At 35.5% G+C, this 144,179-nt stretch overlaps 2 protein-coding genes across 2 annotated transcripts; both read right to left on the reverse strand.

Moving 5' to 3' along the window:
• Nucleotides 1–2,921: 2,921 nt before the first annotated feature.
• On the reverse strand, nt 2,922–110,939 carry LOC141395385 (uncharacterized). The gene is made up of 6 exons (XM_073971116.1): nt 109,903–110,939; nt 13,178–13,427; nt 12,907–13,112; nt 12,574–12,829; nt 11,812–12,491; nt 2,922–3,940 (listed from the first exon to the last, which is right to left on the reverse strand). The coding sequence occupies exons 1-6, from the start codon at nt 110,219–110,221 to the stop codon at nt 3,657–3,659; spliced, it is 1,995 nt and encodes a 664-aa protein (XP_073827217.1). The 5' UTR covers nt 110,222–110,939; the 3' UTR covers nt 2,922–3,656.
• Nucleotides 53,833–58,906, reverse strand: LOC141395386 (uncharacterized). Its single transcript, XM_073971117.1, has 2 exons — nt 58,407–58,906; nt 53,833–58,343 (listed from the first exon to the last, which is right to left on the reverse strand). The coding sequence occupies exon 2, from the start codon at nt 55,604–55,606 to the stop codon at nt 53,960–53,962; it is 1,647 nt and encodes a 548-aa protein (XP_073827218.1). The 5' UTR covers nt 55,607–58,343; nt 58,407–58,906; the 3' UTR covers nt 53,833–53,959.
• Nucleotides 110,940–144,179: the final 33,240 nt, after the last annotated feature.

Genomic DNA, 144,179 nt, shown 5'->3' on the forward strand with positions numbered 1-144,179 from the left:
ACCCTCTATGGCACCATATGTTGTGGCTGGAGATTCACTTCCATAACGGTCAATGTCGATTCATTCCTTGTAGTATCTCCTCCGCAAAACTTTTGATCTTAAATCCTAATCAACATTTTTGTCGGTTCAAATGCCCAAAATTTTTAAAACCCCCTAAATACATACGTATTTTGGGAAAAAATTGTTTCAATATACACAGGCTGAGGGTATATCTCTGTCGGTAAAGCCGACTGATACTTTTTTACTTGTTTAAGAATATTTTTTCAAGGACCCACATTGCCACAAGCGTGGATTTTTTAAGAATATTTTTTCAAGGACCCACATTGCCACAAGCGTGGATTTTTTAAGAATATTTTTTCAAGGACCCACATTGCCACAAGCGTGGATTTTTTAAGAATATTTTTCAAGGACCCACATTGCCACAAGCGTGGATTTTTTAAGAATATTTTTTCAAGGACCCACATTGCCACAAGCGTGGATTTTTTAAGAATATTTTTTCAAGGACCCACATTGCCACAAGCGTGGATTTTTTAAGAATATTTTTTCAAGGACCCACATTGCCACAAGCGTGGATTTTTTAAGAATATTTTTTCAAGGACCCACATTGCCACAAGCGTGTATTTTTTAAGAATATTTTTTCAAGGACCCACATTGCCACAAGCGTGGATTTTTTAAGAATATTTTTTCAAGGACCCACTGTGCCACAAGCGTGAATTTTTTAAGAATATTTTTTCTAGGATCCACATTGTCACAAGCTTGGATTTTTTAAGAATATTTTTTCAAGGACCCACTTTGCCACAAGCGTGAATTTTTTAAGAATATTTTTCCTAGGACTCACATTGCCACACGCGTGGATTTCTTAAGAATATTTTTTCAAGGACCCACAGTGCTACAAGCGTGAATGTTTTAAGAATATTTTTTCAAGGACCCACATTGTCACAGGCGTGAATTTTTTAAGAATATTTTTTCAAGAAACCACATTGCCACAATCGTGAATTTTTTAAGAATATTTTTACAAGGACTCACATTGCCACAAGCGTGGATTTTTTAAAAATATTTTTCCAAGGACCCACAATGCCACAAGCGCGGATTTTTTAAGAATATTTTTCCAAGGACCCACAATGCCACAAGCGTGGATTTTTTAAAAATATTTTTCCAAGGACCCACAATGCCACAAACGTGAATTTTTTAAAAATATTTTTCCAAGGACCCACAATGCCACAAACGCGGATTTTTTAAAAATATTTTTCCAAGGACCCACAATGCCACAAGCGTGGATTTTTTAAGAATATTTGTCCAAGGACCCACAATGCCACAAGCGTGGATTTTTTAAAAATATTTTTCCAAGGACCCACAATGCCACAAACGTGGATTTTTTAAGAATATTTTTCCAAGGACCCACAATGCCACAAGCGTGGATTTTTTAAAAATGTTTTTCCAAGGACCCACAATGCCACAAGCGTGGATTTTTTAAAAATGTTTTTCCAAGGACCCACAATGCCACAAGCGTGGATTTTTTAAAAATATTTTTCCAAGGACCCACAATGCCACAAGCGTGGATTTTTTAAAAACATTTTTCCAAGGACCCTCAATGCCACAAGCGTGGATTTTTTAAAAATATTTGTCCAAGGACCCACAATGCCACAAGCGTGGATTTTTTAAAAATATTTTTCCAAGGACCCACAATGCCACAAGCGTGAATTTTTTAAAAATATTTTTCCAAGGACCCTCAATGCCACAAGCGTGGATTTTTTAAAAATATTTTTCCAAGGACCCTCAATGCCACAAGCGTGGATTTTTTAAAAATATTTTTCCAAGGACCCTCAATGCCACAAGCGTGGATTTTTTAAAAATATTTTTCCAAGGACCCTCAATGCCACAAGCGTGGATTTTTTAAAAATATTTTTCCAAGGACCCACAATGCCACAAGCGTGGATTTTTTAAAAATATTTTTCCAAGGACCCACAATGCCACAAGCGTGGATTTTTTAAAAATATTTTTCCAAGGACCCACAATGCCACAAGCGTGGATTTTTTAAAAATATTTTTCCAAGGACCCACAATGCCACAAGCGTGGATTTTTTAAAAATATTTTTCCAAGGACCCACAATGCCACAAGCGTGGATTTTTTAAAAATATTTTTCCAAGGACCCACAATGCCACAAGCGTGGATTTTTTAAAAATATTTTTCCAAGGACCCACAATGCCACAAGCGTGGATTTTTTAAAAATATTTTTCCAAGGACCCACAATGCCACAAGCGTGGATTTTTTAAAAATATTTTTCCAAGGACCCACAATGCCACAAGCGTGGATTTTTTAAAAATATTTTTCCAAGGACCCACAATGCCACAAGCGTGGATTTTTTAAAAATATTTTTCCAAGGACCCACAATGCCACAAGCGTGGATTTTTTAAAAATATTTTTCCAAGGACCCACAATGCCACAAGCGTGGATTTTTTAAAAATATTTTTCCAAGGACCCACAATGCCACAAGCGTGGATTTTTTAAAAATATTTTTCCAAGGACCCACAATGCCACAAGCGTGGATTTTTTAAAAATATTTTTCCAAGGACCCACAATGCCACAAGCGTGGATTTTTTAAAAATATTTTTCCAAGGACCCACAATGCCACAAGCGTGGATTTTTTAAAAATATTTTTCCAAGGACCCACAATGCCACAAGCGTGGATTTCTTAAGAATATTTTTTCAAGGACCCACATTGCCACAAGCTTGGATTTTTTTAGAATATTTTTTAAGGGTCCACTGAGCCACAAGCGTGGATTTTTATATACTCACATTAGATACATATAAAAACTTAAAATAATATAACCTTAACTTACCCCACTGTGCTTTGTTAACAGAATCATGTTAACTCTTCTTCGTGTCGTTACATTACAAGAAAATGAGAAGACGATGGTGAATAATTTATTTTATCTTTTTATTTATTTTTTATTTCAAATTACTCTTTGTATGTATATTTTATACATTAATAAATATGTATATAAAAGTAAAAAAGTAGCATACCTATAACTAAGAAAAAAGTCTTATAGTAAAAAATATCATGCAAAAGAAGTGCTTACAAACTAAAAACTAATTAATTAATGTCAAACTTACAAAAAAATAGACGTCGAAACGAATAAAAAAAGAAAGTGCCATTCTTTGCTTAAAGGAATCGAACTGAAGTTACTTCATTGACTCCTCAGGGTTTTTAAACTTATTCTCTGCTATGCTAAAATACAAATATATATGTTTATACGAGTGTTTGTATAACTGTATGTGTGTGTATTTATGTGTAAATATGTAAAAAATGTTACAAAGCATCACGTTTGTAAAACTATGCTTTGTCGACTTGATAAGAAATAGGTTCCTTCTGTTCGACTTCCATGGAAGTTTTTGATTGTTCCCCGAGGTTTTGTTTTTTTCATTGTCACCAAAGGTGAAGTTACCAAAAATCACAGCAACAACAACAGAGAAAATTCAACCTATTCCAGCAAGACAATAAAGCATAGTTTTTCTACCTTTACCAGATTTTGTTGATTGGAAGGAGGTGTTTTTTGGAGGCGGGCGTATGTTTACTGCTTAGGCGAAAGGGATTGTTCTTTCTTTTTTTTTGAGAAGAGGGAAAGGAAGATTATCTTCGAAGCTCAGCCTCACATTTAGGCCATTAGATCCTCGTGTTTGCTTGTTAATGTACGCGGCAGTGTGTGTTTCTGCTGATGACGATGATGGTGCTGATGGTGTTCCTTTAAATGCTGATGCCGCGGCAAGATTACCGATGCTGGCGGTGTTGTTGTGGGTGGCGTATGTGCTGCTGCGGCGGGTTTACTTGTCTCACGATAGAGAATGTACACGCAAACACCAATTAATATCACAGATACCATAACGGTTAGCAGCACGCTACCCATATTGCTGGAAATCACTTCTAGCATGGAACCAAAAGCTGTGGGGAGAAACAAAAGCAAGAGAAAAAACAATGATTATGTAATGATGTATGAAAAAGGTAAGAGGGGAGAGATATGCAAAAGCATCGAGAAAGGCTTTACTGTCTGTAAAAGGCCTCAGAGAGCCACAAGTGTGGATTTTTAAGAATATTTTTGTAAGGACCCAGAGAGCGTGATTTTTTTAAAACACTATTTTCTCAATTGTGGATTTTAAAAATACTTTTTTTCAAAGGGGAATATTTTTTAAGAATAGTTTTTAAGCTTTGATTTTTTTAATATATATTTTGACCCACTCAAAGCCACTAGTCGTTTTTTGAAGCGTAGATTTTTTTAAAAAAAATTTTAAGAATATATTTTTAAGCATGGAGTTTTTAAAAATATTTTTAAGAATATTTTTTCAAGCGTGGATTTTTTAAGAATATTTTTTCAAGCGTGGATTTTTGAAAATTTTTTCAAGCGTGGATTTTTGAAAATTTTATTTCAAGCGTGGATTTTTTAATATTTAATTTCAAGCGTGGATTTTTTAAAAATGTTTTTTTCAAGTGTGCATTTTTTAAAAATTTTATTCTAAGCGTGGATTTTTGAAAAATATTTTTCAAGTGTGCATTTTTTAAAAATTTTATTTTAAGCGTGGATTTTTGAAAAATATTTTTCAAGTGTGCATTTTTTAAAAATTTTATTTTAAGCGTGGATTTTTGAAAAATATTTTTCAAGTGTGCATTTTTTAAAAATTTTATTTTAAGCGTGGATTTTTGAAAAATATTTTTCAAGCGTGGATTTTTTTAAAAATATTTTTTAAGAAGTTTTTGAAGGCTGGATAATTTAAAAATATTTTCAAGGAGTGGATTTTTTTTAAATATTTTCAAGGAGTGGAATTTTTTTAAATATTTCTAAGAGCGGATTTTTTAAAAAACATTTTTTTTTTAAATATTTTTTAAGAATATTTTTCATGCGGTGATTTTTTCAGTATATTTTTTAAAGAGTGGTATTTTTTTAAAAATATTTTTCAAGCGTGGATTTAAAAATGTCAAGCTTGTATTTTTTAAAAATATTTTTCAAGCTTGAATTTTTTTAAAAATTTTTTTTTTATACGTGAATTTTCTCGAAATAATTTTAAAGAATATTTTTAAGCGTGGAATATTTTCAAAATATTTTTTAATAATATTGTTCAAGCGTTGATTTTTTAAAAATATTTGTAAATAAAATTTCTTTCAGCCGCATTTTGCAAAAATATTTTTAAGAATATTTTGCAATGCGTGGATTTTTTAAAAATATTGTTTCATCCGTGTTTTTTTAAATATTTGTGGAAGTGGAAAAATATTTTTGAAGAATATTTTTTTTAAAGTGGATTTTTTAAAAATATTTTTTTCATGCGTGGATTTTTTAAAAATATTTTTTAAGATATTTTTTTTTTCAAGCGTGGGTTTCCAAAAATATAATTTTCATGCGTGTATTTCTTAAAAATTGTTTAAGAGTATTTAAAAATATTTATTTTTAAAAGAGGATTTTTTTTAAAAAAATATTTCCAGTGTGGATTTTTTAAAAATATTTTTTAAGTATATTTTCTGCAAGCATGGATTTTTAAAAATATTTTTTAAGAATATTTTCTTCAATCGTGGATTTTTTAAAAATATTTTTGAAGAATATTTTTTTTTTTTTTAAAAACATTTGTTAAGAAAAATTTTTCAAACGTGGATTTTTTAAAAATATTTTTAAGAATATTTTTTTCATGCCCGGTTTTTTTAAATATTTTTAAAGAATTTTTTTCAAGCTTGGGTTTTTAAGAACATTATTTTCAAGCGTGGATTTTTTAAAAATATTTTTAAGAATTTTTTTTCAAGCGTGTGTTTTTTTAAAATATTTTATCAAGCGTGGATTTTTCTAAGAATATTTTTTCAAGCGTGTATTTTTTTAAGAATATTTTTTTCAAACGTGGATTTTTTAAGAATATTTTTTCAAGCGTGGATTTTTAATAATATTTTTTAAGCGTGGATTTTTTAAGAATTTTTTTTCAAGCGTGGATTTTTTTAAGAATATTTTTCCAAGCGTGGATTTTTAAGAATATTTTTTTCAAGCGTGGATTTTTTTAAGAATATTTTTTTAAGCGTGGATTTTTTAAGAATATTTTTCCAAGCGTGGATTTTTAAGAATATTTTTTTCCAAGCGTGGATTTTTAAGAATATTTTTTTCAAGCGTGGATTTTTTTAAGAATATTTTTTTCAAGCGTGGATTTTTAAGAATATTTTTTTCAAGCGTGGATTTTTTAATAATATTTTTTCAAGCGTGGATTGTTTAATAATATTTTTTCAAGCGTGGATTTTTTAAGAATATTTTTTCAAGCGTGGATTTTTTATGAATATTTTTTCAAGCGTGGATTTCTTAAGATTATTTTTTCAAGCGTGGATTTTTCATGAATATTTTTAAGAATATTTTTTCAAGCGTGGATTTCTTAAGAATATTTTTTCAAGGATGGATTTTTTAATAATATTTTTTCAAGCGTGGATTTTTTAATAATATTTTTTCAAGCGTGGATTTTTTAATAATATTTTTTAAGAATATTTTTTCAAGCGTGGATTTTTTAATAATATTTTTTAAGAATATTTTTTCAAGCGTGGATTTTTTAAGAATATTTTTTCAAGCGTGGATTTTTTAAGAATATTTTTTCAAGCGTGGATTTTTTAAGAATATTTTTTCAAGCGTGGATTTTTTAAGAATATTTTTTCAAGCGTGGATTTTTTAAGAATATTTTTTCAAGCGTGGATTTTTTAAGAATATTTTTTCAAGCGTGGATTTTTTAATAATATTTTTTAAGAATATTTTTTCAAGCGTGGATTTTTTAATAATATTTTTTAAGAATATTTTTTCAAGCGTGGATTTTTTAATAATATTTTTTCAAGCGTGGATTTTTTAATAATATTTTTTAAGAATATTTTTTCAAGCGTGGATTTTTTAATAATATTTTTTAAGAATATTTTTTCAAGCGTGGATTTTTTAATAATATTTTTTCAAGCGTGGATTTTTTAATAATATTTTTAAGAATATTTTTTCAAGCGTGGATTTTTTAAGAATATTTTTTTAAGCGTGGATTTTTTAAGAATATTTTTTTAAGCGTGGATTTTTTAATAATATTTTTTCAAGTGTGGATTTTTTAAGAATATTTTTTCAAGTGTGGATTTTTTAATAATATTTTTTCAAGCGTGGATTTTTTAATAATATTTTTTAAGAATATTTTTTCAAGCGCCGATTTTTTAATAATATTTTTTAAGAATATTTTTTCAAGTGTGGATTTTTTAAGAATATTTTTTCAAGTGTGGATTTTTTAATAATATTTTTTCAAGCGTGGATTTTTTAATAATATTTTTTAAGAATATTTTTTCAAGCGTGGATTTTTTAATAATATTTTTTAAGAATATTTTTTCAAGTGTGGATTTTTTAAGAATATTTTTTGAAGTGTGGATTTTTTAATAATATTTTTTCAAGCGTGGATTTTTTAATAATATTTTTTAAGAATATTTTTTCAAGTGTGGATTTTTTAATAATATTTTTTCAAGCGTGGATTTTTTAATAATATTTTTTAAGAATATTTTTTCAAGCGTGGATTTTTTAATAATATTTTTTAAGAATATTTTTTCAAGTGTGGATTTTTTAATAATATTTTTTCAAGCGTGGATTTTTTAATAATATTTCTTAAGAATATTTTTTCAAGCGCCGATTTTTTAATAATATTTTTTCAAGCGTGGATTTTTTAATAATATTTTTTAAGAATATTTTTTCAAGCGTGGATTTTTTAATAATATTTTTTCAAGCGTGGATTTTTTAATAATATTTTTTAAGAATATTTTTTCAAGCGTGGATTTTTTAATAATATTTTTTCAAGCGTGGATTTTTTAATAATATTTTTTCAAGCGTGGATTTTTTAATAATATTTTTTCAAGCGTGGATTTTTTAATAATATTTTTTCAAGCGTGGATTTTTTAATAATATTTTTTCAAGCGTGGATTTTTTAATAATATTTTTTAAGAATATTTTTTCAAGCGTGGATTTTTTAATAATATTTTTTCAAGCGTGGATTTTTTAATAATATTTTTTAAGAATATTTTTTCAAGCGTGGATTTTTTAATAATATTTTTTAAGAATATTTTTTCAAGCGTGGATTTTTTAATAATATTTTTTCAAGCGTGGATTTTTTAATAATATTTTTTCAAGCGTGGATTTCTTAAGAATATTTTTTCAAGCGTGGATTTTTAAAAATATTTTTTCAAGCGTGGATTTTTAAAAATATTTTTTCAAGCGTGGATTTTTAAAAATATTTTTTCAAGCGTGGATTTTTTAAGAATATTTTTTCAAGCTTGGATTTTTTAATAATATTTTTCAAGCGTGGATTTTTTAATAATATTTTTTCAAGCGTGGATTTTTTAATAATATTTTTTCAAGCGTGGATTTTTTAATAATATTTTTTCAAGCGTGGATTTTTTAATATTTTTTCAAGCGTGGATTTTTTAATATTTTTTCAAGCGTGGATTTTTTAATATTTTTTCAAGCGTGGATTTTTTAATATTTTTTCAAGCGTGGATTTTTTACTATTTTTTAAGAATATTTTTCAAGCGTGGATTTTTTAATAATATTTTTTCAAGCGTGGATTTTTTAATAATATTTTTTCAAGCGTGGATTTTTTAATAATATTTTTTCAAGCGTGGATTTTTTAATAATATTTTTTCAAGCTTGGATTTTTTAATAATATTTTTTAAGAATATTTTTCAAGCGTGGATTTTTTAATAATATTTTTTCAAGCGTGGATTTTTTAAGAATATTTTTTCAAGTGTGGATTTTTTAATAATATTTTTTTAAGCGTGGATTTTTTAATAATATTTTTTCAAGCTTGGATTTTTTAATAATATTTTTTAAGAATATTTTTCAAGCGTGGATTTTTTAATAATATTTTTTCAAGCGTGGATTTTTTAATAATATTTTTTCAAGCGTGGATTTTTTAATAATATTTTTTCAAGCGTGGATTTTTTAATATTTTTTCAAGCGTGGATTTTTTAATATTTTTTAAGAATATATTTTTTCCAGCGTAGATTTTTTAAGAATATTTTTTCAAGCGTGGATTTTTTAATAATATTTTTTCAAGCGTGGATTTTTTAATAATATTTTTTCAAGCGTGGATTTTTTAAGAATATTTTTTCAAGCGTGGATTTTTTAAGAATATTTTTTCAAGCGTGGATTTTTTAAGAATATTTTTTTAGGCATGGATTTTTTAAGAATGTTTTTTCAAGCGTGGATTTTTTAAGAATATTTTTTCAAGCGCGGATTTTTAAGAATATTTTGTCAAGCCTGGATTTTTTAATAATATTTTTTCAAGCGTGGATTTTTAAGAATATTTTTTCAAGCGTGGATTTTTTAAAAATATTTTTTCAAGCATGGATTTTTTAAAAATAGTTTTTCAAGCGTGGATTTTTAAGAATATTTTTTCAAGCGTGGATTTTTAAGAATATTTTTTCAAGAATGGATTTTTTAATTATATTTTTTCAAGCATGGATTTTTTAATAATATTTTTTCAAGCGTGGATTTTTTAAAAATATTTTTTCAAGCATGGATTTTTTAATAATATTTTTTCAAGCGTGGATTTTTTAAGAATATTTTTTCAAGTGTGGATTTTTTAATAAAATTTTTTAAGAATATTTTTTCAAGCGTGGATTTTTTAAGAATATTTTTTCAAGCGTGGATTTTTTAATAATATTTTTTCAAGCGTGGATTTTTAAGAATATTTTTTCAAGCGTGGATTTTTTAAAAATATTTTTTCAAGCGTGGATTTTTAAGAATATTTTTTCAAGCGTGGATTTTTTTAAAAATATTTTTTCAAGCATGGATTTTTTAATAATATTTTTTCAAGCGTGGATTTTTTAATAATATTTTTTCAAGCGTGGATTTTTAAGAATATTTTTTCAAGTGTGGATTTTTTAATAATATTTTTTCAAGCGTGGATTTTTTAATAATATTTTTTAAGAATATTTTTTCAAGTGTGGATTTTTTAAGAATATTTTTTCAAGCGTGGATTTTTTAAGAATATTTTTTCAAGCGTGGCTTTTTTAAGAATATTTTTTTAAGCGTGGATTTTTTAAGAATGTTTTTTCAAGCGTGGATTTTTTAAGAATATTTTTTCAAGCGTGGATTTTTTAATAATATTTTTTCAAGCGTGGATTTTTAAGAATATTTTTTCAAGCGTGGATTTTTTAAAAATATTTTTTCAAGCGTGGATTTTTAAGAATATTTTTTCAAGCGTGGATTTTTTTAAAAATATTTTTTCAAGCATGGATTTTTTAATAATATTTTTTCAAGCGTGGATTTTTTAATAATATTTTTTCAAGCGTGGATTTTTAAGAATATTTTTTCAAGTGTGGATTTTTTAATAATATTTTTTCAAGCGTGGATTTTTAAGAATATTTTTTCAAGTGTGGATTTTTTAATAATATTTTTTCAAGCGTGGATTTTTTAATAATATTTTTTAAGAATATTTTTTCAAGTGTGGATTTTTTAAGAATATTTTTTCAAGCGTGGATTTTTTAAGAATATTTTTTCAAGCGTGGATTTTTTAAGAATATTTTTTTAAGCGTGGATTTTTTAAGAATATTTTTTCAAGCGCGGATTTTTTAATAATATTTTTTCAAGCGTGGATTTTTAAGAATATTTTTCAAGCGTGGATTTTTTAATAATATTTTTTCAAGAGTGGATTTTTAAGAATATTTTTTCAAGCGTGGATTTTTTAAAAATATTTTTTCAAGCATGGATTTTTTAATAATATTTTTTCAAGCGTGGATTTTTAAGAATATTTTTTCAAGAATGGATTTTTTAATAATATTTTTTCAAGCATGGATTTTTTAATAATATTTTTTCAAGCGTGGATTTTTTAAAAATATTTTTTCAAGCATGGATTTTTTAATAATATTTTTTCAAGCGTGGATTTTTTAAGAATATTTTTTCAAGTGTGGATTTTTTAATAAAATTTTTTAAGAATATTTTTTCAAGCGTGGATTTTTTAAGAATATTTTTTCAAGCGTGGATTTTTTAAGAATATTTTTTCAAGCGTGGATTTTTTAATAATATTTTTTCAAGCGTGGATTTTTAAGAATATTTTTTCAAGCGTGGATTTTTTAAAAATATTTTTTCAAGCGTGGATTTTTTAAAAATATTTTTTAAGAATTTTTTTTCAAGCGTGGATTTTTAAAAATATTTTTTAAGAATTTTTTTTCAAGCGTGGATTTTTAAGAATATTTTTTCAAGCGTGGATTTTTTAAAAATATTTTTTAAGAATATTTTTCCAAGCGTGGATTTTTTAAAAATATTTTTTAAGAATATTGTTCCAAGCGTGGATTTTTTAAAAATATTTTTTAAGAATATTTTTCCAAGCGTGGATTTTTTAAAAATATTTTTTAAGAATATTTTTCCAAGCGTGGATTTTTTAAGAATATTTTTTCAAGCGTGGATTTTTTAAGAATATTTTTTCAAGTGTGGATTTTTTAAAAATATTTTTTAAGAATATTTTTTCAAGCGTGGATTTTTAAGAATATTTTTTCATGCGTGGATTTTTTAAAAATATTTTTTAAGAATATTTTTTCATGCGTGGATTTTTTAAAAATATTTTCTAAGAATATTTTTTCAAGCGTGGATTTTTTAAAAATATTTTTTAAGAATATTTTTTCAAGTGTGAGTTTTTTAAAAATGATTTTTTAAGAATATTTTTTCAAGTGTGAGTTTTTTAAAAATGATTTTTTAAGAATATTTTTTCAAGCGTGGATTTTTTAAAAATATGTTTAAGATGATTTTTCAAAATATTATATTTTGCAAAATATTTGTTTTAAACCTGGCTTACCTCTTCCTGTGGCTGTATCACTTAATTTCGCCGAATCCGCCTCATAATCACTGCCCCCCTCCATGCCATTGTCATTGCGATCCAATATCAGTTTGGCAAACTTTGCAGAAAAACGTTCATTTGCATCATTGCTCTCCTCTTCAGCAGCATTAATGATTTCTTCTTCCACCGTCTTCTCATCTACGTTATTTGCAGCTACATCATCATCACTCACACTTTGGTTTTCTTGTAGCGCATTTGCCTTAATGTGATCTTCATTAACACCAGGGATAATATTTTCCAAGATCGCCACAGCATTCTCGGCATCTTCGTCGTCTTCACTTGTGTCTCCTACTTCAGCTTCTTCTTCATTTGTGTCAGCTGAAACTTCAGTTTCATTGACATTATTATTGGTGGCCACAGTTGGATTATCCATTTCTTGCACCAAAGCCTCCACTTCTTCCGAGGACTGGGTTGAGACCTCCGCCTGACCTTCACCCTTCCCCTCAACAGCAACATCATTATCTTTAAGTATCAATTCGGATTTATTTACAAATCTAAAGGGACGTAGGCCGCGACCCATACGTTCTTCATCTTCCAGGGATTCATGGGATGTGGCTACAGCACCACCCCGGCCGGGAACGGAAAAGCTGGCACGCACTGTTTGCATGCCAGATTGATAGCTGCAGACAACAACGAATCTAAAGAAATGAGGGAATGAAAACGTATTTTGTTTGATTAGAATAGATAAAGCTTAGCTCCTAATTTTTCTTCTGACTTTACCTCCTGGTACTGTGTGTAAAAATACCCAAATTCTCTTGTACAGTTATAAATGTTTCCACGGTATTTGTTTCGGGTTTTACCATGCTACCGCATGCCTTGTGATCAATGCGCATGACATATTTATCCTTGAAATCGTTGGGATCACCTTTGATGCCACAGTTGCCACCATCTACGACAATTTTACCACCGAAATTTGGTCCCGTTTCCACTTCAATTTCGGAGGCATTGGGTAGACACCGGGTTGCCTGAGCCGAAACTACAAACCAAAAAAAAAATTGAAATTACAAAATATTACACCCTCAGATATTTCTCCCTAACGCAACCCCAACTTACATCCTTTGGTGGGTATAACAATAGTGGGTCCTCCCAAATTATTTGTACTGAGAAAATCACTACCCTCAATTTCATTATCAAATATCTCAGAACGTCCCGTGATTTTCTTCAGTTGCTTATTCTTGGGAATGGATTTAATGTGAAAACTGTACTTGGTGGCCATCCGCAAGTTATCAACCTGAGCAACATATTGGCGAATTTGTCGTCTAAAAAGTACATGAAATGCTGTGTTAAATAAAAACTTCATTGATAATAAGTTTAAGTTTCCTACATTTGATCAACCACCTCCAAGTCATTGTCTTCGTTATTGTCATAGGCCGATTTGGTGGCATTTACCACTTTCGAGCGACACCTGTGCGGTCCAAAGGATTGCAATTCACAGAAAAACAATTGAAATGCAACTGGAGGTTCAATCTCATCACTGCTATTGGTGACAATGTCATTCGGTGACGGCACAAACTCCACTTCCCATGTCAGATTGACAGATTTGTAATTTGGTTCTCCGGAAACACTGCGAATTTCTGAAAGAAGAAGGGGAAAAAATAAATGTATTAAATTTTGGCAACGATAATAGCGAAGTATAAACGAACAAAACCAAAAACAGAAATTGCTTAAACGTTGGTACTTTAATAATTTTGAGGCTCGTGGTTTTTTAAAGAATATTTTTGAGGCTCATTTTTAAAGAATATTATTTTGAGGCTAGTGGTTTTTTGGAGAATATTTTTGTGGCTCATGCGTTCTTTCAAAATTTTTTTTGAGGCTAGTGGTTTTTTTAAACATTTTTATGCCTATAGGATTTTTTCAAGGTTTTTTTGAGGCCCGAGGATTATTTAAAGAATTTTTTGAGGCTCATGGATTTTTTCTAGGATTTATCTTGGTCCCTCTTTCATCTCAAGTCGACACTGACCTCCCCGTGGTGTCACCTGGGGAACTGCTGTTAACACCCGTTAAAGGTAGTGAGCTAACATGTGCCGCGCGTTCACCCATAAGAACGTTAAAAATTCGGGTTTGTAACCCTCCCCTAGAAAAAACAGCCTACTATGAAAAAACGAAAGAAAAACAAACCCTTCTAAAGTTGACGAACCCCGCAAACGTTTTAAGGACCATGATCAGCGAATCTGCACCTGGAATGTTCGCACTCTTTATAGAGAAGGTGCAGTCTTCGCATTGGCAGACGTACTTGAAAAGTACAAGGCCGATATTACTGCCATACAGGAAAAACGATGGACTGGGAAAGGCGTCACAACAACACCTAAAGGTGACGCACTGTATTATGAGCATGAGTTTGGTTGCGGATTCGTAGTTAGTCGGATCATTCTAGGCCATTTTAATGCCAAAATTTGGCCCAACAGTCGGGAAACTCAGTCTCCACAGTGAAACACCTGACAATGGTATAAGGCTGATAGACTTTGCAGCTGCAAAAAACATGGTAGTTAGCAGTACCAGATTTAATCATCTCGATATTCATAAGGGCACCTGGCTGTCTCCAGATCAAAGAACAAGTAATCAAATTGATCATGTTGTAATAGATGGAAGACATTCATCCAGCGTGTTGGATGTACGATCGTTCCGAGGCGCAAACATTGATTCGGACCACTACCTTGTTGCAGCAAAGGTACGTACCCGTCTAAACGTTGCAAATAAAGCACGAACAGACACAACGCGGAAGTTGGACATCGATAGGCTGCAAACACAACAGATAGCCACAGCATATTCCACTCAACTAGCCCAATTGCTTAACGCGAGCACTCCTTGTCCCGATAACATAACAACACAATGGCAGCATATTGCCCACTCCATGCAAACAGCCGCAAAATCCATACTTGGATTACAGAGACCTCCACAAAGGAATTTATGGTATGACCAGGAGTGTCGTGCTGCTACCGAAGAGAAAAATGCGAAATATAGGGCTACTTTACAATCCGTAGCAACACGTGGCGCACAGAGAGATATCGGGAGAAAAGGAGAGAGGAGAAACGTTTTTTCCGCAGGAAAAAGAGAGAGAGATGGAAAAGCGGGAGTGTGAAAAAATCGAGATATACAGGAGCCAGCATGAAGTCCGAAAATTCTACCAAAGATTCAAGCATCAAACTGATGGATTTGGTACAGACACAGCCTCCTGTAGAGACCAGCAAGGTAATCTGGTAACTGATACAGATAGTGTACTCAGGATATGGAAGGAACATTTCTCCAATCTGCTGGTATCCAATAGTAGCGAAGACGATGATACCACAGATCCAATCCCAGAAGATGGTATAGAATGTATACCGCCCGGCCAAGATGAGGTAAAAACAGCAATCAACCGGCTAAAGAATAATAAAGCAGCAGGAGCCGATGGCTTACCAGCCGAGCTGATCAAAACCGGAGGCGACACGCTGATAAGGTGTATTCATCAGCTAGTTAACACCATCTGGCAGGAAGAACGCGTACCCGACGATTGGAACCTGAGCATCCTATGTCCCGTCCACAAGAAAGGAGATAAGACTGTATGCTCCAACTATAGGGGCATAAGTCTACTCCCTATTGCCTACAAGATCGTGTCAGGGATATTGTGCGAACTACTAAAGCCCATGGTCAACGAGATACTTGGACCATACCAATGCGGCTTTAGACCTGGCAAGTCCACCATTGACCAGACATTTACCCTGCGGCAAATCCTGGAGAAAACTCAAGAGATGCAGATCGACACCTTTGTTCTTTCCTTTTTGTCGATTATAAAGCAGCCTTTGACAGCCCGCTACGTTCAAAAGTATTCCAAGCCATGTCTGAATTTGGTATCCCCGCAAAGCTCATCCGGCTTTGTAAAATGACTTAAACTGACACGAGGTCCTCAGTTAAAATAGGAAAGAACCTCTCCGAAGAGTTTGGTATCAAAAGAGGTTTCAGACAAGGAGACAGCCTTTCGTGTGATCTCTTCAACATCCTGCTGGAAAAGGTTACACGAGAGGCAAACGTCAAAAGAAGTGGCACAATATACACCAATAGTCACATGTTACTTGCTTATGCTGATGATATAGACATCATGGGCCGATTAGTAAAAGAAGTAACTGATACCTTTATGAAGGTCGAAGGAGAATCTGCTAAAGTGGGTCCGGCGGTAAACGGTGAGAAGACCAAGTTGATGGTGTCGACGCGCAATGCGTCCATTGAGCTCGGACCGACTGTGGAAGTTGGTTCCTATAATATTGAGGTAGTAAAAGACTTCGTCTACCTCGGCACCTCCGTAAACACAACAAACGACATCAGTTGTGAAATAAAAAGAAGAATTGTATTGGCCAACAGATGCCACTTTGGTTTAAGTAAGCAGTTTAAAAACTAGCGATTGCGCTGGCTAGGCCAAATCATAAGAATGAGCGATAATGAACCCGCTAAAAAGGCGTATAAATACTGACCGCTTGGCGGTGCACGCAGAATTGGCAGGCCAAAGAATAGACGGCGCAAACAAGTGGATGACGAGATGAAAAGGCGCGGTATTCCAGAATGCGAAGCAACAAATAGAGAGAAATGGAGATCTTTTCTTAGTTCGGCCTATGGAACAAATGTTCTGTAATGGGCCAGCTAAGTAAATAAGTATAATTTTTTACAGAAAATTTCTAAATCTATTGAATTTTTTAAAGAAATTTTTGAGGCTTGTGGATTTTTAAAAAATATATTTAAGTTAATATTTATATTTTAAAAAATTTTGAACTATTGGATTTTTTAAACAAAATTTTTGAGTCTTCTATATTTTTTATTTCAAAACTATTTTTAGGGCTAGTGGATTTTTTAACCCTTCGTTGGACACCAATATTGTTTGTCATATTCGTAACACATGAGTCTGGCCAGACCCATATAATTATTTTTATTTTTTTAGGAAACTTATTTAACATTTTCATATAAAAAGTTGTAGAATATGTTTAAAGGACCCTAATCTTTAATAAATAATCCTTATTTGTCAAAAAACATGTCGAAAAACTATACATATAAATGATATTATCAAGTTAGTAAAACAGGGCCTACGAAGTAAAAAATTCGTAGTTTTCTTGTCTCTATGCTCGAAAATCCTATTTATATTTCATTTTGAAGCACTATATTTTAGTTTTGGCCTATTATTCAGAATGAAGAGTGTCTATTTTATAACTTTACAGCTTATTGCAGTACAATAACGATGATATCAAGAGATAAATAAAGGCATATATCCTAAGGATTTTCTTATAATTCATGTGGAGAATCCTATATTTGCACCAATCCACCCCACAAAAAGAGCAGAAAAGCTAAGTAATGGGTTTTATTAGTCCAGTTACGTGTATAGTTGTCTAGAATACAAGTGTAACCCTATTTGCAAGGGATTTTTTTAGGTTGTGGTACATTCACTGATTTCAGACCCATATCCTGCTTTTGCGACCTTTTTATGAGCAATTTTGAAGACATGGTAGGGTGAAATGCGACAAGTTTCATAAAAGGGTATTCATTTTGTCAAATAATGTAGGAAAAATCAAATTTTAAGACAAATTTCGGAAAATTTTCAATAAAAAATGGGTGGGGTCTGACCAGACTCATGTGTTACGAATGTGATATGTATGTCAAAAAATCCTTGTAGCTCATTTTCTGGTGATCCTTTTGACTTCATGTTTCCTTCATTCATTCATATGAACCTGGAATCTCAGGTTCATAGCTTTATCGTAACCCAGTTTAAAATACAAAATAAAATGAAAAAGGCCTGGCCAGACTCTGGTGTCCAACGGAGGGTTAAATAAATTTTTTTTATGCAGAATATGTTTGAGGTTCATGATTTTTTTTTCGGCTCGTAGATTTTGTAAACAATATTTTCGATATTCATGTATTTTTTATGAATACTTTTGAAGCCAGTGGATATTTTACAGAATATTTTTGAGGCTCGTCGATTTTTTACAGAATATTTTTGAAGCTCGTCTATTTTTTACAGATTATTTTTAAGACTCATAATTTTTTGAGAATATTTTTAAGGCTCATAGTTTTTTAGAATATTTTTGAGGCTCATGTATTTTTTAAGAATATTTTGGAGCTCGTGGATTTTTTGAAGGATAGTTTTGAAATTCGTGGATTTTGTAAAAATATTTTTGAAGCTCGTGTTTGTTTACAGAATATTTTTAAGTCTATTGGCTTTTTTAAAGAATTTTTTGAGGCTTGTGGATTTTTAAAAAATATTTTTAAGGCTCATAGATTTTTTAAGAATATTTTGTAGGCTTGTGGATATTTTAAAGAAAATTTTTGAGGCTCGTATATTTTGTAGTCTAGTGTATTTTTAGGGAATATATTTGAGGTTAATGGATTTTTATATAGAATATTTTTGAAGTTCATGAATTTTTTTAGGCTCGTAGATTTTGTAAACAATATTTTTTGAGGTTCATGTATTTTTTATGAATATTTTTGAATCCAGTGAATTTATTACAGAGTATTTTTGAGGCTCGTCGAGTTTTACAGAATATTTTTGAGGACCGTGGATTTTTTAAAGAATATTTTTAAGGCTCATATTTTTTTTTAAAATATTTTTAAGATTTTTTATAGAATACTTTTAAGGTTCATGGATTTTTTAAGAATATTTTTGAGCTTGTGGATTTTTTACAGAAACATTTAAAATCTATTGGATTATTTAAAGAATTTTTTGAAGCTTGTGGATTTTTAGAAAAAAATTTTAACTCTCATAGATTTTTTAAGAATATTTTTTAGACTTGTAGATTTCTTAAAGAAAATTGTTGAGGCTCGTATATTTTTTAAGGAATATTTTTGAGGCTAGTGGATCTTTTTTAAATAAATTTTTAGGCTCGTGGATTTTTTATGGAATATATTTGAGGCTAATGGATTTTTATGCAGAATATTTTTGAGGTTCATGAATTTTTTAGGCTCGTAGATTTTGTAACCAATATTTATTGTATATCTTTTATGAATATTTTTGAAGCCAGTGGATTTTTTTTTTTTGAGGCTCGTCGATTTTTACAGAATATTTTTGAGAATCGTTGATTTTTTAAAGAATATTTTTAAGGCTCATAATTTTTTAAGAATATTTTTAAGACTCATATTTTTGTAAGAATTGTTGTGAAGTTCATGAATTTTTTAAAGAATATGTTGGAGCTCGTGGATTTTTTAAAGAATATTTTGGAATCTAGTGGATTTTTTGAAGGAAAGGCACGTGTTTTTTACCAAATATTTTGGAGGCTAGTGGATTTTTTAAAAAATATTTTTGCGTCAACTGGATTTTTTAAAAATGATATTTTTGAGGCTCGTTGATTTTTTAAACAATATTTTTAAGTATACTGCATTTTTTAAAGAACATTTTGGAGGTTCATGGATTTTTTAAGAATATTTTTGAGTTTGTGGATTTTTTACAGAATATTTTTAAGTCTATTGGATTTTTTGAAGAATTTTTTGAAGCTTGTGGATTTTTAAAAACTATTTTTAAGGCTCATAGATTTTTTAAATTTTTTTTTTAGGCTTCTTGATTTTTTAAGAAAATTGTTGAGGCTCGTATATTTTTAAGGACAATTTTTGATTCTAGTGGATTTTTAAGTCCATTGGATTTTTAAAAAAATTTTTGAGGCTTGTGTATTTTTAAAAACTATTTTTAAGGCTCATAGATTTTTTAAGAATATTTTTTAGGCTTCTGGATTATTTTATTATTTTTGAGGCTCGTATATTTTTAAAGAATATTTTTGAAGCTAGTGGATTTTTTTAATAATATTCTTAGGCTCGTGGATTTGTTAGGGAATATATTTGAGGCTAATGGATTTTTATACAGAATATTTTTGAGGTTCATAAATTGTTTAAGGCTCGTAGATTTTGTAAAGAATATTTTGAGGTTCATGCATTTTTCTATGAATATTTTTGAAGCCAGTGTATTTTTTACAGAATATTTTTGAGGCTCGTCGATTTTTTACAGAACATTTTTAAAGCCCGTCGATTTTTTTAAAAATTATTTTTAAGGCTCATAATTTTTTTAAGATTATTTGTAAGACTCATCGTTTTTTTAAGAATATTTTTGAGCCTCATGCATTTTTTAAGAGTATTTTGGAGCTCGTGGATTTTTACAGAATATTTTTAAGTCTATTGGATTTTTAAAGAATATTTTGGAGCTCGTGGATTTTTTACAGAATATTTTTGAGGCTCATACATTTTTTAAGAATATTTTTAAGGCTCATAGTTTTTTAAGAGCACGCCCGCTTTGCACTCCGAAGGTCTGCGGTTCGAATCCCAGGCCAAGCAACATCAAATTTTCAACGGTGGCAAAATTCCCCCTCAGTAATGCTGGCGACATTTCTTGAGTATTTAAGCTATGAAAAACTTCTCAACAAGTGGTGTCGTAAGACACGCCGTTCGGACTCGGCAATAAAAAGTAGGTCCCTTATCATTGAGCCAATATGAATCGGCGTGCACTCATTGATATGAGAGAAGTCTCCCTTGTCCCTTCGGGTATGTTGTGGGAACATATGTATGAAGTTTTTTAAGAATATTTTTGAGGCTTATGAATTTTTTACGAATATTTTGGAGCTCGTGGATTTTTTAAAGAATATTTTAGAAACTAGTGAATTTTTTGAAGTATAGTTTTGAAGTTCGTGGATTTTTTAAAAATATTTTTAAGGCACGTGGTTTTTTTTACAGAACCTTTTTGAGGCTAGTGGATTTTTAAAAAAATATTTTTAAGACTATTGGATATTTTTGAGGCTCGTAGATTTTTTAAAGAATATTTTAGAAACTAGTGAATTTTTTGAAGTATAGTTTTGAAGTTCGTGGATTTTTTAAAAATATTTTTAAGGCACGTGGTTTTTTTTACAGAACCTTTTTGAGGCTAGTGGATTTTTAAAAAAATATTTTTAAGACTATTGGATATTTTTGAGGCTCGTAGATTTTTTAAAAAATATTTTTAAGTCTATTGGATTTTTTAAGAATATTTTTAAATCTATTGGATTTTTTAAAGAATTTTTTGAGGCTCGCTGATTTTTTACAAAATATTTTTGGGGCTAGTGGATTTTTGAAAGAATATTTTTAAGGCTATTAGATTTTTTAAAGAATATTTTGAGGCTCATTTATTTTTTTTTTTGTAATTTTGAGGCTCTTGGATTTTTTAAGAATATTTTAGAGGCTCGAGGATTTTTTACAGAATATTTTCGAGGTTCATGTATTTTATTACGAGTATTTTTAACGTTCGCGGAGTTTTTACAGAATATTTATTGAGGCTAGCGGATTTTTTACAGAATATTTTTGAGGCTATTGGTTTCTAAAAAAATATTTTTAAGGCTCGCAGAGTTTTATGTTTGAAGTTTGTGGTCTTTCTAAAACAACACATTTTATTACCGTTTACCGATAATATTGGGATAATGGGTCCAACTCTAAGAACAAAAGCAGCCATCTTTGCAAAAATTGTTAAATACCCGGCCAAATTGGCCTAGTCGGACTGGAGTATTGAATGTATGTATAAACCAAACTGTTTGTATTGACACAAAGGACAGACATTAGCTTATGTGTTTATTTTCGCTAAAATCCCTTTTGACTAGAAAATAATTATTTTCATACCGCCACCCTTTTTAACTAGAAACTTATTGGCAATGAACAAATTACGCAGACTCCTCAGACTTATTGTTCAATTTCCTTTATGTAAAGCAGGTGAAAACAATGTGATTACTAAGAAATTCTTACTAGACGTTTTACCCACAGACAGTACTGGCAAGACAATAGCAAAGTTACAAACCATTTTCACCTATACATTCATACTTTTCTCTATACATATTTAAAAAATTTTAAATGTATTTGTGAAAAAGGTTTGTATTTTTGCTATTGTCTTGCCAATACTGGCATTTGTAAACGCAGGGTTAATGTCCCCTAGGGTTGCGCTCAAACGTAGGCTATTAATTTTTTGCAATGCCATAAGTGTTTGCTGTAACTTCCTTCTGATCCTTAAGAACATTGTTGATGACTTTTAGCTGATGGCCACTAACTGCTTTGTCTAGTAGGAAATATCATAAAATGTGACCAATCGTCGTCAGCAGCAGAAGTAGCTACCTCCGATTTATGATTTATATCGACACCTCCAAATAATAGTATGCTAAGTCTGAAAAGTGAGTTTTGCAGGAGAAGCTCTCAAAGTTTACACTTTTCTTTGGCCTTCTTTACAATGCTAAGTAAACATTTGTTCATAACTTCTGTTCGGATTGACCGATCATTACCAAAATTTGACAGAATTAGGGTGTCCAAAACCGAAACCGGTTAACCGGTTAACCGGTTTTGAGTTACAAAACCGAAACCGGTTTTCGCCATAAACGTCATTTTCGGTTAACCGAAAAAACCGGTTATTTGTGTCGGTTAACCGGTTTTAAAAAAGTAGTAATATTTTTAAAATTTCATTACAATTGTATTCTTGAAAGAAAACTAAACTTAACTAACAAAAGGTACGGCAAAATTATAAATGTCAGATACCTTTAAACTTGAAAATATTTTGTGTAAAATGGCACAACTTCAATATAGTTCAATTGAACAATCTATGAAAAAACTGCGTATACGTAATATCACACGGTTGTTTGAATGACGTTATTCATACGTTTTTGAATTATTACATTAAACTAAGAACTTGTCGAATTTAAGGTTATAAAAGGTAACGATAACAAAGTACATTTTGATTCCGGCACGATAATTTGAGGTTCTCAACGCAAGAAGGAGAATCCAGACTTAATGAAATGTAAATTTAATTCCTTTGGTACACAATCGTATATTTGTAAAGGCTTTTACTATTCTTAGAGCACAATTTCTGACTTATGTTTGCTGTCTCCACTCTAAGTTTGAATGTTAAATAACAAGGATATTATCAGATAATTATATAATAACGAATTAGTTATACTTAATTTACCCCTTGCCGCACATTTTTTATCAAATATTTATCAATTATGAGCAATTTTGTACGTATTTTACAAAACCGGTTTAAACCGGTTAACCGGTTTTGAATATTTTTGAAAACCGAAACCCGGTTTTTGAAAAAACTGAAATTTTCGGTTAACCGAAAACCGTTTTGTTTGGAAAAACCGGTTTTTTGGACACCCTAGACAGAATTTAAGTTAAAGGACGTAAAATGTAAAAACGTAAAGAACTTGAAAACATGCTAAGTCGACTTAGCATACTATTATTTGGAGGCGTCGATATGATAAATTGTGTTTTTTGCCGATCAAAATCCTAGCTAAGCAGAGAAATATCCCAGTGAACAGTTGTATTCGAGTAAATTTTAGAGCTTTTTATGGATATAACATATTTTTAGAATTTTTCCTAGTTATCTCTTATGAAGTCGGATGAAAGATACCAAGCAACAGTCCCGACTGTATTTAACACAACAAAACCAAAAATTTATGTTGGCCCATCTTTCATCTCAAGGTGGTGTCACCTGAGGACAGGTGTCCAACCCAGGACATTTAAATTATTTTACGCGGTTTTAGTATAAACTTTGAAAAGGAGAATATCTTTGGTCTAACAGTCGAGAAATCCAGTCACCAGTGAAACATCTGGCAATGGTATGAGGCTGGTAGACTTCGCAGCGGCAAAAACAAGGTAGTTAGCAGCACCAAATTTAAGCATCTCAACATTTACAAGGGCACCTGACTGTCACCAGATCAGAAAACAAGAAATCAAATTGATCACGTTGTGATAGATGGAAGACATTCATCGAGCATGTTGGATGTACGATCGTTCCGAGGTGAAAACATAGACTCGGAACGCCGATACTGTTGCTGCAAAGGCACGTACCAGATTAATTGAGTGCAAACAGACATAACACGAAAGTTGGACACCGGTAAGCTGCAATTAGAACATACTCGTATAGTCACAGCATATTCCACTTAACTGGCCCAAATGCTTAATTAAAGCACTCCCCGTTCCGACAACATTTCAACATAGTGGCAAAGTATTGCCCACTCGATGCAAACAGTCTCAAACCTATTCTTGGATACCAGAGACCTCCACCAAGATATCCATGGTATGTCGGGCGAAAGTGCGGAGTTCAGAAGCTATAAAATTGATCGATGGATATGATTATGGGGAGGCGGTCTGATCTAACCTAGGCGAGCTATAGCAACCTCCCATAAACCTTCTAGGGTCGTCCTCTGTCATCGTGCTAAATGTGCAGTCATCAATTTACTCGGCCAGATCGATTCCACATGGAGCAAGAATACACCCTTGCAGCTGCAGAATTGATGATGTCTCTGAATCATTCTGTGTTCAGAGTTTATAAAGTCGACTGGTCGATAAATGGATATGATTATGAGGAGGCGGTTCGATCCAAGCGAGACGACCCATTGCCATGATACGTATTTAATCAAACCGGGAACTCAATGGTGCTGTCTGGCCTGAGCCCTTCCCTATAGATATTCTACGAGCTGGAATGGAAATGGCAGCTGGAGAATTTAGGATGTTTCTGAAACATTCAAAAGCGATCGAAGCATCTTGGCTTTCTTAAATTTTATGAAAGTATGGCGTTTAGAGGCTGGATATGATTATGGTGAGACAATCTGATCGAAGCGACAGACGTTGATCAAACCCGATGGTGGTGTCCGGAGAACTAAATAAAACACCCAGAATCCTTCTGGAGTCGTCCTCTATCACCGTGCTAAATATGCAGTCAAAAATGTTCTTGCCCAGAACTATTTCCCATGGATATTCTACGAACAGGAATAGACCTGGCGGCGGCAGAATTTATGATGTCTCTGAATTATATCTCAGCGACCCGAGATCTTGGCTTTCGTAAAGTTTACCAAAGTGCGGCGTTCAGAGGCTAGTTGACTGGTCGATCTATGGATATAATCATGGGGAGGCGATCTGATCCAGGTGATAGGACGCATTGCCATAAGGCGCTTTTCTTCAAACCAGAAACTCTGTCCAGGGAGCTATAAAAGTCAGCCATAATTCTTCTGGGTTCGCCCGGTTTAATCGTGCTAAATGTGCAGTTATAAATTTACTCAACCAGCACCATGCCCCCTGATAAATACCTCGGACGGTGTCCCAAAGGTTGGTCGTGATGAGCATTGTAGTGCCCTTAGTACCAGGTGGCTACCGCCTTCCAAAAGAAAACTAATGTTAGGCAGATAACGCGGGACGGGAGAGACAGTACCAAGCTTGAATGTTACCCATATACATTCCATGTATGGATCTCAACAGTCAAGCCCAAGCGAGATATGCCTGCATTGTACAGATTGGTGCAGCAGCAATGCGAGCCCACCACCTCTTGATCTGTGATCAAATGTGTGATCTTAGCGAAGCTGGTTGTATCCAACTGTGCATGCTGAAGTTGTTGGTGAGATTTGTCTCTTGGATCTCACTAATCGATAATAGCACCTATCTCGCAAGAAGGAGGCACGGTCAGATATTGGCAGTGTAATGTGCGGTATGAGTTGCTGGAAAGACAAATGGTGTATCGGAAGCTGTGGAGCCGTATCATACTCCGACGTGATAATAAGGACGCTCTGGAGACTTTTTGTTATTGTCTCTGACCCGAGCTAATCCGCCACGGACAAATAAAATTCGAAGCAAACACTTCGGGATGTGTTGCTACCAAAACGAAAAAACAACACGAGATAAGCAGGTAGACGCTGGTAGCGACATTTTCGAATTAATTAAATTAATTAACCGATTTGGTTCAAACTTTGTGGTTCGAATATCCACAGCGTCAAATATCCCCAGGATATAGCAGGTAGTCCTTCCGGTCCTTTGGGCACTAGCCCTACAAACGATCATTTTGGCATAAGTAGATGTTCAGACATGTTCTGGTATAAAAATAAGACTGACTCAAGTAAATACTAGAATAAATTCAAATTTCTTTCGATTGTCAGATACGATTGAAGTCAAAACATTCACTGGGTGGCATAACTTCTTGGTGAAGTATCAGATCATATGGTGTGCCACACATCACAAGTCTCCAACCTGGTGGTGGTTGGTTGGTGTTGGGCCACTTGTTTACGCCAGCGTTAGAGTTGACTTTGTCAAAGGCGAAAAAGAGAACTTTGTTTTAATAGGATTTTCAATGAAAATCATGACGTTTATATTCTGAGCGGCAGTAGCAGCCACAGCACACAGCAGCCAAAAACAACAACTGACAGTCATGGTGCTATGGGGGAATTTTAAGCCTCATCAGTAGCAGCTCCCCACAAAAATCCAGAAAACATTAGGAGCAGGTTAGGCTGCATTGCAAGCAGTCAGTAGCTGCTGTGGCAGCTAGAATTGTAATCGGAGATTTATATTAGAATAAGAACGTGTTGCAAGTGGCAAGTGGCTGCAGTAGAACAACACTTTACAACAACAAGAACAAAGCAAACGAAAATCATTGAGGAAAAAACGTGAAGGTCTTGACTCACTTTTTTTACTACGACGACTCATATTGCGGTCTACATGGCAATAACGAGAAGCAACAGCAAAAGTTCAGTTGTTCTTGCCACTGTATGTTGCAATTCGGCATGCATCATGCAACAACATCCAAGCGAACACACATACACACACTTAAAGTGGAAGAGAAATTATGTCAATGGCATAGATTGCATTGCAATGCCACAAAATATAGCCTCTACTGCCCGGTTTGACTGCCTGCCGCCTAAAACGAAACAAAATGCAGAGAATTCAAGACCGTCCGTCATCGCTTGAATGATGACGATTTACCTCCCCAAAATAAAAAAATGCTATAAGAATTATTTATGAAAATATGTTGCTATGCAAAAACAATGCTAGTTATTCGGCAAGGCAAGGCAAGGCAGGCAGTCAGTCATCCATCCACTGCATCCATTGCCAATAGTCATGTCGTCGAGAGGTGAAACTACAAAGATGTGATAAGACTACTATTCTTCATCTCATCCAGCGGCAGCACCATTTTAGTTTGGACACAAATATAACAAGTTGCCTACCTGCCTGCCACAAGGAACACAAGAAATATGGAAAATTCTTCCACTATCTCTGCTCTGCTTCAGGAGGTTATTAGAAATTTATGGAAATTTTTGTGGCTTTTGAAAGGCATGGCTTAAAATTTGGCAGTTACATTTACATCAAAATCTATTAAGTTATCAAAAAGCATGGCATAGCAGAAGTAGCGACAATTGAGATTGGGGGTGTGTCTGGTTGACCTCATCTTACTTTATGCTGATATTTTTGTTTTCTTGGTGAAAGTAAAACTTATTAATGCAAAGAGAAGAGGTTAAGATCGTTAAGAATTGGGTTTACATATTGAATATTTTTTAGACTTTTAGAAAGGAGAGGTGTTATGAATGGGGGACCCTTTGATATTTCCTAAAAACTGGACTTGAATTTAAATTGAAAGAAGGGAATATTTGTCTTTGCAACATTTTTACCCTCATCCTGGTGGCAACAGAGGGTATATAGACTTAATCACGGTCAGAAATTTACTTGAATGAAGACCAAATCCATTTTAGACAATTGGAAGTCGATCTCGTCATTTTTTTTCGCCCGTCGCACAAATATCAAAAAATTCTTGTCACCATTCTAAACATTTCAAATTTTTCGAAACTCAACTTGTTTATTATTTTTCGAAAAAGTCTTATAAGCGTAAAAATTTTGGAGAAAAAATTTATTTTAAAATGAGAAAAATATATTATATGCGAGTTTCTAAAACAAAGGACTATTATTCACCCCTTACCTTAAGTTGAATGATTTAGTAAATCTCCTAAGCGTTCCTTCATATAACATTTCCTCTAATTTGCAAGGGTTGCCGAATATTTTAGTTATAATATTGGTCCAAATGAAAATTTTTAATATAATTTTTTTAATATTTTTCAAAGCGTGGATTTTTTAAATATCGTGTTTCTGGTGGATTTTTTAAATATCGTGTTTTTTAAATATTTAAATCGTGATTTTGCAAAGCGTGGATTTTTTTAAACAAAAATTTTTAAGGCGTGAGTTGAAGAAAACATGTTTAAGTGGTGGATTTTTTAATAAATATTTTTCGAGAACTTTTATCGATTAAAAAGATGTTAAAATTTCTTTTGTTTTTGTAACAACTACAAAACAAACAAATTAAATTGTTGTAAAATAAACAATGAGTAAAGTTGTTAAAAAGTTACTGAATGGGCCCCCTGCCCACCTATTCCTTTCCTCATTGTTTATTTTAAAACAATTTCATTTGTTTGTTTTGTAGTTGTTACAAAAACAAAAGAAATGTTAACAACTTTTCAATCGATAAAAGTTACAGAATAGGCCTACTGGGATTTAAAAAAGTTTTTAAGGCACTGTTTTTTTAATATTTTTCAAAAACAAATTATTAATATTTTTAAAAAATTGGACTTTTAAAAACATTTTTCATGGCGTTGACTTTTTAAAAAATTATTTTCGAGGCAAAAATTTAAATAAATATATTTTTTAAGTTAAACGGTTTTATGTTAAACATACATTGCAATGTTTAAGATAAATGTACTAAAAACCGAAAAATAATAAAATAGATACAGTCGTGGGAATTATAAACATATGCATAGACTAGACTAAAATAAAACCGTGGGGCACGTCAATTGTCTACAATCGTTGATTAAAATGTTTGTTTTGTAATGTTATACTATAATTAGGCAGTTGTTCAACCGACAACGATGGACGTGTGATAAGTAGGGCTAGAATGTGGAAACAAGCTAGCAAGTTTTAGGGTTTCATAGTGGTGAGCGAGTAGTACTTTGTCAATTAAAGACAAACTACGAGCAGTGAAACGCTTCCTCGCCAGGCAGCAGTGTGAATGTCCAACGATAAACTATGTAGTTGAAACATCTCTTTTATTTACATGGAGTGTATAACTATTGGAATTTCCATGAGCAAGAAATAGTAAGTAATTTCCTCACCGTCTGCGGGCCAACTGCCTAACGACGAATTAAACGATTCTTCTATCGCACATTAAGTCGATAATTTGTAGACAATTGACGTGCCCCACGGTTTTATTTTAGTCTAGTCTATGCATATGTTTATAATTCCCACGACTGTATCTATTTTATTATTTTTTGGTTTTTAGTACATTTATCTTAAACATTGCAATGTATGTTTAACATAAAACCGTTTAACTTAAAAAGTTTTTTTTTACCTATTTTTATTTTCTAGTTTTTAGTTTTATTTCGCATTCTGTTTAATTCGTTTAGTGCTTCATTATTGCAAAGTTTCTTGCCCGTTAGTTTATTGCAGTCCAACTCCTCTATACGTAGTCCCTGCAAAGATCTTACTCTACTAAGAGCCACGTGGGCTTGACCTTCTTCAAACAGTTTCGCACCTAAGTATACGACTGCGTGATCCACAGTGCTGCCCTGCATTTTATGTATAGTAGAAGCCCATGATAGTATTAAAGGCAACATTCTTCTTTCAGCCGTCCCGTAATTGTACTTAGCTGGAAACTGTATGGCTTTCGGGTGTATAAGATCTACTGTATAGTGCACTGTATTCTTCTTGTCAAGCCCTTTTATTTGATACCCATGTTGGTGGGATTGATAAAAAATTTTTATCAGCCATTTGGTAGCGGCGGCCATCTTAGATTTCAATTTTGCATAGTAAATTGTATTCTACTGGTTGAGCACTTTCATTTGACACCCATATTGATGGGATTGATAAAACCTACGTTATCCGCCATTTTGTACCGGCCGCCATCTTGGATTTAAATTTTTTATAGTATATTGTATTCTGCTTGTTGAGCCCTTTCATTTGATACCCATATTGATGGGATTGATAAAACCTACGTTATCCGCCATTTTGTAGCGGCCGCCATCTTGGATTTAAATTTTTTATAGTATATTGTATTCTGCTTGTTGAGCCCTTTCATTTGATACCCATATTGATGGGATTGATAAAACCTACGTTATCCGCCATTTTGTAGCGGCCGCACTCTTGAATTTATAATGATAATGAATAAATATAATTGTATTGTCACCAAAATCCAAAGTGTATACAAAATTTCAGATTAATCGGTTGACAGCAAGAGGGTTAAATTTGAATTACTAAATTTGACCCAAGAATAAATAACAAATAAATAATAAAACAAACGGGGTGAGCTAAATAAAACCATTTAAAAAATATATGCAATGTGTGGTTTTTTTTAAAATATGTTCGATTTTTTTTTAATATTTGCCAAGAATTAAATGAAATTTTTAATGCGTGGATTTTTTAAATATTATCCAAGCATTAGAACTTGACTTTTTCAACAAATGAACCTTTTTTATTGGACCTTTTTAAAAAAAAAAAACATTTTTCAAGTTTTGGACTTTAAAAAAAAAGATATTTCAATACGTGGATTATTTTAAAAAAGAAATTTCAAGACTTGGATTTTTTTAAAAGAAATTTCAAGACTTGGATTTTTTTAAAAAGAAATTTCAAGACGTTTTTTTTTAAAGAAATTTCAAGATGTGGATTTTTTTTAACTTTTATTTCAATTCGAGATTTTTTTAAAAATATTTTCAAGACGTGGATTTTTTTTTTAAATTTTTATTTCAATTCGAGATTTTTTTAAATATATTTTTAGGACGTGGATTTTTTTAAAATTTTTATTTCAATTCTAGATTTTTTTTTAAATATATTTTCAAGACGTGGATTTTTTTAAAAATTTATTTCAATTCGACATTTTTTTAAATATATTTTCAAGACGTGGATTTTTTTAAAATTTTTATTTTAATTCGAGATTTTTTTTAATATATTTTCAAGACGTGGATTTTTTTAAAATTGTTATTTTAATTCGAGATTTTTTTTAATATATTTTAAAGACGTGGATTTTTTTTAAATTTTTTTTAAATATATTTTCAAGACGTGGATTTTGTTTAAAAATTTTAAGGCATGTATTTGTTAAAAAAATTTCTATTCTTGAATTTTCTTAAAAAATGTTTTTCAAAAATTGGCTTTTTTAAAAAATATATTTCTAAAAGCGTGGATTTTTTAAAAAATTGTTTCCAAGTCATGATATTTTTATAAAAAAATATTTTTCAAGAAATTTAATAAAAATACAAGACGTGGATTAAAAAAAAAACAAGAAGTGGATTTTTTTAAACAATTTTTCAAGAATTGGTTTTTTAAAAAAATATTACACATTGGCATGGGTTGTTTTAAGTAAAAAATATATTTAGATGCGTGAAGTTTTTTAAAAAATATTTGTCAAGAATTTGCTTTTTAACAAATATTTTTAAAGACGTGGATTTTTTCAAAAAATATATTTGAAAAAAAAAAAATATTTTATGAGGCCGGATTTAAAAAAATCATGAATTGGCTGTTTTAAAAAATATTTTTAAAATGCGTGAAACTTTTTAAGGATATTTTTTAAGAATAGTTTTTTTAAAAATAATATTTTTTAAGAATTGTACTTCTTTAACAAATATTTTTAAAGTCGTGGATTTTTTTAAAAATATTTTTCAAGAATTGGCTTTGTTACTAAATATATTTTTAAAGGCGTGGATTTAAAAATAAAAAGTCAAAGACGTGGATTTAATAAAAATTCAGGAAGTGGATTTTTTTAAAACAATTTTTCAAGAATTGTCTTTTTAATTTTTTTTAAATTGGTTGTAAAAAATTTAAAGCGCAGATTTTTTTAAATAAAACATATTTTTAAATGCGTGGGTTTAAAAAAGAATATTTTTAAAGGGGCGGATTTGAAAAATATATTTTTAAGGCGCGGATTTAAAAAGAACTATTTTGAACGGAGCGGATTTATAAAAAAATATTTTGTGAAGAATTGGTTTTTTTTTTTAATTTGTTTTTAAAAAATGTAAAGGCGTGATTTTTTTTTTGCAATTAAAAAATTTGTTAAAAGGCGAGAATTAAAAACAAATTTAATTAATTAAAATTAAACGGATTTAAAAAAATATCTTTAAAGGCGCGGATTTAAAAAAAAATTAAAGACGCGGATTTAAAAAAATCATGAATTGGCTGTTTTAAAAAATATTTTTAAAAGGAGTGGACTATTTTAAGAAAATATTTCAAGAATTGGTTTTAAAAAAATATATATTTTTTAAGAATTGGACTTTTTTAACAAATAATTAATTATAATTTAAACCTTTTGATATTGTTTTTCAAGAGCTTTACTTTTTAATAAAGAATTGGACTTTTAACAAAATATTTTTCAAGGCAAGATTTTATTTAAATATTTTGAGGGACATTGCGGGAATCAGCAAGCGAAGTGAGTGTCCAAAATTCCCAGCAGAGACGGCTGGCATTGCAATCAAGCCTTTTACGCTTAGTCGATCACCCCCAGTGACTCCCTGACTCTGTAAAACGGAACAAGTGGCTAGATCATTTGAAGAGCTGCAACATTAGAGGCGGAATAAATGAATTGTTGGCAACGTTTAAATTACTATCGAACCCTTTAAAGAAGGAAGATAGGACCTCAATCACATTTGGTGCTACACTGACTGATTCGTCAGTGTAGAATTTACAAGGGATGATGTTGCAAATGCCATTAGGAACGCTAAATAATACAAATGCAGACGCAAACATAATTGCCTAAACTCGTGCAGAGCTAACAACCTTACGTTTATGATCGGTGTAATGCTCAGTTGCTCGTGAGCTTAGGAAATTATGTCTGCGTGTGTATTGTTGCAAGCGGGAAATACTACATTACCAAGGCAGGTCTGCATCTATCGTATATCGCAGCTGAAGAACGTCAGTTCAGTAATAGTTGTTTTGGCTCAGTTACGTTGCGCAAGCACACAAGGCAGTGCTTGGGAGAAAAATTCTTCGAAAGATCTATGGACCAATCTGCGTTGACGGTGAATATCGACGTCGCATGAACCACGAGCTGTATCTGCTATTCAACGACATCAATATAGTTAAACGTATTGAGATGCAGCGATTGCGTTGGCTAGGCCATATCATAAGAATGAGTGATGATGAACCCGCTAAAAAGGCTTATAAATACTTGTCACATGGCGGTGCACGCAGAAACAAGTGGATGAAGAGATAAAAAGGCGCTGTATTCCAGAAAGCGAAGCACTAAACAGAGAGAATTGGAGATCTTTTCTTAGTTCGGGTTATAAAACAAATGTTTTGTAATGGGCCAACTAAGTAAGTAAGTACGTTGTAAATGGCGCAGACGTCTAAATTCCTAACTGACCTCCAACACAAAATTTTAATAGTTTTTTGCATAAATTTAGTTTCCGACTTCTTTTCAGATTATGTAAAAATTCTAATGGCGGTCAAACTTGTGACCATGGCTATTTTTTGTCCCTAGAGAGGCAATATTTCCATAGGGATTATCCCCGAATTGTCAAAATATTTATGGCTATTCTTTCATACATCTTCCGCATAAAAGTGCAATTAAGCTTTTACGACAGGTAATCTTCGTGGTTCCTATTACAACGCTATAATTTTACTCTCCATATATCCCTCGAGGATGATCCGTATGTTCCAAAAAACCCCGCAGATCAGATTTTTTAATTCAATTATCAAAGAAACCAAGACAATTTTATTATTGATTGAACTATTATTACCGGCCTGCCACTTTCTTGGGTTTGGGTATGAGGTATGCTTATCTCTGTTCCTTCATATGCTAAAGTGAAACTTCTTAGCTCCTCCTCTTGCTGCAATGATGTTTAAAAACGAACCCACTGTGTACCCGTTGATGTTGTCAACATCCTTCTAGCAAACATGTTTGCCAGAACCAACCGACCACATTCACATCTTTAAGGCAAAGATCAATAAATCAACAAGAATATCCCACATAAGAAACGAAAACAAATGAGTGTAAAAGTCGTAGGAAACATGTTTAATTCTTTCCTTCTCTTCGTTTAGAAATCCATCGCAACAAGAACAACTTGCTTGTGCTGTTTGTTCAAAGTAGAAGAAAGCTTGGTGTGGTAAACTTGTTAGAGCAATATGTTAATGATTATCACAATCGATAGAACATAAAAACCTAATTTTTCAAAATTTTACAAACACATTAACATACATACAAATGTATGTATGTATGTAAATGTTTACATTCAAACCGGGGGGAAATTCTAACAGAGATTTATTTGAAACGGAATTGGTCATAAAAAACAAGAAGAAGAAAGCAAAGATTAACCACACAACCAACCTTTGAACAAATGCAAAACAGTAGAAACAAAAGCACCGCAACAACAACAACGGAGAGCGACTGCGGACAAATAATGCCAATGCCAATTTCCAGGTTAGTTAATAAACTTCAGTTTTTTTATAACTGTTATAGTTTTTTGTTATTGTTGTTGTGTATCTCTTAGCTTCTAGTTGTAGCTGTTTTATTGAATACAACAACAGCTACTTATGTGATAATATGTCTGTCTGTCAGTTAGCTTACTTTTGCAGAACAAATTTATTCATTAACTGCTTAGAGGCGGGTTAGGTATTTTGCTTTGGACTGCTGAGTAACAATTTGCACAAATGATTAATTTTTGATTAAACGAGCACACCTAATGTAAACTAATTGGCTGGGAAACTAGGTTATATGTTTCCACAGCCATCCCCGAAGGGACAAGTGAGACTTCTCTCATATCAAGGATTGCTCTCTAATTCGTATTAGCTTAATAATGTGGGGCGTACTTTTTATCGCCCAGTCCGAACGGCGTGTCTTAACCATGTGTAGAGAAGTTTTACATGGCTAAGAGGATTCTTGTCACCGTTGCAAAGGTTATGTTGCCTGGCCTCCGATAACATTTATCTGTATACCCAGTCAGAGGGCAAGGGGGGTTTCTGTAAAAAAATCCACTTTTATGGATCTGACGGTCCCTCTTTAAAAAAATCCACGTTTTTGGCTCAGATGATACTCGGAAAAATATTCTTAAAAATTCATGATTGATAGATCAGACGATCGTCTTAAAATTATTCTTAAAAATCCAATCCAGAATATTTTTCTGAAGTCCATCTGAGCCATCAATCGTGGATTTTAAAAAATATTTTCCGAGGATCATCAGATCTATCAATCGTGCATTTTTAAGTATATTTTACGAGGATCATCTGAGCCATCAATCGTGGGGTTTAAAAATATTTTTCCGAGTATCATCAATCGTGTTTTTTTAAAAATACTTTTCCGAGGATCATCTAAGCCATCAATTGTGAATTTTTAAGAATATTTTTCCGAGGATCGTGTGAGCCATCAACCATGAATTCTTAAAAATATTTTTCCGAGGATCATCTGAGCCATAAATAGTGGATTTTTAAGAATATTTTTTCGAGCATCATCTGAGCCATCAATCGTGGATTTTTAAGAATATTTTTTCGAGCATCATCTGAGCCATCAATCGTGGATTTTTAAGAATATTTTTTCGAGCATCATCTGAGCCATCAATCGTGGATTTTACGAATATTTTTCCGAGGATCATTTGAGCCTTCAATCATGAATTTTTAAAAATATTTTTCCAAGGATCATTTGAGCTATAAATCGTCGATTTTTAAGAATATTTTTCCGAGGATCATCTGAGCCATCAATCGAGGATTTTTAAGAATACTTTCCCGAGCATCATCTGAGCCATCAATCGTGGATTTTTAAGAATATTTTTTCGAGCATCATCTGAGCCATCAATCGTGGATTTTACGAATATTTTTCCGAGGATCATTTGAGCCTTCAATCATGAATTTTTAAAAATATTTTTCCAAGGATCATTTGAGCTATAAATCGTCGATTTTTAAGAATATTTTTCCGAGGATCATCTGAGCCATCAATCGAGGATTTTTAAGAATACTTTTCCGAGGATCATCTGAACCACCAATCGTGAATTTTTAAGAATATTTTTCCGAGTATCATTTGAGCCATCAATTGTGGATTTTTAAGAATATTTTTCCGAGTATCATTTGAGCCATCAATTGTGGATTTTTAAGAATATTTTTCCGAAGATCATCTGACCCATTTTCGTGGATTTTTAAGAATATTTTTCGGAGGATCATCTGAGCCATCAATCGTGGATTTTTAAGAATATTTTTCCGACGATCATCTGAGCCATCAATCGTGGATTTTTAAGAATATTTTTCCGAAGATCATCTGAGCCATCAATCGTAGGTTTTTAGGAATATTTTTCCGAGGATCATCTAAGCCATCCATCGTGGATTTTTAAGAATATTTTTCCGAGGATCATCTGAGCCATCAATCGTGAATTTCAAGAATATTTTTCCGAGTATCATCTGAGCCATCAATCGTGAATTTTTAAGAATATTTTTCCTAGGATCATCTGAGCCATCAATCGTGATTTTTTTAGAATATTTTTCCGAGAATCATGTGATTTATCAATCGTTGATTTTTAAGAAGACTTTTTCGAGGATCACTTGAGCTATAAATCGTGGATTTTTAAGAATATTATTCCGAGGATCATCTGAACCATTAATTGTGGATTTTTAAGAATATTATTCCGAGGATCATCTGAGCCATCAATTGTGGATTTTTAAGAATATTATTCCGAGGATCATCTGAGTCATCAATTGTGGATTTTTAAGAATATTTTTCGGAGGATCATCTGATCCATTAATCGTGGATGCTTAAGAATATTTTCCGACGATCATCTAAACCATCAATCGTGGATTTTTAAGAATAATTTTCCGAAGAGCCACCAATCGTGGATTTTTAAAAATATTTTTCCGAAGATCATCAAAGTCGTCAATCGTGGATTTTTAAGAATATTTGTATGAAGATCATCTGAGCCATTAATCGTGGATTTTTAAGAATATTTTTCCAAAGTTCATCTGAACCATCAATCGTGGATTTTTAAGAATATTTTTCCGAGGTTCATATGAGCCATCAATGGTGGATTTTTAAGAATATTTTTGAAGAGCAATCTGAGTCATCAATTGTGGATTTATAAGAATATTTTTCCGAGGATCAACTGAGCCATCAATCGTGGATTTTTAAAAATACTTTTTCGAACCATCATCTGAGCCATCAATCGTCGATTTTTAAGAATATTTTTTCGATGATCATCTGAGCCATAAATCGTGAATTTTTAAGAACTTTTCAACGAAGATCATCTGAGCCATCCGAGGATCATCTGAGCCATCAATCGTGATTTTTTTAGAATATTTTTCCGAGAATCATCTGAGTTATCAATCGTGAATTTTTAAGAATATTTTTCCGGGGATAATCTGAGCCATCAACCGTAGATTTTTAAGAATATTGTTCCGAGGATAATCTGAGCCATAAATCGTGGATTTTTAAGAATATTTTTTCGAGGATCATCTGAGCCATCAATTGTGGATTTTTAAGAATATTTTTCCGAGGATCATCTGAGCCATCAATCTTGAATTTTTAAGAATATTTTGCCAGGATCCTCTGAGCCATCAATCTTGAATTTTTAAGAATATTTTTCTGAAAATCATCTGACCCATTATTCGTGGATTTTTAAGAATATTTTTCCGAGAATTATCTGAGCCATCAATCGTGAATTTTTAAGAATATTTTTCCGAGAATCATCTGAGCCATCAATCGTGAATTTTTAAGAATATTTTTCCGAGGATCATCTGAGCCATCTGTCGTGGATTTTTTCCGATGATCATCTGAGCCATCACACGTGGATTTTTAAGAATATTTTTCCGAGGATCATCCGAGCGATCAATCGTGGATTTTTAAGACTTTTTTCCGGGAATAATCTGAGCCATCAATCGTAGATTTTTACGACTATTTTTCCGGGGAATATTTTCCGATAATCATCTGAGCCATCAATCATTGATTTTTAAGAATATTTTTCAGAGGACATCTGAGCTATCAATCGTGGATTTTTAAGACTTTGTTTCCGGGAATAATCTGACCTATCAATCATTGATTTTTAAGACTATTTTTCCGGGGATATTCTGAGCTATCAACCGTACATTTTTTTAGGAATATTTTTCCGAGGATCATCTGAGTCATCAATCGTGGATTTTTAAGAATATTTTTCCGATGATCATCTGAGCCATCAATCGTGGATTTTTAAGAATATTTTTCTTAGAATTATCTGATCCATCAATCGTGAATTTTTAAGAATATTTTTCTGAGGATCGTCTGTGTCATCAATCGTGAATTTTTAATAATATTTTTCCGAGGATCATCTGAGCCATCAATCGTTGATTTTTAAGAATATTTTTCCGAGTATCATCTGAGCCATCAATCGTAGATTTTTAAAAATATTTTTCAGAAGATCATCTGAGCCATTAATCGTTGATTTTAAAAATATTTTTCCGAAGATCATCTGAATAAGAATATTTTTTCGAGCATCCTCTGAGTCATCAATCGTAGATTTTTAAGAACATTTTTCCAATGTTCATCTGAGCCATTAATCGTGGATTTTTTAGAATTTTTTTCCGAGGATCATATGATTTTTAAGAATTTTTTTCCGAGGATCATCTGAGCCATCAATCGTGATTTTTTTAGAATATTTTTCTGAGAATCATGTGAATTATCAATCGTGAATTTTTAAGAATTTTTTTCCGAGGATCATCTGAGCCATCAATCGTGATTTTTTAGAATATTTTTCCGAGGATCATCTGAGCCATCAATCGTGGATTTTTTTATAATATTTTTCCGAGGATCATCTGAGCCATCAATCGTGAATTTTAAGAATATTTTTCCGAGGATCATCTGGGCTATCAATCGTGGATTTTTGAGAATATTTTTTCCGAGGATCGTCCAAGCCATCAATCGTGGAATTTTAAGACTATTTTTCTGGAAAAATCTGAGCTATCAATCGTAGATTTTTAAGACTATTTTTCCGGGGAAAATCTGAGCTATCAATCGTACATTTTTTAAGAATATTTTCCCCAGGATCATCTGAGCCACCAATCGTGAATTTTTAAGAACATTTGTACGAAGATCATCTGAGCCATCAATCGTGGATTTTCAGAATATTTTTTCGAGGATAAAATGAGCCATCAATCGTGGATTTTTAAGAATATTTTTCCGAGGATCAACTGAGCCATCAATCGTGGATTTTTAAGAATATTTTTCCGAGGATCAACTGAGCCATCAATCGTTGATTTTTAAGAATATTTTTCTGAGGACCATCTGAGCCATTAATCGTGGATTTTTAAGGAAAAAATGTCCAGCTATGTCAGAAGTTTTATTATCGACAAGTTGTTCGAGTGTTTGATGAACAAAATGGAGGCAACCCAGTTTCTAAGAACATCAACGCTCATCATAAAAAAAATCAAAAAATGAAACAAACATAACCTCAATAGTTTTGATAAGTTTATGGATTTCTGCATCAATTTGAATAGACTGTTACTCTCCTCTAAAGTTTGTTGATATATTGACGATTTGTCTGTCTGTCTGCCTGTCAATTTTTTCAACTGCATCATGTTGTTCGCTTACATTGTCCAACAACAACTCAACTCATTGCAGTGGTGGCGATGTTTACATTGGCTTACTTCCTTTTGACCGGCTTTTGATGAGTAGTTGTTCTTTTCACCGCTATTTGTTTTCTACAGACTTCATTGCGCGCTGGCTGGTTTCGGTTGGAAACTGTTTTCATTTGCACCCAATTGCACGGACCGGTTCGGTGAAGATATTAAACGGTACATAGTACTGGTTACGCACAACACAGGCATCGTCATTATTAGTAAGTATCAGAAAAAAGTCAGTAAGGCTGGGCAAAGAAAGTGCGTGTGCGAGATTAAGGCGATGATAAGAAATAGTTACGCATTTCCAAGATGGGTTGCCTCTTCTTCTTTTGGGCGACAAAAACCCCGGCATAATGTTAAAGGGGCCCAACTGCCGCAATGATGTAACAATGTAAGTTCATCATTAATAGTTACATTTTAAAAATATGTCATTAAAGGCGATTATTTTGTCATGTCATCCATGAAGGGTAGGAGGAGAATTGTTCATTTCCCATTATTTAAGCGTGTAATAGACAGTTTGAGCCACATAACAATATGACGAGATACCCATCTCTTTTAATGCAAGGTGACAATTATCTAAATGGCCACCGTCACAATAAATGTTTATTTGCTGTGGCCACATGAATGGAGGAACGACCATTGGACAGATGTTTGTGCTGACTGAATGACTGACTGTATGAATGGTTTGGATAGATGGTTAGATGACATTCAAGCAAAGAATGATGGAAAGTGAATATGAATCGCGTTGTGCATGTCAATCATCCGCTATAGTCCACAATGTGTGCGTGTAGCTTTGTGTGCTTCCAATTACACGAGTGTTTACGACATTTTTCTAACGATTATGTGAGTTAAAACAATTTATTTTGCCATTGATTGAATGCGTCGTCTAAGTTGGGAAAATATTAGAGAGGGTGCGGGGAAAATAATTTCAGATTTTTAAAAAAAAAAAAAAAAAACTAAACAAAAAAATAACAAATATTTTTTTTTTTCAAGGACCAAATTTCCCCTTAATCATAGATTTTAAAGAATATTTTTCAAGGATTAACTTTGCCATCAATTTTGGATTTTAAGAATATTTTTTGAAGGGCCGTCTTAATCATCAATCGCGAATTTTTAACTATGTTTTTCACCCACCAACTTTGCCACCAATCATGGATTTTAAAGAATATTTTTTTTGCCATCAATGATGGATTTTTAAGAATATTTTTGCAAGGAGGACTAAGGACCAACTTTGCCATCAATCATGGATTTTTAAAAATATTTCTTCAAGGACCCACTTTGCCATCAATCATCGATTTTAAGAAAAATTGTTCAAGGTCCAACTTTGCCATCAATCATGGATTTTAAAGAATATTTTTTCAAGGACCATTCGAAGGAGAAACTTTGCCATAATTGTATGGAGTTTTAAGAATATTTCATCAAGGACCAAATTTGCCATCAAATGTGGATTTTTAAGAATATTTTTCAAGGACCAACTTTGTCATCAATCATGGATTTTTAAGAAAATTTTTTCAAGGACCAAACTTGTTATCAATCGTTGATTTCTAAGAAAATTGTATGAAAGACCAACTTTGCTATCAATCATGGATTTTTAAGAGCTATTTCAAGGAATTTGCTATCAATCATTAATGTTTAAGAATATTACTTCAAGGACTTATTTAGACCTCAATCATGGATTTTTAAGAATATATTTTCAAGGACCAAATTTGCGGTCAGTCATGGGTTTTAAAAATATTTTTCAAAGACTAACATTGCCGTTAATTTTTGATTTTTACGAATCTTCTTCAAGAACCAAATTTGCCATCAATCATGGATTTTTAGGGATATTTTTTAAGGACCAACTTTGCCATCAATTGTGTGTTTTTTTAAATATTTTTAAAGGATAAATTTTGACATCAATCATGGATTTTTAAGAATATTTCTTCAAGGACATACTTTGTCAAAAATCATCGATTCTTATGAATATTTTTTCAACGACCAACTTTGCCATCAATCGTGGATTTTAAAGAATATTTTTCAATGACCAAATTCGCCACTATTATGGATTTTTTAAGAATATTTGTTTAAAGACCAACTTTGCCATCAATCATGGGTTGTTAAGAATTTGTTTTCAAAGACCATCTCATCCACTTTGCCTTCAATTGTGGATTTTTAAGAATATTTTCAAGGAACAACTTTGCCACCAATTGTGGATTTTTAAAAATATTTTTTCAAGGAATAACTTTGTCAACAATCATGACATTTTAAGAATATTTTTCAAGGATCATAGATTTTTAAGAATATTTTTGAAGTACTAACTTTGCCGTCAATCGTGGATTTTTTAAGAATATTTTTTCAAATACCATGTTCGTCATCAACCATGATTTTTAAAAGTATTTTTAGAGACTAACTTTACCATCAATCATGGAATTGTAATAATATTTTGGCAAGAACAATATTGCCACCTATCATGGATTTTTAAAAACATATTTTCAAGGATAAACTTTTCCATAAATAGTGGATTTTTAAGAATATTTTTCAAGGACTAACTTTGCCATCAATCATGGATTTAAAAGAATACCTTTTAAGGGACCATCTCAGCCATCAATCATGGATTTAAACAAATATTTTTCCAAGAACCATCTCAGCCACCAATCATGGATTTTAAATATTTTTTCATAGATTATCTCAGCCATCAATCACGCTTTTAAGAATAGTTTTTCATGGACCATCTCAGCCATCAATCATGGATTTTTAAAAATATTTTTGCAATGACCAACTTTGCCATCAATCATGGATTTTAAGAATATTTTTTCAAGAACCAATCTTGCCATTAATCATGGATGTTTAAGAATATTTCTTCAAGAGCCAAGATTGTCATCAATCATGGATTTTTGGAATATTTTTGCAATGACCAACTTTGCCATCAAGAATATTTAAGAATATTTCTTCAAGAACCAACTTTGTCATAAATCATGGATTTTTAAGAACATTTTTTGAAGGACCAACTTTGTCATCAATTTGTCGATTTTTAAGAATATTTTTTTCAAAGACCAACTATGCCATCAGGTTGACGTAGGGGATGGAAGATACCAAGGAACGGTCCTGACCGGTTTTAACATGGCAAAGCCCAGGATTTATCTTAGTCCCTCTTTCATCTCAAGTGGACACTGACCTCCCCGTGGTGTCACCTGGGGAACTGCCTTTAACAAACATGTGCCGCGCGTTCACCCATAGTAACCCTCCCCTAGAAAAAACAGCCTTCTATGAAAAAACGAAAGAAAGGAAAAACAAACCCCTCTAAAGTTGACGAACCCCGCAAACATTTTAAGGACCACGATCTGCGAATCTGCACCTGGAATGTTCGCACTCTTTATAGAGAAGGTGCAGTCTACGCATTGGCGGACGTACTTGAAAAATACAAGACCGATATTACTGTCATACAGGAAATACGATGGATTGGGAAAGGCGTCACAACAACACCTAAAGGTGACGAACTGTATTATAGCTGCCATGACATAAAGCATGAGTTTGGTTGCGGATTTGTAGTTGGTCGGAAGTTAAAACACCTGGTCTCCAGCTTCACACCAGTGAATGAAAGACTTGCTACAATTCGAATAAAAGCTAAATTCTTCAACATCAGCTTTATTTGCGCTCATGCTCCCACTGAAGAAAAGGACGAACAGACCAAAGATATATTTTACGAGCGCTTAGAAGAAGCATATGACCGTTGTCCTGCCCATGACATTAAAATCATTCTATGCGATTTTAATGCCAAAATTGGAAAGGAGAATATCTTCGGCCCAACAGTCGGGAAATTCAGCCTCCACAGTGAAACATCTGACAATGGTATGAGGCTGATAGACTTTGCAGCTGCAAAAAACATGGTAGTTAGCAGTACCAGATTTAATCATCTCGATATTCATAAGGGCACCTGGCTGTCTCCAGATCAAAGTACAAGTAATTAAATTGATCACCTTGTGATAGATGGAAAACATGGATCAAGCGTGTTGGATGTACGATCGTTCCGAGGCGCAAACATTGATTCGGACCACTACCTTGTTGGAGCAAAGGTACGTACCCGTCTAAACGTTGCAAATAAAGCACGAACAGACACAAAGCGGAAGTTGGACATCGATAGGCTGCAATCACAACAGATAGCCACAGCATATTCCACTCAACTAGCCCAATTGCTTAATCAAAGCACTCCTCATCCCGATAACATATCAGCGCAATGGCAAAGCATTGCCCACTCCATGCAAACAGCCGCAAAATCCATACTTGGATACCAGAGACCTCCACCAAGGAATCCATGGTATGATGAGGAGTGTCGTGCTGCCACCGAAGAGAAAATGCGGCATATAAGGCTACTTTACAATCCGTAGCAACGCGTAACGCACGAGAGAGATACAGGGAGAAAAGGAGAGAGGAGAAACGTCTTTTCCGCAGGAAAAAGAGAGAGATGGAAAAGCGGGAGTGTGAAAAAGTCGAGATGTACAGGAGCCAGAATGAAGTCCGAAAATTCTACCAAAGAGTCAAGCATCAAACTGATGGCTTTGGTACAGGCACATCCTCCTGTAGAGACCAGCAAGGTAATTTGGTAACTGATACAGATAGTGTACTCAGGATATGGAAAGAACATTTTTCAAAACTGTTAGTATCCAATAGCAGCGACGAAGATACCACAGTCCCAATCCCAGAAGATGGTATTGAATGTATGCCGCCCAGCCAAGATGAGGTAAATACAGCAATAAATCGTCTGAAGAATAATAAGGCAGCAGGAGCCGATGGCTTACCAGCCGAACTATTCAAAACCGAAGGCGACACGCTGATAAGGTGTATTCATCAGCTAGTTAGCACCATCTGGCAGGGAGAACGAGTACCCCACGATTGGAACCTGAGTATCCTGTGCCCCGTCCACAAGAAGGGAGATAAGACTGTATGCTCTAACTATAGGGGCATAAGTCTACTCCCTTTTGCTACAGGATCGTGTCAGGGATATTGTGCGAACAACTAAAGCCTATGGTCAACGAGTTAAATGGACCATACCAATGCGGCTTTAGACCTGGCAAGTCCACCATTGACAAGATATTTACCCTGCGGCAAATCCTGGAGAAGACCCAAGAGATGCAGATCGACACCTACCACCTTTTTGTCGATTATAAAGCAGCCTTCGACAGCCCGCTGCGTTCAAAGGTATTCCAAGCCATGTCTGAATTTGGTATCCCCGCAAAGCTCGTCCGGCTTTGTAAAATGACTTTAACTGACACGATGTCCTCAGTTAAAATAGCAAAGAACCTCTCCGAAGAGTTTGGTACCAAAAGAGGTTTCAGACAAGGAGACAGCCTTTCGTGTGATCTCTTCAACATCCTGCTGGAAAAGGTTATACGAGAGGCAAACGTCAAAAGAAGTGGCACAATCTACACCAATAGTCACATGTTACTTGCTTATGCTGATGATATAGACATCATGGGCCGATCAGTAAAAGAAGTAACTGATACCTTTATGAAGGTCGAAGGATAATTTGCTAAAGTGGGTCTGGCGGTAAACGGTGAGAAGACCAAGTTGATGGTGTCGACGCGCAATGCGTCCATTGAGCTCGGACCGACTGTGGAAGTTGGTTCCTATAATATTGAGGTAGTAAAAGACTTCGTCTACCTCGGCACCTCCGTAAACACAACAAACGACATCAGTTGTGAAATAAAAAGAAGAATTGTATTGGCCAACAGATGCTACTTAGGTTTAAGTAAGCAGTTTAAAACCAAAGCCACATCTCGTCAAACAAAAATAACGCTCTACAAAACACTGATACTACCCGTGCTGATGTATGGCTCCGAAGCCTGGGTACTTGCGCAAGCAGACATTGCAGTGCTTGGTGTGTTTGAGAGAAAAATTCTTCGAAAGATCTACGGACCAATCTGCGTTAACGGTGAATATCGATGTCGCATGAACCTCGAGCTGTATCTGCTATACAACGACATCAATATTGTTAAACGTATCGAGATGCAGCGATTGCGTTGGCTAGGCCATATAATAAGAATGAGCGATGATGAACCCGCTAAAAAGGCGTATAAATACGGACCGCTTGGCGTTGCACGCAGAATTGGCAAGCCAAGGAATAGATGGCGCAAACAAGTGGATGATGAGATGAAAAGGCGCAGTATTCCAGAGAGCGAAGCAACAAATAGAGAGAAATGGAGATATTTTTTTAGTTCGGCCTATGGAACAAATGTTCTGTAATTGAGCCAGCTAAGTAAGTAAGTAAACAAATACAAACCCAAAAGCCACAAAAAAAAAACAAACACATGCACCAGTGGACGCTTTCTGAGAGCAAGGCATCGTAAATTTCAATGTGAAACACATTGGCTATCTCAAACATATACACACATTTATAAATGGTGGTGGTTTATTGAAAGGCATAGAAACAAAAACAAAAGCAACAACAGACACTTAGGTACATAAAAAATTCCAAAGAATTACATAACAGAATTTAATAAAAGAAAAACTGAATGAAATTTTTAAAAAGAAAAATTTATATAGAAACTTCCTTGGACGCTTCACCTTAGCTGTGAAATGAAACACATTTTCCTTAAAGTTGAAATCATCAGCGGGAAATCGGAATCTGGAATCAAATGATTATATAATGTAATAAATAGGTACATCCATATTTCAAATATACATATGTATGTATGTATATGAAAAATGTATTGATGTAATTACCAATATTAAATGCGATTTCTTCCTTGTCCAATAAAAAAATCCATTCACCTTTTTGATTGAATTATAAAATGTATTGGACATTAATTTACCATTTAGCACCATTTCTTTAAGAAAAGACAAAACACTGATTTATTCACTCACTTTGCCGTCTTTACTCAACGATTGTATTTAGAAAACTGAAGAAAAAAGAACAACATAATTAATACCATTTTTTCGTTTCCTCTTTGCTTGCAACTTTGGTTAACAACAACAAAGCGCGAAAATCACGTGTTTTACCGCATTATTTATTTATTCCTTTTTACTCCAATGTGGAGCATAGGGCCACAACAAAATTGTTCCATTCTAGTCTATTTAATGCTAAATGTTTAACTTCACTCCAACTTCGACCCGTACTTGCTGCTTCTGCCTCGACAGACCTTCTCCATGCATTTGCCGGTCTACCTCTCCTCCGGCTACCTTGCGGATTCCACTCAAGCGCTTGTCTGGCAATGTCGTCTCTGTCCTTCCGTAGGGTATGACCTATCCATTTCCGTCTCGTTATTTCTATGCTAACCGGTTTCTGTTTAGTTTCCCGTCACAGTGAGATGTTCGATATGGTGTTGGGCCAGAATATGCCCATTATTCTACGCAAGCACCTGTTTATGAAGACTTGCAGGGATTTAACCTCATTTGTCGTTGCGTTCCAGGTTTCACATCCATACACAACTACAGATTTAACATTCGAGTTAAATAACCTCAATTTTGTTTGTTTTCCAATGCACCAAACGCGCTACGTCCTTTTTTGATTCGGTGTACTATATCTTCCTTACTTCCACCACTGTCATTTATTATACTCCCAAGATATATGAAAGAGCTAACAGTTTCAATTTCTTCACCGTCGATGGTAATGTTTGATGCCATTGTTGTGTTAATGCACATCACCTTAGTTTTCCTAATATTTATCCTCAGCCCGGCTCTAGCTGCATAGCAGTGAATGCTTTCTAAGTTTGCGGTCATGTGTGAGTGCTTGTGGGTGAGCAGGCATATATCATCAGCATAGTCGAGGTCTAGCAGTCTTCCTTGTAGCCCCCATTGTATTCCACAGGAGTTTCTCATCGCACTGCTCATTATCACGTCCAGTACGATATTAAAGAGCAGTGGAGAGAGAACACACCCTTGCCTTACTCCTGCGTTTATGCTGATTTTATCGCTTAGGTGGGATTCGTGTAGGATTCGGCACGTGGCATTATCATACAGCGCTTTTACGAGGTTAATCAGGAATTCCTTTACAAACCATAGCGCTCCAGATTGCATTGTGGGATATGGTGTCGAATGATCGTTCAAAGTCGATGAATCCCAGATACAGAGGGGATCTCCATTCAACAGACTGCTCTACTATTACCCGCAAAGTGTTAACGTGGTCAACGCACGATCGGTGTGGTCGGAACCCTGCCTGTTCTCTTCTCAATAATGGTTCCAATGGTTCACCAATGCGCTTGGCCATTATATGCGATATTACTTTCGCTACTGCATTCATTAACGAAATACCCCTCCAGTTCCTGCACTCTGTGAGGTTGCTTTTTTAGGTAGTTTGATTATGATACCTTCATTGATTATACTAGGTAGTGACTCACTTGTCCAAAAGCTCTGTACTACCGGAAGTATAATCTGCGCACTGGTTTCGGTGTCAGCTAATATTAATTCTGGTGGTATATTGTCAGAACCAGGTGCCTTGCTATTTCGTAAAGACTTAATAGCTTCTATTACTTCGTTCCTGTTTGGGCTTTGGATCTCCATGTCTTCCCTGACTACGTAGTCTCTGCAATCACACAGTTGTTGTGTAGAATGTACCATTACCGATAACATATTGGAGTAATATTTTGTCCAGATTTGTAGTTGCTCTTGTTTGGATGTTGTTGATATGCCGTTCTCATCTACAAGTGGTCTTGAAGGTACCATCTGCCTGCCTGATAATTCTCTAGCATATTTGTAAAGATCTCTGCGGCGATGTGTTACCGCGGCTACTTGTGCTTCTCTTGCTAAATTGTTTATCCACATACGTGTAACGTACCAATTGCGACCGTTTTACCTGGCAAATAGAAATCTAATATATTCAGGCAAAATTCTAAAGGAAAGAAGACTGTAGGAGCCATTTATAGAGCTAGCAAGCAGTCGAAGGGGGGGTTTCGTGTCCTCTCCCTCTAGAATTCAAAGAAGGGTACGACACAATAAAATATTATAGACTCCTGTTATTCTAAATATTAATGAATGGACCATAAAAAATGAAAAAAATACCCCTTTTATAAATTAAAACGACAAGAAAAATGATATCCATTGAGAACAAAATGATGGGTCTCCGAGATGGAATGAGAAACCCTTGCCTCTACACCCTCCCTACCAATGGTTCTAGCGGCTATCATTGTTATAGAACCCCTAAACAAAATGTGAAAACAAGGAAACTACATAATCATCTGACCATTACCTTCCATGGAAACACCCATAAAGAAATTCACCCAGAAAGCATTTTTGAAATTACTTAAACATGAATTACATAAATATGAATTAGTTTATTAAAAAAAATTCAAGAAAAACAATGGTTTAAATATAACCCTAACATTAAATATGCTAGAAATAATTTCATGAGTTTTGAGTCTAAGACTCTATCTTACTGACTAAAAAAACTATTACAATTTAGTTTGAAATTTACGATTTTATAGAGTTTTAATTATAGGTATAATTGTAAGGGAATACGACAGTATCAACAGTATCCGATAGAAACATTAGAAGGGATTTCGATCAATGTAAACAATGGAATTTTGTTTCTTCAACAAGGTTATATACTATTCAACATTCTTTCAATTAGAAAAGAAGTTTTTTCCACTAAAATTCATAACAATCCATTTAGTTTTCCATATGTACTTCATTAAATGTGAATACACTTATCGTTTCTCTAAGATACAATCATAATCTAGCAAAAATCAAAATCGGTTCACTATTAATTTTTAATCACTTCACTTTAATTCACTTTGGAACTTTGATTGTTACTAGATGATAATTATCACTGATACAGTAATGATCATAAAGGCAAAACAGAAAAAAAAACATTTAAAGACTCACCAAATTTGTTTTTGTCTTATCCATTGCTGCTGAAGAGGGCCCTTTTCTGCTGGATGTTGGTTTAGCTTGGGATTGCAATAATTATAGTTTTGCCTTTTTTAATTATAATTACTGAGAATTTACTTAGATGTTAACCATTACTTTACTAAATGGAAAGAATCCTAAATAGATTAGATGCTTAATTAATTATATGATCTTTTGAATATTAAAGTACTTTGCGTGTTTGTTCTTCTGTTAAGTCTGTACTGACAATCTCGGTAAACGAGAATAGAATGGTGATGAAGAGAACGTGATAGTGACGGCTAGGTTCTCTGGTATGCTAATTATTTTATTGTAAGCAGGTACAGACAGCTTGTTGTTGGGATGCTGCAGTGATGATGACAAATTTAAGGGTGATGACGTATTCCATGATAATGACGTATTACATGATCAAGCTATGAGACGACTGTATGTCTGGTTACATTTGTTGTTGTTAAGCGATCGATGTAATGAAATGGTAGTTGAGTGAAGTGCTTTTTATTGTTGTTGTTCAACTATTGCAATTGTGCGGACTGACCACGTTAATTTTATGGTCGTTGTTGCTAAGGGAATATTGAATCAATTCTTTTGGGTAGCGCTCGATTCGACACCTTAATACAACGATTATGATTTTGATGATGATTTCGGAATTAATGATGATGGACTCCGTTCACACAGCAATCCAAGTAAAACTTGTTGTTAAAAACAGCTTGATGTATTGATGCTGGACTTTCGCAACTTCACCTAATAGTTGGTTAAATGCGTCAAATTTTGGGGAAAGATTGGAAGAGCCCGTCGTGATGATCTTGTCTTCCACAGCCCCCTTAGAATGAGAATTATGTTAATCAATTCCCTGTGGAGGAACAGTGAATCACTATAACTCTTGGTCACTTTCAATGCAGAGCAAAATACTCACAATTTCGTAGAAATATTTATAAGCTTGATTTGGCAGTGTAATGTTTTAATACAAATCCCCGAAAAATTTTTATAACATGTTTAAGATGTTTTAAAATTTGGAAGATTTAAATCGATGGGTAGATTAACTTTTCGGCAAAACAATTTTATTTATTAAACGATGTTAACTAATGAAAGGTTAAATTGGAAAGGAAGTCTAAAAGATTTTCTTCACGAAGGCAAAGTTGAAGTATGCTTATGATGTACTAAATCATCACGATCAGATGGTTTGTTTATATGTCAACGACGTTGAACTAGTTGTGAGATATAGTTGGCAAACCAAAACAATTACGTTAACGTTTAAATTTATGTTAACATTAATCGACATTTATTAACAATTTAGGTGACAATATAGGTTAAAAAATTGCGGGATTGATAATATTAGGATATAAAGAAAAATTATGGAATAATGTAACTTCATAGAATTCGAATTGTACTATGAAGTGCAACGACCACTACAAAACCGGATAATTCTGGACCTTTGGTCCGTAGAATTATCAGGAAAAAGGGAGTGATTTAGATATTTATGGACGAATGTCCTTGGCATGATATGTGCCGTCTAATTTTCCTTGTAGATCCTCTAAAATATAATAGTTGTTACCAACTTTTTCTCGAACTCTTGCTTTTACAAACATTGGGGACAATTTAGAATTAAATCTCTTTTCCGCTGAGCTCTGAGCGAAATTCCGACGAAAGATTTCTTGACCAATTTGGAACGTTTGAGGCTTTGATCTTAAATTATAATGATGGGTATTGCGATCATATGCTTCTTTGATAAATTTTCGCATATCTAAACGATTTAATTGTAAACGGTCATCTTTCGATAAATGAAAACTAGGTTCATTTAGTAATTGTAAATTCCGGAGTAACGTGTAAGTTGAACCGTGGGTAACCATATCTATCCCATACAACGCATGATAAGGTGATGTATGGATAGTTTCGTGATAGGAATTTCTCAACGCACAACTTATCGCACTAATAGTTTCATCCCATTTTTGATGATCCTTATTGATGTATGCTCTAATACCGGCAAGAAGGGAACGATTTACCCTCTCCGATGCGTTACTTTGGGGGGAGTACAGGGCGGTATAGACATGTTTTATCCCATAAGATGTCAAAAAAGCATTAAAATCGTTGGCGCGAAATTGAGTCCCATTATCGCTAACGATACTTTCGGGCACTCCATAGATGTGGAAGATTTGGCTTTCCAAAAATTCTATAATTGTCTTGGATTTAAATGCTCGTAGCTTTAAAAGCCAGTGGAACTTGCTGAAATGATCCAGCACAATGAATAACCCGACAAAACCCGATTTACTTCTGGGATATGGGCCCAAAAAATCAATATAAAGCCTTTGAAATGGGCGGTATGAAATAACCTGGTTACCCATTGGTGGTTTCATCGTAAAGTTTGGCGCTTTGGAGGTTTTGCACGTCTCGCAATTTTTGATATATTCGCGAACGTCTTTCACCATCCCTGGCCAAAAGAAGTTACGCCGGAGTAAATGGAGTGTTTTTGACATCCCTCCATGCGCGCAAACAGGGGAATTATGAGCTCTTGATAGAACTTCGGGACGCAGATGGAATGGAATCCAAAGCTTCCAACACATACTCTCTTGTCCATCTTCACCAGAATAGTGTTCTGTTCTAATATAGACGAAGTTGTCTACCACTTTCAGGTCGGGATATTTTGCCTGGTATGTCATGACTTTAGTTTTTAGATCCTGGTAATCCGCATCATAAAAATGAGAAGATGTTAGATCTATTTCCGGCTCAGCAAAATCTAAGGAAGAAATGTCAGTTTCTGGTATACGCGATAACGCGTCTGGAACTACATTCTCCTTGCCCTTTCTATGGCTGATAGAGAAGGTGTAGGATTGTAGTTTCAAGACCCACCTAGCGAGTCTACCCGTTAAATCAGTCTGTTTGAGAAGCCAAATCAGGCTAGAATGATCCGTAACCACTTCAAATTCCTGCATCTCTATATAGCAGCGGAATTTGTGAATGGCCTCGATTGCAGCAAGACATTCTCGCTCTGTTACGCTGTAATTACGTTGGGCGGTGTTAAGTTTTCGGCTCATATAGGCTATTGGCCTCTCGTTGCCTTCGTTATCTAACTGAACGAGAACCGCACCAATTCCGTAATTACTAGCATCACAGTGAACGAAGAATTTCTTGCTGAAATCGGGGTTAGCTAGGACGGGTGCTGTTGTCAATAACTTTTTCACCATGTCAAATGCCTCCTGGGCCTCCGATGTCCAAACGAACTTTTTCTTGCTGGAAACAAGATCCGAGATCGGGGCGACAATGGTGGAAAAGTTATTAACAAAGCGACGATACCACCCTGCCAAACCCAGAAACCCTCTCACCTGCTTTAAATTTTTTGGAACCGGCCAGTTTAATATCGCCGTTACCTTATCGGGATCTGTGGATATGCCGCCATTCCCTATGACATACCCAAGGTATTTAACCTGAACAACACAAAACTTGCTTTTGGACACGTTAATCGTTAGGTTAGCCCTCCTGAATTGCGAAGCAATTCGCATTAAGACTTCCAAATGACTCGGAAAGTCTTCAGAGACGATAATTAAATCGTCCAAATAACCAAAAACACAGTTCTTCAGGTCCGGGGGAATCAGTTGGTCCATTAATCGGCACATCGTTTGGGGAGCCGTACAAAGACCAAATGGCATCACCACAAACTGATATAGAGGACGTCCAGGAATGGTAAAGGCAGTATAAGCCTTTGAATCATCCTCTAGGCCGATCTGCCAATATGCATCTTTGAGATCGAGCTTCGATATCAAATTGGCTTTCGGTAACCGAGCGAAAATTCCGTCTATGTTGGGGAGGGGATAGGCATCCTTTTGGGTTACCGAGTTAACCCTCCTCGCATCCAAACATAGACGAACTTTTCCCGGTTTAAGGACTAACCTCATGGGCGAACTCCATGGCGAATTAGATTGTTCAATTACCCCTAGTTCCAACATACGATCGACCTCCTTGTAAATGATTTTCTCCACCGCAGGAGATACGGGGTAAAATCTCTGTTTAATAGGACTGGCATTTCCAATATTTATCCTATGTTTAATTAGATTTGTCCGACCGAGTCCTTGTTTCTCAAAATTAGGAAACATCGATATGACGAGATCAAGTTTTGATTGTTGATCTGTAGACAAGGGGTAAAAAAGGTCATTGTCTTCACATACAGGATCGACTGGGCTAGATTTTTCAAAATTGTAGTTAGTTGTCGATGAGGGAATTTCGACTTGATTATCCAAATTTGGTGGATTATCAAAAACGTCTATTGAGCTGATAATATTGGGAACTAAATTGAATGCCTTCCAGAAGTCTATACCCAGAATTAGACGAGATGATATGGCTGGAATTATAAACAATTTAAGGGTTTTTGTTACACCTTTAAAGGTAATATCAACTTCTATCCATCCTTTTACTTCTTGGATTTTACCATCCGCCGTTCGAACAAATGACTTACATTTGACGAAGTTTTTATAATGGTGAAAAGGGTGGGTAGCTAAATCTGCTCCTACGCAGCTAATATTAGCCCCAGTGTCTAATAGACCATATTCATTAAATTCAAGGAAAGCTACCTGAGCATAGAACCGCCTGTCTGATGAATTGGATATTATAGCCGAAATCAAAAATTTTCTAGCTATTTTTTTCAGTCTAAAATACTTTCTGTATCGCAAAGTAGAACGTTTCGGTTGACGAATGGAGGAAACAAAATTTCCATTGAAAATTTCGTTTCTTCTTTGCATATATATTTCATATCTTTTGTGGTAGGGTAGCTTTGGGAATATAAGTTTTAAATTGGTTTCAGGGTTGTATAAGGATTGTGATTTGGTTGGAAAATTTGGATTGTAGATTTTTTGGTCTAAAATCGAAATTGGTTTAGTCGGAATATTTGGTTGGGAATGATCTTTCGAATTTTTAGTTGTGTTTTCATTGGCAACAGTTGGTTGGTACTCATTATACGAAAATTTTGAGTGAGATACATCAATATTAGGATTTTCAGCCGAATTTCTCTCGACTATGGATTTTTCTTTGGCGGATTTCCCTGCCGAAAATTTCGGTAACATTTCGTTTTGGCATCGGCGCATATGGCACAATTGGGTTTGTATGTCTCTTTGGCCCCACAACCATAGCAAAATACTTTTCTTTCATTAAGGCAGTTTTCCCAAAAGTGGCCTATTTCATCACAGTTCCAACATCTGTTTTCCTGTGGGAAACCTTGTACAGCATTTATGGATTCCGAATTGTCTTCAAAAGAATTTATCGGATAATCAGAGAGTTCTGCTATTTGCCTTTTCAAAGAATACGGATTGGTTGGCCTATTTAACAATTGCTTTTTGACGTAATCGTCATTTAAAAAATTTTCCCGCATATGGACCAATTTCCGCAGGTGAGCTAGAGAATTGACGGGGATATATAAAAGTTCTTGCCGAATTTCCGGACGAAGATTACGTGTAAGAATTTCAATTAATTCTAACTCTGACATTTGGGTTGGTAACCGATCATGAATCGATGTCACGGCTTCAAAGAATGAATCGAAGGACTCCCCTAATTTTTGCTTTCGATTCCTAATTTCCTCTCGGATATCAAATGACGTTTTAAAGTCTCGATATTGGAATTTTATCGAATCGCAAAAGTCTTCCCATACTATTGGGCTGGCATTTTTACGGTACCGCCAGTACCATTCTCGCGCTTTGCCGGACAACAATATATTCAAGTTTTTACATATCAGTGAAAAATCGCCATTGAAGGTGTCCTCGGTCAACGTAGTGACTCGGTACAAAAATTCATCTACGGTCAATCCAGTGGATGACCCATCAAACTTAAGATGCCAATTTTGGATAATTGTCGTTATTTTGTCAGGTTGAAGTGGTTGGTTTGATACAGAAAATTGATTTGGTGAATTCGAAAATCGAGGCTGCGACTGAGTTTGTCGTTGTGTTTGTTGTGGTAAAGCTTGCGAATTACTTATATTTGTGTGGGTTTTATTTACATGGTTTCTAGGAACATTGATTCCATTAATATTAGCATTATTTTGATTATGAAGATTTTGACTGGGGGTATTGCTGGGTAAAATATTTAGTTTAGATAACAAGTTACAAACACTTAATTCGACCATCTTTTGAATTTCTCCATAATCGATGGAGCTTTGAAAAGGTTTGGTCCCCAAAGGACGAGAAGCGTCTGGTAAAAGTTCATTATTATGATTGGGTTGTGTTGGAGTCATACCTCCTACGGCTCCTTGCAAATCTGTACTGAAGTCTAATAAATTGGTTTGCTCCTGAAAAAGGTTCTTTTTAGCATTTCTAGTGTAGTAAGTCTTTGCCATAGCACCACGGCCTTTTCCCCTTTGAATAAATTTCTTTTGAGGTTTTGGAACTAAAGAAATCGATCTAAAGTCAGATAATTGACATTGTATTTTACAAGAAGGACACTCAGATGCTGTTGACATGTGATTCTCCATACAATTTCTGTGAAATGTATGGGAGCATGTTTTTAAAGATAAACATTCTTGGCCTGCTAGAAAAGGTTCATTACAACTATGGCAAATCATATTTGAATTGTTGTTTGTGGGGTCTATACCACCTGTTGGTTCGACATCGGAAGTCTCACCAATTGCATCATTGGTATTGGACTTATCGATTGGTGTACGTTCCAGCGACATGATTTTATATGACACAATCAGAGAAATAAAAAAAAAGTTACCAATATCGGCAATTTCCTGATATTGTAAATGGGCACAATTAAAAAAAAAATCGAAAAAAAGTATCAATCATTTGGGTTGGTGTTTCCTTTTGGATGGTTCTGGAACATATGATAATATAGTTTTATTCTCAAGGATATTCATAGGAATACAAAATGGGCTATGGATGTACAGTTCAAGTACCTTTATTAAATTTCCGATCAAACCAGTTGAAATATACCTGTATATTAACATGTATACACAGGTTTTCCCAATATTTCCCAATCAATAAACGGATAAGAAATTGCAAACTGCAAAATCTTATTTTCCAGTTGATTGATTAGTACTGATGTCTAAGTTCGGATATGTAATAAAAGCAGTTGAAATGTACCAAAACAAAACGTCGTCGAGTTCCTAAATGTGACTCTAAACCAAAAAGGTTATAAATGGTTTAACCCAAACGGTTAGCTATCTCGATTGAATTGATTCAAGGGGCCAATTTCCTGAGTGGTAACCATATATATCTTTTTAATTTATTGCCAATTTAGTCAAACAAGAACGTTATGTTTATTATTGACCTCTATAACATACTCTATTGAATGAGCAAAAGAAAATTTTATACCTTGATGCTAAGGATTTTTTAAGTGACTTTTAGGAATTTAGTTAATGGTCTTATACCTTTTAAGCTAAAACCTCAAAATTCATTTTAACTTAACTATACAAATATCAAACATTACTTAAATTGTATATAGTTTTTTCCTTTATGCCCCACGATGGGCGCCATCTCTATTATGTAACGTACCAATTGCGACCGTTTTACCTGGCAAATAGAAATCTAATATATTCAGGCAAAATTCTAAAGGAAAGAAGACTGTAGGAGCCATTTATAGAGCTAGCAAGCAGTCGAAGGGGGGGTTTCGTGTCCTCTCCCTCTAGAATTCAAAGAAGGGTACGACACAATAAAATATTATAGACTCCTGTTATTCTAAATATTAATGAATGGACCATAAAAAATGAAAAAAATACCCCTTTTATAAATTAAAACGACAAGAAAAATGATATCCATTGAGAACAAAATGATGGGTCTCCGAGATGGAATGAGAAACCCTTGCCTCTACACCCTCCCTACCAATGGTTCTAGCGGCTATCATTGTTATAGAACCCCTAAACAAAATGTGAAAACAAGGAAACTACATAATCATCTGACCATTACCTTCCATGGAAACACCCATAAAGAAATTCACCCAGAAAGCATTTTTGAAATTACTTAAACATGAATTACATAAATATGAATTAGTTTATTAAAAAAAATTCAAGAAAAACAATGGTTTAAATATAACCCTAACATTAAATATGCTAGAAATAATTTCATGAGTTTTGAGTCTAAGACTCTATCTTACTGACTAAAAAAACTATTACAATTTAGTTTGAAATTTACGATTTTATAGAGTTTTAATTATAGGTATAATTGTAAGGGAATACGACAGTATCAACAGTATCCGATAGAAACATTAGAAGGGATTTCGATCAATGTAAACAATGGAATTTTGTTTCTTCAACAAGGTTATATACTATTCAACATTCTTTCAATTAGAAAAGAAGTTTTTTCCACTAAAATTCATAACAATCCATTTAGTTTTCCATATGTACTTCATTAAATGTGAATACACTTATCGTTTCTCTAAGATACAATCATAATCTAGCAAAAATCAAAATCGGTTCACTATTAATTTTTAATCACTTCACTTTAATTCACTTTGGAACTTTGATTGTTACTAGATGATAATTATCACTGATACAGTAATGATCATAAAGGCAAAACAGAAAAAAAAACATTTAAAGACTCACCAAATTTGTTTTTGTCTTATCCATTGCTGCTGAAGAGGGCCCTTTTCTGCTGGATGTTGGTTTAGCTTGGGATTGCAATAATTATAGTTTGGCCTTTTTTAATTATAATTACTGAGAATTTACTTAGATGTTAACCATTACTTTACTAAATGGAAAGAATCCTAAATAGATTAGATGCTTAATTAATTATATGATCTTTTGAATATTAAAGTACTTTGCGTGTTTGTTCTTCTGTTAAGTCTGTACTGACAATCTCGGTAAACGAGAATAGAATGGTGATGAAGAGAACGTGATAGTGACGGCTAGGTTCTCTGGTATGCTAATTATTTTATTGTAAGCAGGTACAGACAGCTTGTTGTTGGGATGCTGCAGTGATGATGACAAATTTAAGGGTGATGACGTATTCCATGATAATGACGTATTACATGATCAAGCTATGAGACGACTGTATGTCTGGTTACATTTGTTGTTGTTAAGCGATCGATGTAATGAAATGGTAGTTGAGTGAAGTGCTTTTTATTGTTGTTGTTCAACTATTGCAATTGTGCGGACTGACCACGTTAATTTTATGGTCGTTGTTGCTAAGGGAATATTGAATCAATTCTTTTGGGTAGCGCTCGATTCGACACCTTAATACAACGATTATGATTTTGATGATGATTTCGGAATTAATGATGATGGACTCCGTTCACACAGCAATCCAAGTAAAACTTGTTGTTAAAAACAGCTTGATGTATTGATGCTGGACTTTCGCAACTTCACCTAATAGTTGGTTAAATGCGTCAAATTTTGGGGAAAGATTGGAAGAGCCCGTCGTGATGATCTTGTCTTCCACAGCCCCCTTAGAATGAGAATTATGTTAATCAATTCCCTGTGGAGGAACAGTGAATCACTATAACTCTTGGTCACTTTCAATGCAGAGCAAAATACTCACAATTTCGTAGAAATATTTATAAGCTTGATTTGGCAGTGTAATGTTTTAATACAAATCCCCGAAAAATTTTTATAACATGTTTAAGATGTTTTAAAATTTGGAAGATTTAAATCGATGGGTAGATTAACTTTTCGGCAAAACAATTTTATTTATTAAACGATGTTAACTAATGAAAGGTTAAATTGGAAAGGAAGTCTAAAAGATTTTCTTCACGAAGGCAAAGTTGAAGTATGCTTATGATGTACTAAATCATCACGATCAGATGGTTTGTTTATATGTCAACGACGTTGAACTAGTTGTGAGATATAGTTGGCAAACCAAAACAATTACGTTAACGTTTAAATTTATGTTAACATTAATCGACATTTATTAACAATTTAGGTGACAATATAGGTTAAAAAAATTGCGGGATTGATAATATTAGGATATAAAGAAAAATTATGGAATAATGTAACTTCATAGAATTCGAATTGTACTATGAAGTGCAACGACCACTACATACGTTTATCCTTCCTTGCGCATACACACCACCAAAGCTTCTGCGTATCCTATTACACCATACACACAGCTCTTTATTATAAAACAGCATTCCGCAGCCGCGAGAGCCCTGTTGTTACTCTCTTTGACAAAAATCCTCTCTCCACCCATAAAAAATATGTTCTAACATAAAAACTATGTTCGTACCCAAACAAATAAAATTGAGATATGTTACAAAATGTTGCAAACATATATTTGTTTGAACATAAACAAATTATGTTTAGATCCAAATCAGTCCCAAACAAATATTTGTTTGGATCCAAACATATTTCTAACATATATTTTCTGCGTGTATTTTACTGATCTTATCATCTTTCTCCATGCGAGGAATACGCAAATATCCGCCCCTAAATCTACGACCACGCAGTTCACCACATGGACCAATATTTAGGGACGCTCCTTGAAACACCTCTAGCACTTTAATGTTTAAGTTTAAAGTTTAATTTCTCTACAAATTCTTAAAATCTGACCCATACCCCACTTTATATCCCCACCCTGTCATTATAGTTAACCACAGAAGAAGAAAAAAATTGCATCTAAATGTTATGTCAGAAAATCTATGTAATCACATACACACCAATCGAAACACTAAAACGAACGTGTGAGGAAACCCTGATGACGACGGTGATGGAAAAACAACTGTATCGACTTGTTTAAAAGATTTCTTCGTTCGATAGTCGTCACCGGAGACGACGAAGAAGAAGTAACAGAACAAAAGAAAGACAAACGCAGCATTTGTCGTCGTAGCTCCTAATCATCGTTCGCCATCGTTTGTTAGCACTGACAGGCAGAATGTCTCAATTTGTTGGGGCAACAAAACAACAACGACGACGAAATAACATGGAGAATGAACCAAACGAACATTGGCAGTGACAGGTGTAACCGTTTCTTATAAAACAACAAGGAAGCAAAAACAATAAAAATACAGAGTCAATGCCAAGGTATATGGATGCGAATGTCAGATTGGTCATGGTAGGATTGGTTTTTTATTCTTTATTAAAATATTCACACATTTTCCATGTGCAGCGATTGAAGTGAGACACAAACGTAAAGACACACACATGCACAACGTTATTAGATTTACAAGTGGAGCGTATCATGAGTTCCGTTCAAGTGGACCGTAAACTTATCAAGGAAATCCTTAGTTGAATAGAAATTTCTTACAAATAAGGAGAGGAAAAACAAACTGAGCAATGTCAGGAAGAAAATGACAACTAGTGTTTGGAGTTTAATTTTAATCAAAGGAAAGTAAATTAGAAGTTTTTCTTTTCGGAATTCTATTAAAGTTAGGTTAGGTTAAGGCAGCAGAACATTATGAGGCCCCAATTTAGGGTCGGTATTTTTGTATTTGTGGTAAAGGAAGGGTTGGCGAATTGGTTGTGAGAAAATAAACTTACTCTGTTAAGGAACAAAATTTAAGATATGTGGTTGGTAGAGGGAGACATAAAATACTTCATAATGCAACCAGACGTCCCCTATATTACCGCTCCTAAAATTCGAACCCAAAATTCTTCATACCAAACGCAATGATATGATATTTGACCAAGCAACCTTTTCTCATATATTTGTCTAACACGTTTCACACTGGACATAATAAAGTAATAAAATGTAAACACCTGTTCTCCATTCCCCAATGAATATTTCAATTTCAATCTTGAAAATCAACGAAAAACAAATAAAGTATGCAAATGTTTTTTTTTGTTTTCTTTTTCAATTGGCAATAAAAACGAATTTTTCTTCAATGGACAATCAATCAAACTACGCTGTCGGTCGATAAGGTTCTTGAACATTATTACCATATCACATCATCATCACTGCCATACTCATTACATGCCACAATGTTGTGCATTTTTTATAACAGTCACACTACCGCTCACTACACACTCCCCTCCCTCTCCAACCACTAGACCCTATATTCCTTATTCGGTTCAGCCTATTTTCGTTACAGCAATTTAATGGCTCACGTATTCCAATGATGGGAATACCTTCCGGCGGGTGGTATTAAAATACCGCTCGTAAGGGCACCGAACCTATAAAAAGAAATTATAGTTGTTGTTACTGTTATTATCCGTCGTGTTATTGTTGTCAACCATTGAAATGTAATGGCTCAATATACTGCCGAGCCGAAAGAACTGCCAGAGTGTAATAGCACATCATTTGTAAGTACCTACACACGAAGTTCGTAATAATGGTGACTTGTGAACAGTTTAATTCACCTACATGTGTCAGTAGTCAGTGCGTTCATGTGTCTCTCTGTCTGTCCGACTGTGACTTGAGAAGAGTGTTACACGACATGACATGAAATATTCATTGCTTGGATTTGATGATGATAATGATGACGATAGTGATGGGTGAAAGATGATTGCATGGTTGAATGGTTGGTTGACTGCATTCTGTTTACAAATTAGTTTTAGTCTTCGAAGGAGTTGGGATTTAAATAATGGGAACATAAATGTAGTGGCAAATAAGAACGAGTAGGGAATAAGAAGAACTTTTAAGGTAAATATTTTCTTATTTGGAGATGTTTTGGTGTATTCCACCGTTATGTCCAAATGTGTTAAGGGTATTAATGAGAACTTGTTTTGCCTTAAATGATGTTTTGAACAACTGGTCTTCCTTGAGAAGGTGAACTGGTCTTCACTAAGAACAAAATCCGATAAGAAAAACTGGTGTGCTATGAGAGCACCAACAGCACATCTTTGAAAAGTGGTCTACAATGAGAAGATCAATTGTTCCTTGGTCCCCTATTAGAAGACCAATTGGACTTCTATAAGAAGACCAACTGGTATTTTATGAGAAGACCAAATGGTCTACTATAAGCAGAACATCTACTACAACAGGAGTTCTATGGAAAGATCAACTGGTCCTCTATGAGAGGAATAAATGGTTTACTATAGGAAGACCAACTGGTCTACTATAATATGACCAAGAATTCTTCTATCAGAAGACTAACTAGTCTAATATGATAAGACCCACTGGTCTTCTATGGGAACACCAACTGATATTTTAAAAGACGATCAACTGGTATTCCTTGAGAGAAAAATAACTGATTTTTTATGAGAGGCCAAATAGTCCTCCATGAGAAGACAAACTGATGTTCTATGAGAAGACCATCTGATTTTCCCTGAGAAGTCAAACTAGTCTTCTATTAAAAGGCCAACTAGTATTCTATAAGAAGACCAACTTCACTTCTATTAGAAGACCACCTTGTCTACTATATGAACACCAACTAGTCTTCTATGAGAAGACCTTCTTTCTGTTAGAAGACGAACTGTTCTTCTATAAGAAGACCAACTGGTCTCCTATTAGAAGACCACCTTGTCTGCTATAAGAAGACCAACTAGTCTTCTATGCCGATTGATATTTCTGAGAAGACCAACTAGTCTTCTATGAGAAGACTAACTAGTCTTCTATGAGAAGACTAACTAGTCTTCTTGAGAAGACCTAATAGCCTTCTGTTAGAAGACCAACTGGTTTTTTATTTGAAGGACAACATGTATTCTATTAGTAAACCAAATTGTCTTCTTTTAGAAGATCAAATTGTCTTCTATTAGGGGACCAATTTGTCTTCTTTCAGACGACCAACTTGACAACGTCTATTCTATTAGAAGACCAACTTCTCTTCTATTAGAAGACCATCTTGTCTGCTATAAGAAGATCAACTAGTCTTCTAAGCCGATTCATATTTCTGAGAAGACCAACTAATCTTTTAGAAGAAGACTTACTAGTCTTCTATGAGAAGACCTAATAGCCTTCGGTTAGAAGACCAACTGGCCTTCTGTTAGAAGACAAACTGGTTTTCTATTTGAAGACCAACATGTCTTCTATTAGTAGACCAAATTGTCTTCTTTTAGAAGATCAAATAGTTTTCTATTAGAGGACCAACTTGTCTTCTATTAGAAGACCTACTTGTCAACCAACTTCCCTTTTATTAAATGACCACCTTGTGTGCTATAAGAAGACCAAATAGTCTTCTAAGCCGATTCATTTTCTGAGAAGACCAACTAGCCTTCTATGAAAGAACAACTGGCCTTCTTTTAGAAGACCAACTGGTTTTCTATTTGAAGACCAACATGTCTTCTATTAGTAGACCAAATTGTCTTCTTTTAGAAGATCAAATAGTCTTCTATTAGAGGATCAACTTGTCTTCTATAAGAAGATCAACTAGTCTTTTATAAAAATACCATCTGTCTTCTATTAATAGACTAGCTGTACTTTAAACCAACTAGTATTTTACTAGAAGACTAACTTGTCTTCTATTCTATGAGAAGACCATATTCTCTTCTAAGAATATCTTCGGGTGTTCGCGTAATATTTCTGAAAAGGGGTATCTCATAGACATACTCTTATGTGACAACTTAAAATAATTAATATTAATAAGTTCAGAACTCGTCTTTATCCCCGGTAGTTTTATACTCTCATCCTGTATGCTAATCAGAGAAGATATGCCACATCGGTCCACTCCCTCGGTTCTTTAGTTTTTTTTTTTTTTTTTTGCAAAAACGGTGCAATAATTCTGGAAGGGAGTAAATTTGCACATCGTAATACTACTTGCAGACATGGATCACTTTCGAATATTCACTAAATTGGCCCATTCCTTCGGATAACATACATACCCACAACATCACGGACGGGAGAAGAGAGACTTCTCTGTTATCAGTGAGTACACGCCGATTCATATTGAAATGTAAGCCGACTTAGGGGATTTTCCCTAGCCGAAAATTTAGAAATTCTGGTCAGATTTAACCACAGACCTTAGGAGTGTAAGTCGGATGTGTTTCCCACTGCTCCATGGTGGCTCCCAACGAGTACCTCTCACATAAATTTTCAACTTTTTTATACTCTCAGCATTTATGCTAACGAGGGTATATACACTTTCATACGGGCAAAATGTGCCTCATCGAAATAATGGTTTTAGACCCCAAGCATGTTTGGACGAAATGTGTTTCAGACAATTTGGAGTTGATTTAGCAATGTCCGTCCGTCTGTCTGTCTGGCTGGCTGGTGCGCACGATAACTCTCGAATGGATGAACCTATTCTGTTCAAATTTTGGCTTTCGTAATATTTTATCCAAACTTATTTTAAGTTCGAAGATGAGCTATATCGGTCACCCCTTCCGGTACCTCCCCCACAAAAGTTCCAAAATGTTCGAAAAATTTGTAGGCACCATAACTCTTCAAGGGAGTAACCGATTTGGTCCATACTTTGCACATCGTGAAATTTCTACCAGACTTATATGAGGTTTTAATATGGACTCAATCGGCCCACTCCTTCGGGTACCTCCCACACAAAATTTCGGAAAAGTTCAGTTTAGGAGCTGCTCTCGAATCGCTTTGATTTTTGCTATAACAAATTGTATTCACTGCCCTCCATACGACGGTACAAGTTTTTTCAGGGGTAAGTCCATACTTCCTGAGAAAGTAGCCTGAAAGTTGCAAAAAACCCCTATGACACCGTGTGAGGTGGTTGGAGCGCAAGATAACTCTCAAACGGATCTGCCGATTCGGTCCAAAATTTGGCCTCAGTAATATTTGGTCCAAACATAGTTTATGGTTGAAGATAAGCCATATCGGTCCTCTTCTTCAGGTACCTCCCCCACAAAAGTTCAAAAATGTTCGGAAAATTTGGTTGTAACTCTTGAAGGGAGCGGCCGAATTGGTCCATACTTTACACATCCTGGATTATATGGATTATATTTGTCCACTCCATCCGGTACCTCCCACACAAAATTTCGGATAAGTTCACTTTAAGACCTGCTATCCAATCACTTTGATTTTTGTTGAAGCAACTTGCATTCGCTGCCTCAATTAGGTAGGTAAACATTCTTCAGGGGCAAGTCCATACTTCTTCAGCAAACGTCCCGAAGGGTGTAAAAACCCCATATGGCACCATATGTAGTGGCTGGAGATCCACTTCCATAATGGTCAATGTCGATCCATTCCTTTTAGTATCTCCTCCGCAAAACTTTTGATCTTTAATTCTAATCAACATTTTCGTCGGTTCAAACGCCCAAGATTTTTAAAACCCCCTAAACACATACGTTTTTTGGGAAAAAATTGTTTCAATATACACAGGCTGAGGTTATATATCTGTCGGCAAAGCCGACTGATACTTTTTTACTTGTTTTTGTTGTAACAACTTGTATTCGCTATCCCCATTACAACGGTGCAAGTTTTTTCAGGGACAAGTCTGAGAAAATGTCCTTGAAAGCTGTAAAATCCCACTATGGCTTACATCACAAATACTTCCCAGGTGTAAGCGATTTTCGGTTAAAGTTAGTTAAGGCGCACCGTGCATGACATTGTTTTATAAGGAGGCGATATAGTCTGTGCATTGTCCCAATTTGAACTTCCATATCTAAAAAATGGTAAAACCAACGAAAATACCATTAAAGTCAATCTTGTAGAGAATTTTCATTGCTACAACATTTACATTTCTTTAGTGTCATTAAGATAGGACTTGCGGTTTCCAAATAAAACCGTAAAAACATAAAAAATCCCAAAAATGTGAACTTTGACCGCAATGTATTTGAAAATTCATTCGTCGATTTTTATACCCTCAGCCTTTAGGCTAAGAAGGGTATATACACTTTGATACGATGAAAATGTGCCTCATCGAAATAATGCTTTTAGACCCCAAGTATGTTTGGACGAAATGTGTTTCAGACAATTTGGAGTCGATCTAGCCATGTCCGTCCGTCTGTCTGTCTGTCTGTCCTGCTGGCTGGAGCGCACGATAACTCTCGAACGAATGAACCGATTCGGTTCAAATTTTGGCTGTCGTAATATTTTGCCCAAACTTAGTTTAAGTTCGAAGATGAACTACATCGGTCCACTCCTTCCGATACCTCCCCCACAAAAGTTCGAAAATGTTCGGAAAATTTGTGCGCATGATAACTCTTGAAGGGGGTAACCGATTTGATTCATACTTTGCCCATCGTGAAATATATACCAGACTTAAATGTGGTTCCAATATGGACTCAATCGGTCTACTCCTTCTGGTACCTCCAACACAAAATTTTAGATAAGTTCAGTTTAGGACCTGCTCTCGAATCGCTTTGATTTTTGTTTTAGCAGCTTCTATTCACCGCCCCCTACACGACGGTAAAAGTTTCATCAGGGGCAAGTCCATACTCCTGAGAAAATAGCCTGAAAGTTGCAAAAAAAACCCCTATGACACCATGTGAGGTGGTTGGAGCGCAAGATAACTCTCGAACGGATCTGACGATTCGGTCCAAAATTTGGCCTTAGTAATATTTTGTCCAAACATAGTTTAGGTTCGAAGATAAGCCATATCGGTCCCCTCCTTCAGGTACCTCCCCCACAAAATTTCAAAAATGTTCGGAAAAATTGTTCGTACGGTAACTTTTGAAGGGAGTGGCCGAATTGGTCCAGACTTTACACATCTTAATATATCTACCAGATATAGATCAGGTTCAAATATGGACTATATTTGTCCACTTCATCCCCTACCTCCGAAACAAAATTTCGGATAAGTTCACTTTAAGAGCTGCTATCGAATCACTTTGATTTTTGTTGAAGCAACTTGCATTCGCTGCCTAAATTATGATGGTAAAAGTTTTTTTCAGTGGCAAATACACACTTCTTAAGTAAACAGCCCGAAGGGAGTAAAACCCCCATAGTGGCACCATATGTAGTGGCTGGAGATCGACTTCCATAATGGTCAATGTCGATCCATTCCTTTAAGTATTTTCTCCGCAAAACTTCTGCTCTTTAATCTAATCAACATTTTTGTCGGTTTTTTGGAAAAAAATTGTTTCAATATACACAGGCTGAGGGTATATCTCTGTCGGCAAAGCCGACTGATATTTTTTTTACTTGTTTTTTTGTTTTTTGATTTTTCTCATCTATGAACATCGGAGTTTCAGATTCCGGAAAAAATCTTCCAAGGTGTAAGCACCTTTCATTTAATATTAGTTAAGGCGCATCGTGTCCACTCTCTTGTGTACTTCCCCACAAATGTTCGAAGGCAGTAACCGATTTGGTCCATACTTTGGACATCGTAATATTTCTACGAGACGTAGGTAGGTTTAGAATACGGACTATATGTCAACTCCTTCGGATACCTCCCACGACAAATTTTGGAAAAGTGCAGTATAGGACCTCTTCTCAAATCGATTTGATTGTTCTTGCAACAGATTGAACTCAAGGCGCCTATTATGATAGTACTTCTTGAGGAAATGACCCAAAACCTGTAAAACCCACCTACAGTCAGCATATATAGTGGCCCAAACCGAATACTATGTTGGTCCACACTTTGCATATCGTAATATTTCTTCGAATATTAGATGAAATTCGGTACCTCCCTCACAAAACTTGAAAAATATTCTCTAAAATAGTCCAAACTTTGGTCCAAACATAGTTTTAGTTCAAAAGTGGGCCTTATCGGTCCATTCCATTGTTTAAGTGCGGTTAAGGGCGAGAATACTTTGGAAGTTTTTACCGAAGGTTCTGTTTACAGTGATATGATGTTTTTATACCCTCAGCATTTATGCTAACGAGGGTATATACATCGAAATAACGGTTTTAGACCCCAAGTATGTTTGGAAGTTTTAGACCCCAAGTACGATATCTGTTTCAGACAATTTGGAGTCGATTTAGCAATGTCCGTCCGTCTGTCTTTCTGGCTGGCTGGTGCGCACGATAACTCTCGAAAGGATGAGCCGATTTGGTCCAAAATTTGGCTTTCGTAATATTTTGTCCAAACTTAGTTTAAGTTCGAAGATGGGTTATATCGGTCCACTCCTTCCGGTACCTCCCCAACAAAAGTTCGAAAATACGATAAATCTTAAAGGGAGTAACCGATTTGGTCCATATTTTGCAAATCGAGAAATGTATACCTGACTTAGATAAAGTTCCAATATGGACTCAATCGGTCCACTTCTTCGGGTACCTCACACACAAAATTTCGGATAAGTTCAGTTTGGCGCCTTTTTTCGAATCGCTTTGATTTTTGTTGTAGCAACTTGTATTCCGATTTGGTCCGTACTTTGAACATAGTAATATTTCTACAAGACATACATCAGGTTCCAAATTCGAATATGGACTACATACATATGTCACACAAAATTTCAAAAAAATAAAGTTTACGGCCTTTTTTCGAATCACTTTGATCTTTGTTGTAATAACTTGCATTCGCTTCTGCCATTACGACGGTACATGTTTTTAGGGCGCAAATCCATTCTTCCTGAGAAAATAGCCCCAATAGCCCCAATTCGAAGATGTGCACTATCTCCGGTACATCCCCCCATAGTTAAAAGAAATGTCACTAAAAAGCTACGCTCTATATCTGTTGAACGGAGAACTGCCCAAACTATGGATCTCCTAACATTTTGTCCAAAGGTAGTTTTACTTCAGAAATGGTCCATATCGGTCTTCATCCACAATAGTTTAACATTTTTGTTTAAGCACAGTTTAGGATCTGTTCGAAGATCCTTTGGAAATGTACAGCCGGTATTACCTTTGATATTGTCAATAGATGAAAGTTTCAATTCACACAGGCTGAGGGTATATCTCTGTCGGCAAAGCCGGCTGATACTTTTTTACTTTTTACAGCTTTCGGGCCATCAGGAAGTATGGACTTGCCCCTGAAAAAAAACTTGTACCGTCGTAATGGGTGCAGCGAATACAAGTTGTTAGAACAAAAATAAAAAGGATCCGAGAGGAGGTCTTAAACTGCACTTTATCGAAATTTTCTGTGGGAGGTATCCGAAGGAGTTGACATATATAGTTCATAATCTAACCTAATCGATGTTTCGTAAAAATATTACGATGTGCAAAGTGCGCATAATTTTTGCAAAAAAATTGAACTTTTGTGGGGTACCCGAGAGAGTGGACCGATGTGGCCCATCTTCTAAGATAAACTAAGTTTGGACAAAATATTACGAAACCAAGTTTTCGACCAAATCCACTGATCTCTCACCAACCGTGGATATTAGTACCTAAAATTTTGAGGTAGTAAAAGACTTCGTTTAGCTCGGTACTGCCATAAACACAACAGACAACATCAGTTGTGAAATGAGATGAATAGTATTGGCTAATAGATACTACTTTGGCTTAGTAAGCAGTTCAAACAAAGCCGCATGTCGTCAAACAAAACTAACACTCTAAAAATCACTGATACTACCCGTTCTAATGGGTATTTTCGCGAGCAGATAGGGCAGGGCTTGGTGCGTTTGAGAGAAAAATTCTTCGAAGATACGACGTCATATGAACCACAAGCTGTATCGCCTATATAATGACATCGGCATAGTTAAACGTCACTTCAGAACTGGACATCCAAGTGGAAGGCGATATCGACCAAGGCGGTCTTCTAAATTGGAGAAATAAAGCAAAAAATGGAGAGGAATGGAAATCTTTTCTTAGTTTGGATTATAGGACAAATGGTCTGTAGAGGACCAACAAAGTAAGTACGTCTTTTCACAGAGTCCAGTTATCGTTCTCATAGAATACCATTCAGTCGTCTTGTGGAAATCCACATGGTCTTCTCAGAAGGTTTCCTTGTGGTCTTCTCCTGAGAAGATGAAAACTTGTGAATTCAAATTATAAATCATTAATCACAATGATTATTGTAACATATGTATGTACATACATATGTACGTCTGCTATCCCAATACAACCTTCAACATTCATCATTCCCATTTTATATGTTTCTTTATATCTTCTGCTTCTTCTTCTTCTTTACATGTAATTTATGCGGTTAATATGTCAAAAAATTGTTAAAAAATATTACAGCTTATTTAAGCGTAACAATAAAAATTGTTTATAAAGTGAGCCTATCTTCGGATGGCATGATGACGTTGATGATGACAATCACGACACGACTGACATGCATCTCCACAATTTTTCAAAGAATGCATGCCAAGCAGTTCCACAAAAAAAAAACCAACGACAACAATCCATGACAATGATAATGCCATAACGATGATGATGATGATAATCTGTTCACAACTTCATCATTATCATCATCATGTAATAATTACAACGGCAACGGCAACAACATCATAATTATGATGATGAACTTTAATCAACTGGCATTCAAACACAAATAAAATGCATAATAAAATGGCATTTGAAAACTGTCAGATAGACTGACATATGACTGTCATCCAACTACACAGACAAATGACACCATTTTTTAATGACTTAAGCTAAGCAGAAGAAAAAAAAAACTGGAGAAAAAAACTTAAGGAAATGAATAATGACTGTCATAATATTCGCTCATTTACACACTCACACATTTGCAAATGAGCGCCTCCACGACAAATTCATTTTCGAATGACATGTGAAATGACATTCTTGTGGCAATTGTTGTTTGTGCGCGAGATATGCAGCCAAGAAGACAGTCATAAAAAGGCTTTTTGCAAAAAGAATGCCGTCGTCTTCAGTGACATGAAGTAATTTATTTTTTGGTTTTTTTCTTTTTTTGTTCTTGTCTAGAAATCCTCATTTTTTTCCTTGTGATTATGGCAAATAGTTTTACTGACTGTGAATTGTAAAACAAAGACGTACTTGCGGCAGTGGTACAAGTTGCCAAAATGTCAAAACACACCAACTGCATAGAATGTTTAAATTGACATACACACATGTTTGTGTAGGATATTTATTGGGGTAGAGTGGGCTACCCTGTATTGAAACAGTCGTTTATAGAATCTACTTTTTGCCCATCTGAAAAACCCCGTTTTAGGAACCCTTATAACAAGTGGTTTTACCGAAGGCTAAGGTTAGCTCAGCCGCTTCCAGGGTCGACTTAAGGACCCACGAACCTTAAGTAAGAACAACAGTTAATTGTGCTTCTGGTCTTCGTGTGCTTGGTAACACCATCAGATTTTAACGGGTTTTTCATTCCTTCGGAGTTCGGTTTGAGTTCGTTTGAGATTTTAAAGATTCCCGTTTGGATTGGGACATAACGGTGTGAATGTATTCCGTGTGCTGCTCGGCAATGGATGTTAACACGTTCTCTCCATCAAGGGTTAGGCTGCAGTTTCTTTCTGCCAGGAAATCCATCCCTAACACAAGGGGCTCGGCCAAAGTTGGGATCACCGTAACAAAAAGATTAGTCGTTTTTCCTCGATACTGTACTCCTAACCAAATATCGGTTTCACACTCCGCAAGCTTTTCATCTGTCATCTGGATAGCTCTTTTTGACATACCCGGCAGCACACCTCTGGACTGCGACTGTTGTCGCATTTTCTCGTCGATGTAGATAAGCGATGACCCCGTGTCGGCGAGCGCATTGACCTTTATCCCTTCCACTGATACTGGGATAAAATATCGACTGTCTCGTGAGGAAGTATTCGTCTCTGAATTCATCAGTTCCTTTTTGACACAGCTACACTCCCGAGAAAGTACGTCATCCTTGCCACAACGCGAACAGAACTTAATAGGAGTTCTCCGACACTTCCACCGAAAATGACCTGGGCGTTTGCAGCGCCAGCAGTGCGTATCACGAGCGTAGAGCACCTCGGCCTCTTGAATCATTTGAGAGGTATGCGGCTTTTCTAGTCTGGCTTCATCCCTTTTCAGTATTTCAAAGTCATCTGTTAGCTCGATGAACTCGTCCAACGTCGTGAAATCGTGACGTCTCACATAATGCCTATATTCCGCAGCAGACCATCGTAAATGCAGTCCAAATGTTTTAACTTACGTAATTGAGGATGTCGTCGAGAGGTTGTTAACATTGCCAATATGTAATCCTTTGCTCTTTCCTTGTGGTGCTGCCGACGATTGTAGAACGAGTGTTCGATCTGACTCATATACCGCTTGGACAGGAAAAATCGTTCAGCCTCGGCCCGGAACTCGGACCACAACTTGATCTCTTCTCTCTTGACCCGATACCATTTCAACGCGTTTTCCTCCAAAACAGTGAGTAATGACGGGAGAAGACGGTCAAATGGAATGGAATGACAGTCCGCCAATTCTTCGAACCGCTCTAGGAACTCGACGAGATCGCTGTCACCCGAGAATTTTAGTGACCATCGGTGAATTATATTCATGACGTCCAGGTCTGACATACTCATCCGTTGGAGTGGTGCGGGTACCTCAACGAAGAGTGGCGATGGTTGCGTCTCGTGTACCGATGATTTAATCTCCTTCTCTAATTCTCGTAGCAAATTCTCAGCAGAAGCTCGTTTCTTTTTCTCCCTCAGATATTTGCTAAGCAGTTTCCGGAGGTGATCAACGGTATATCCTTAGGTCACTATGCCTACCTTCTCGCACTGCACCACCAACTGTTCTCGTTTTAGTAGGTATATCCAACTAAGGGATTCAGGACTCAGTGAGTTCTCCAACTCTGAATCTCCAACCATGCTGCTCGTAGAACTCGACAAATTTCCGGTGGCGACTGGTTTAGGTTTTTCGCTATTCGTTTCTTTGTCTTGTCCCTGCTCGGGCGCCATTTATAACGAGTGGTTTCACCGAAGGCTGCGAACGAATCGACAGGAGCGAACTAGTCGACAGGAGCGCAGCGGCTATGCAATGTAGCGGTCACGTTACACACTTTATATTTTATATCTTATATTTTTTAATGTTTTATATTCTATATTTTAAATTTTATATTTTATATGTAGTTTATATTTTATTTTTTATATTTTATTTACTTAGCTGGCCCATTACAGAACATTTGTTCTATAGGCCGAACTAAGAAAATATCTCCATTTCTCTCTGTCTATTGCTTCTCTTTCTGGAATACCACGCCTTGTCATCTCTTCAACCACTTGTTTGCGCCATATTCTTTGGCCTACCAATTCTGCGTGCACCGCCAAGGGGCTCATATTTATACACCTTTTAGCGGGTTCATCATCGCTCATTCTTATTATATGGCCTAGCCAACGCAAACGTTGCATCTCAATACGTTTAACTATATTGATGTCGTTGTATAGCAGATACAGCTCGTGGTTCATGCGACGTCGATATTCACCGTCAACGCAGATTTCGAAGAATTTTTCTCTCAAACACACCAAGCACTGCCTTATCTGCTTGCGCAAGTACCCAGGCTTCGGAACCAAACATCAGCATGGGTAGTATCAGTGTTTTGTAAAACGTTATTTTTGTTTGACGAGATGTGGCTTTGTTTTTAAGCTGCTTACTTAAACCAATGTAGCAGCTGTTAGCCAATATAATTCTTCTTTTTATTTCACAACTGATGTCGTTAGTTGTGTTTAGGGCGGTGCCGAGGTAGACGAAGTCTTTTACTACCTCAAAATTGTAGGTACCAACTTCCACAGTTGGTCCGAGCTCTATGGACGCTTTGCGCGTCGACACCATCAACTTAGTCTTCCCGCCGTTTACCGCCAGACCCACTTTAGCAGATTCTCCTTCGACCTTCATAAAGGTATCTGTTACTTCTTTTACTGATCGTCCCATGATGTCTATATCATCAGCATAAGCAAGTAACATGTGGCTATTGGTGTAGATTGTGCCACTTCTTATGACGTCTGCCTCTCGAATAATCTTTTCCAGCAGGATGTTGAAGAGATCACACGAGAGGCTGTCTCTTTGCCTGAAACCTCTTGTTTATGTCACCCTCCCATCTCTTAATTTTCAAAACTTGAGCTACAGAGGGCAAACAAAAATCATAGAATTTTATCTATTATTTACGATCAATCCCCAATTCAATGGTCAGTGATCACTTCGACACTTTTTGTTCACTCTCTTCTTCAACATACTTTAACCAATAAACACGTAAGACCAAACAACCATCAGTGTTATATTATTACTCCGTCACGGTAAATACGAGTTTATTTAAGAAAACGAAGATTACAGCCAATCGACAAATAAAAATAATCAGCGTTCGTTTTAAAAGCCGATAAAAGTTTATACCTTTGTTCCTCCTCGGAAGAAACCACTATCACCCTAAAAGCTTCCGAAATTCAAATTACCAAATCTTTACACCTATTTTGGTACAAAATTTTTCGGAGAGATTCTTTCCTATTTTAACTGAGGACCTCGTGTCAGTTAAAGTCATTTTACAAAGCCGTATGAGCTTTGCGGGGATACCAAATTCAGACAAATTGAACGTAGTGGGCTGTCGAAGGCTGCTTTATAATCGACAAAAATGTGGTAGGTGTCGATCTGCATCTCTTGGGTCTTCCCCAGGATTTGCCGCAGGGTAAATATCTGGCCAATGGTGGACTTGCCGGGTCTAAAGCGGCATTGGTATGGGCCAATTATCTCGTTGACCATAGGCTTTAGTCTTTCGCACAATATCCCTGACACGATCTTGTAGGCAATCGGGAGTAGACTTATGTCCCTATAGTTGGAGCATACAGTCTTAACTCCTTTCTTGTGGACGGGGCACAGGATACTCAGGCTCCAATCGTGGGGTACTCGTTCTTCCTGCCAGATGGTGCTAACTAGCTGATGAATACACCTTATCAGCGTGTCGCCTCCGGTTTTTAACAGCTCGGCTGGTCAGCCATCGGCTCCTGCTGCCTTATTATTCTTTAGCCGGTTTATTGCTGTCTTTACCTCATCTTGGCCGGGTGGTATGCAATCAGTACCATCTTCTGGGATTGGATCTGTGGTATCTTCGTCGTCTTCGCTGGATACCAACAGGTTTGAAAAATGCTCTTTCCATATCCTGAGCACATTATCTGTATCAGTTACCAATTTACCTTGCTGGTCTCCACAGGAGGAGGTGCATGTACCAAAGCCATCAGTGTTATGCTTCACTCTTTGGTAGAATTTTCGGACCTCATTCTGGCTCCAGTACATCAGTGTTAATCACCACTGTGCTCGCGAGCCTTGTCTGTGTGAACACACACAATCTCAATTGTGGTGAGTTTGAACGTTGCTCTCACCACCGATCATCTTCTTTGTTTTAGCAATGAATTAACGCACACGATGTTTATCTAGAGCAATGTCTTGCTTTGATATTGTTAAAGTTACGAAGTTTTTCGGCATTTCACACACACACGACCCGAACGCAACGAAAGAGCACACAAATGTTTTGATTTGTTTTTGTTTTGCAGCATGCGTGCATACAACGTTACCAACACACTGTCAAAAGTTGCAAATATTGAGAATTTTGTGTGTCCTCTTCTTGGTCGGCTGTGATCTAGAGAGGGATAGATAATCTCGTGTGTGCCCAACACAAACGCAGCGGTTGAATTTGTTGTTGCTGGTGAACACTGCTGTACATCTCGATTTTTTCACACTCCCGCTTTTCCATCTCTCTCCTTTTCTCCCGATATCTCCCTCGTGCGCTACGCGTTGCTACGGATTGTAAAGTAGCCCTATATGCATTGATGTCCAAAATAACTGAGAGAGAATTGATGGGAGAGTAATCTGCCTTTGTTAAACAACGGCTGACATAGCTCTCATTTGAATTTCTTATTCTCTGTTGTTACGACAACGTGCAGGCGTTGACATCAACGCCTATATGCCGCAATTTTCTCTTCGGTAGCAGCACGACACTCCTGATCATACCATTGATTCCTTGGTGGAGGTCTCTGGTATCCAAGTATGGATTTTGCGGCTGTTTGCATAGAGTGGGCAATACTTTGCCATTGCGCTGATATGTTATCGGGATGAGGAGTGCTTTGATTAAGCAATTGGGCTAGTTGAGTGGAATATGCTGTGGCTATCTGTTGTCTGTTCGTACTTTGTTTGCTACGTTTAACCAGGTGCGAACCTTTGCTGCAACTAGGTAGTGGTCCGAGTCTATATTTGCGCCTCGGAACGAGAGCACATCCATCACGCTCGATGAATGTCTTCTATCTATCACAACGTGATCAATTTGATTTTTTGTTTACTGATCTGGAGACAGCCAGGTGCCCTTATGAATATCGAGATGTTTAAATCTGGTGCTGCTAACTACCATGTTTTTTGCCGCTGCGAAGTCTATCAGCCTCATGCCATTGTCAGATGTTTCATTGTGGAGACTGAATTTTCCGACTTTTGGGCCAAAGATATTTTCCTTTCCAATTTTGACATTAAAATCGCCTAATAATAATTTTAATGTCATGGGCAGGGCAACGGTCATATGTTTCTTCTAAGCGCTCATAAAATATATCTTTGGTCTGTTCGTCCTTGTCTTCCCTGTGAGCATGAGTGCAAATAAAGCTGATGTTGAAGAATTTTGCTTTTATTCCAATTGTAGCAAGTCTTTCATTCACTGGGGTGAAGCTGGAGACCAGGGGCTCAATTCTGTTTCTATGAAATGTGAAATGAAAACTTTTATAAAGGAAAAAACTGTCAAATGAAAAAAAAATCTAAAGGAAATATTTTTCATTTCAAATTTTCATAGAAACAGAATTGAGCCCCAGGTGTTTTAACCTCCTACCAACTACAAATCCGCAACCAAACTCATGCTTTATATCATGGCAGCTATAATACAGTGCGTCACCGTTAGGTTTTGTTGTGACGCCTTTCCCGTTCCATCGTATTTGCTGTATGGCAGTAATATCGGCTGTACTTTTCAAGTACGTCTGCCAATGCGAAGACTGCACCTTCTCTATAAAGAGTGCCGACATTCTAGGTGCAGATTCACAGATCATGGTCCTTAAAACGTTTGCGGGGTTCGTCAACTTTAGAGGGGTTTGTTTTTCTATTCTTTCGTTTTCGACGCCCAAACCCAAGTTTTTTTAAGTTCTTCTGGGTGAACGCACGGCACATGTTAGCTCACTACCTTTAACGGGTGTTAAAGGCAGCTCCCCAGGTTACACCACGGGGAGGTCAGTGTCCACTTGTGATGAGAGAGGGACCAAGATAAATCCTGGACTTTGCCATGTTAAAGCCGGTCAGGACCGTTCCTTGGTATCTCTCATCCCCTACGTCACCCTTTTTTATATTTTACTTTATCTATATAAGCTCCATTTCAGAGGTCCATTTTTCCTTTTCCTCTTTTTCAGTCGGCCATGGTGACCCCTTTGTAGTCCTCTATAAGCCTCGTCCCACCCTACTGTGTAACTAGACAATGCCAACATGTAGGCAATAAGCGCCAACCAAATATCAATTCTTCTTCGTATTTCCATTTTTAGGATTTAATTTTTTTTCTTATTCTTTGTTTCTGTTCTATGTTCATTTTACTGGTGGCATTGGCATGACTGCATGAATATTCATGAAGATGTGTGTTGTGACTCAGAACATCTTCCTCCTCGTAGTTGTTTTGTTTTTTCTCTCTTTTACTGCAGACAACTATTTAACATGTTTGGCTAAAATATGACAACATTTCAGCCCCAAAAAAGACTAGTAAACGGTTGCAGAGATGAGGTGGACTATAAGAACAAAAACAACAAAAAAGCAACATAACAACATGACAGACAACAACTTAGTTAACTAATTTCCACAGCCTAAAACTTTTGCGAGACTTGTTCAGAGAGGTGAATAAATTGTTTTGTAAGTTGGTTTAGATCCTAACATAATTTAAGTAAGTCTTTGCTATATCTTCTCCTCTCAAAAATGGCTATATAAAATCAAGTCCATCCACTCAAATGAAGACGGAAACGGGTTTCATGTGTGCGTGTAATCGTTTTGAATTTAGGTTAAATTCTATACTTGGGCGCCAAATAATTCCCCATGCCCATCTTTAAACAATTGTAGCCAGACACGAGCAATGATCGTCGTCGTCATCGTCATCACCAAATGCATGTTGCATTTCCTGCAATTCGTGTGATGCCAATTTGAATTGACAACTATGTATGGATCCCACGAAACAAAAAAATACAATTTACCTTCTCAATACCTTAGCTTACCATAGGGACTCAACTTCAATTCATCCGTAACATTTTGGACACAAATCGTGACAAGAATTCTATAAGGAATTTTACAAAAGACAAACAAAAATGTTTCATACATCGACATACACACATGTGCGGAATTGTCGGAAGGCATGATTTTTGCAATTGAAATTGCCGCCTAACATTATTCGCTTGAATGAGAAGTGACCATTGGGAAAATGCACTAAATTCTTATAGCAAAACTATAAGCGCCTACGAATATTCATCAATACTCATGTGTAAACGTATTGGTTGCTTCTGCTTGCTGCAGAACATCAAGGGCGATTTGGCCAATCCCGTCCAAGTCAAGAACCGCCTCACTGCTCACCATGAAGAAATCCGATCTGAAACTAGCAGTGGGGATCATCACGGGTCATTGCAGAATAAGATCAATGACGTGCAAATGGGAAGAAGGCGATACGGCTTACTACTGTAGGCTGTGCGAGGATGAGGAAGAAATAGAGAGAGACGATCGAGCATCTACTATGTCGCTGTCCTATGCTCACTTCAAGAATATTGCGCATCGTGGGCGTACACACCACCCAATCTCTAACAGCATTCTGCCAAACAGAGACGTCAGATTTGCTACACCTTGCCAAGAGCCTGAGATGGCTTCATCGAACCGAGAACACGACAACCACCACCTCTACACAAAACAACGTTCCTCAACCGTACTGTTCACATCAATAATCATCTCTACAACAACTAACGAACACTACCACAGGATGATCACAATGGACCATAAGTCTCCGAGTGGAGTGGCTGCCAGCATAGCAGCCGTGCATTCAAAAACATAACCTAACCTAAACGTCTTGCTTAAATAAACCTTACCAATCGCGTATAAAGGACTCCTTATCAGTTTCCTCTAAAGACTCATTTCCAGTCATCTATAAAGAATCTGTACCAGTCTGCCATAAATACTTCTTACCAATCGTCTATAAATACTCTTTACCAATAGTCTATAAGGATCCTTGCCAGTCCTCTATAAAGACCCCTTACTAATCCTTTATAAATACTCCTTACCCGTTCTCTATAAAGACTCCTTGTTAGTTCTCCATAAAGACACCTTTCCAATCGTCTATAAAACTCTTTACCAGCCATCTATAAATGCTTCCTTCCAGTCCTCTGTAAAGACTCCCTATCAGACTCCCTATTAGACTCCCTAACAATCCCACGGCAGCGGGTTCTATGTACCGTATTGACCCGGAGCTACACAACATCATTGTTCCGGCCAGCGACTGCCTCCTCAGTGTACATATGCTTGTATTAGTTTCGTTTTTCTGTGTTGGGAGCAGCATAACCCGGAATGCCTGCTCGGAATCCTTTTGGTCCGTGCCGAGACGGAGGTTTGTCACATCCGCATCTTCACCCACATCCAGCCTTCGGTGAGATGCAATAGATGTCAAGAGTGGGTGCATCTAAGGGGTTGCTCTGGACTTGTCCGCGTGAGGGACTACGACAAGGACTATGTTGCTGCATGCTGCGTCATCGGATTACGAAACTCCCTCGTCGTCTGATTATGAGACTCCCCCGCAGTCCCCTCGACAACAACCGCACATGCAGCCTTTAACACCAGCCCTTGTTGTCCCAATCCCGGAAAATGCATCATTTTTGCAATTTAATTGCAATGGACTCCGAGGTAAGATCGAGGAAATAGTAGAATTCATGATTCGGAGGAATATCAAGGTCGCTGCGGCGCAAGAAACCAAGCTCAACAACAACTGTAGCTTACAACGATGCGATGGTTACAACGTGCTAAGGAAGGATCGCACCAGAAGTACAGTCCCCAGTGAGTCGTCATCGGATTACGAAACTCCCTCGTCGTCTGATTATGAGACTCCCCCGCAGTCCCCTTGACAACAACCGCACATGCAGCCTTTAACACCAGCCGTTGTTGTCCCAATCCCGGAAAATGGATCATTTTTGCAATTTAATTGCAATGGACTCCGAGGTAAGATCGAGGAAATAGTATATTTCATGAGCGGGAGGAATATCAAGGTCACTGCGGTGCAAGCAAGCTCAACAACAACTGTAGCTTACAACGTTGCGATGGTTACAACGTGCTAAGGAAGGATCGCACCAGAAGTGGAGGTAGGGGATTAGCTTTCCTATTGCACCAATCCAATACAGACCTATCTCGCTTGAGCCTGTCTCTAATGATCCGTACATGGAATGTATGGGGGTAGCAGTCAGGTGTGGAACTGCCGCGATAGAGTTGCTGAACGTATACATCCCATCGAGAAGTAGCTGTATCTCAGATTTCGAGCCCGACATTAGCCCGCTTTTGGAAGGTCATAATCGTCTGGTCCTCAGGGACTTTAATGCGCATCATGAGATGTGGCATTCGACCCTCGGAAACGACCAGACGGGTACAGCGCTGGCTGAGCAGATTGATAGCTCTACGTTTTGCACGGTCAATGAGGACGAGTCCCTTTCAGAATTAGAGAAGAGTGTCACAGTTCGCCAGACATATCCATCGTGTCACCTGGTCTGACAAATGACGTTACCTGGCAATCCGTCATTTTGCTTGGATCAGACCATCTCCCCATAATTGTCTCCATTAGCAGACCACCCGATTTCATTACCTCTGAACGCTGCACATTCGTCAATCATAAGAAAGCTGATTGGCCGGGTTTCAGAAAGTTCACCAATCGCCGCTTCAGAGAACTGCCCAATCCGTCTGATGTTCGGGCAGCAGCAAGGAGGTTCCGGGACATTATCACTGCTGCAGCCGCTCGCCATATCCCTGCTGGTCGAATACCCGAAGTAAGACCAAACTTCCCAGCAGAGGAAGAGGAAGGAGCTTCGCCGAACCAACCCCAATGACCCCAGAATCAGGGAGCTGACACTGGAAGTTAACAGGCTGGTCGGCGAGCATAAGCGGAACAAGTGGTTAAATCATCTGAAGAGTTGCAAGATTGGAGCCGGTATAGGTGAATTGTGGGCAACGGTTAAGTCACTCTCGAACCCTGGAAGAAGGGAAGATAGGACCTCAGTCACGTTTGGCGACATTACGTTGACTGACCCGAAGAAGTGCGCAAGTTATTTCAATCGATAGTTCTTCGAGCACCCCGAGAGTGACAGGGCGAAGAGAAGAATATTACGTCGCATCAAATCTCTTCCTGGCGAGGAGGAACCACCACAGTTTACAATGGATGATGTTGCCAATGCCATCAGGAACGCTAAATCATCCAAAGCGTTGGGCGCTGATGGAATCTCCATGGTAATGCTGAAGCAGCTGGATGAGCCGGGAGTGGAGTATCTCACTAAAGTTCTCAACTTGTCGCTATCCACACTCATTGTTCCCGAAGTCTGGAAAATGGGCAGGGTGGTCCCACTACGGAAGCCCGTCAAGGATGCCAGCAAAAGTGAATCGTACAGGCCGATTTCGCTTTTGTCGCCCGTAGCAAAGATCCTCCTCCCCAGTATCAGAAATAGCTATCAAGTTGCCGATCATCAGCATGGATTCCGCAAGCAGCACAGCACGACAACTGCGCTGCACGCCATTACCACACATATTTGTCAAGGACTCAACCAGAGATGGCCGTGCGATAGAACAGTGATGGTGGTGCTTGACTTATCAAAAGCCTTTGATACAGTCAGGCACTCCAAGCTGTTTTAGGACATTGAGCAGACAACCCTCCGGCCAAGCTTGAAACGTTGGATAGTCATTTATGTGTGTGAACGCCAGTCGTACATGGAATTCAGGAACAAGAAGTCCAAGTCCCCAAGGTGGGGTGATATCTCCTGAACTGTTTAACCTCTACCTCTCCAGTATTCCGCCTCCTCCAGTCAGCACCGAGATCACAACGTATGCGGATGATTGCACGATCTTGTCATCGGGTACCTATCCTGATGACATCTGTGAGAGACTGAACAACTATTTAACCGTTCTTACCACCTTTTTCCATTCGAGGAATATGCAGATTTCCGCCACAAAATCAACAGCCATTCTGTTCACCACATGGACAGCGTAGTTTGGAAGAGAATTGAATGTCGTGGTCGACGGTAGCAGAATTCCGACCACAAACTGCATCAAAATCTTAGGGGTCACATTCGACACTACGTTCACGTTCACAGCTATCTGCGACAAACTGAAAAGTAGGAACAAGGTCCTCAAGTCCCTAGCCGGCAGCACTTGGGGTGAAGATAAAGAAACCTTGTTGACCACATATAACGCGATAGGTCGGTCTGTGGTAAGCTATGCGGCGCCAGTCTGGTCGCCGAGATTATGTGATACGAATTGGAAAAAGATTCAAAGCTGTCAGAATGCCGCCCTGAGAACAGCAACAGGGCGCCTCCTCAAATCTTCAGTGGACCATCTACATGAGGATGCAAAGATTCTTCCAGTAAAGCAACACAATGAGATGCTTTCGTTGCAGTACCTGCATGGATGTTAGCGTGTGAGCCATCCCAATCACCATCTTGTGGGTAGGCCCGACACATTCAGGCAGATCAGGAAGGATATCCATGCTCTAGAGGGAGAGGTCCAACGATACAGGAGAGAACCCCTAGATCAACAAGCATATCAAGCAGGTTTGAGTAGCATTCAAACGGACGCAGTTGCCAAGGCCTTAAGCAATTATAGTGTGAATAAAGTACTCGGGTGTACATCCCCTATATATCGCAGCTGAAGAGCGTCAGCTGCCACGACAAACCAGAGTAGTTTTGCCCAACTACGCTCGGAATATTGCAGTCGTCTAAATTCTTATTGGGCGGAAATCGGTCGCGCCGTGCAAGACATCTGCCCAGTATTTGGCATGGGCCTGCACGACACAAACACCTTTTCAACTGCCCAGCCAAACCTACTCATCTAACTCCAGTAGATCCGTGGTTACATCCCATCGAAGCAGCCACTTTCCTGGAACTGGAGATAGACCCAGAGCCAGATTGAACAGAGGAACGAACATACCAAATATAACAAACACTGTTACAACAACAACAATCAGTCGTCTATAAAGACTCTTTACCAGTCGTCTATAAAACCTCCTTATCAGTTTTTATATAGACTGCTTACGAGTCAGCTATAAAGACACCATACCAGTTGTCTATAAAGACTCCTTACCAGTCCTCTATAAAGACTCCTTACCAGTCTTCTATAAAGACTCCTTTCTAGTCATCTATAAAGACACCATACCAGTCCACTATAAAGACTCCTTACCAGTCATCTATAAAGACTCCTTACCAGTCGTCTATAAACACTCCTTACCAGTCCTCTATAAAGATTCCTTACCAGTCTTCTATAATGACTCCTTTCCAGTCATCTATAAAGACACCATACCAGTCCACTAAAAAGACTCCTTACCAGTCATCTGTAAAAACAACTTACCAGTCATCTATAAAGACTCCTTACCAGTCGGTTATAAAGACTGCTTACCAGTCGTCTATAAAGACTCCTTACCAGTCGTCTATAAACACTCCTTACCAGTCCTCTATAAAGACTCCTTACCAGTCTTCTATAAAGACTCCTTTCCAGTCATCTATAAAGACACCATACCAGTCCACTATAAAGACTCCTTACCAGTCATCTATAAAAACAACTTACCAGTCATCTATAAAAACTCCTTACCAGTCGGTTAAAAAAGACTGCTTACCAGTCATCTATAAAGACTCCTTACCAGTTGTCTATAAACACTCCTTACCAGCCCTCTATAAAGACTCCTTACCAGTCTTCTATAAAGACTCATTTCCAGTCATCTATAAAGACACCATACCAGTCCACTATAAAGACTCCTTACCAGTCATCTATAAAGACTCCTTACCATTCGGTTATAAAGACTGCTTACCAGTCGTCTATAAAGACTCCTTACCAGTCCTCTATAAAGGCTCCAGTCCTCTATAAAGACTCCTTACCAGTCATCTATAAAAACACTATACCAGTCCACTATAAAGACTCCTTACCAGTCATCTATAAAGAATGCTTACCAGTCCCTTATAAAGACTCACTATCAGTCCTTTATGAAAACTCGTTACCAGTCATCTATAAAACTTATTACCAGCCTTACAAGTCGCCTATAAAAACTCCTTATCAGTCAATTATAATGACTCCTTACCAAGCGTTTAGTATGACTCCTTACCAGTGGCCTATAAAGACTCCTTACCAGTCATTTATAAAGACTTCTTACTAGTCTGTATAAAAACACCTTACCAGTCATCCATAAAGACTGCTTACCAGCCGCCTATAAAATCTTCTTGCCAGTCGCCCATAAAAAGTTCTTACCAGTAATCTATGCAGACACCTTACCAGTCAACTATAAAAACTTCTTTCAATCTCTCATTAGTTCCTCTCCCAACCTGGCACTTTCTCTTCATCATTGTTTAATCGCTGTGCTGCACACCATTACGCCGACAATGGCTTGAAGGTAAATTAAAGTTACCTTTAACATTCAAAGATGTTACTTATTTATTCTCTCTCTGGTTATGACCATGGAGTTTCATATCTACCTACCACATACCACCGCAATATGATGATGATGATGGCGGTGTATTGGAGTTCCATGTCAACAACTATGGGCAGACAGATATTTATGTACTGCTGTGTGGAGTTTGTATCGTGCATGCCAATACAACTTCATATGTGCGCAGCCTTGTATGATGAGGACATAAAAACCAACAAAAAATCTTTACAATGTAAACATTTATGGTGAAGGAAGTGGTTGTGGGGAGTACATTAAGGTGGTTGTTGCATAATTTTCATAAAGTTTGCTGGTTAATTTCCTCAAAGAATTATTGGTAATAAAAAACAGATTGAATTTTAATGGACCTCATCTTTTGGTTGGTAGGGGTTCCAAGTATGACATCACAGCGAGAGGGGTGAATATAGTCATTCCGGAAATGAAGAGAGAATTTGGTTATAATTTAACAGAGATTAAAAATAGTAGGCTCATGGAGCCTGGTTAAATATCAGTTTGGAGGTAAACTTAAGGAAGAACATTTATCAGTAATTTCATCCTTGCGAACTAAGTAATAATAAAAACGCTGATTTGGAAAAATAATCAAAATGACAATGGAGGCAGAGATTGTGTTTTCAGTGTTTCCAACCTTAAGTTTTGAAATAAGATCATTTAGAGTAATAAACTATCAATCATGCCCCCGATACCAATAATTTTCTAAAGATATAGGACCAAACACACCTAAATGGGCATTTTTAGTTCTATAATCTTTGCTGTGAAATTTAATATCAATTATTGTCTAAATTGGCACTACCAATTTTTTGAGGAAAAGGGGAAAATTGCCCATTTCAATACTTTCTCCGGTTCCTGGCCTTACAATTGTCTTTAATGTCCCTTAGTTCCACAATTTTGTGGTTTGTTTTTTATCACGGCGACTTTTCATGTAGCTTTTTTGTTGTAAGAAATTACTGGCATACCGCTTCTTGTATTATTGTATTTTCCCTTGTGGTCCAATAGTTATTGTCGTTTGCTGACTGAGTTTTACAATTGCTGGCTAAGACTGATGAATAGCTTCCATACTAAACAGAAGATACCTATACAGAATTGATTCTTTTTCTTGTTTGCTTACCTATGCAAGTTATTAGAAAATTAAAGAAGAAGATAAAGTTATACAGTAGTCCTGAACTAAAAAATCAATAAATTGTGAATTGTAAATTATGAATAAATTGTGAAGATATATCCTTGTCGTCCACATATTATTGAGCACTCTTTACCAAGAAGCGTTTTCATGCCGATTTTGCCATAATTTGTGTGAAGTACTTGAATCTAAATAAATATAAAAAGATTGACAGACCAAAAATAAATTCTAAAAGCACCTCCTCAAGCACTTTGACCACCATATTCGAACTTTACTACGAGATGCTAGTCCTAAAATTTGAAGAGGAATTATATTTGGACCAGCGCACTGTGGTTCCGCTCGTGGACAAAAATCGAAAAATGTATGGCAACAAATTCGATTGCGATTGAAATAAATATTCTCAAAACATGTCGAATTTTTAATATCCAGTACAATTTTTGCCAATTTACAGCGGTATCGTGTCAAGTTAAGTCGAAAAAATTGAAATTTGTATGTGGTGCATTAAAACCGTAAAATACATAAGCAAAGCATTCGCAGCTTATGAGTGCAAAACTAATATGAACGTATCACTCAGCTGTGCTGACGGAGAAATACCCTCAGCCACTGACCAAGAAAAAAAAAACAACAAAACCAAATCAAACACAATAATTATGCCTTATATAAAATATATTGATTTTATATCACGTGTTTGCTTTAAAATCTGTAGGTACCGTAACGTGGGCTTATACCAAATCATTGACATATACAAAACATTTTTTGACACTAAACTTCCTCATAAAGGACTCAAAGAAATTTTTGAAAAAGTTTTAGAGTTATCTTGCACAATATCCGACAGGGTTTTGAAGCTTTTGAGTCATTATCTTAGGAAGTATTGACTTACTCCGGAACAAAATGTACCGTTGTCAATGAGGCCGCTCCAACAATCTACTGAAAAAGAGTCAAAACGATGCGAGAAGAGCTCCTAAACTTCACATTATCCGAATTTTGTGTGGGAGGTACCCGAAGGATATAGTCTAAATTTCAATCCCATACTGGACTGGATGAAATAATACGATGTGCAAAGCCTGCATCAATCAAAAACTCCCTTCGAGGTTTATCTTGCGGATTTGCCATTTTGGTTGGTGCCGTCAAGGTTTCTTGGAGCTTTTAGCCAATATCTCCGGAATTATTGACTTACTCTTGCAAAAAATTGTACCATCGTAAAGCGAGCCACAAAAAAACTTACTGAAAAAAATTTCAAAACGATCCGTGAGGAGCTCTTAAACTTCACTATATCCGAATTTTGTGTGGGAGCTACTCAAAGGAGTGGACCGATACAATCCATATTCTAACCTGATACATGACTGGATAAAAATAATACAATGTGCAAAGCCTGCACCAATCAGAAATTCCCTGCGAGGATTATCTTGCAGATTTGCCATTTTGGTTGGTGACGTCAGGGTTTCTTGGAGCTTTTAGGCCAATAGCTCAGGAAGTATGGACTTCCGCAAGAAAAAAATTGTACCGTCATAAAGGGAGCCGTAAGGAAAACTTACTGAAAAAATTGCAAAACCATCCGAGAGGAGCCCTTAAACTTCACTTTATCCGAATTTTGTGTGGGAGGTACCCGAAGGAGTGGACAGATATAGTTCATATTCGAACCATATCTATATCTGGAAAGAAGAATACGATGTGCAAAGTTTGACCAAATCGATTGCTCCCTTCGAGAGATATCGTTCAGACCATTTTACAGAAAATGTTTGAACTTTTGTGGGGGAGGTACCAGAAGGCTGAGGGTATAATTAAAGAGGTAAATGTACAATTTCCCGCATGAAACCTGTTGTTGATGGCATAATAACTATAATAACTAATGTTGGGAGCATTTGGGAGACTCCATATATTTTTTTACATACAGGAGGAAAGTCTCTATTTTACAATAAAAAATCGAGCTATCCCCATCTGCCCCCGGTAAGTTATTCCCCTTATACCACACCTGTAAAATCGTCAACATTTCGAAAATCGTGAGATACGTTTATATGGGGGCCATACCTAAACGTAGAACTATATTGAACATTTTTTGCAAGGAGGTATTTCGTTCACTCAGAACTCAAAATCCAAAATTACAGCCAAATCGGTTGGAAAAATTGGCAAAAATAGTTCAAAATTCCGAAAATCGGGAGGTACGTTCATATGGGGGCTATACCTAAACGTAGACCTATATTGAACATTTTTTGCGAGGATGTATTTTGTTCACTCAGAACTCAAAATGCAAAATTTCAATCAAATCGGTTGGAAAATATGTCTAAAATCGTCAAAATCTGGCGGTACCTTTATATGGGGGCTATAACTAAACGTAGACTTATATTGAACATTTTTTGCGAGTTTTTTTTTTGCGTTTCGGCCATCGCCTGCCAACCCAGCATCAAACATATGCTTCTCCGTAGGTTTGTATGCTGCATCAACAACAACAAATATCTTCCAAGCAATGTCTAATTTTAAAAGTAAATAGTCTTTTCCTAGGTGACAAAGGACATTTTGGAAGTTTCCATCGTGACAGTGGGTCTAATTATTCCACTGACACACCAAACAAAACAATCTACAAAAAAATTAATCCTCTTTAGATTGCAAGAATACCCCTTGTGCAGTGTTTTTAGAACTTTTTTGTTGTAAGTATGAAGGAGTGGCCCTAACTATTGGAACATTTCGGGGTCCATATTCCAGGAAGTGTTGGCTTCCTCTATCGTATTTGAATTTCAACACGATGCGAGAACTTGTCTTATAGTGCGTTTAATCTCAGAAGTGCTCAACTTTTGCGCATGAGATACCTGACGGAATGAACAGTAATGTTCCCACTTGCAAATGGATCTAATTTTGAGCATGGAAAAAATATAACGTTGTCATCAGAATCACTACTTTCGATGAAATTTTCAAATCAATCTTCAAACAGCTTCAAGCGAAAATTTTGGACCTTTGTAAGGGAGGTTGTGAAAATAGTCATATTGGGACTTGATTTAAGTTTGAGCAAAGTATTACGATTTGCAAAGGTTAGATTAATGTCAGCCGCTCCATTCGATAGTTATCGTGCCCACCAGCTATTGTAGTTGGTCATAGTAGATTTCTTAGGGCCCACGAAACGCATTATTACAGCTTTTATATCGACACCTCCAAATAATAGTATGCTAAGTCTAAAAAGTGAGTTTTGCAGGAGAAGCTCTCAAAGTTTGGAAATTTTTTTGAACTTCAGTACTATGCTAAGTCAATATTTGTTTATAACTTCTGTTCGGATTGACCGATCATTACCAAAATTAGACAGAATTTAAGTTAAAGGACGTTCGACACCTCCAAATAATAGTTTGCTAATTCTGAAAAGCGAGTTTTGCAGGACAAGCTCTAAAAGTTTGGAAATTTTTTGAACTTCAGTACTATGCTAAGTCAATATTTGTTTATAACTTCTGTTCGGATTGTCCGATTATTACCAAAATTTGACAGAATTTAAGTTAAAGGACGTTAAATATAAAAATGTAAAGAACTTGAAAACATGCTAAGTCGACTTAGCATACTATTGTTTGGAGGCGTCGATATGTACTACACTACTACACTTAAGTGGTCATTTTTAACTTTGCGAGGAAGATATCTGAAGGATTTGTTCCATATAGAACATCTTGGAACATGATGTACGTTTGGAATAAATTTTACGATTTGCAAAACTTTGGCCAATTAGGACCTTCAGTTCGTAAGTTATTTTGACATCATTTTAGTTACGTCTTTTGGACGTAACTTTTGGTCAATAATTTCAGGAGTTATGAACTTGCCCCCAAAAGAGTTTTGACCCCCCTTTCAATTAACATGTATCTTGCGGATTTCCCACCTTCATTAGCAGGTATTCGTATACAGATGACTCCACGATGATTTCGTAAGTGCTACACTTTCCAGCTATTAGCCACCATCATAAATTTATTCCGGGAGCACAATTTAATTTTACCTTCGGCAAAGTCTACAGTATATTTATTCACTTGCTGGACGAAAGAAGTCAACATACAACTTGATATTTTCGTCGATGACAGACTTTAGACCGAACAAAAAAAACAAGAGTTTTTTTCCTCTTATTTTTTCCATTTGACCCAAAAACGTTAGATATGAAATGTTATGGCGATCGTTTAAGGTCAACCCGTGCCACACGGGCGATCTTTGTTTCCATAGTAATTTGTATGGCACCAAAGTTTCAGCATTTTCACGAAAAATCTGTAGGAACCGCTTTATGGTCCATTCGAAGACAATTTTTGTACCAGTTCAGTTCATTCATTTTGAAAATCGGATCAGATTTCGATGTAGCTATATAGGACCCAAAATACCTAAAATGGGCCTATCGGAGCTATATTAAAATCCGACCCGATTTTCACAATTTTTTGTAGGATTCGTGTTTTGGCGACAACAATGAACTGGTAAAATATTGTCATCGATTAGAACATAATGCGGCTTTTAGAGAATTTTCGTGAAAATGCACCGAAACAAGTAAAAAAGTATCAGTCGGCTTTCCCGACAGAGATATACCCTCAGCCTGTGCGGATTGAAAAACTTTTTTCCCAAAAAAAAAAAAAAAAATCTTATGTATTTAATGTGTTGCTGACTAGACAGTACCTGTTGATATGTTATCAGGCGAGTGATCCGTTCGGACGTCAAACGATTATCTATAGCTAACTATTTGAACATCGTGCATTAGAGTTGTTAAAATTTAGTTCGTTTGAAAGTCCTAGTTCACTATATAGTTCAGTGGACACCGGTCGTTTGTATGAATGAACTGCGAATGAGTTGTATGTATTATCTCTTTGTTTTTATGAAATAACTCATACGCAAACAAACTATGGTACTGAACTAGTTCACTAAATTTAACAACTCTGTCGTGTATCTACAGGCGGTTTTGAAGCCATAGATGGCTACCATGAACGACCATCTTTCAGCTGTTTTGGATAGTAAACGGGTCATCCAAGGCCATACTGGCACAGCATAGCCCGTTTACAGTAACATTCTCAATTTCTTCAGAAAACGCATGAAAGGGTATATACACTTTGATACCACCAAAAATGTGCCTCATCGAAATAACGGTTTTAGACCCCGAGCACGTTTGGACGAAATTCGTCAGACAATTTGGAGTCGATTTAGCCAAGTCCTTCTGTCTGTCTGCCTGTCAACCGATTCGAACCAAATTTGGGTATCGTAATATTTTATCAAAACTTAGTTTAAGTTCGAAGATGGGCCATATCGGTCCACCCCTTGGGGTACCTCCCACAAAAAAAGTTATGTATAAGAGCTCCTTTCGCATTGTTTTGATTCTTTTTTTCAGTTGGTTGTTCTAGCGGCCTCATTTACAACGGTATAATCTTTTTCTGGAGTAAGTCAATACTGGTCCAAGCTTCAAAACCCACCCAGCACATACAAAAATGGCTATTGAGCAATATAACTCCAAAACTTGTTCAAAAGTTTCTTTCAAACTTAGTTTAACGTAATTTAATATTTCGAATCCTTTATGAAGAATTTTGGTTACTAAAAATGTTTGGTATATGTCAATGATTTGGTATAGCCCCACATGCAGATTTTAATGCAATCAATATTATATATATACGGCATAATTATTGTGTTTGGTTTGGTCAGTGGCTGAGGGTATACCTCCGTCAGCACAGCTGACTGATACTATCATACTTGTTTTTTACATACAAATGAATTTTTTTGTAGTATATAGGGGGGTTACTGCCCCCTAACTATTCCAGACTACGCCCATGACGCCTACCATGCACTCAGAATATCTGCGGTTCAATCCTGGCCAGAACATCCACATTTTCGGCGGTCGCAAATCCCCTTAGATTAATGTTGACTTAATGTTAGCCATAAAAAACGTCTCTACAAGTGGTGTCGTGAGTCATGCCGTTCGAACTGGGCGATAAAAAGTAGGTCCCATGTCATTTTGCCAATATGAATCGGTGTGCACTCATTGCTATAAAAGAAGTCACCCTTGTTACTTCGGGGATGTTGTGGGTGGTAGGCATACGCCTTTCGCATTTAATGTCCGGATTCGATTAACAGGTCAGACAACATCTTATATTTCAATAGAGCCATAGATATACCTCGGGATAATGAAAGACACATTTCCTGAATATTTTCAGTAATGTAAAACTTCTCGACAAGTGGTGTATTAAGGTGTCTGTTGGATTCAACGATAAGAAGTAAGTCCCATATCATTGAACCAATAGGAATCAGATTGCACTCCTTGATATAAGAGATGTCAACATACATACATATGTATGTATTTTCTATCTTTAATTGTAAATTTCCTTATTGAAAACTTTTTTCAGTTTATAATTATTTCAAAACACTGTTCCTCCAAGACGATGCTAGCACAAATAGATATTATACAAATAAATAGAAGAGAAGAAAAAACGCCAAACTTTCACTCTCAACTAACTTCAATGAGCTTTTGTTGTCATGTTTTCCTTTTTTTCTAACTACGTTTGGTTTAGATCGCTTTCGTGGTCGGGAACAATAGACAATTACATATTAAATTTTTATGGACAATTGCCTAATGCGGTGGGCCACAAGTGGTGGTGGTGGAGAAATGCTGAAATTAATCGACCATTGTGTGTTCTTTGCACAAAAAAGAAGCAACAAACACACACAGATACATACATTCACGCGACTTTGGCATGCTCAATGCGCTGTTGACTGACTTAGTCACTGCAACAATGCGGCAATTTTTATTTGATTTGTCTGCTAGACAAGCCAAGGCAGGGGCCCCAGCTGTATATGGAGTTTGGCTGGAAGTTCCACTTTAAAACTATTATTTCAAAGAATTACAAATGATAATTTTCTTTGGTAAAATTACTAAAAATTTGTTTTCGGGAGGAAAACAATCAAAAGAATTAACTCTTGAAGAAAACACAATGTTTCCTAATTAAGTCTACGGTGTTGTTGGTGTAAGCTCGACTTAACCAACGACCTTACCCGCTGACGCATGACAAGCACTCTACATTCTTGTTTTTGTTTCTATTTTTTGTTTTTTTTTCCTGAAGATGGGAAGTGTGGCAACCGTTGTGCGGCAACGTATTAATTTAAATATAATTATAGAAAGTTAAAAGCCGGTCATTAATCATTCATTCTCTACCGGTCATAATTGGAGGGCTTTTCACTCTTAAGAATGAATAAGAATATTTGATTTTTGTTTCTTTTGTTGGGGCGGTTTGAAAGCACACTTTCTTCTTTCTTTTGTCTATTTGTTACTTTGATTGAAGGCAAGCTGTGTAGCTTGTTTGCCATGTATTTATATTTGAATATGGGGTTTTGATTGGGGTTTCCTCTTCAGTGAAAAGAAAACAAACTTTCGATATTTATGTTAACTTTGTTAGAATTAGTATAAGCTGTTGTTGTAAGCTGCGGGGTACGCTTAATTGCTTGGGCCAATATATTTTTTTAGAGTTCGAGTTGCATTTTTGTCTTTGAAGAACCTTAAATTATCTGATTTTGTATATCGTAGTTATTCTGTAGATAGAATGGTTTTATATATACCAAGCAACGGCCCTGCCCGACTTTAACATGCAAAGACTTATCTTGGTCACTCTTTTATCTAAAGTGGACACAGGGACCTTCCCATGGTGGCATCTGGGCATCTGCCTTTAACGTCCGTTAAAGGTACTGAGCTAACATGTGCCGCGCGTTCACTCATAAGAACGTTAAAACTTGGATTGGGCGTTGAGTTAGTAACCCACCCCTCTTCAAAACAAAATTCTATGAATGAACAAAGAAAAAGAAACTCCTCTATAGTTGACGACGACTCCCGCAAATGTTTTAAGGACCATGATCTGTGAATCTGCACCTGGAATGTTCTATTTATACAGAAGGTGCAGTTTACACATTGGCAGATATTTGTTTGTTCATGAGTTTGGTTGAGGATTTGTAGTTGATCGGATATTAAAGCATCTGGTGTCCAGCTTTACCCCAGAGAATGAAAGACTTGATACAATTCGGATAAAAGCAAAATTCTTCATCAGCTTTATTTGCGGTCATCCTACCACTGAAGTCAAGAATGAACAAACCAAAGATATATTTTACAAGCGCTTAGAAGAAACATGTGACCGTTGTCTCGTTCATGACATGAAAATTATTCTAGGCATTGCAATTCAAGTTGGGCAATACAATCTCCACAACGAAACATCCAAAAGCCTAATTAGCCTGATAGACTCCGAAACATCCAAAAACCTAATTAGCCTGATAGACTCCGTAGCGAAAAAAAAATCATCCAGACCAAAAAAGACATCAAATTGATCACGTTGTGATAGAGGAAGATGATAGGTGGAAGACATTCATCGAGTGTGTTGGATATACGATCGTTTCGAGGAGCAAACATAGACTCGGACCACCATCTTGTTTTAGCAATGGTACGTACCCGATTAGACGTACTAAGTCCGATGTAGCAACTAAAGTACGAACAGATACAACACATCATATTCCACCCAACTGGCCTAATTGCCTAATCAATGCACTCCTCGCCCGGATAATATATTAGCACAGTGGCAAAGTATCTATGCAAACTTCCGCCAAATCCATACTTCGATTCCCCGAGATCTCCACCAAGGAATCCATGGTATGACTACGGGTATCGTGCTTTTACCGAAGAGAAAACTGCAAGCAATGCTTAGCGTACGAGAGGGGTATCGGTAGAAAGGGAAAGAGGAGAAACGTCTTTTCCGCAAGAAAAATAGATAAATGGAAAAGCGGGAGTGTGATCCCTAACTATAGGGGCATAAGCCTCCTCCCTATTGAGTACCAGAAAGTGTCAGGGATATAGTTCGAACGACTAAAGCCTATGGTAAACGAAATAATTGGGCCACACTAATACGGCTTTAGACCTGTCAAGTCAACCATTGACCTCATATTTACCCTGCGCCAAATCTTGAAGAAGACCCAAGAGATGCAAATCGACACCTTTTTGTCGATTATAAAGCAGCCTTCGACAGCACCGCTATGTTCAAATGTATTCCAAGCCATGTTTGAATTTGGTATCCTCGCAAAGCTCATGCGGCATTGTAAAATGACATTAACTGATATTCGGTCCTCAATTAAAATAGGAAAGAACTTTTCCGAAGAGTTTAGTACCAAAAGAGGTTTCAAACTAGAGACTGCCTTTTGTGTGACTTTTTCAATATTCTTCTGGAAAAGGCTATACGAGATGCAAACGTCAAAAGAAATGGCACAATTTACATCAATAGCCATATGTTACTTGCTTATGCTGTCGATCATGGGTCGATCAATAAAGGAACTGAACCACAAGCTGTATCGGCTATACAACGACATCTGGATAGCTAAACGTATGGAGACACAGCGATTTGCGTTGGCTAGGCCATATCAGTAGAATAAGCTATGATGAACCCGCTTAAATGGTGTATAAATATGGTTCACATTTCGCAGAGCAGCAGACCAAGGCTTCGATGGAGTAAACAAGTGGAAGACGAGATCAAATACCACCGCATTCCAAATTTTCTTAGTTCGGCTTATTGGACAAAGGTCTTGTAGTGGGGACTACTATGTAATTTCTTAATAATATACCCTCAGCCTTTAGGCTAAAGAGGGTATACACACATAGATACAAACAAAAATCGGGTCGAATATGGACTATATGGGTCCACACCTTCGGGTACTTCCCCACACAAAATTAGAGAAAAAAGTTTAAAAGTTTAAGAGCTCTTCTCGGATCGTTTTAATTTTTTTTAGCAGGTTGTCCTTGGCCCCCCTTTAAGATGGTATTTTTTTCTGGGGCCCCCGTTTAAGACGGTATTTTTTTCTGTGGCAAGTCCATACTTCCTGACCATTTAAAATGGCAAATCCGCAAGTTAAGTGTCGCAGGGAGATTCTGATTAGTCCATACACAAAATTTGGAAAAAGTGCAGTTCGAGAACTTATCTCGAATATATTTAAAATTTTTTACAGAAAGTTGTTTTCGCGGTCCCTATTACAACGGTACATTGTTATCGGAGAAATGTCCATACTTCCGGATATAATGGCCCAAAAGCTTAAACAAATCTTGCCGACTTAGTTAACTTACTTGGCTAGTGTCCAAGATAACTGTCAAGATCGAGATCGAAAACATTGTATTCCAAATTGGAAAATCAAAACAACAAAAATAGAGGAATCTTTTCTTAGTTCGGCTTATTGGACAAATGTCAGGTAGTGGGAAAACTATGTAAATAAGTAAGGGGAAAATACACAACGCATTTCTTAACAATTATACCCTCAGCATTTATGCTAATGCGGGTATATACACTTTAAAAGGGCAAAATGTGCCTCATCGAAATAATGGTTTTAGACCCCCAGTATGTTTGGATGAAATCCGTTTAAGACAATATTTTGTGCAAACTTAGTTTAAATTCGAAGATGGGTTATATCGTTGCACTCCTTCCGGTACCTCCCCCACAAAAGTTTGAAAATGTTCGGAAAATTTGTGCGTACGATAACTCTTGAAGGGAGTAACCGATTTGGTCCATACTTTGCACATTATGAAATTTCTACCAGACTTAGATTAGGTTCCAATATGGACTCAATCGGTAAACTGCTTCGAGTACCTCCCACACAAAATTTCGGAAAAGTTCAGTTTAGGACCTGCTCTCGAATCGCCTTGGTTTTTGTTGTAAAATCTTGTATTCACTGTCCCCTATACGAAGGTACAAGTTTCCTCAGGGGCAAGTCCATACCTCCTGAAAAAAATAGCCTGAAAGTTGAAAAACAAACCCTATGACACCATGTTTATGGGTGGAAGTGCAAGATAGTTCTCGAACGGAAATTCCGATTCCGGCCAAAATTTGGCATTCGTAATATCGTTTCCAAACATAGTTTAAGTTCGTAGATAAGCCATATCAGTCCACTCCTTCAGGTACCTACCCCACAAAAGTTCAAAAATATTCGGAAAAATTGTGCGCACGATAACTCTTGATGGTAGTGACCGATTTGGTCCATACTTTACACATTCTCATAATATCTACCAGATATAGATCAGGTTCGAATATGGACTATATTTGTCCACTCCATCCCGTACCTCCCACACAAAATTTTGGATAAGTCCACTTTAAGACCTGCTATTGAATCACTTTGATTTTTGTTTAAGCAACTTACATTCGCTGCCTTAATCACAATGGTAAAAGTTGTTTCAGGGGCAAGTCCATACTTCTTGAGAAAACGGCCCGTAAAGTGTAAAAACTCCCTATGGCACCTCCATGGTCTATGTCGGTCCATTCCTTTAAGTACCTTTTCCTCAAAATTTTTGAACTTTAATCCTAATCAACATTTTTGTCGGTTCATACGACCAAAATTTTGAAACCCCCTAAATACATAAGTTTTTTGTGAAAAAAAGTGTTTCAATTTGCACAGGCTGAGGGTATATCTCTGTCGGCAAAGCCGACTGATACTTTTTTACTTGTTTTTTAATCTTTTGTTTAAACATCAAGACAATGTAAAGAAAATTGAAACAATATTCAAAATTTTATTTTGTTAAAATGTTGTCCACTGTTCTATGAAGATTTCACAGTCCTAGGGATAGGTAAGTCGACCTTCAAACAAAGTTCACAATTTTTCTCTAAAATGGTGTGAACGATAACTCTCGAAGAGAGCAATCGATTTGGTCCAAACTTTGCCCATCGTATTATTCCTTCTTGATATAAATCGGGTTCGAATATGGACTGTATTGGTTAACTCCTTCGGGTACCAGCCACACAAAATTCGGATAAAGTGAAACTTAAGAGCTCCTCTCGGATCGTTTTGAAATTTGTTTCAGTAAGTTGTCATTGCGGCTCCCTTTACGACGGTACAATTTGTTTCTTGCGCAAGTCCATACTTCCTGAGATATTGGCCTGAAAGCTCCATGAAACCCTGACGGCACTAACCAAAATGGCAAATCCCAAGATAATTCTCGCAGAGAGTGTTTTGATTGGTGCAGACTTTGCACATCATATTATTTCATCCATTCATGTATCAGGTTGGAGTATGGACTATATCGGCCAACTCTATCTGATACCGCCCAAACAATATTCGGATAAAGTGAAGTGTAAGAGCTCATCTCACATCGTTTTGATTCTTTTTTTCATTTTCATTTACAACGATACAAATTTTTTCCGGAGCAAGTTAATATTTCCTGAGATTATGGTCCAAGCTATAATGGCTATTGTGCAAGATAACTCTAAAAATGTTTTCAAAAATTTGTTCCAAACTTAGTTTAACGTAATTTCTTATTTCGAGTTCTTTATGAAGAAGTCTGGGGCTCAATTTTGTTTCTATGAAAATGTAAAATGAAAACTTTTATAAAGAAAAAAACTGTCAAATAAAAAAAATATAAAGAAAATATTTTTCATTTAAAATTTTCATAGAACAAGAATCCAGCCCCTGGTTACTAAAAATTTTTGGTATATGTCAATGATTTGGTATAGCCACACATTACGGTACCTACAGATTTTAAAGCAAACTCTTGACTCAAAATCGATTTATATACGACATAATTATTGTGTTTGGTTTTTTTGGTCAGTGGCTGAGGGTATATCTCCGTCATCACAGCTGACTGATACTTTCTTACTTGTTTGTTGTGTAAAATAATATTTTAATAGACTTGCGTTAGGCAAAAGTGTGCCATAAAAACTAAATCATAAAATTGTTATTTCATGTCGTTTTAAAGTGTGGCTTGCGGCGGCGCCAAAGTGTCTGGGACAAAATACATTGAAGTGCCGACAAGATAATAAAAGAACTGTACGAAATGCCAGGTGTGTTATTTGGTGATATAATTTTCAAATGATTTTATTTCTATGGCATTTTTTAGAAAATATACATATTTTCTCTAAAACTAGAAAATAATTATTTGAAAACACAACAACTTTATTTTGAAATATAGCAAACTAATTTTCACTTGTAATTTTCGTGGTGTTTCAATCCATTACAAATAAAACCAAAAGAAAACTAAAACAAAACAAAAACAAAAAATCACAAGAAAACAAACTACACGTGGCTCTGACCTTAACCCAAGTATTGTTAAAACAAATTTAATACCCTCTAAAAAACATTGTTTAACTTTTTACCACAAATATAAACGAAATACCCTTTACAACATATCAAAAATCAAAAACGAATCTGTAACCACAAAAATTGTAAAAAGTGAAATTGTTGGCCACTATTTTATCATTGACAACAAATCATCAAAGTGAAATGTTAAAACTCAATCCCTCAATGAATTTGCCATTTATACTCATTTTTGCCATTTTATTGAATATCGTTTTGAGATACTTTTCATCATCAATGGCCGGCTTCTTCATTCACAAACTATACGAAATGTTTTCGTTAATTTTCTACACCTTACCAAAATTCCAAACTTATTAAAAAATGTTATTGGCAAACTTGAAGTTTAATGAATGAGCGAACGAACGAATGCAAGTAATCATCATCAGCTAGACCACGGGTATAACCAATATTAAAGAAAAATTACAAAAAGTCGTTCAATTGCTTCAAATAATTTGAAATCGTTTCATGCTTGGCTTGTTTTCTTGGTTTTCACATTAGCCCCAAGTCCAAGTGTGAATGATCGGCATACGGCATGCAAAATTAATTACCAACAAAAATCGAAAATATTATGTTGTAATGAAATCAATTATAAATTAGATGTTGTTGTATGTTGCAATTTTAAGTGCAGTGGCATGGCGTTGAATAGACGTGTAAATCATTGGTTGGAACATTTAAAAAAAAATTCATAAATTACGTTTCGCCTATTGCAAATAATGCAAATGTTTTAAGTGAAACTATATTTGCGGGTGTAGACATATGCCTATGTATATCAATCTACATACTTATATGTAAATATATTAGAGAACAAAAAGATGATCGAGTGACAGACTGATTCGTGAAAGCGTAGACGAAGCGATTGAAGAAATTTGGGCTCTGGGTCACTCTTTGGTCGGAGGTATGGCAATTATTAAAATGTACCAAAAGGTATATTTATAATGGACGAACGGGTAAGCTAGGATGTGGGATTTTGAATAAGGGTGACTGGTGGAGTGTGAGATTTTTTGGAATACGAACAATAAGTGTACCAAAATACTAAAAGTTATTAAATGTGTTGCCATTTGGGGTGATTTTGAAATTTGTACTTAAGTGTACGAAAAGTACTGAATGGTATCAAATTTTGCACAATTCGCTGTTGGTGCAGAATATGGTGTACAGATTTGAGATGTTAAGGTAATTTTGCAATTGTGTACTTAAAACGTACGAAAAATGCTAAGTGGTTACAATTTGGTACTCAGTGAAATGATAGAGCTGGATAAAACGTGAAATGTTGATGTGTATATAAGAAGGTCACTTTGGAAAAAGGAACTCTAAGCGGACGTAGTGTACTGAATAGTACTAAATTTGGTACTGTGTTAAAGGATGCGGTTATTTCACTGTTGATGTGGATTGTGATCAAGAGGTGGTTTTGGAAATAAATTCTATGAGTGCACGAAAAGTACCCTATGGTGTTAAATTTTATATTGGGCGCATGGATATAGATGAAATTTTGAAGATTGGTGTTAGGGTCACTTGGTGAACGGAAGCAAGTGGAATTAGGAAATTTGCCATTAACTTTCGAAATCGTTCAGTCAGTCATTCATCAATACATGCACTCAACGTTGCGCAGTGAGGAAAAGTACAGATATAGCGTGCCAAAATAAAAGTTGATGTTTTAGTGTGCGTTTATCCACAATTTGGTTAAGAAGTGGGTCTAGATTCTAGATCTAACTATTCCCACAAAGAATGGTCGGCAAAGGACCACGTTTTGATATAGCTCCCATAGAACGGTAGCCGCCGATTATCTAACCAAAATGGCTAAAATTGTCGGCACAATTCCACATTTTGATATAGACCCCGTAAACCTGTACCACATTTACCATAATATGGTAAATTGTAAGTCGATATAACCATGTCCGTCTGTCTGTCCGTCCGTTGAAATCAAGATACATCTCGCAATTTTTAAGGTAGAGCTTTGTAATTTGGTTTAGAAGTTTTTTTTTTTACTCCTACGATGTTTGGTATTGTAAATGGGCTATATCGGTCTACGTTTTGATATAGCCCCCATAGAATGGTACCGCCCGATTTTCGGTATTTTGATGGTTTTAGCCTAATTATCACACCGAAATTGGTATTTTGTCTTCATTGGTGGTATAAAACTTTCCCCAGAAATTTTTCGGTATAGGTCCATGCCTTCATATAGCCCCTATAGAACGGTACCTCCCGATTTTCGGTATTTTGAAAGTTGTGATCAAAGGAACCCACCGAAATGGCTGAAATTTGGTATTTAGTCTTTGTTGGAGATAAAAGCCTTTCTGACTGAAATTCATCGGCATAGGTCCAGGTTTCGATATAGCCCCCATAGAATGGTACGTCCCAATTTTCGTATGTCTGAAGGTTGTGACGTCAATATCCCGACGAAAGACTGAAATTTGTTATTTAGTCTTCCATGGGGCTATAAAATATTCCAGAAGAGAATAATCAGTATAGTTTCGCGGGTTCCTATATCCTCCATAGAAGCGTACATCTGGTTTTACCGAAATATCGGAAATTTTGTATTTAGTCTTCTTTGAGTCTAAAAACTTTCCGCCGGAAATTTGCAAGTATTGATCGACGTTTTGATATAACCCCTATGGAACGGTACCTCCCGAATTTCGGTATTTCGAACATCTTCTTCATAAACGAAAGGAAACTAATTGTTCCATTTTACTACAATACAACTCGTGGTGGAGGGTATAACTTTTACATAACAAGTATGAAAGTATCAGTCAGTTGTGCTGACGGAGAGATATCCTCAGACTCTAATCCAAAAAATAAGCAAACACAATAATTATGCTGTTTATAAAATATATCGATTTTGTGCCACGAGACCGGCAAGGTTTTTTCGAGCTCATTATCTCAGGGAGTATGGACATACTCTGGAAAAAATTGTACCGTTGTAATAGGGACCGTGAAAACAACTTTCTGCAAAGCAAGGTTCTAATAGATCGGAGACGAATCCTTAAACTGCACTTTTCCCAAATCTTGTGTGGGAGGTACCCGAAGGACGGGACCGATATAGTCCATATTACAACTGATACGTGACGGGATGCTGAGTTTGTTTTTTCCTGGTCAAAACTCTGTAACTTTTGTACGGATAGAGATATTTTCATAATTCACTGAGAACATCTCCAGTTTTCCGATGCCTTAAAAACATTCGAATTCAGTCTAGTTGTTGCAGAGGAATTCAAGGTCAAAGTTAAAAATTTGAGTTTTTTTTTAATTTTTTGCATCAAAATATGAGTGTTTTTGAGTTTTCCACCACCACACCAATAAACAAACCATAAAAAGACAACAAAATAAAAACAAAATTGATTTTTTTACAAAAAATTTTGTTTTTACCAAAATTAAAAAAAAAAACACTACTTGGGTTTTCATAAAACTTTTATGACTCTTATAAAAACTCATATATTAAAAAATGTCCATTTGTGTAAAAAAATTTAATTTATATGGGAAACAGTATGGAAATAACACACATTTTTACACATGTAATTTCAAAAAATTTAAAAAACGGACGGTACGGGACAGGTACACAAGTGTAAATTGGCTGAAAAAGGACAATCTCAGCCATCATTATGTAAAAACGGAACTTTGTTCCAAGCTGTTCCCTAAAAGTTCTAGTCCACTAAAGTTGGAATTTCGCTAAAATATGTACCTGAGGAAAAATAAAATAGCTCACTTAGTGTAAAAGACAACAATCCTACCTACTTAACAAAAAACAATGAACACAATATCTGTTACAGTTTCCAAAAAATAGCTATTTTTCGCAAAAATTAAGTATTTTCCAAAACAAAAAATGGTTACAATATTTTGACGTAATATTTTGGTTTTTTTTTTGGGTTTTTGCAAGGAAAATCGATTCCTGAACCACTGTGCGTCGTAAAGGGGGCGGAAACAACAACCTGCTAGAAATTTTTCAAAACGGTACGAAAGGAGATCTCAAACTTCACTTTTTCCGAATTTTGTGAGTGAGGTACCCGAAGGAGTGGACCGATATAGTCCATATCCGATCCCGATTTATACCCGGAAGGAATAATACGAAGTGCAAAGTTTAGACCAAATCGATTGCTCCCTTCAAGAGTTATGGTTCACAGCATTTTACAGACAAATTTTGAACTTTTGTGGTGAAGGAAACCGAAGGAGTAGACCGATGTGGCTTATCTTCGAACTTAAACTAAGTTTGGGCAAAATATTACAAAGTGCAAAATGTGGTTCCCATCGGTTGTTCGAGAGTTATCGTGCGCACCAGCCAGACAGACGGACATGGCTAAATCGACTCCAAATTGTCTAAAACTAATTTCGCTCAAACATACTTAGGGTATAAAACCATTATCTCGACGATGCAAATTTTTTGTCGTATCAAAGTGTACCCTCTTTAGTTTAGATACCTGAAGAAGTTGTCCATAAAAGTCCTCCTTCGAGGTAGATTTCAGTTTGAGAGAAATTTTACGATGTCCAATGGAACCATTATTAGTTACTTCTTCTAAAAATACTAAAAAATGCTATCTATAGCCATCGATCGTGACCAACAGTCGTTTTAGTTGACCTCCATAGCATTTTTAGAGCTTTTAGACAATTATGACAGGAAGCATGGACAAGAAACATTATATCAGTGTAAACAGAACCACAAGAAGAACATTCCATAAAAATTTCAACATTATCCACGAACAGCCTTTAAACTGCAATTAAGCAAATGTTTCAGTCTTGGTAAGGGAGGTAGCTGAAGTTGTTGTCCGATATAGACCTTCTTGAATACGTTTGGAAGACATTTTATGAAGTGCAAAGTTTCGGTCAAATTGGATACTCAATTCGTAAGTTGTCGTGCTCATCAGTAATTTAGTTGGTGTCATTAAGGGGTTTTAGGCTAGGACAACCTACTGCAAAATTTTCAATACGATACGAGGTGTGTCTCTTTTCTGCACTTTTGCGAAACATTTTCAAGTTTTGTGTGACATAAAATATTATAATGTGTAAGATTTGGACCAAATCGATGAATACGTCCATGAGCTGTTATGCGTACCTGTAAGACAGACAATCGGTCGTAAAGTACTAAATTAACTCCAAGTTGTCTGAAACGGATTTGGTTTTAAAGCCATTCGTTCGATGAACGCATCAAAAAGTTTGATCGCATTAGGGATCTAGGTTTCTGCATTTTTTTATTCCTGTGTAAATCGTGGAAAATATTAAAAATGCGTTGACACATTTCTCCTACCCTTAAACAAGTTCCTACGCCGATTGTATTCAAAATTTTTATATAGAGGCAAATTAAAATCAAAATCAATTTTTCACCAAATCGACCTAAAAACGTGTTTCCGTTATCAGAATATTCTCTGCGTAGTACTGGCGTGTTTTTTCGATAAAGCGCTAAAATTTTGTGACAATTGGATTGGATTTAGATATATTCAAATTTTTTTTTGGTCGCCCTAATATACATACGTTAAACTAAAGGCTGTGAGTATAACTACTTGGCTTTTTGTTGAGTAGACTTACTGGTCTTCTACGAGAAATAAGAATTTATCAATGAGAAGTACCGTATATAAATGTAACATATAACTTACATACAGTTTGTCAAGGAATTGTTTTCAAACTAAGAAAACGAACACTTTTCATGCATTAATTAGTGAAAAATGACAAACAGTTGGGATAAAAATGTCGGGTTTTTTGCGTGTGGTCCCATTTACTGTTAATAAGACCTGGTATTTTTTAGTCGATCTGGCAACCCTCTTGATCGAGTTATACTGTAGGCAATATGTATTGTAATTGGTTGCAGTCCATCCTGGTGAACTAAAAAACTCATAAAACTTATTGGTTTTCAGATTTTCCCGGTCTAAGACCTATAGGACATTGTTTACATGCAATACGATCTGGTACCCCCTTGGATCATATGGTAACCCTCTTAGTAGGAATATTAGCTTTGTTCCTTTACTTTTTTAATGGTAAGAGTGGTAAAAGAGAAAAGTGTCAAAATTGTTCAAAATTGCTCTCTCATGAACATTTTTACCAGAAAAGTAAAGGAACGGAAAAATGGTAGATCCGGCAGCAATGTCAGAAAAAAACATAAAAAATTAATTTTCGTCTTTTATTTCACAGTTTTTAATTGAGTTTTGTCAGTGTTCGACTTTTTCTTCCGTTTTTCGTCAAACAAAAGCCGAAAAATCAGTTCTGCCATTTTCTACCTGCAGAAATTTTGCTGGTAGCCTGTGGTAGAAGAGAAAGCCATTTTCGCTCTCTCTCCCCTCTCACTCTCTTAAAAATTGCTTCCAGTTTTGCCACTTTTCGGGGTTAAAGAACGCGTTGCAGGTTAAAATGGTAACAAATGATAAAAATGGTAAACTCAGGTAAGTAAAGGAACACAGCTATTATATACCAAATATTGTTGCTACTAGTTAGTAGTTAATTCATATTAAGAATAAAAATCATAAAATGTCATAATTTTTAAGTATTTACCGAAAAAAATTAGTATTTTGAAACCTTCACTACATTTTGAAAACATTTGTTTGCCACCTTCTATAACATGTTAATTATTAGTTTTAGTTGTTATTTTTGAACTACGTGGGTTAATTTTTTATTATGCATTCAATCTGGTCTTAAACAAGTCGACCAACTGATTTTTGCAAAAACCCGACATTTTTATCTCAACTGTTTGTCATTTTTCACTAATTAATGCATGAAAAGTGTTTGTTTCTTAGTTTGAAAACATTTCCATGCCAAACTGTATGTGGGCGACAATTAGTCTCCTACAATATAAGGTCGATTTAGCCATATCCGTCCGTCTACCCGTCTGTTTTAACAAATTCTAATAAACTTAAATAAAATTCTAAAATGGTTATTCAATGAAAGTGGTGTTCCTAAAGAGAATGTTGGATTTTCCCACTGATACTAGGTACAATGTTCCGGGATTAAAATTTTTTAAATCTACTCAAAAGAATGTTTTCTCAAAAAAATATATATTATAAAACTACGCAACAGATTATAAAATATATTTTAAACAAGTAAAAAGTATCAGTCGGCTTTGCCGACAGAGATATACCCTCAGCCTGTGCAAATTGAAACACTTTTTCACAAAAAACTTATGTATTTTGGAGGTTTCAAAATGTTGGTCGTATGAACCGACAAAAATGTTGATTAGGATTAAAGTTCAAAAATTTTGCAGAAAAGGTACTTAAAGGAATGGACCGACATAGACCATGGGGGTGCCATAGGGGGTTTTTACACCCTTCGGGCTGTTTTCTCAAGAAGTATGGACTTGCCCCTGAAACAACTTTTACCATCGTAATTGAGGCAGCGAATGTAAGTTGCTTCAACAAAAATCAAAGTGATTCAATAGCAGGTCTTAAACTGAACTTATCCAAAATTTTGTGGGGGAGGTACGGGATGGAGTGGACAAATATAGTCCATATTCGAACCTGATCTATATCTGGTAGATATTATGAGAATGTGTAAAGTATGGACCAAATCGGTCACTCCCATCAAGAGTTATCGTGCGCACAATTTTTCCGAATATTTTTGAACTTTTGTGGGGTAGGTACCTGAAGGAATGGACCGATATGGCTTATCTACGAACTTAAAGTACGTTTGGAAACAATATAACGAACGCCAAATTTTGGCCGGAACCGGCATTTTCGTTCGAGAATTATCTTGCGCTTCCACCCATAAACATGGTGTCATAGGGTTTGTTTTTCAACTTTCACGCTATTTTTTCAGGAAGTATGGACTTGCCCCTGAGGAAAATTGTACCTTCGTATAGGGGACAGTGAATACAAGATGTTACAACAAAAATCAAGGCGATTCAAGAGCAGGTCCTAAACTGAACTTTTCCGGAATTTTGTGTGGGAGGTACTCGAAGGAGTTTACCGATTGAGTCCATATTGGAACCTCACCTAAGTCTGGTAGAAATTTCATAATTTGCAAAGTATGGACCAAATCGGTTAATCCCTTCAAGAGTTATCGTACGCACAAATTTTCCGAACATTTTCGAACTTTTGTGGGGGAGGTACCGGAAGGAGTGGACCGATATAATCCATCTTTGAACTTGAACTAAGTTTGGACAAAGTATTACGAAAGCCAAATTTTGGACCGAATCGGCAGATCCGTTCGAGAGTTATCTTGCGCTCAACCCCTACACACGGTGTCATAGGGTTTTTTGTAACTTTCAGTCTATTTTCTCAGGAAGTATGGACTTGCCCCTAATGAAACTTACAGCGTCGTATAGAGGACAGCGAATACAACTTGCTTAAACAAAATTCAAAGCGATTCGAGACCAGGTCCTAAACTGAACTTTTCCGAAATTTTGTGTGGGAGGTACCCGAAGGAGTGGACCAATTGAGTCCACATTGGAACCTCATCTAAGTTTGGTAGAAATTACACGATGTGTAAAGTATGGACCAAATCGGTTATTCCCTACAAGAGTTATCGTGTGCACAAGTTTTGCGACAATTTTTGAACATTTGTGGGGGAGGTACCTGAAGGAGTGGACCTCTATGGCCCATCTTCGAACTTAAATCGAATCTGGACAAAATATTTCGATACCCAAAATTTGAACCGAATCGATTGATCCGTTCGAGAGTTATCGTGCGCACCAGCCAGCCAGACAGACAGACGGACAGACAGACAGACAGACAGACGGACGGACATTGCTAGATCTACTCAAAATTGTCTGAAACGGATATCGTACAAACATACTTGGGGTCTAAAACCATTATTTCGATGAGGCACATTTTTGGTCGTATCAAAGTGTAAATACCCTCTTTAGCCTAAAGGCTGAGGGTATAAAAATATATATTTTGAGTGATTTTGGAAATCACTCTCGGAAGAAAGGGACTCTGATGCTGAAATCTAGAAAAAAGTAAGGCTGGGGTTGTAGTCTAATTTCTCGGAGTTGATTTAGCTCAATCGATGATTTTTTGCAAGTGAAAAATGAAAGCCGAAGAGATTTCCACTCAACCACCAAATTATGGTACCGGTTTCACTCTAGTTAAGCAGCAGTAGTGGTTTCTCTTGGCAATGCTTCGAATCGTATAGTTATACGGAAATTATTGTAAGAGATATACCCACAGCCTATGTGAATTGAAACTTTCATCTACGGACAGATCGAATGTATTTAGGGTCTTTTCAGAATTTTGTGGCCCACTAGTCATTTCAGTGGGTCATCGTATAACATTTGGACCAGTATGCCAGGAAGCATGAACTTGTCCACCGAAAACATAACATCGATGTAAACAGGGCCACAACGAATAGCATCGGTATACATTTCCAAAGGATCTTCGAACAGACCTTAAACTGCACTTATAACTTAAAAGTTTGGACCAAATTGGTAACCTCGTTCAAGGAAGTGTATCGTCCATACCTTTTTAGTGCATTTTTTTAAATTTTGGGTTTAAGTACTGGAAGTTGTGGACCGGTGTTGCCCATTTTCAAACTGAAACTAAGTTTGGACAAAATATGACGAGGGCCAATTTTCGGAGCAAATCGGTTGACCAATTCGAGTGCTATAGTGCGCTTCAGTCACTACACATGGTGTTATAGGGATTTTTACAACTTTCGGCCTATTTTTTCAGGAAGTGCCCCTGAAAAAAATTGTACCGTCGTAAAGGGGGAAATTTGCGTCAACAAAAATCAAAGTTAGTCAAGAGCAGGTCTTAAAGTGAACTTATCCGAAATTTTGTGTGGGAGGTACCCGAAGGAATGGCTTTTGTAATTTTTTCCTAGATTGTGCCATTTTTGAGATATAAAAGTTTAAGTTGGTAAATTGTAGTCATGGCATTGTTTTATAAGGAGACGTTACAGTCTGTGCATTGTCCCAATTTGAACTTCTATATCTCTGAAACAGCAAAACCTACGAAAATATCATGAAGGCAAACCTTGTAGAGAATTTTTACTGCTACAACGTTTTCTTTAGTCCCATTTCCATAGAACTTGCGGCTTTCAAGCAAAATCGTGAAAACCTAAAATACCCCTAAAAGTGTGTACTTTGACCGCGATTTATTTAAAAACTCCTTCGGCGAATTTTTTGATTTCTTGATTTTTCTCATCTATGAACATTGCAGTTTCAGAATCCGCAAAAACTTCCCAGGTGTAAGCTCCTTCCATTTAAATTTATTTAAGGCGCACCGTGTTTGATATCTGTAGACTAAAATCCGAGACTAAAATCCGAAAAGGGACATTTGACCTTGAAGGTGATGTTGAATGGATTTTATGTATTCACAATTATTATTCTTTAAGGCAAGAGCTACAACTTTTCTTCTACGAGTAAACCCAAATTCTTAGCGGTTTAGAAGACAAAATTATCCCTTTTGACATCTAGGCCTCGGGTCTTTGGGGGCCCATAACCGCGAAAGTTGAAGTGATAGGGAAAAACGCCTATCACACTGCGGTGTCAGAATATGGTTAATAAACCATGAGTCAAAAAATTACACACAGTGTTAGGAAAAATATTACGATACCCAAAATTTGGTTCGAATCGGTTCATCCGTTCAAGAGTTATCGTGCGCACCAGACGGACGGACATTGCTAAATCGACTCTAAATTGTCTGAAACGGATTTCGTTGAAATATACTTGGAGTCTAAAATTATTATTTCGAAGTGTATATACCTTCGTTAGCATAAATGCTGAGGGTATAAAAAGCAGAACCCCACATTTGTAAATATAAGGGTCCCAAACCACGAATAAAGAATTTTTGGATTTGCCCGTGGAATATTCGGTCCTTTAATTCTAATACCTAAAATCTGTTCTTTGATATTTTTGAAATCTGTCTCAGATTGTTTAATGTCGATTATCGTCCTTCATTAGATTCAGTTCACTTCTCTATTTTTTTTTATTTTTTTTTGGAAAGAGAGATACTAATCTTAATTTATTTTAAAAATTAAAAATATTGTTTTTCAAAATAGTCAGGCTTAATCCCATAGTCGTTGTTTTAATATTTTCTTAAAACAACTTTAATTTATTAGTGGGAAAAAATTGGCGATGTTTACCAAGGGGTAGGGCAGGGAAGACTATAGACGTCATAAAAAATAAAATAAAATAAAAAAAACGCCAACTCTCCTAATTAAAAATGTTTATTAATCTCTAAAAATTTCAAACTACTCCATGAATTCTTTCGAAATGTTAAAACTTGGAGCCCACTTTTTGTGGTACTTTCTGCACAAAGGTTCAAATTTTAAGGAAATCCAGAGTAAATCTTAGAAAATGTGTTTTTGTGGTAATGTCATTGGTTGAGTATGGGTATGTTTTTAAGGTAAAATCCACTAATTTTTTTACAACTTTTTCGAAATCACTGACATAAATTATTTGGTTTTTGGAATCTGGGCAAAATACTAAAATATTACTGTAGTATTTGTAGGACTGGCGCTAAAAGGAAAATAACCATTTATTATATTATGCATACTAAACAAAGTATCGTAGGGGCTCACATTTTACATTTTTATGAAATATCCATTCATGGTATTTATTTACCATATCTGACAAATAATTCACATTTTTTACATAATCTGAACTTTTAACAAATGTTAATGGAATCGAACAATTTGTATGCTAATTTACCATTATAATACATTCATACAAAGTTCTTTATCCCTGTCCCTTTTCCTATAACCCTTACTATACATTAAAATTCACTTACCATATTTACCCTTTGGGCGCTTAGCTTCACTATTTTCCTGACGATCATTCTTTGGTAAACTTTCAGCGGCTGCCTGCAAAACATGGATATGGGCAATTTTTGGTGAACGCAAACGTAATCCTTTAATGCCACCAGCAGCATTAGGCGGTGAAGCCTCTGCCCCTAGTTGATGGAGATGGCCGGCCACAAAAGCCAACAACAATGTGCAAATAAAAATGCCCACAAAAGGGTTTCTTCTTCGCAGTGATGATGAGGTCTGATGTTTTGCATTGTTAATGCAACTATGATTGCAGGTACTGTGATGACCATACACACTCATTTTATTATAATTTTTTACTTCTTGTTTCCTTTAATTGTATTCTTCTTCTTGTAGTAATTATTTAATAATAAAAATTAAATTATGCACACAAACACATAAAAATTAGTATTTAACACGCATGCGTTTCAATTATGAATTGCTTTTTTACAATTATTTATTTTTAATCACAAAACAAATTAAAAACCACTGATGATGATGGTAATGGTTGGTGATGATCAGCAGGTGATTTGGAATCGTGTGGCAAGTTAATGGATTTTTGTCTGCCCGTTTTTCATCAAAGATTTATGGGAGAATCAATCGAGTGATTTGCTAGTTTTACAAAATGACAAGGCGACAACAACAACATCAACAACTTAGAACTTTTTTTTCAACGTGTGAACTTGCAACCTGTGGTTATTTAATTTTCCATTAATCCCAAAACAAAAGACTTAGACAACAAACGCGTTGCTTGCTTTTCAATAAAGGTTTATTTTCTTATTTAATTTTCCAATTTTTCTTTGTGTGTTTTTTATATTTTTCTTCTTTTTTCACACTAATATGTGGTCTTCTTCATTTCTTGTTCTATCGTGTGAGTTTCAAGCATAACAAATTGTTTCAATTTCTTTGTCCGTTCGGTTTCAATTTGGGGAGTGAGAATCACATCTACGCGCGCCACTTTACAAACTTTGGCTTTTTCCGTTAAAACACAACCTTTTGTTAGCGAAAACCTTCAACAACTGATGTTTGGTCTGGGCTGCATGGATTGCTCTTAGCCCAAACAACAGCTGAACAGCTGTAGTCACCAACGAAGAAGAAGTGTACGAAGTCAAAGTCAATGCCAAGGCTGAGCTATGTTATTGGCCGCTTAAGCTAACTGCAAGCAAGCCAAGTTGTCATTTGCCACAAGACGTCAAGCTGTTGTTTGTGGTAGAAACCCCAACGAAGAACAGCTGTTGGGAGTGAAAGAGTTAAGTGAGTGTGTGAGAAAGCTTTCCACTACTTAACATTGAGTGAAATGTATTACATTTGAGTGGATTTTTTTGATCACTATAAACTGATGTAATAATTTAGGAAAGAATTTAATTCATTTATAGAAGCTTTTTATTTTCTTAATCTGCTTATTTTATTAACATTTTCTTATTCTTAATCGGAAGTTTTGTTTTAAAATCTTCAATTTTCATGCAAAACAAAACATTTTATATCACAACGTCCCTTTTGTTTTATCTAGAAAAAAATTTTGTTGCTTGGCTTTCATAGCTTTGTGCTGTGCCTTCTGATTTCTTCTTAACCATTTTGACCCACATTTTATGTGACTAAAGAAATAAAACTGAGATGTTATCATAAAAAAAAGAATTTAATTGTCTACAACCCAAGTTTCATTTCAATTGTTTAAACGAATTTCATTGTTAAATATTTTCACCGACAATTTTTAATGACCCCATCTATGAGGAAGAGATAAGTTAAAAGATTTGATCATACATTTTGTGCCGATTTTGTTCTGCTCTAGTAAAAAATCACTCAATTATGTATATGTTCATTAATTCATAATAATTTATTTATCTTATATTTTATATTTATCCCCTACAACACAAAGTTTGTTTTTCGAAAAATTCATGTACGCCGCGAAATATTCGTCATAGACCCCCCCCCCCCATTTGGTATACCAAAATTCATATCTCGACGACATAAAGCAATTGTACGCACGCTACAGGCCCCATTTATGGACCAATCTTCAGAATAGACCCCTATAATTTATGGCGATGGGGGTGAAATGTACCAATTTGTATCCAATTTTGTAGCAGCTGTGAAGGTCGCAGTAGTGGTTTGATCGACGCAATATACAGAAGAGGAACTCTTGACCTTTCCATGGAAGTCAATTGGTCAATATACAGAGTCAGATAACAGAGTTACAGCCTAATATATGAATAAAGAACAAAAAATAGTTTCCATGAAGCCAAGGTTTGTACTATTATAATATGCGAACTATTGTAGTTTACCAGTACCTATGACTATTACTGGATCAAATTGTGTTTTTGAACAAAGCTCACAAATTTAGCAAAAAAAAAATAAATTTGAGTCGATGTTATGACCGCGTAAATGAATTAACATAGGCAAAAACACACTATCTAGGTTTTTATACCCTCAGCCTTTAGGCTAAAGAGGGTATTTACAATTTGATAGGACCAAAAATGTGCCTCATCGAAATAATGGTTTTAGACCCCAAGTATGTTTATACGATATCCGTTTTAGACAATTTTGAGTAGATCTAGCAATGTCCGTCCGTCTGTCTGGCTGGCTGGCTGGTGCGCACGATAACTCTCGAACGAGTCAATCGATTCGGTTCAAATTTTGGGTATCCAAATATTTTGTCCAGATTTGATTTAACTTCGAAGATGGGCCATATAGGTCCACCCCTTCAGGTACCTCCCCCACAAATGTTCAAAAATTGTCGCAAAACTTGTGTGCAAGATAACTCTCGAAGGGAGTAACCGAATTGAACCAAACTTTGCATATGGTAATACTACCTCTAGACATACATCAAGTTCGAATATGGATTATAACGGTCCACTCTTTCGGGTACCTCCCACACAAAATTTCGGAAAAGTTCAGTTTAGGGCCATCTCTCGAATCGCTTTGATTTTTGTTTTAGCAACTTGTATTCACTGCCCTCCATACGACGGTACAAGTTTTATCAGGGGCAAGTCCATACTTCCTGAGAAAATAGCATGAAAGTTGCAAAAAACCCCTATGACACCGTGTGAGGTGGTTGGAGCGCAAGATATCTCTCGAACGGATCTGCCGATTCGGACCAAAATATGGCGTTAGTAATATTTTGTCCAAACATAGTTTAAGTTTGAAGATAAGCCATATCGGTCCACTCCTTCAGTTACCTCCCCCACAAAAGTTCAAAAATGTTCGGAAAAATTGTTCGTACGGTAACTCTTGAAGGAAGTGGCCGAATTGGTCTATACTTTACACATCCTAATCAGGTTCAAATATGGACTATATTTGTCCACTCCATCCGGTACCTCCCACACAAAATTTCGGATAAGTTCACTTTATGACCTAATAACGAATCACTTTGATTTTTGTTAGAGCAACTTGCATTCGCTGCCTAAATTACGATGGTAAAAGTTTTTTAGGGGCAAGTCCATACTTCTTGAGCAAACAGCCCGTATAGTGTAAAAACCCCCTATGGCACCATATGTTGTGGCTGGAGATCCACTTATATAACGGTCAATGTCGATCCATTCCTTTTAGTATCTCCTCCGCAAAACTTTTGATCTTTAATCCTTATCAACATTTTTGTCGGTTCAAATGCCAAAAATTTTGAAAACCCCCTAAATACATACGTATTTGGGGAAAAAAATTGTTTCAATATACACATGCTGAGGGTATATCTCTGTCGGAAAGCCGACTGATACTTTTTTACTTGTTTTATTTTACTTTAATACAACTCGTGGTGGAGGTTATAACAAGTTCGGCCCGGCCGAACTTAACACCGTTCTTACTCGTTTATTTTGTATTTTACATTTTATATGTTATGTTTTATATTTTAAATTTTAAATTTTAAATTTTAAATTTTAAATTTTAAATTTTAAATTTTAAATTTTAAATTTTAAATTTTAAATTTTAAATTTTAAATTTTAAATTTTAAATTTTAAATTTTAAATTTTAAATTTTAAATTTTAAATTTTAAATTTTAAATTTTAAATTTTAAATTTTAAATTTTAAATTTTAAATTTTAAATTTTAAATTTTAAATTTTAAATTTTAAATTTTAAATTTTAAATTTTAAATTTTAAATTTTAAATTTTAAATTTTAAATTTTAAATTTTAAATTTTGAATTTTAAATTTTAAATTTTAAATTTTAAATTTTAAATTTTAAATTTTAAATTTTAAATTTTAAATTTTAAATTTTAAATTTTAAATTTTAAATTTTAAATTTTAAATTTTAAATTTTAAATTTTAAATTTTAAATTTTAAATTTTAAATTTTAAATTTTAAATTTTAAATTTTGAATTTTAAATTTTAAATTTTAAATTTTAAATTTTAAATTTTAAATTTTAAATTTTAAATTTTAAATTTTAAATTTTAAATTTTAAATTTTAAATTTTAAATTTTAAAATTTAAATTTTAAATTTTAAATATTGATTGCTTAAGCTGGAGTATTCCTCCAATGGCTTAACTTCATTTATTTCCCTCTATTACAGAGAGTAATGTTTTTCAAAACGAACTGACAGTGTTGAAAAATTTTACAGATCGCTACCAATATCATGATTTCATCCCGGCGAAGGGAATTATCAATTGGCTTTTCAGCTTTTTGAAATGATGCCTTTTTTAGCGAAAACCCGAACTTTTTAAGTGTCTAGTATTCTCAAATAAATGAGAATCACACTCACTTTTCGGCTTTTCCAAAAAAAATCGGGGGAAATGGACCATTACTTATACGAAAAATATAAAAATTTTATTTTTGGTCAATATTTTAATTCCTAGAGGGCATATACCGGCAAAGTAGCTTACGTATGAAAAGAAAACTACTGACGCTTCTCCTGATGCAAATTGCGATAATGTATCTGCTAGATAACGGGCCTACTCCCTAATATAGAGTGGGTTTTGTGTTGAGAACCACAGTTTCCTCCCATTGTGTCTATCATGACCGAGAAATTCACAGTTCTGGCATTATTGCAAATTAGGTGTAGCCTCAGCGTACTTATTGTCCAATTGGATTTTTATACATATATTGTTGAAGACGGAGGAAATGACAGCCTCCTGACGTATAATTGAATATGAATTTTTCCTACCAGGCAACATACAATTTTTAATGCTGGGAAAATAACCCTCAGTAAATGTTTAAGCTTGATAAGGTTGTGATAAGGTGATATAATCCACAAAGTTATTTTTTACTATAAGTTTATTTGTTAAATGAAGGAATTTTGATGTTCTGGTAGCTAATTGCAAGGGTAGTGGTGTAGGGTATCACATGGTCAGGCCCGTCCTGCTATAGCATTTGCTTACTTGTTTTTTATTGGCATAGACAATTGTCATAATTAAATTGTCCACTGAAGCTATATAATCCAGTAGTTGACCCAATGAACTGGCAGAATTTAAAGAGAAGAGTGTGAACAGTAAGTAGTCAGTTGTGCAAACGTAATAAAGCTCCGTTCAAACCGCCATTTGGAGCATTTCTTCCAGAGCTTTGGTGTAGATTTGAAGTTCTGACTCCCGACATTGTAATTGCGACCGGAAAGTTAACGACATAAGTAAATTACAGTTAAATATTTATGGAAATTTAGGTGGTCCGATACAAAACATTTCGCATAAGCCGCACTAAGAATAGAACTCCAACCCCTTCTGTTTCTTGGTTTCATTCTTTCCAATTTTAAATATTACGCTTTTTGATATCTTTGACCACTTACTGAAACCACTAATATCCTTTTGGACTAAAGTCACTTTTAATTTTCGATGTTAATTTGCATAAAGAATAGTTTGGATACAACAGAAAGCAAATTGTTTTTTAATAAATTTATTCAAATAGATTGTAAATAAAAATATCTACAGAACTTTCAAAAATTGACATAACAGAAGCACAAAAATGTCATTGACTATTGGTGCATGTACAATTTTCTCCAAATCTCTCCAAAATAGTGTGACGGTATACTCCAAATGCAAAAGCTCAATAAAAAAGTGTAGAAAATTCGACTTTTTTCAAAAAAAAGTTTGCAAATTTTTCGTAGATTTTCCCGATTTTTTTAGGTTTTATCCTTTTCTGCCATAAGACGATTCCGAATTGGTGCGTATTATCAAAATCTGTTCAGCCGTTCTTGAGTTATAAGCGTAGTAACTAACATCATCCTTCACGGTGCGCCTTACCTAATTTTAAATGTAAGGTGCTTACACCTGGGAAGTTTTTGCAGATTCTGAAACTACAATGCTCATAGATGAGAAATATCAAGACACAAAAAAAAATCGTCGGAGGGATTTTCAAATAAATCGCGATTTAAGTTCACATTTTTAGGGTTTCTTTAGATTTTCACGATTTTGCTTGGAAACCGCGAGTCCTATGTAAATGGGCCTAAAGAAAATGTTGTAGCTGTGAAAATTCTCCACAAGATTGACCTTTGATTTCCAAGAATAATCGTGAAAACCTAAAGAACCCCTTAAAAATGTGAACTAAAATCGCGATTTATTTGAAAATCCCTCCGGCGATTTTTTTGTTTCTTGATATTTCTCATCTATGAGCATTGTAGTTTCAGAATCTGCAAAAACTTCGCAGGTGTAAGCAAATTCAATTTAAATTTGCTTAAGGCACACCGTGCCTTTTTTATATATAGATATTTTACATTTTATTTTTTGTATTTTACATTTTACACTTTATATTTCAATTAATACATTTTAATTATTTATGACTAAAATTTCATCATAACAACTTCTATATTTTAAAACACCTCAATAAAATCATTATATCTTTTTCTACAGAACATCTGGCATTTTCTAATCTCGCTGGTTTAATTTTCACTTATTATCAACTTTCCTAGGCACTATAGCGCCGCACGCCGCTTTTAAGTGCTTCAAATAATAACGATTATTATTTAGTTTTTTTTTTAATGGCACACTTTTGCCTTTAAATCAAAACAAGATTTTATAATGTCACCTGCGATCCCTTCATAAAATAGTGGAAATTTTCCAAAATAAAAGTTTTAATATTTTTTGTGTCTTTATGTTTCAACTTTCATATGCTGAATACAGCGATAATATCCACGTCATTACCAACTTCAAAATTGTAGTTTTCAACTTCCACACTTGATCCGAATCTAGTGGACGTATTATTAATGGAAGAAGTTGGGATTTTCGTTATTTACCACCATACCACTTTTGACGCTTGCGGGGTACGTATCACAAACAATGAGCCTAATTATTAAATAAATTAAAATAAAACCTTGACTTAATTGCACCTTTGTGTGGATGGCGCATGTTGGAACGACCCTAAATATTGGGAAGCTTCAAAGCCTATCACTCGAGAAGTGTTGCCTTCCCCTATTACATTAATGTTGTTTATGTTTTGCTTCAAGGCCTTTGGTTTTTGAAGCAAATAAAACAAATTATTTTATTGCGACTTCTTCTGGGGAATTCGTCTATTTAAAATCAGAATTTTTAAAGAATATTTTTCGAGCCTCTATTAGAGGCGTGGAATTTTTAAAGAATATTTTTCGAGGCTCTATTAGAGGCGTGGCATTTTTAAAGAATATTTTTCGTGGCTCTATTAGAGGCGTGGAATTTTTAAAGAATATTTTTCGTGGCTCTATTAGAGGCGTGGATTTTTAAAGAATATTTTTCGTGGCTCTATTAAAGGCGTGGAATTTTTAAAGAATATTTTTCGTGGCTCTATTAGAGGCGTGGATTTTTAAAGAATATTTTTCGTGGCTCTATTAGAGGCGTGGAATTTTTAAAGAATATTTTTCGTGGCTCTGTTATAGTCATGGAATTTTTAAAGAATATTTTTCGTGGCTCTGTTAGAGTCATGGAATTTTTAAAGAATATTTTTCGTGGCTCTATTAGAGGCGTGGAATTTTTAAAGAATATTTTTCGTGGCTCTATTAGAGGCGTGGATTTTTAAAGAATATTTTTCGTGGCTCTATTAGAGGCGTGGCATTTTTAAAGAATATTTTTCGTGGCTCTATTAGAGGCGTGGAATTTTTAAAGAATATTTTTCGTGGCTCTATTAGAGGCGTGGAATTTTTAAAGAATATTTTTCGTGGCTCTATTAGAGGCGTGGAATTTTTAAAGAATATTTTTCGAGGCTCTATTAGTGGCGTGCAGTTTTTAAAGAATATTTTTCGAGCCTCTATTAGAGGCGTGGAATTTTTAAAGAATATTTTTCGTGGCTCTGTTATAGTCATGGAATTTTTAAAGAATATTTTTCGTGGCTCTATTAGAGGCGTGGAATTTTTAAAGAATATTTTTCGTGGCTCTGTTAGAGTCATGGAATTTTTAAAGAATATTTTTCGTGGCTCTGTTAGAGTCATGGAATTTTTAAAGAATATTTTTCGAGCCTCTATTAGAGGCGTGGAATTTTTAAAGAATATTTTTCATGGCTCTGTTAGAGTCATGGAATTTTTAAAGAATATTTTTCGTGGCTCTATTAGAGGCGTGGAATTTTTAAAGAATATTTTTCATGGCTCTGTTAGAGTCATGGAATTTTTAAAGAATATTTTTCGTGGCTCTATTAGAGGCGTGGAATTTTTAAAGAATATTTTTCATGGCTCTGTTAGAGTCATGGAATTTTTAAAGAATATTTTTCGTGGCTCTATTAGAGGCGTGGAATTTTTAAAGAATATTTTTCGTGGCTGTATTAGAGGCGTGGATTTTTAAAGAATATTTTTCGTGGCTCTATTAGAGGCGTGGAATTTTTAAAGAATATTTTTCGTGGCTCTATTAAAGGCGTGGAATTTTTAAAGAACATTTTTCGAGCCTCTATTAGCGGCGTGGAATTTTTAAAGAATATTTTTCGTGGCTCTATTAGAGGCGTGGAATTTTTAAAGAATATTTTTCGTGGCTCTATTAGAGGCGTGGAATTTTTAAAGAATATTTTTCGTGGCTCTATTAAAGGCGTGGAATTTTTAAAGAATATTTTTCGAGCCTCTATTAGAGGCGTGGAATTTTTAAAGAATATTTTTCGTGGCTCTATTAGAGGCGTGGAATTTTTAAAGAATATTTTTCGTGGCTCTATTAAAGGCGTGGAATTTTTAAAGAATATTTTTCGAGCCTCTATTAGCGGCGTGGAATTTTTAAAGAATATTTTTCGAGCCTCTATTAGAGGCGTGGAATTTTTAAAGAATATTTTTCGTGGCTCTATTAGAGGCGTGGAATTTTTAAAGAATATTTTTCGAGCCTCTATTAGCGGCGTGGAATTTTTAAAGAATATTTTTCGAGCCCCTATTAGAGGCGTGGAATTTTTAAAGAATATTTTTCGTGGCTCTATTAGAGGCGTGGAATTTTTAAAGAATATTTTTCGAGCCTCTATTAGCGGCGTGGAATTTTTAAAGAATATTTTTCGAGCCTCTATTAGAGGCGTGGAATTTTTAAAGAATATTTTTCGTGGCTCTATTAGAGGCGTGGAATTTTTAAAGAATATTTTTCGAGCCTCTATTATCGGCGTGGAATTTTTAAAGAATATTTTTCGAGCCTCTATTAGAGGCGTGGAATTTTTAAAGAATATTTTTTGTGGCTCTATTAGAGGGATGGAATTTTTAAAGAATATTTTTCGTGGCTCTATTAGAGGCGTGGAATTTTTAAAGAATATTTTACGAGGCTCTATTAGAGGCGTGGAATTTTTAAAGAATATTTTTCGTGGCTCTATTAGAGGCGTGGAATTTTTAAAGAATATTTTTCGTGGCTCTATTAGAGGCGTGGAATTTTTAAAGAATATTTTTCGAGCCTCTATTAGAGGCGTGGAATTTTTAAAGAATATTTTTCGTGGCTCTATTAGAGGCGTGGAATTTTTAAAGAATATTTTTCGAGCCTCTATTAGAGGCGTGGAATTTTTAAAGAATATTTTTCGTGGCTCTATTAGAGGCGTGGAATTTTTAAAGAATATTTTTCGTGGCTCTATTAGAGGCGTGGAATTTTTAAAGAATATTTTTCGTGGCTCTATTAGAGGCGTGGAATTTTTAAAGAATATTTTTCGTGGCTCTATTAGAGGCGTGGAATTTTTAAAGAATATTTTTCGTGGCTCTATTAGAGGCGTGGAATTTTTAAAGAATATTTTTCGTGGCTCTATTAGAGGCGTGGAATTTTTAAAGAATATTTTTCGTGGCTCTATTAGAGGCGTGGAATTTTTAAAGAATATTTTTCGTGGCTCTATTAGAGGCGTGGAATTTTTAAAGAATATTTTTCGTGGCTCTATTAGAGGCGTGGAATTTTTAAAGAATATTTTTCGTGGCTCTATTAGAGGCGTGGAATTTTTAAAGAATATTTTTCGTGGCTCTATTAGAGGCGTGGAATTTTTAAAGAATATTTTTCGTGGCTCTATTAGAGGCGTGGAATTTTTAAAGAATATTTTTCGTGGCTCTATTAGAGGCGTGCAATTTTTAAAGAATATTTTTCGTGGCTCTATTAGAGGCGTGGAATTTTTAAAGAATATTTTTCGTGGCTCTATTAGAGGCGTGGAATTTTTAAAGAATATTTTTCGTGGCTCTATTAGAGGCGTGCAATTTTTAAAGAATATTTTTCGTGGCTCTATTAGAGGCGTGGAATTTTTAAAGAATATTTTTCGTGGCTCTATTAGAGGCGTGGAATTTTTAAAGAATATTTTTCGTGGCTCTATTAGAGGCGTGGAATTTTTAAAGAATATTTTTCGTGGCTCTATTAGAGGCGTGGAATTTTTAAAGAATATTTTTCGTGGCTCTATTAGAGGCGTGCAATTTTTAAAGAATATTTTTCGTGGCTCTATTAGAGGCGTGAAATTTTTAAAGAATATTTTTCGTGGCTCTATTAGAGGCGTGGAATTTTTAAATAATATTTTTCGTGGCTCTATTAGAGGCGTGGAATTTTTAAAGAATATTTTTCGTGGCTCTATTAGAGGCGTGGAATTTTTAAAGAATATTTTTCGTGGCTCTATTAGAGGCGTGGAATTTTTAAAGAATATTTTTCGAGCCTCTATTAGAGGCGTGGAATTTTTAAAGAATATTTTTCGTGGCTCTATTAGAGGCGTGGAATTTTTAAAGAATATTTTTCGTGGCTCTATTAGAGGCGTGGAATTTTTAAAGAATATTTTTCGTGGCTCTATTAGAGGCGTGGAATTTTTAAAGAATATTTTTCGTGGCTCTATTAGAGGCGTGGAATTTTTAAAGAATATTTTTCGTGGCTCTATTAGAGGCGTGCAATTTTTAAAGAATATTTTTCGTGGCTCTATTAGAGGCGTGAAATTTTTAAAGAATATTTTTCGTGGCTCTATTAGAGGCGTGGAATTTTTAAATAATATTTTTCGTGGCTCTATTAGAGGCGTGGAATTTTTAAAGAATATTTTTCGTGGCTCTATTAGAGGCGTGGAATTTTTAAAGAATATTTTTCGTGGCTCTATTAGAGGCGTGGAATTTTTAAAGAATATTTTTCGTGGCTCTATTAGAGGCGTGGAATTTTTAAAGAATATTTTTCGTGGCTCTATTAGAGGCGTGGAATTTTTAAAGAATATTTTTCGTGGCTCTATTAGAGGCGTGCAATTTTTAAAGAATATTTTTCGTGGCTCTATTAGAGGCGTGAAATTTTTAAAGAATATTTTTCGTGGCTCTATTAGAGGCGTGGAATTTTTAAATAATATTTTTCGTGGCTCTATTAGAGGCGTGGAATTTTTAAAGAATATTTTTCGTGGCTCTATTAGAGGCGTGGAATTTTTAAAGAATATTTTTCGTGGCTCTATTAGAGGCGTGGAATTTTTAAAGAATATTTTTCGAGCCTCTATTAGAGGCGTGGAATTTTTAAAGAATATTTTTCGTGGCTCTATTAGAGGCGTGGAATTTTTAAAGAATATTTTTCGTGGCTCTATTAGAGGCGTGGAATTTTTAAAGAATATTTTTCGTGGCTCTATTAGAGGCGTGGAATTTTTAAAGAATATTTTTCGTGGCTCTATTAGAGGCGTGGAATTTTTAAAGAATATTTTTCGTGGCTCTATTAGAGGCGTGGAATTTTTAAAGAATATTTTTCGTGGCTCTATTAGAGGCGTGGAATTTTTAAAGAATATTTTTCGTGGCTCTATTAGAGGCGTGGAATTTTTAAAGAATATTTTTCGTGGCTCTATTAGAGGCGTGGAATTTTTAAAGAATATTTTTCGTGGCTCTATTAGAGGCGTGAAATTTTTAAAGAATATTTTTCGTGGCTCTATTAGAGGCGTGGAATTTTTAAATAATATTTTTCGTGGCTCTATTAGAGGCGTGGAATTTTTAAAGAATATTTTTCGTGGCTCTATTAGAGGCGTGGAATTTTTAAAGAATATTTTTCGTGGCTCTATTAGAGGCGTGGAATTTTTAAAGAATATTTTTCGAGCCTCTATTAGAGGCGTGGAATTTTTAAAGAATATTTTTCGTGGCTCTATTAGAGGCGTGGAATTTTTAAAGAATATTTTTCGTGGCTCTATTAGAGGCGTGGAATTTTTAAAGAATATTTTTCGAGCCTCTATTAGAGGCGTGGAATTTTTAAAGAATATTTTTCGAGCCTCTATTAGAGGCGTGGAATTTTTAAAGAATATTTTTCGTGGCTCTATTAGAGGCGTGCAATTTTTAAAGAATATTTTTCGTGGCTCAACTAGAGGCGTGGAATTTTTAAATAATATTTTTCGTGGCTCTATTAGAGGCGTGGAATTTTTAAAGAATATTTTTCGTGGCTCTATTAGAGGCGTGCAATTTTTAAAGAATATTTTTCGTGGCTCTATTAGAGGCGTGAAATTTTTAAAGAATATTTTTCGTGGCTCTATTAGAGGCGTGGAATTTTTAAATAATATTTTTCGTGGCTCTATTAGAGGCGTGGAATTTTTAAAGAATATTTTTCGTGGCTCTATTAGAGGCGTGGAATTTTTAAAGAATATTTTTCGTGGCTCTATTAGAGGCGTGGAATTTTTAAAGAATATTTTTCGTGGCTCTATTAGAGGCGTGGAATTTTTAAAGAATATTTTTCGTGGCTGTATTAGAGGCGTGGAATATTTAAAGAATATTTTTCGAGACTCTATTAGAGGCGTGGAATTTTTAAAGAATATTTTTCGAGGCTCTATTAGAGGCGTGGAATTTTTAAAGAATATTTTTCGTGGCTCTATTAGAGGCGTGGAATTTTTAAAGAATATTTTTCGTGGCTCTATTAGAGGCGTGGAATTTTTAAAGAATATTTTTCGAAGCTCGATTAGAGGCGTGGAATTTTTAAAGAATATTTTTCGAGCCTCTATTAGAGACGTGGAATTTTTAAAGAATATTTTTCGAGCCTCTATTAGAGGCGTGGAATTTTTAAAGAATATTTTTCGAAGCTCGATTAGAGGCGTGGAATTTTTAAAGAATATTTTTCGTGGCTCTATTAGAGGCGTGGAATTTTTAAAGAATATTTTTCGTGGCTCTATTAGAGGCGTGGAATTTTTAAAGAATATTTTTCGTGGCTCTATTAGAGGCGTGAAATTTTTAAAGAATGTTTTCGTGGCTCTATTAGAGGCGTGGAATTTTTAAAGAATATTTTTCGTGGCTCTATTAGAGGCGTGGAATTTTTAAAGAATATTTTTCGTGGCTCTATTAGAGGCGTGGAATTTTTAAAGAATATTTTTCGTGGCTCTATTAGAAGCGTGGAATTTTTAAAGAATATTTTTCGTGGCTCTATTAGAGGCGTGGAATTTTTAAAGAATATTTTTCGTGGCTCTATTAGAGGCGTGGAATTTTTAAAGAATATTTTTCGTGGCTCTATTAGAGGCGTGGAATTTTTAAAGAATATTTTTCGTGGCTCTATTAGAGGCGTGGAATTTTTAAAGAATATTTTTCGTGGCTCTATTAGAGGCGTGGAATTTTTAAAGAATATTTTTCGTGGCTCTATTAGAGGCGTGGAATTTTTAAAGAATATTTTTCGTGGCTCTATTAGAGGCGTGGAATTTTTAAAGAATGTTTTTCGTGGCTCTATTAGAGGCGTGGAATTTTTAAAGAATATTTTTCGAAGCTCGATTAGAGGCGTGGAATTTTTAAAGAATATTTTTCGTGGCTCTATTAGAGGCGTGGAATTTTTAAAGAATATTTTTCGTGGCTCTATTAGAGGCGTGGAATTTTTAAAGAATATTTTTCGTGGCTCTATTAGAGGCGTGGAATTTTTAAAGAATGTTTTTCGTGGCTCTATTAGAGGCGTGGAATTTTTAAAGAATATTTTTCGTGGCTCTATTAGAGGCGTGGAATTTTTAAAGAATATTTTTCGTGGCTCTATTAGAGGCGTGGAATTTTTAAAGAATATTTTTCGTGGCTCTATTAGAAGCGTGGAATTTTTAAAGAATATTTTTCGTGGCTCTATTAGAGGCGTGGAATTTTTAAAGAATATTTTTCGTGGCTCTATTAGAGGCGTGGAATTTTTAAAGAATATTTTTCGTGGCTCTATTAGAGGCGTGGAATTTTTAAAGAATATTTTTCGTGGCTCTATTAGAGGCGTGGAATTTTTAAAGAATATTTTTCGTAGCTCTATTAGAGGCGTGGAATTTTTAAAGAATATTTTTCGTGGCTCTATTAGAGGCGTGGAATTTTTAAAGAATATTTTTCGTGGCTCTATTAGAGGCGTGGAATTTTTAAAGAATATTTTTCGTGGCTCTATTAGAAGCGTGGAATTTTTAAAGAATATTTTTCGTGGCTCTATTAGAGGCGTGGAATTTTTAAAGAATATTTTTCGTGGCTCTATTAGAGGCGTGGAATTTTTAAAGAATATTTTTCGTGGCTCTATTAGAGGCGTGGAATTTTTAAAGAATATTTTTCGTGGCTCTATTAGAGGCGTGGAATTTTTAAAGAATATTTTTCGTGGCTCTATTAGAGGCGTGGAATTTTTAAAGAATATTTTTCGAAGCTCGATTAGAGGCGTGGAATTTTTAAAGAATATTTTTCGAAGCTCGATTAGAGGCGTGGAATTTTTAAAGAATATTTTTCGAGCCTCTATTAGAGGCGTGGAATTTTTAAAGAATATTTTTCGAGCCTCTATTAGAGGCGTGGAATTTTTAAAGAATATTTTTCGAGCCTCTATTAGAGGCGTGGAATTTTTAAAGAATATTTTTCGTGGCTCTATTAGAGGCGTGGAATTTTTAAAGAATATTTTTCGTGGCTCTATTAGAGGCGTGGAATTTTTAAAGAATATTTTTCGTGGCTCTATTAGAGGCGTGGAATTTTTAAAGAATGTTTTTCGTGGCTCTATTAGAGGCGTGGAATTTTTAAAGAATATTTTTCGTGGCTCTATTAGAGGCGTGGAATTTTTAAAGAATATTTTTCGTGGCTCTATTAGAGGCGTGGAATTTTTAAAGAATATTTTTCGTGGCTCTATTAGAGGCGTGGAATTTTTAAAGAATGTTTTTCGTGGCTCTATTAGAGGCGTGGAATTTTTAAAGAATATTTTTCGTGGCTCTATTAGAGGCGTGGAATTTTTAAAGAATATTTTTCGTGGCTCTATTAGAGGCGTGGAATTTTTAAAGAATATTTTTCGTGGCTCTATTAGAGGCGTGGAATTTTTAAAGAATATTTTTCGTGGCTCTATTAGAGGCGTGGAATTTTTAAAGAATATTTTTCGTGGCTCTATTAGAGGCGTGGAATTTTTAAAGAATATTTTTCGTGGCTCTATTAGAGGCGTGGAATTTTTAAAGAATGTTTTTCGTGGCTCTATTAGAGGCGTGGAATTTTTAAAGAATATTTTTCGTGGCTCTATTAGAGGCGTGGAATTTTTAAAGAATATTTTTCGTGGCTCTATTAGAGGCGTGGAATTTTTAAAGAATATTTTTCGTGGCTCTATTAGAGGCGTGGAATTTTTAAAGAATATTTTTCGTGGCTCTATTAGAGGCGTGGAATTTTTAAAGAATATTTTTCGTGGCTCTATTAGAGGCGTGGAATTTTTAAAGAATATTTTTCGTGGCTCTATTAGAGGCGTGGAATTTTTAAAGAATATTTTTCGTGGCTCTATTAGAGGCGTGGAATTTTTAAAGAATATTTTTCGTGGCTCTATTAGAGGCGTGGAATTTTTAAAGAATATTTTTCGTGGCTCTATTAGAGGCGTGGAATTTTTAAAGAATATTTTTCGTGGCTCTATTAGAGGCGTGGAATTTTTAAAGAATATTTTTCGTGGCTCTATTAGAGGCGTGGAATTTTTAAAGAATATTTTTCGTGGCTCTATTAGAGGCGTGGAATTTTTAAAGAATATTTTTCGTGGCTCTATTAGAGGCGTGGAATTTTTAAAGAATATTTTTCGTGGCTCTATTAGAGGCGTGGAATTTTTAAAGAATATTTTTCGTGGCTCTATTAGAGGCGTGGAATTTTTAAAGAATATTTTTCGAGGCTCTATTAGAGGCGTGGAATTTTTAAAGAATATTTTTCGTGGCTCTATTAGAGGCGTGGAATTTTTAAAGAATATTTTTCGTGGCTCTATTAGAGGCGTGGAATTTTTAAAGAATATTTTTCGTGGCTCTATTAGAGGCGTGGAATTTTTAAAGAATATTTTTCGTGGCTCTATTAGAGGCGTGGAATTTTTAAAGAATATTTTTCGTGGCTCTATTAGAGGCGTGGAATTTTTAAAGAATATTTTTCGTGGCTCTATTAGAGGCGTGGAATTTTTAAAGAATATTTTTCGTGGCTCTATTAGAGGCGTGGAATTTTTAAAGAATATTTTTCGTGGCTCTATTAGAGGCGTGGAATTTTTAAAGAATATTTTTCGTGGCTCTATTAGAGGCGTGGAATTTTTAAAGAATATTTTTCGTGGCTCTATTAGAGGCGTGGAATTTTTAAAGAATATTTTTCGTGGCTCTGTTAGAGGCGTGGAATTTTTAAAGAATATTTTTCGTGGCTCTATTAGAGGCGTGGAATTTTTAAAGAATATTTTTCGTGGCTCTATTAGAGGCGTGGAATTTTTAAAGAATATTTTTCGTGGCTCTATTAGAGGCGTGGAATTTTTAAAGAATATTTTTCCGTGGCTCTATTAGAGGCGTGGAATTTTTAAAGAATATTTTTCGTGGCTCTATTAGAGGCGTGGAATTTTTAAAGAATATTTTTCGTGGCTCTATTAGAGGCGTGGAATTTTTAAAGAATATTTTTCGTGGCTCTATTAGAGGCGTGGAATTTTTAAAGAATATTTTTCGTGGCTCTATTAGAGGCGTGGAATTTTTAAAGAATATTTTTCGTGGCTCTATTAGAGGCGTGGAATTTTTAAAGAATATTTTTCGTGGCTCTATTAGAGGCGTGGAATTTTTAAAGAATATTTTTCGTGGCTCTATTAGAGGCGTGGAATTTTTAAAGAATATTTTTCGTGGCTCTATTAGAGGCGTGGAATTTTTAAAGAATATTTTTCGTGGCTCTATTAGAGGCGTGGAATTTTTAAAGAATATTTTTCGTGGCTCTATTAGAGGCGTGGAATTTTTAAAGAATATTTTTCGTGGCTCTATTAGAGGCGTGGAATTTTTAAAGAATATTTTTCGTGGCTCTATTAGAGGCGTGGAATTTTTAAAGAATATTTTTCGTGGCTCTATTAGAGGCGTGGAATTTTTAAAGAATATTTTTCGTGGCTCTATTAGAGGCGTGGAATTTTTAAAGAATATTTTTCGTGGCTCTATTAGAGGCGTGGAATTTTTAAAGAATATTTTTCGTGGCTCTATTAGAGGCGTGGAATTTTTAAAGAATATTTTTCGTGGCTCTATTAGAGGCGTGGAATTTTTAAAGAATATTTTTCGTGGCTCTATTAGAGGCGTGGAATTTTTAAAGAATATTTTTCGTGGCTCTATTAGAGGCGTGGAATTTTTAAAGAATATTTTTCGTGGCTCTATTAGAGGCGTGGAATTTTTAAAGAATATTTTTCGTGGCTCTATTAGAGGCGTGGAATTTTTAAAGAATATTTTTCGTGGCTCTATTAGAGGCGTGGAATTTTTAAAGAATATTTTTCGTGGCTCTATTAGAGGCGTGGAATTTTTAAAGAATATTTTTCGTGGCTCTATTAGAGGCGTGGAATTTTTAAAGAATATTTTTCGTGGCTCTATTAGAGGCGTGGAATTTTTAAAGAATATTTTTCGTGGCTCTATTAGAGGCGTGGAATTTTTAAAGAATATTTTTCGTGGCTCTATTAGAGGCGTGGAATTTTTAAAGAATATTTTTCGTGGCTCTATTAGAGGCGTGGAATTTTTAAAGAATATTTTTCGTGGCTCTATTAGAGGCGTGGAATTTTTAAAGAATATTTTTCGTGGCTCTATTAGAGGCGTGGAATTTTTAAAGAATATTTTTCGTGGCTCTATTAGAGGCGTGGAATTTTTAAAGAATATTTTTCGTGGCTCTATTAGAGGCGTGGAATTTTTAAAGAATATTTTTCGTGGCTCTATTAGAGGCGTGGAATTTTTAAAGAATATTTTTCGTGGCTCTATTAGAGGCGTGGAATTTTTAAAGAATATTTTTCGTGGCTCTATTAGAGGCGTGGAATTTTTAAAGAATATTTTTCGTGGCTCTATTAGAGGCGTGGAATTTTTAAAGAATATTTTTCGTGGCTCTATTAGAGGCGTGGAATTTTTAAAGAATATTTTTCGTGGCTCTATTAGAGGCGTGGAATTTTTAAAGAATATTTTTCGTGGCTCTATTAGAGGCGTGGAATTTTTAAAGAATATTTTTCGTGGCTCTATTAGAGGCGTGGAATTTTTAAAGAATATTTTTCGTGGCTCTATTAGAGGCGTGGAATTTTTAAAGAATATTTTTCGTGGCTCTATTAGAGGCGTGGAATTTTTAAAGAATATTTTTCGTGGCTCTATTAGAGGCGTGGAATTTTTAAAGAATATTTTTCGTGGCTCTATTAGAGGCGTGGAATTTTTAAAGAATATTTTTCGTGGCTCTATTAGAGGCGTGGAATTTTTAAAGAATATTTTTCGTGGCTCTATTAGAGGCGTGGAATTTTTAAAGAATATTTTTCGTGGCTCTATTAGAGGCGTGGAATTTTTAAAGAATATTTTTCGTGGCTCTATTAGAGGCGTGGAATTTTTAAAGAATATTTTTCGTGGCTCTATTAGAGGCGTGGAATTTTTAAAGAATATTTTTCGTGGCTCTATTAGAGGCGTGGAATTTTTAAAGAATATTTTTCGTGGCTCTATTAGAGGCGTGGAATTTTTAAAGAATATTTTTCGTGGCTCTATTAGAGGCGTGGAATTTTTAAAGAATATTTTTCGTGGCTCTATTAGAGGCGTGGAATTTTTAAAGAATATTTTTCGTGGCTCTATTAGAGGCGTGGAATTTTTAAAGAATATTTTTCGTGGCTCTATTAGAGGCGTGGAATTTTTAAAGAATATTTTTCGTGGCTCTATTAGAGGCGTGGAATTTTTAAAGAATATTTTTCGTGGCTCTATTAGAGGCGTGGAATTTTTAAAGAATATTTTTCGTGGCTCTATTAGAGGCGTGGAATTTTTAAAGAATATTTTTCGTGGCTCTATTAGAGGCGTGGAATTTTTAAAGAATATTTTTCGTGGCTCTATTAGAGGCGTGGAATTTTTAAAGAATATTTTTCGTGGCTCTATTAGAGGCGTGGAATTTTTAAAGAATATTTTTCGTGGCTCTATTAGAGGCGTGGAATTTTTAAAGAATATTTTTCGTGGCTCTATTAGAGGCGTGGAATTTTTAAAGAATATTTTTCGTGGCTCTATTAGAGGCGTGGAATTTTTAAAGAATATTTTTCGTGGCTCTATTAGAGGCGTGGAATTTTTAAAGAATATTTTTCGTGGCTCTATTAGAGGCGTGGAATTTTTAAAGAATATTTTTCGTGGCTCTATTAGAGGCGTGGAATTTTTAAAGAATATTTTTCGTGGCTCTATTAGAGGCGTGGAATTTTTAAAGAATATTTTTCGTGGCTCTATTAGAGGCGTGGAATTTTAAAGAATATTTTTCGTGGCTCTATTAGAGGCGTGGAATTTTTAAAGAATATTTTTCGTGGCTCTATTAGAGGCGTGGAATTTTTAAAGAATATTTTTCGTGGCTCTATTAGAGGCGTGGAATTTTTAAAGAATATTTTTCGTGGCTCTATTAGAGGCGTGGAATTTTTAAAGAATATTTTTCGTGGCTCTATTAGAGGCGTGGAATTTTTAAAGAATATTTTTCGTGGCTCTATTAGAGGCGTGGAATTTTAAAGAATATTTTTCGTGGCTCTATTAGAGGCGTGGAATTTTTAAAGAATATTTTTCGTGGCTCTATTAGAGGCGTGGAATTTTTAAAGAATATTTTCGTGGCTCTATTAGAGGCGTGGAATTTTAAAGAATATTTTTCGTGGCTCTATTAGAGGCGTGGAATTTTTAAAGAATATTTTTCGTGGCTCTATTAGAGGGCGTGGAATTTTTAAAGAATATTTTTCGTGGCTCTATTAGAGGCGTGGAATTTTTAAAGAATATTTTCGTGGCTCTATTAGAGGCGTGGAATTTTTAAAGAATATTTTTCGTGGCTCTATTAGAGGCGTGGAATTTTTAAAGAATATTTTTCGTGGCTCTATTAGAGGCGTGGAATTTTTAAAGAATATTTTTCGTGGCTCTATTAGAGGCGTGGAATTTTTAAAGAATATTTTTCGTGGCTCTATTAGAGGCGTGGAATTTTTAAAAGAATATTTTTCGTGGCTCTATTAGAGGCGTGGAATTTTAAAGAATATTTTTCGTGGCTCTATTAGAGGCGTGGAATTTTTAAAGAATATTTTTCGTGGCTCTATTAGATGGCGTGGAATTTTTAAAGAATATTTTTCGTGGCTCTATTAGAGGCGTGGAATTTTTAAAGAATATTTTTCGTGGCTCTATTAGAGGCGTGGAATTTTTAAAGAATATTTTTCGTGGCTCTATTAGAGGCGTGGAATTTTTAAAGAATATTTTCGTGGCTCTATTAGAGGCGTGGAATTTTTAAAGAATATTTTTCGTGGCTCTATTAGAGCGTGGAATTTTTAAAGAATATTTTTCGTGGCTCTATTAGAGGCGTGGAATTTTTAAAGAATATTTTCGTGGCTCTATTAGAGGCGTGGAATTTTTAAAGAATATTTTTCGTGGCTCTATTAGAGGCGTGGAATTTTTAAAGAATATTTTTCGTGGCTCTATTAGAGGCGTGGAATTTTTAAAAGAATATTTTTCGTGGCTCTATTAGAGGCGTGGAATTTTTAAAGAATATTTTTCGTGGCTCTATTAGAGGCGTGGAATTTTTAAAGAATATTTTTCGTGGCTCTATTAGAGGCGTGGAATTTTTAAAGAATATTTTTCGTGGCTCTATTAGAGGCGTGGAATTTTTAAAGAATATTTTTCGTGGCTCTATTAGAGGCGTGGAATTTTTAAAGAATATTTTTCGTGGCTCTATTTAGAGCGTGGAATTTTTAAAGAATATTTTTCGTGGCTCTATTAGAGGCGTGGAATTTTTAAAGAATATTTTTCGTGGCTCTATTTAGAGGCGTGGAATTTTTAAAGAATATTTTTCGTGGCTCTATTAGAGGCGTGGAATTTTTAAAGAATATTTTTCGGTGGCTCTATTAGAGGCGTGGAATTTTAAAGAATATTTTCGTGGCTCTATTAGAGGCGTGGAATTTTTTAAAGAATATTTTTCGTGGCTCTATTAGAGGCGTGGAATTTTTAAAGAATATTTTTCGTGGCTCTATTAGAGGCGTGGAATTTTTAAAGAATATTTTTCGTGGCTCTATTAGAGGCGTGGAATTTTTAAAGAATATTTTCGTGGCTCTATTAGAGGCGTGGAATTTTTAAGAATATTTTTCGTGGCTCTATTAGAGGCGTGGAATTTTTAAAGAATATTTTTTCGTGGCTCTATTAGAGGCGTGGAATTTTTAAAGAATATTTTTCGTGGCTCTATTAGAGGCGTGGAATTTTTAAAGAATATTTTCGTGGCTCTATTAGAGGCGTGGAATTTTTAAAGAATATTTTTCGTGGCTCTATTAGAGGCGTGGAATTTTTAAAGAATATTTTTCGTGGCTCTATTAGAAGGGCGTGGAATTTTAAAGAATATTTTTTCGTGGCTCTATTAGAGGCGTGGAATTTTTAAAGAATATTTTTCGTGGCTCTATTAGAGGCGTGGAATTTTTAAAGAATATTTTTCGGGCTCTATTAGAGGCGTGGAATTTTTAAGAATATTTTTCGTGGCTCTATTAGAGGCGTGGAATTTTTAAAGAATATTTTTCGTGGCTCTATTAGAGGCGTGGAATTTTTAAAGAATATTTTTCGTGGCTCTATTAGAGGCGTGGAATTTTTAAAGAATATTTTTCGTGGCTCTATTAGAGGCGTGGAATTTTTAAAGAATATTTTTCGTGGCTCTATTAGAGGCGTGGAATTTTTAAAGAATATTTTTCGTGGCTCTATTAGAGGCGTGGAATTTTTAAAGAATATTTTTCGTGGCTCTATTAGAGGCGTGGAATTTTTAAAGAATATTTTTCGTGGCTCTATTAGAGGCGTGGAATTTTTAAAGAATATTTTTCGTGGCTCTATTAGAGGCGTGGAATTTTTAAAGAATATTTTTCGTGGCTCTATTAGAGGCGTGGAATTTTTAAAGAATATTTTTCGTGGCTCTATTAGAGGCGTGGAATTTTTAAAGAATATTTTTCGTGGCTCTATTAGAGGCGTGGAATTTTTAAAGAATATTTTTCGTGGCTCTATTAGAGGCGTGGAATTTTTAAAGAATATTTTTCGTGGCTCTATTAGAGGCGTGGAATTTTTAAAGAATATTTTTCGTGGCTCTATTAGAGGCGTGGAATTTTTAAAGAATATTTTTCGTGGCTCTATTAGAGGCGTGGAATTTTTAAAGAATATTTTTCGTGGCTCTATTAGAGGCGTGGAATTTTTAAAGAATATTTTTCGTGGCTCTATTAGAGGCGTGGAATTTTTAAAGAATATTTTTCGTGGCTCTATTAGAGGCGTGGAATTTTTAAAGAATATTTTTCGTGGCTCTATTAGAGGCGTGGAATTTTTAAAGAATATTTTTCGTGGCTCTATTAGAGGCGTGGAATTTTTAAAGAATATTTTTCGTGGCTCTATTAGAGGCGTGGAATTTTTAAAGAATATTTTTCGTGGCTCTATTAGAGGCGTGGAATTTTTAAAGAATATTTTTCGTGGCTCTATTAGAGGCGTGGAATTTTTAAAGAATATTTTTCGTGGCTCTATTAGAGGCGTGGAATTTTTAAAGAATATTTTTCGTGGCTCTATTAGAGGCGTGGAATTTTTAAAGAATATTTTTCGTGGCTCTATTAGAGGCGTGGAATTTTTAAAGAATATTTTTCGTGGCTCTATTAGAGGCGTGGAATTTTTAAAGAATATTTTTCGTGGCTCTATTAGAGGCGTGGAATTTTTAAAGAATATTTTTCGTGGCTCTATTAGAGGCGTGGAATTTTTAAAGAATATTTTTCGTGGCTCTATTAGAGGCGTGGAATTTTTAAAGAATATTTTTCGTGGCTCTATTAGAGGCGTGGAATTTTTAAAGAATATTTTTCGTGGCTCTATTAGAGGCGTGGAATTTTTAAAGAATATTTTTCGTGGCTCTATTAGAGGCGTGGAATTTTTAAAGAATATTTTTCGTGGCTCTATTAGAGGCGTGGAATTTTTAAAGAATATTTTTCGTGGCTCTATTAGAGGCGTGGAATTTTTAAAGAATATTTTTCGTGGCTCTATTAGAGGCGTGGAATTTTTAAAGAATATTTTTCGTGGCTCTATTAGAGGCGTGGAATTTTTAAAGAATATTTTTCGTGGCTCTATTAGAGGCGTGGAATTTTTAAAGAATATTTTTCGTGGCTCTATTAGAGGCGTGGAATTTTTAAAGAATATTTTTCGTGGCTCTATTAGAGGCGTGGAATTTTTAAAGAATATTTTTCGTGGCTCTATTAGAGGCGTGGAATTTTTAAAGAATATTTTTCGTGGCTCTATTAGAGGCGTGGAATTTTTAAAGAATATTTTTCGTGGCTCTATTAGAGGCGTGGAATTTTTAAAGAATATTTTTCGTGGCTCTATTAGAGGCGTGGAATTTTTAAAGAATATTTTTCGTGGCTCTATTAGAGGCGTGGAATTTTTAAAGAATATTTTTCGTGGCTCTATTAGAGGCGTGGAATTTTTAAAGAATATTTTTCGTGGCTCTATTAGAGGCGTGGAATTTTTAAAGAATATTTTTCGTGGCTCTATTGGAGGCGTGGAATTTTTAAAGAATATTTTTCGTGGCTCTATTAGAGGCGTGGAATTTTTAAAGAATATTTTTCGTGGCTCTATTAGAGGCGTGGAATTTGTGAAGAATGTTTTTCGAATCCAGGCAAACAGAGTGCAAAGCGCATTATTATCATGACTTATCCACTTATCCCTACCCTACTAATAATAATTTCAACTGGCAATGGTGTAAAAAGTGTCTTCCAACCTTATCCAACTTAAATGAATGAGTGGCATCATACCAAACGCTTTCTGTCCGTCCAACATGTTCAATGTTGGCTCAGCATAACGTAAAACATGTTGGCCAACATACACAAGAGACACAACATGTTTAAACCATTTCTTTTCATGGGCTGTCTGTCATTCATGTATGAGTTTTACGTGGTTGTACGTGACGTAGTTCATTGTTGTTATTGTTGTTAGTAAAACATGAAGAAGAGGAAGAAAAAAAACGAACATCAGGCAAGTAAACAAATTTATGGTAGTGAATTTTGTTAATGAAACATACACTCACGCAGTAGCAGCACACAAACACGCCAACACACACTAAAATTTACTCATCTATACAAAGATTAACAGCTGGAATGGAACGCGTTGCGCTGGGGTGGAGGAGGGAGAGTATCATTAACATAAATAAATATGTTTGAGAGGCTCGACAACCCGCCACCAGTCACCAGCCTTAATAATAATTTATGCCAACAAGGAGTCCGGTGATATGTATAGCAAGCAAGGCAGAACAAGAAGAAGTAAAAAACATCCATCCAACTAACGAAAGGAAGGAAATATTTGCCAAAGTGGGTGTGTGTGGGTGGTTGGTTCGCTGGGTGGTTGGCAAATAGATGAATGGTTGACTTGATAATGCGCTTAAAAACAGTGTCAAGATTTTCTTTATTACGTTTAATCAGGAGGCAAAGAACGGAAGTGACGAAAGAAAAGGAAAGGAAATACAAATACGGAAACTAAATGTCTTGAATAAATTGTGGAAGAGAAAATTAAAAGAGAAAAAAACGCCAGGAGGAATAGAAGGAAAATAAATATGAATATTTTTGTTTAGGTTATTTTTAAGGTAGTTTCAAAATGTTGTAGTGGGAATTACGAAGGCATTTTATGTACTAAAGAGACCATTCACTGAAATAAGATCTCAACCGAAAAGTTTAGGGCATTGAGTTTAGAGTACACAGTCTATAAAGTGGCTGCTGGGGTGCTGGGGGCAAAATGTGAGTTGTTTGTAATGGAGATGTTCGACTGTGTAAATATTGTGGATGAAAACGTGACCTTAACATAAGTTGAATGTAATAGGCAGACAATGATAATTCAAAAATAAATAATTAAATGCAATTTCAGAATATATGTCGATAATATCTACCATTCCACATTTCTTATCAACACTTAAGGTATTGAACGTATTAAATACAATCTTATGGCCCAACTCAAGAATGTGTAATCAAAATACCGGTAAATTTTTGGTAGTGACCACAATTGATAAGATTGGATTTTAATTACGAAGAGTCCAACAAATAGACAATAGAAAAATTTATAAAAATATCTTTTGAAGTGCTCGGCATATTTGAAAGAAAAAAATGGAAAGTATTGACCTAGTCATTGTATTGGCGGGCGTATATATGTATATTAAAAAAAAAAAAAATTAGCAACGGCGTTAAGTTCGGCTAGGCCGAATTTGTTATACCCTCCACCACGAGTTCTATTGAAGTAAAATGGAACAATTAGTTTCCTTTCGTTTATGAAGAAGACTAAATACCAAATTTCAGCATGTTCGATAAAACAATGTGCCTAACCTGCAAAATAACGAACCTCGGGAGTTACCGTTCCAAACGTCGATCTATACCTACAAATTTCTGGCGGAAAGTTTTTAGTTTTTTTAGAACTTAGACCTTTGACTAAATTCCAAGTTTCCGCTATTTCGATAAAACTTTTAAAATATCGAAAATCAAGAGGTACGCGTCTGTGGGGGATATAAGAACCCGCGGACCTATACTGAGTTCCCTGAATTCCCTTCTGGAATATTTTATAACCCCATGGAAGACTAAATAACAAATTTCAGTACTTCGGTAGGATATTGACGTCACAACCTTCAGAATTAGGAAAATCGGGAGGTACCGTTCTATGGGGACTATATCGAATCATGGACCTGTACCGACGAATTTCTTTCAGAAAGGCTCTCACCTGCAACAAAGACTAAATACCAAATTTCAGCCATTTCCGTGGGTCGCTGTGGTCACAACTTTCAAAATACCGAAAATCGTGAAAACCTTCAAAATACCGGAAATAGGGAGGTACCGTTCTATGGGGGCTATATGAAGGCATGGACCTATACCCACAAATTTCATATGAGACGTTTAGTACCCTAAATGAAGACCAATTACCAAATTTCAGCCATTTCGGTGGAATATTAAAGCCAGAACCTTCAAAATACCGGAAATAGGGAGGTACCGTTGTATGGGGGGCTATATGAAGGCGTGGACCTATACCCACAAATTTCATATGAGACGTTTAGTACCCCAAATGAAGACCAATTACCAAATTTCAGCCATTTCGGTGGACTATTAAGAACAGAACCTTCAAAATACCGGAAATAGGGAGGTACCGTTCTATGGGGGCTATACTAAGACGTAGTTCTGTACCAACAAGTTTCTGGGAGAAAGTTTTATACCCTCACCGAAGACTAAATACCAAATTACAGCCATTTCTGAGGAATATTGAGGCCACAACCTTCAAAATAACGAAAATCGGAAGGTACAATTCTATTGGGGGTATATAAAAGCGTGGAACTATACCTACAAATTTCTGGGGGAAAGTTTTATACCCCCAACGAAGATTAACTACCAAATTTCAGCCATTTCGGTAAGATAATAAAGCTAAAAGTTTCAAAATACCGACCTATACCGACAAATTTCTGGGAGGAATTTGTATACCCCCAAAGAATACTAAGTACCAAATTTTCGCCATTTCGGTGTGATAATGAGACCAAAACCTTCAAAATACCGAAAATCGGGTGGTACTGTTCTATGGGGACAATATGAAGGCTTGGACCTATACCTAATTTCATATGGGACGTTTAATACCTAAATAAAGACAAAATACAAAATTTCAGCTATTTCGGTGCAATATTGAGACCATTACCTTCAAAATGCCGGAAATAAGGAGGTACCGTTCTATGGAAGCTATATGAAGGCGTGGACCTATACCAACAAATTTCATATGGGACGTTTAATACCCCAAATGAAGACCAAATATCAAATTTCAGTCATTTCGGTAGAATATTGAGGCCACACCCTTCAAAATGTCGGAAATATGGAGGTACCGTTCTGTGGGAGCAATACAAAGGCGTGGACCTATACCGACAAATTTCATATGGGACGTTTAATACCCCAAATGAAGACCAAATACCTAATTTCAGCCATTTCGGTGGAATATTGAGGCCACAACCTTCAAAATACCGAAAATAGGGAGGTACCGTTCCATGGGGCTATACTAAGGCGTAGATCTGTACCGACAAGTGTCTGGGGGGAAAGTTTTATACTACCAAAAAGAAGACTAAATACCAAATTTCAGTCATTTCGGTGTGATAATGAGGCTAAAACGTTGGAAATCCGAAAATCGGGTAGTACCGTTCTATGGGGGCTATATCAAAACGTGGACCGATATAGCCCATTTGCAATACCAAACATCCTAGGAGTAATAGAAATTTCTATACCAAATTACATAGCTCTGTCTTAAAAATTGCGAGCTGTATCCTGAGTTCAACAGACGGACATGTTTATATCGACTTAGAATATTACCTTGATCAAGACTATATATACCTTATAGGGTCTCCGATGAATATTTCGATGTGTTACAAACGGAATGATGTTGGGGGTATAACAAATTAAAATCTTCCTCAGCCTTTAGGCTTAAGATGGTATATACACTCCGATGCGACCAAAATCGTGCATAATCGTAATAATGGTTTTAGACCCCAAGTATGATTGGACGAAATCTGTTTCAGACAGTTTAAAGACGATTTAGCCATGTTCGTTCGTCTGACTCTCTCTCCGTTTGTCTGCTGGTCCAACGAAACATTGTACATCGTAATATTTTGCCCAAACTTAAGTTAAGTTCGAAGATCGGCTATATCGGTCCACTCCTTCGGGTACCTCCCCAACAAAAGTTAAATTTGTTCTCAAAAATTATGCGCACTATAACTCTTGAAGAGCTAACAGATTTGGGGTACATATTTTGCACATCGTAATATTTCTACGGGACATTGATCAGGTTCGATTATGGACTATATCGGTCCACTCCTTCCAAAATTTCGTAAAAAGTGCAGCTTAAGACCCCCTCTGGAATCGTTTTGATTTTTGTTCAAGCAACTGGTATTCGCTTCCCCATTACGACTGTACAAGTTTTTAAGAGGCAAGTCCATGGCCCGAAAGCTGTAAAACCCGCTATGGGCACCATGTGTAGAGGATGGAGCACACGACAACTCTCGAACAGGTAAACCGATTCGGTTAATCATCGTTATTCGTTAATCCCACGGTCATCGCTGAAGCATGTTTAACGTTGATTGACCCACCTAGGGTAATGACTATCAAAAGATTTCATTGTCATTTCTTGAGAATCTCATAAAGAATACAACAATATTTTTCATTAAATTGCTAATAAAAAATATCTTTAATATTTCTCATTTCTCCCTATCATTTGAACAATCTCTCCCTCATTCTAAACGCTTAAGTGTTCAACAGAAACAATATAAGAGAAAAAAGCATATCAACAAAAAACTTTTCGCCCAGTTATCTGGCATCTTTCTAGCAAACTAAGCTGCTGCAAAAGAGATTTATTAAGTTGGAACAAAAATTAAGGATGTCACATGTTCGACTCTTATCACGTTTAGCTAAGAAAAATCGCACTTTTGTGACATATTTCTCAAAACGGTTAAAAGGCACAGTGGGTTGATATTAAACAGAAGAATTAAAAATAAAAATAATTTACCACTATCGTCCCCAGGGGGACTATGGGATACTTTATTCCTTATCTTATATCTAAGGGTTCACACTCAGTTCACACTCCTTTTCAAAACCTAAAGGGAACATTTATTACTCTGATGGTGGATGAAAAAATATTCTTTAAAAATTCACATTTATTGGTCTGATGATTAAAGAACAAACTACAATATTGTTCTTAACTAACCCATTGCGCAATGATGGCACAAGTAGCATCAACAGTAGCTGTATTAACGCCAACACATTTTTCATTTCACAGTCCAATTCATTGTTGGTAACACTTTGGTTCGTTCAACTTGCTTCAGAGAATAGATATGTATGTATGTATGTATGCGTGTTAATGCGTGTCTAAAAAAGCAATTTTTATTGTTCACAACGTAAGGATTTGAACCGTACAAGGGAATAAAAAGAAGAAGCTTTCGAACTGACAACTAACAATTTATCATTAATTTCATCAAAGGACATTCAGTGCTGATGTTAGTAAGGAACTAAACTTCATTGTTGTAGAATTCATCAACGATTTTAGCTGGATGAATGTCGAGTAAATATTAAAGTAACTGGAACGAGTATTTTACATATTACCAAAAAAGGGCAGAACTTACGAAGCACCCTATCCTTTGAAACGTAAGGTATAACGAAGGTATAACGAAGCACCCTTTCCATTGGAAAGGGTATAACGAAGCACCCTTTCCATTGGAAAGGGTATAACGAAGCACCCTTTCCATTGGAAAGGGTATAACGAAGCACCCTTTCCATTGGAAAGGGTATAACGAAGCACCCTTTCCATTGGAAAGGGTATAACGAAGCACCCTTTCCATTGGAAAGGGTATAACGAAGCACCCTTTCCATTGGAAAGGGTATAACGAAGCACCCTTTCCATTGGAAAGGGTATAACGAAGCACCCTTTCCATTGGAAAGGGTATAACGAAGCACCCTTTCCATTGGAAAGGGTATAACGAAGCACCCTTTCCATTGGAAAGGGTATAACGAAGCACCGTTTCCATTGGAAAGGGTATAACGAAGCACCGTTTCCATTGGAAAGGGTATAACGAAGCACCCATTTCCTTTGGAAAGGGTATAACGAAACACCCATTTCCTTTGGAAAGGGTATAACGAAGCACCCATTTCCTTTGGAAAGGGTATAACGAAACACCATTTCCATTGGAAAGGTTATAACGAAGCACCCTTTCCATTGGAAAGGGTATAACGAAGCACCCTTTCCATTGGAAAGGGTATAACGAAGCACCCTTTCCATTGGAAAGGGTATAACGAAGCACCCTTTCCATTGGAAAGGGTATAACGAAACACCCTTTCCATTGGAAAGGGTATAACGAAGCACCCTTTCCATTGGAAAGGGTATAACGAAGCACCCTTTCCATTGGAAAGGGTATAACGAAGCACCCTTTCCATTGGAAAGGGTATAACGAAGCACCCTTTCCATTGGAAAGGGTATAACGAAGCACCCTTTCCATTGGAAAGGGTATAACGAAGCACCCTTTCCATTGGAAAGGGTATAACGAAGCACCCTTTCCATTGGAAAGGGTATAACGAAGCACCCTTTCCTTTGGAAAGAGTCTTAGGAAGCACCCTTACCTTTGGAAAGGGTCTTAGGAAGCACCCTTACCTTTGGAAAGGGTCTTAGGAAGCACCCTTACCTTTGGAAAGGGTCTTAGGAAGCACCCTTACCTTTGGAAAGGGTCTTAGGAAACACCCTTACCTTTGGAAAGGGTCTTAGGAAGCACCTTTACCTTTGGAAAGGGTCTTAAGAAGCACCCTTACTTTTGGAAAGGGTCTTAGGAAGCACCCTTACCTTTGGAAAGGGTCTTAGGAAACACCCTTACCTTTGGAAAGGGTCTTAGGAAGCACCCTTACCTTTGGAAAGGGTCTTAGGAAGCACCCTTACCTTTGGAAAGGGTCTTAGGAAGCACCCTTACCCTTGGAAAGGGTCTTAGGAAGCACCCTTACCTTTGGAAAGGGTCTTAGGAAGCACCCTTACCTTTGGAAAGGGTCTTAGGAAGCACCCTTACCTTTGGAAAGGGTCTTAGGAAGCACCCTTACCTTTGGAAAGGGTCTTAGGAAGCACCCTTACCTTTGGAAAGGGTCTTAGGAAGCACCCTTACCTTTGGAAAAGGTCTTACGAAGCAGCCTTTCCTTTGGAAAAGGTCTTACGAAGCACCCTTTCCTTTGTAAAGGGTCTTAGGAAGCAGCCTCTCTTTTGGAAAAGGTCTTACGAAGCAGCCTTTCCTTTGGAAAAGGTCTTACGAAGCACCCTTTCCTTTGTAAAGGGTCTTACGAAGCACCCTTTCCTTTGTAAAGGGTCTTACGAAGCACCCTTTCCTTTGTAAAGGGTCTTACGAAGCACCCTTTCCTTTGTAAAGGGTCTTACGAAGCAGCCTTTCCTTTGGAAAAGGTCTTAGGAATAACCCTTTCCTTTGGAAAAGGTCTTAGGAATCACCCTTTCCTTTGTAAAGGGTCTTACGAAGCACCCTTTCCTTTGTAAAGGGTCTTACGAAGCACCCTTTCCTTTGTAAAGGGTCTTACGAAGCACCCTTTCCTTTGTAAAGGGTCTTTCCTTTGCAAAGGGTCTTACGAAGCACCCTTTCCTTTGTAAAGGGTCTTACGAAGCACCCTTTCCTTTGTAAAGGGTCTTACGAAGCACCCTTTCCTTTGTAAAGGGTCTTACGAAGCACCCTGTCCTTTAGAAAGGGTCTTACGAAGCACCCTGTTCTTTGGAAAGGGTCTTACGAAGCACCCTGTCCTTTGGAAAGGGTCTTACGAAGCATCCTGTCCTTTTGAAAAGGTCTTACGAAGCACCATGTCCTTTGGAAAAGGTTTTACGAAGCACCATGTCCTTTGGAAAGGGTCTTACGAAGCACCCTGTCCTTTAGAAAGAGTCTTACAGAGCACCCTGTCCTTTGGAAAGGGTCCTACGGAGCACCCTGTCATGTAGAAAGGGTCCTACGAAGCACCCTGTCCTTTGGAAAGGGTCTTACGAAGCACCCTGTCCTTTGGAAAGGGTCTCACAGAGCACCCTGTCCTTTGGAAAGGGTCTTACGAAGCCCCCTGTACTTTGGAAAGGGTCTTACGAAGCACCCTTTCCTTTGGAGAAAGTCTAAAGAAGCACCCTTTCCTTTGGAAAGGGTCTAACGAAGCACCCTTTCCTTTGGAAAGGGTCTAACGTAGCGCCCTTCCCTTTGGAAAGGATCTTACGAAGCACCCCTCCCTTTGGAAAGGATCTTACGAAGCACCCTTCCCTTTGGAAAGGATCTTACGAAGCACCCTTCCCTTTGGAAAGGATCTTACAAAGCACCCTTCCCTTTGGAAAGGATCTTACGAAGCACCCTTCCCTTTGGCAAGGATCTTACGAAGCACCCTTCCCTTTGGAAAGGATCTTACACAGCACCCTTCCCTTTGGAAAGGATTTTACGAAGCACCCTTCTCTTTGGAAAGGGTCTTACGAAGCACCCTGTCCTTTGTAATGGGTCTTACGAAGCACCCTTTCCTATGGAAATGATCTTACGAAGCAACCTTTCCTTTGGAAAGGGTCTTGCGAAGCAGCCTTTCCTTTGGAAATGGTCTTACGAAGCACCCTTTCTTTTGGAAATGGTCTTACGAAGCACCCTTTCTTTTGGAAAGGGTCTTACGAGGCACCCTTTCCTTTCGAAAGGGTCTTACGAAGCAACCTTTCCTTTGGAAAGGGTGTTACGAAGAACTCTTTCCTTTGGAAAGTGACTTTTTATAGACAACCAAAAAGAGCAGACCCCTTACGACCAGATAACAGTATTTAAAGACGACCGGAAAGGAGACTTTAGATATGACCTGAGGGGAGTCTTTATAGACGACCTGTAGAAAGAATTTTGAGAAATTGATTCAAATTTCATTGAGCTACAATATTTCCAATTCATACCATTCCCAGCTAGAATTGATGGGAATTTCTTACAAATTATCTAATTGGAATAATTTTGTAAGAAATTAGAACACATTCTCAGATTGCCATAAGTCAATAAAAAAGTCAAGCAACCATTGAATAATACCCTGGAATACATGCTGCCGACAAACAGGCTGGCTGGCCGGCTGACCGATTGGCTTAGCTGTTGGCATAAAATAATTCTTTTGTATTTCCCACACTATTTACGTAAATTTTACGTGTTTACATTACGTTTTCAAATAAAAGAAAAACAATAAACAAATTGGCCAAGACCAACCACCACCAAATGTAGAATCATCTTTGTGATGATGAGCTGCAACGGATTCATGTTTGGTTTATAACGAAAACAAAAGGCCAACAATGCCAGGCCAGGCCATATGACCAGCAGCAGACCCGCTAGAGGTAATTGGGAGAACATAACAAAACGGTTTTATGGATAGTGTAAGGTTATCAAATCGCAAATGGTGGGGAATAGGAAGAAGCTAAATCATAACAAAATTTTCAAAAAAAAAAGAACAATTTTAATCTTCGACGCCCGAAAATTGTTGCTGTAATATTGGCCCATAACAAAGATGTAGAAATTGTTTATGGCAAATAATTTTCTCTAAAATAAATATTAATTGAAAAATAAACGTTTGTGAGGTGATTATTTTCCAAATTATAAAAATGTGTACTGAGGAGGAGGCATAAAATTGTGATGTGTATTATTTATGAATAATCAAATCGATTTCCAAGAAATTTAATATTTTGAAATCGAAAAGGCAATTTTAAATATTCAACAAATACTAAATGTTACAAATCACCTAAAGATTGACTAATTATGGGATAGTGTTGTAAAGAATAAAGTTTTAGAAGTTTTGAAAGATAATATTTGGCTCAATGTGTCAATAATATACCCAAGGCCATATAAAATATTGACAATAACACAATTTAATTAAATGAATTATCATGACATTGGTTGTTAACATACCGATACATTTCGATAATTACCAAAATAATAAGCATTTCAATTTTATCGATTTTTGTCGGTAACCAAAAAATGAGTTAGAGAGTCCCCCTACGGATGTGATTGGCTAGACAAATGTCGATTTACATAATTAACTTGGATGTGTGGGACTTCGCTAGATATCATTTTGGCCTTTATGCGTCAGTTACACCTAGTCACCAATTGGACAAATTTAAATATTT

Source organism: Musca autumnalis, unplaced genomic scaffold (assembly GCF_047663935.1).
Source record: "Musca autumnalis isolate F117 unplaced genomic scaffold, ASM4766393v1 scaffold_2, whole genome shotgun sequence".
Taxonomy (NCBI): domain Eukaryota; kingdom Metazoa; phylum Arthropoda; class Insecta; order Diptera; family Muscidae; genus Musca; species Musca autumnalis.

Coding starts and splice junctions, on each gene's coding strand:
- LOC141395385 (XM_073971116.1), bottom strand. CDS start 110,221: ATGAGTGTGTATGGTCATCACAGTACCTGCAATCATAGTTGCATTAAC. Junction 12,830..12,906: donor TGTTATACCCACCAAAGGAT/GTAAGTTGGGGT, acceptor TTTGGTTTGTAG/TTTCGGCTCAGGCAACCCGG. Junction 3,941..11,811: donor TGATACAGCCACAGGAAGAG/GTAAGCCAGGTT, acceptor TTCTCCCCACAG/CTTTTGGTTCCATGCTAGAA.
- LOC141395386 (XM_073971117.1), bottom strand. CDS start 55,606: ATGTCGCTGGAACGTACACCAATCGATAAGTCCAATACCAATGATGCA.